The sequence below is a fragment of the Hibiscus syriacus genome, unplaced genomic scaffold (assembly GCF_006381635.1).
Source record: "Hibiscus syriacus cultivar Baekdansim isolate YM2019G1 unplaced genomic scaffold, ASM638163v2 tig00111332_pilon, whole genome shotgun sequence".
Lineage (NCBI taxonomy): Eukaryota > Viridiplantae > Streptophyta > Magnoliopsida > Malvales > Malvaceae > Hibiscus > Hibiscus syriacus.
Genome location: NW_024063061.1, coordinates 90,530 through 234,708, shown reverse-complemented (window position 1 = coordinate 234,708; position 144,179 = coordinate 90,530). Strand labels below are relative to the sequence as shown.

At 35.5% G+C, this 144,179-nt stretch overlaps 9 protein-coding genes, 2 long non-coding RNA genes and 1 pseudogene across 13 annotated transcripts in view; 4 read left to right on the top strand and 8 right to left on the bottom strand.

Moving 5' to 3' along the window:
• The first annotated feature begins 74,604 nt into the window (after positions 1–74,604).
• On the top strand, positions 74,605–75,930 carry LOC120158914 (cryptochrome DASH, chloroplastic/mitochondrial-like). Its single transcript, XM_039169645.1, has 7 exons — positions 74,605–74,636; positions 74,739–74,991; positions 75,084–75,209; positions 75,308–75,382; positions 75,489–75,610; positions 75,718–75,764; positions 75,853–75,930. Exons 1-6 carry the CDS (start codon positions 74,605–74,607, stop codon positions 75,719–75,721), a joined length of 612 nt encoding a protein of 203 aa, XP_039025576.1. The 3' UTR covers positions 75,722–75,764; positions 75,853–75,930.
• An 888-nt stretch (positions 75,931–76,818) lies between these two features.
• On the bottom strand, positions 76,819–77,797 carry LOC120158908. The gene is made up of 3 exons (XR_005519292.1): positions 77,756–77,797; positions 77,146–77,212; positions 76,819–77,009 (listed from the first exon to the last, which is right to left on the bottom strand). It is a non-coding gene; the product is annotated as an uncharacterized LOC120158908 (long non-coding RNA).
• On the bottom strand, positions 77,789–78,186 carry LOC120158909. Its single transcript, XR_005519293.1, has 3 exons — positions 78,068–78,186; positions 77,899–77,969; positions 77,789–77,806 (listed from the first exon to the last, which is right to left on the bottom strand). It is a non-coding gene; the product is annotated as an uncharacterized LOC120158909 (long non-coding RNA).
• An 11-nt stretch (positions 78,187–78,197) lies between these two features.
• Positions 78,198–83,790, bottom strand: LOC120158913 (annotated as a pseudogene).
• Positions 83,791–86,264: 2,474 nt separating this feature from the next.
• On the top strand, positions 86,265–90,249 carry LOC120158907 (shaggy-related protein kinase alpha-like). 3 transcript variants are annotated; one of them, XM_039169639.1, is made up of 13 exons: positions 86,265–86,348; positions 87,136–87,301; positions 87,454–87,546; positions 87,664–87,723; positions 87,816–88,088; positions 88,178–88,252; positions 88,363–88,419; positions 88,515–88,655; positions 88,746–88,796; positions 89,187–89,282; positions 89,364–89,447; positions 89,832–89,934; positions 90,005–90,249. In XM_039169639.1, exons 2-13 carry the CDS (start codon positions 87,194–87,196, stop codon positions 90,085–90,087), a joined length of 1,224 nt encoding a protein of 407 aa, XP_039025570.1. In that variant the 5' UTR covers positions 86,265–86,348; positions 87,136–87,193; the 3' UTR covers positions 90,088–90,249. The 3 variants fall into 3 exon arrangements, with proteins under 3 accessions (XP_039025570.1, XP_039025571.1, XP_039025572.1); XM_039169640.1 differs by lacking the exon at positions 86,265–86,348 and adding an exon at positions 86,422–86,528; XM_039169641.1 differs by lacking the exon at positions 86,265–86,348 and adding an exon at positions 86,422–86,586.
• Positions 90,250–90,499: 250 nt separating this feature from the next.
• On the top strand, positions 90,500–91,603 carry LOC120158901 (zinc finger CCCH domain-containing protein 3-like). The gene is made up of 4 exons (XM_039169632.1): positions 90,500–90,792; positions 90,892–90,953; positions 91,027–91,108; positions 91,185–91,603. The coding sequence occupies exons 1-4, from the start codon at positions 90,657–90,659 to the stop codon at positions 91,292–91,294; spliced, it is 390 nt and encodes a 129-aa protein (XP_039025563.1). The 5' UTR covers positions 90,500–90,656; the 3' UTR covers positions 91,295–91,603.
• A 210-nt stretch (positions 91,604–91,813) lies between these two features.
• Positions 91,814–94,060, bottom strand: LOC120158893 (pyrrolidone-carboxylate peptidase-like). The gene is made up of 5 exons (XM_039169622.1): positions 93,942–94,060; positions 92,965–93,298; positions 92,480–92,584; positions 92,326–92,373; positions 91,814–92,252 (listed from the first exon to the last, which is right to left on the bottom strand). The coding sequence occupies exons 2-5, from the start codon at positions 93,229–93,231 to the stop codon at positions 91,989–91,991; spliced, it is 684 nt and encodes a 227-aa protein (XP_039025553.1). The 5' UTR covers positions 93,232–93,298; positions 93,942–94,060; the 3' UTR covers positions 91,814–91,988.
• Positions 94,061–97,954: 3,894 nt separating this feature from the next.
• LOC120158890 (ADP-ribosylation factor 2-B) lies at positions 97,955–100,901 on the top strand. Its single transcript, XM_039169619.1, has 7 exons — positions 97,955–98,038; positions 98,621–98,782; positions 98,866–98,936; positions 99,779–99,898; positions 100,260–100,378; positions 100,492–100,573; positions 100,655–100,901. Exons 2-7 carry the CDS (start codon positions 98,635–98,637, stop codon positions 100,658–100,660), a joined length of 546 nt encoding a protein of 181 aa, XP_039025550.1. The 5' UTR covers positions 97,955–98,038; positions 98,621–98,634; the 3' UTR covers positions 100,661–100,901.
• A 1,175-nt stretch (positions 100,902–102,076) lies between these two features.
• LOC120158903 (galactinol synthase 2-like) lies at positions 102,077–137,089 on the bottom strand. Its single transcript, XM_039169634.1, is given in 4 exon segments — positions 102,077–102,292; positions 135,965–136,663; positions 136,749–136,813; positions 136,816–137,089. Coding segments are annotated over 3 exon segments (1,023 nt in total). The 5' UTR covers positions 137,075–137,089; the 3' UTR covers positions 102,077–102,292.
• On the bottom strand, positions 102,293–103,030 carry LOC120158904 (galactinol synthase 2-like). Its single transcript, XM_039169635.1, has one exon. It carries the CDS (start codon positions 102,956–102,958, stop codon positions 102,293–102,295), a length of 666 nt encoding a protein of 221 aa, XP_039025566.1. The 5' UTR covers positions 102,959–103,030.
• Positions 137,090–139,597: 2,508 nt separating the features above from the next.
• LOC120158912 (F-box/LRR-repeat protein At3g58900-like) lies at positions 139,598–141,229 on the bottom strand. Its single transcript, XM_039169643.1, has 2 exons — positions 140,315–141,229; positions 139,598–139,948 (listed from the first exon to the last, which is right to left on the bottom strand). The coding sequence occupies exons 1-2, from the start codon at positions 141,227–141,229 to the stop codon at positions 139,598–139,600; spliced, it is 1,266 nt and encodes a 421-aa protein (XP_039025574.1).
• A 1,754-nt stretch (positions 141,230–142,983) lies between these two features.
• The window catches only part of LOC120158902 (importin subunit alpha-4-like), a 4,388-nt gene continuing 3,192 nt past the window's right edge, over positions 142,984–144,179 (bottom strand). Inside the window, exons 9-10 of the mRNA XM_039169633.1 lie at positions 143,980–144,107; positions 142,984–143,565 (exon numbers count right to left, since the gene is read on the bottom strand). Of these exons, the coding sequence (XP_039025564.1) occupies positions 143,187–143,565; positions 143,980–144,107 (507 nt within the window). The 3' untranslated portion in view covers positions 142,984–143,186. The remainder of the gene's footprint in view (positions 143,566–143,979; positions 144,108–144,179) is intronic.

Genomic DNA, 144,179 nt, shown 5'->3' with positions numbered 1-144,179 from the left:
AAAGACAGCTATAGGACGGCATGATATCCATCACAAGGAACTCGACATCATAGGTGGCTGGTCCGATGGTCAATGGTACCTCAATCTTTCCGATTACCTCTCTTTTGGTCCCATCAAATGCTAGGACCACATTCTGACAAGCTCTCATATGAGAGGTATCTATTGGTAGCCTCTTCAATGTAATCAAAGGCATCACGTTCAAGGCTGAACCATTATCGATTAAGACACTTGGTAAAGCGTGCCCCTTACAGTAGGTAGTAATGTGTAAGGCCTTCGTTCGACCTCTTCCTCCTGATGGAATCTCATCATCTGAAAACGAGATGAGATTATCAGCTTGAATATTGTTCACCAGTCGATCCATCTTGCTGACTGGTATGTCTTGTGGCACGAACGTTTGATTAAGGATATTCAACAACGCTTCTCGGTGTGCTTCCGAGCTTAAAAATAGTGCTAGCATTGAAGTACGTGTAGGTAAGTTGTGGAGCTGTTCTACAATGTTGTACTCGCTGTGTTTCAAGATCTTGAGGAACTCTTTAGCTTCTTCCTCCTTTATAGGTTCATTGACGACTAGCACATCTTCTTTGAATGGCTCCAGCGGTCTTTGCCCCACTTTACTATTACCTCCTCCGGAAGTGCTCACCTGACACTCGTACTTCCATGGCACTTGCCGATTGTCCTTATATTGAAAAGGCCGCGGTGCGGAGATTACCACCTTGGCTGGTGTTGTCACTGTCATGCTTGCCTTAGGGGTAATTATCAAAGGACTACCCCTACCAAACTTTCTATCTGATGATTCTCCAGTGGCACAAACATCTGCTTCCAAAGAATCTTGAATTTCTTCGTAAAAACTCCAGCTCCTTTCGATCCATCATGAGCTGGACTAACAATCTGAACTCTGGGCAATCTTGCACTTTATGCCCTTCTTTGTTGTGGTAACAACAATGGATACCATCTTCATTTTCTGTCGTATCTGGATATGGTGCAAGAAATCCTGCCTTTACCATTTGGCTCCATACCCAAGCCAAAGGAGATTTAATTTCCGAAACGCTTGATTTAATTCTCCTTCCCCCTTCAGTAGTAATGGCATTGATTCCTGTCTCCTGATGATTGGGCAAGGGATTCTAGGCGACGTTTGGTGCTCCGGAGTTGAAAGTGATCCAATTCTTGTTTCTCATTCGTTGCACAAGTCTCTTTAATACGAGACAACTTTCAATCGAATGCCCCTGCACACCACCATGGTACTCGCAGTGAGCGCTCTCGTCATACCATTTCGGGTAGGGGGGGGATTTATTGGATTCATAGGATAAGGCGACACTGCATGAGTGTCGAAGAGCTGTTGGTATAATTCTTTATACGTCATGGGAATGGGGTCAAACTGTTCCCTTTCCCTTTCTCTTTTTGGTTCTCTCTGGTTCTGTCTAGAAGTACCGGATGGTACAGCTGCTGTGGAATTTGAGCTTGAGATCGTAACCCCCTTGTTGACGTTGTAGGTATTCACATTGTTGATCTCTCGCTCCTTGTTTTTCATGGGGAGGCTTTTTACTGGAGTCTCCTCCCTCAATCTTTCCTTGTTTAATGGCCAACTCGATCATTTCGCCAGCCATGACTAAATCTGAAAAACTCCCCGACGTGATTGCTACCAAATGCCCGAAGTAAGGTGCCCTCAGGGTCTGTACAAACAGCTTTCTAGTTTCCTTTTCATCCAAAGGTGGATGAACTTGCACAGATAAATCCCTCCATCTCTTTGCATACTGTCGGAAACTCTCATTGTGTTTCTTCTCTAGGCTTTGTAACATGACCCGGTCTGGTCTCATATCGTTGATATGCTTATACTGCTCCAAGAAAGACTTGGCTAAGTCTTTCCACGTCTTGATATGAGTTCGGCTAAGCTGGTTGTACCACCGAATAGCTGAACCGGATAGGCTCTCCTGAAAACAATGGATCAGGAGTTGGTCATTCCCGCCATATCCTGTCATCTTTCGACAGAACATGGTAATATGGGCTGAAGGGCAACTGTTCCCGTCGAACTTCTCAAACTCAGGAACTTTAAACTTTGGTGGAAGCACCAAGTCTGGAACTAGGCTCAGCTCCATTGCGTCCACTCCATAATAATCATGGTCTCCCTGGACCATCTTTATTTGATCTTCTAATATCTTTATCTTTTCTTCCATCTTTTTAGCTTTATCTTCCTCGTCAAAGTCTGGGACATGATAATCATCCGGATGATCATCAGGGATGATTGTAGAAGTTTGTATTTTCACAGCAGGTGCAACTTTCGCTTTGGTAACGAATGAGTCCCCGGGTAGTGCTGCTTTCCCTTTAGTAGCAGATGCGTCCCCGGGTAATATTCCGGGTGAGAGAACCACTTGCGGGGTTGGTGGTATGGCCACCCCCTCGGAAGAGATGCCCCCTGATGCACTAGCTTGCTGTAGACCCGACAACTTGGCTACGATTTGGTCGACTAAGGACTCCTGATTTTTCTTGATGGACTCAAGAGTACTTTCACTGTTCTGAGCCATCTTATCTTCTAGTTCCTTTTGAAGTCTTGCCATGTGCTCTTCGATCTTCTCCATTCTAGATTCCATTTGTCTCTTTTTTGCTCGAGTATTGTGCGGGTGATGTGTATCTGATGCTTGTGGTGGTAAGCTCGGTGTCTAAGACATGTTCTGTTAGTTAATACGAATGTAAAAACATGGAAAAAACATAAAATAAACAGACATGAAATATAAAATGCAAGAAATGCAATGCATGATGTATGCAATTGGAGGCATTGATCCAGAAAAGTGTTCATTATTATAAATAACCCTTGTTCAGACAAAAATGTCTTATCTTTTAAGAGACATAAAAACATATTAAAGGTACATTCGGACTAAATCCTCTAGACCCCAAACAGCTTCCAGTAGATTGACAAGTCTTCTGCCTTCATCTGTCACTGGTTGAATGCCTTGTCAAACCACACCAGCTTCCCTTGCTAGGCCGTGAAGATGACGGGCTGCTTTTTGCACTTGATCCAGGAAATCTCGGATGGTTGCGTCTCGGGCCCTCACCCTTCGCTGTGCTTGTTCCCAACGGAAACGCCATTGTAGTCCTCCGTCGAAGGGCACCATCTGAAGCTCGTTTGCTTGCCTGTTGAACCCATCTATAATAGCTTCTAACTCAGCTATCGTCTTGCCATCTTTCTCATGCTGTTTCTCTAAGTCAGCTACCCGAACTCTCAAGCGTTGGTTCTGATATTGACTATCTGCCAAGCGTCTTTGGGCAGTCTTTGCTTGTTCTTTCCAAGCTCTCTCATCAGGCCCCTCGAACTTTCTTTTCAGGCTATGAGCTTCGTCTTTCCAGTATTCAGAGGTTACCTTCAACTTGGAGTTATCCTTGACCTTATCTTGATACCCCTTTCTCAAGTCTTCGAGCTCAAAACGGACTCTTTTTTGTTCTTTTTCCAGTTTTTCTACCCGATCTTTCTGAGAGTCAGCATCAAGCTTCCACTGATAACGTTCAGCTTCAAGTTCCTTTATCCTTTGCTTCAGCTCATTATTCACGGCTTCAAACTCGGTCTTGGCTATCTCGAGTTCAGAAGGGACATGCCTGAGATGTTCCTCCATGGTCCGGGTGTCATCACAGTCTGGCACAGGGATATTGTCATTCTTTCTCAATCTTCGCCATTCCACATAATCCGGAGTGAGCATGCTTCTGGCAGCTACAACATCCATCCGGAATACTTTCCTCCACGACTCGGCTACTTCTTTGATCATCTTCTTATAGCTTTCGCCGCGATACTCAAACTCTGACCTAGCTAACCCGCATGTTGCTGGGACAAACTGACGTGCTCCATACTATCTAAGTGCTAATAGCGGAGCATACCCGACTGCTCCCCAAAGTCCAAGTAAGGTCACGGTGTCGGAGTCACCACATCGAAAAAGAACATCACTGAGGAATAACCAAGGGGCTCTCCAAACAATATCTCGGTCTTGAAGATGCGTAAAGACCTTCATCCATTTTTCTTTCGAGGCGCCTTCATGCCATTTTAAGGTAATAAATTCACCTAGAGGTGAATAGGTGGTGCTGAAACGGCGGTAGGCAACCCCGTCAGTCTTCCAGAAGTGACTGTGAATCCAGACTTGAAGGAGCTGAATGCACCCGGTGAATCTTCCTCCGCCAGTTCTTCGGCAATGATTGAGAGATCGAAAGGTCTCAGCCAAGATGGCTGGTGCTGGATTGACTCTTCTCGAGAGTTGTTCGAATAGCTCCACTACGGTGGCATCGATGTATCCCAAGGTCTTTGGGAATAAAATTAGACCATACAGACCTAATGCAAACAGGTCTATTGTCTTCCACTCATCAGGATGGTGCTTCATTAGTTGTTTGATATGAAGCCAAGCGATTCCTTCTCCACTACCCTTACATCGAGCTCGGTCAGTTACCCATTTTTCATCAACTCCGGCAACCTTAGCTAGTGCATTTTTGAAAGGTTGACTTTTAATGTGCTTAAGGTAGGCCCGCTCGAGTTTGATGTTTTCACAATGCAGCAGTGTAGTGTACTCTTCTATGGTGGGCACCATGTCTTCCCGGTTAAAGGTGAAGCAACTGTATCCCGGGTTCCAGAATTGAACCAAAGCTCTAATTAAGGGCTCATCAATCTTAACATGAAGCAAAAGTGCAACATCACCGTACCGTTGGCTGAACTTCTGTTTCACCTCATTCTTCCAACTATCCCAGATGTCCCGGAGCTCTTGTACGTCATTCTGCTTTAGGCTGATCGAGGCGTAGCTAACCAGCTCTGACACATAGCTGCCTTGAAGACTGTCTCCCTTTTCCTTCTGAGTCTTCTCGGACCATAGTCGTACCTCAGGTTTTTAATCTCTTGTATTACAACACCTTTATCCATTAATTCAGATTATTTTGTGCGTAATGAACGTCTTTTTAGGGATCAATGGCCTCTTGTTATGATGCAAATGCTAAAAAAACAAACACAAAGGTAAAAAGTTAGTAAAAGTAGAAATAAATAAATAAATGAAAAAAGAAAAAAAATGTCAAAGGGGAAAAAGCATAGGGACAAAAACATGGTTAGGTAAACAATGCCCTAGGTTTTGGAATGTGGTTTTGGGGTAGGCTCTATTTCTTCAAAAGTCTCCCGGTTTAGGTTCTAAAAGGTACTCGAGTTCTCCTTGCCGGTGCCCCCTTGGGCTTACCAGACCCTTAGTCCTAAACCCATCACAGGCTTGTGTGGACTAAGTTAAACTCGAGGGGACACATTCCCTTATGTCTATGCGGAGAATAAATTCACACGAAGACATAAGGTATATGAATCCCGAAGGCTACTTGCTAGGCATATGCGGTGAATAAATTCACACGAATGCGTCGCTTTCACCCCCACTTAAAGGGTTCGGAGCTCAGGTATAGAGCCTTTGGATGAAAACGTTTGGAAAGCTGAAATCATTAGAAAACGGTCAGTCCAACTATTTACTCAAAAAAATATATAACCAAAAGTAAGTAATAAGGATCGAAATGTTACCTTAAAGTTCAAACTTACCCTTTTCGTTAAAAAGACAACTGGAAATTACCTTAGCCTGACTCACTTACCTGTGTCCCCAGCGGAGTCGCCAAGCTGTCGCAACCGCCTTTTGGTTGTGCCCAAACTTGGGCTTCGACTTGAAAAATGTGGATTGGAGTCGCCACCGATCATTTATTTTATGAAAAATGGGTTGATCTGATACCTTATTTCTTACCTGATCTGCGTCGTACCAAAGATGTGTCGGATCCGGGAGTCGGTTACGGTCAAGGAAGGATTAGCACCCTTGAACCACCCTTTCGGTACTATGTAATTTCCAGTTGTCTTTAATTAAGAAAAATATAAGTTTAAATTACAAGGTAAGACTCTAGTCCTAATTACTTACCGTAGATTGATTTGAAAGTTGTACCCTTTAAAAGTGAACGTGTTAGATTGAAGAAAACAAAGAAAATAAAATAAAGGGGAAAAAGAATAAAACGAGATAATAAAAAAGAAAGCAAAGACAACATACATAAATAAATGGATAAATAAATAAACAAATATGAGTAAATAAATCAAAGATAAAGAAAAATAAAGAAAAATAAATAAATAGATAACTAAATAAATAAGATGAGGAAAAAATAATATGTACATATAGTACAACTTGAAAAGAAAAATATATATATAGTAATAAGAAATATATATATACATCAAAACCAACCAAATAAAACATACATACATAATAAATAATAAATAATAAAACCTACCCCCCACAATTACTCCACCGAAAGTCGGGGGAAAATTTGATTGAAGATAAAAGCGGCCCCTTCTAGGACATATAGTCCAAATTAGGTATATATAAAATAATATTTAATTAAAATACAATAAAAGTATATATATATATAGGTAATATCATATAGGAAAAATAATTAAATAAAAGAGAATAATAACAAATATATACGACAATAATAATAAAATAAAAATATGTGTACAAAACAAATAAAATACGATATATATATATATATATTAAAAAATAACATATTTAAAAAATAATATATATTTATTAATAATGGGTATATAGGTAAAATATATAAAAGATACGTATATGTACAACAAATTAAGTAATATGAAATAAATAAAAATAATAGTATAAGTATCAAGTTGAATTGAAATATATACATATACGATTATAGGATATTATACTAGAAATAAGAAATGATTATAAGCATAATTAGTAATTCATGTATATTAATAATGTTGTACCAATAAAATGTAAAAGAATACACGCGTATCAGTATAAATAATACAAAATAATATACAATAATAATATAAGGATTTAACGTAATAATTATATATATATATATATATATATATATGGTGTCTAAATTGAAAATAGAATGAAACTTAAGGCCAAATTTGATAGGAATTCGAATTACACTTGGAACCAAAGGGGCAAATTATAACTTTATAAAAACAGAGGCATCAAATGCACGGTTTAACCGTTTTAAAGAACATATCTGGATTGTTAAAATAAAAATTAAAACAGATGAAAACTCATTCTCCTCTTCTCGCCAAAACGAGCCCTCCCCCTTTTGCCTAAAAGCTCTCGCCTGTTCTTCAGAAATGAAGAACAGGGCCGTGGTTCTTCATGAACCCAGAAAATGCCACCCTACGCCGCCTCGCCATCGCCGTTGAATGGCGCCGGCCGTCGTTCATTGGCGGCAAAACTCATCTCTTTTATTTCTATTTTTTTTTTGAAATCTCGAAAACTTTTTGATATCCCTTTCTGAAAACAAAGATTGTTTTTCGAAAATCGATTAGGAAAAAAACGTAGATCTAAAAAAGTTTTGAAAGAAAAGAAAAAAATAAATCGAATGGCCTCCCTTTCGTTCCTCGACCGTTCGGTTTTGGTTTAGTTCGAGCCAGATATCGCGCAAAATCAACATGCAAGGGAAGCAACCGAATGAACAAGGTAAAAATGAAACACTACCTTTTTATTTCTCTCGGAATGTTTACAGCAAAGTGCTCTGAAAATATGTAACCCTTAGTATTTTGCAGTATTCCTTCTGCGTATTTTGTGTATCACCCGTATCTCTTCCCCCTCTTTTTTTTTAGTGTTCTATTTACATCTCTATTTATAGTGAAAAAATCAGCCTATTTAGTGTTCTAATTCGAGTAAAATACTAATGTGGGTTGTTGATGATGGTTGTGATTCTTGCGCCGGAGGACTCGGACTGTTGGGGACGTGAGGGAGGCGTGCGAGAGAAGGACTGCTGCGCTGGTGGAGAGAGGCGGCTGAAACCCTAATTTGCCATAGGGTTTCTTCACGTGGGACTTGGGTTTAGTCCACTGTTGGGCCCTGAAAAGAAACATGTAAATAAATATATAATATAATTTATAATATAAATATATATTATATAACATAAGGACGAAATTTAGTGTATTCACAAGCTGAGAAACTTTTCCAGTTTTTTATTATCCTTTTTTAACATTATAGTAATAAATAGGACGGATCAAGGGGTGTTGAAGGTCCATCGTATCCCTTGAAAATTTTAAATTCTCATATGATTTTAAGGTGGCGTTTGGTTCATTGAAATGTTTACGATGGAATTGGAATCTGTGAGGGAATTGGAATCTGTGAGAGAATTAGAATCTGTGAAGGAATTGGAATCTGTCAATAATTGGAATCTAATTCTATATTCTATTTGGTTGGCAGGAAATGGAATTGGAATCCAATTTCATATTCTGTTTTGTTCGCAGACATGCAAATGAATTTGATTTCAGTAATGTAAAGTGACAGAATTGTCCTTCTTGTTTTTTTGCTTTATTTTAGTTTGTTTTACAACTTACATGTAGTAATATATTATAAAAAATTAAAAAAATATTAAATTTTCATTTTATTGATTGATTATTCATTTTAATAATATATAAAAATCATGTTAATAAACATCATAAATTAAAATCATCGCAATCAAAATATATTAATAAGTTACCAAAAGATAGAGCAATATTTCGATACATTCCAATCGAAGTATGTTAATTAGTTACCAAAAAATATACCAAAAACTATTTTTATTCAATATATGAATTAGAAACCCGACCCGACACGACACAAAATAATAAAAAAAATTATTTTTATTCAATAAAAACATTGACTTAATTGAAAAAAATTATATATAGATGGGTATTATTGTAATTATTCCTAAATATATAAGGTAAAATTATATATATAGGTAGGTCCGGTTTTTTCACCCTAAACCCGACCTGACCTGACCCGAATATCACACTTAAAAAAACCCGACCCGACTCGACCCGAATATCACACTTAAAAAACACGACCCGAACAAAATAAAGTTTCACCCAACCCGACCCGAATATATGAATTAGAAATTCAATACGACGCGAAATAATAAAAAATTATTTTTATTCAATAAAAACAGTGACTTAATTGAAAAAATATATATAGAGAGGGGTATTATTGTAATTATTCCTAAATATATAAGGTAAAATTATATATATTTTCGGGTCGGGTATTTTTCACCATAAATCCGAACTCGACCCGACCCGAATATCACACTTAAAAAAATCGACTCGACCCTACCAAAATAAAGTTTCACCCGACCCGACCCGAATATATGAATTAGAAACCCGACCCGACCCGAAATAATAAAATATATTTTTATTCAATATATGAATAAGTTACCAAAAGATTGATGAGGGTAGTATGATCAAATTTCAATTCCCTGCAACAAGGGAATTGAATTCCATCCATTCTTGGATAGAATTCACTTTCTCTCATTTGATGAAAAGTTAAAGCCACGAGGGATTTCAATCCCCTTGGAAAACTTGAACCAAATATGAGAAAGTAGTGGAATTGAATTTCAATTCCCTTCAATTTCAAGGGATTCCATCCAATCAAACGTCAAGTATTTTCTTTATATTTTATGTCGATGATTTATTTCATACACCTGAAATTATAAAATTTTACACTCCTATATTTCTAATACAAATTCTTAAAAATTTAAACCCATGACATAAAATATTACATCATCCTTGTTAATCAATATATGTTACTCGTGTAAGTCAATAATCAATCCGAAAAATTTCTCTCAAATATTAAAGTAAAATTAAGCAATTTTTTCAGTAACGAGAATGAGATAAGGAGAGTTTGTAAATGTACTTAAAATATGGATGTTGCTTTCTATGTAATGACCAAAAATAGCAATAAATAGATATATACTACATAGAGTAAATTATGCATTTAGTACCTAAATTATCAGTTTTGATATGATTTATTCCTTAACTTTTAATTTTTTCAAAATCATACCTAATATTTAATTTTTATTTTATTTTAGTACACCAGTTAAAAACTTAGCGTTAAGTTTTAATTTTTTTTGAAAGTTTAGGTACTAAAAAGGCTAAAATTAATAATTTAAGTACTAAACACGTTAAGTATTTAACGGAGGGTACCAAAATAAAAAATAAAACATTAGGTATAGTTTTGAAAAAATTGAATAAACATTAGGTATTAAACACGTATGTATCTTTGTGAATTAATACAATATATCCGTTATATATATATATATATATATATATATATATATATATATATATATATATATATATATATAGACGGACATAAGATTTTCTTCGAGTAAATTGACTTGCTAAACCATGACCAGGAAGATGAATAAGTTTGCCTACATTCATTGACGGAGCCAGGTTATAACAAGACGTGTTATATGATATCTCAGAAAATTTTGGAAAAAACTTATATATATAAATTTAGGATAAAGTATAATAATGGTCACTGAACTTTTCTAAAGATATCATTTAGGTTCCTCAACTTTTAAAACTTGCAATACAGTCCCCCAATATTCATTCCGTTTGCAATATGGTCCCCGACGTAACCGATCGTTTGATTCTGTTACACTATCGTTATTACGCTTATAATATGGTCACTGAACTTTTCAGGTGCTTGCATTTAGGTCCCCTAACTTTTAAAACTTACAACAAAGTCCTCAATTTCATTCTAAACCCCAAATTCCTTTTTGATCTCAAATTTCCTTTTTCTCTTCTCTCTTCTCATTTCCAGCGTAACTTTTCAGTCGAGAAATTCTAATCTAACTTTGAATTATGTGGAGGTGTTAACTCGAATAAGGGTCCATTGAGAGAAGACCCCACCAAGGGACTATCGAGACCATCACGATTCAAGGTGTAATGTTAGATACAGGTCATGTCAGGTGAAACATAGATGTTCGATGAAATGCTTGTGAGAAACAAATGGGGTTAGAAATGCAAAGTTGACAAATACTAATAAGATGAACTAAGTATCATTGTTGAAAGTCACCAACAAAGCTGTAATTATTTTGTATAAATGACATATAATAATTTCTTCGTTTAATCCTCGTGGTTAAAGATTTTCCAACAGATGATCAAATATAATGAAATCCCAAACAGAGCATTCACCTCTCAGTCTCTTTTGCTCACATGCACTCTCGTTTGGTTTTTGTTCTTCAATTTTCCACCATGTAAAATTGTAAACCTAAGCAGTGCTCTATCTTTCAACTTTTTATTTATAAAGAAAAAATGGAGGAAGAATTGCTAGAACGCAACACCGATTGTATTTATTTCTTAGCCTCTCACCTCACTTGCAATATGGTATTTATTTTCTCTTTTGGGCTATCCGGAAGTAAGCTTTTCCTCTTTCTCACTTTCCCATTTTCAGCTCGCATTGTGTGTTTTTTGTAGAAATTTTTATGTTGTTGGAACTGCATGTCAATGAGTTAGATATTCAGTGTTAGTTTTGAACCAAAACCATATAATTTTCTTTCTTTCTTTCTTCTTAATCAAAACTTTTAGTACTCCTTATGAAAGATATTCAGTCAATCAGAATAGAAGTGAAATAGGGCCATAGACTAAATTGTTTTGATATTCTTGTTTAGTTTTTCTTTAAATCAGGGAATTGGTTGTGAGTATCGACATAGTGAAATCCTCAGGCTCAATCTGAGAGACTACTGGTACTAGTTTACTGGGAATTATATTGATCTGACCTATGGTTTTTGGCGTCCTATGAGCTTGTAATCTTTTTAATAAGTTCATGTTGATTATAGGACTGATATATCGTGAACGAATTGGTTTTTTTTACATGTTTTGGAAATTTTACAGTTTAATTATAATGAATTATAGCTTTAGAAGACAATTTTGCATGCACGCAACTCGAAATGCATCATGACAGTGTAGTATATTTGGAGCAGCTACTTGATCTTGTCATGATGCCTTTTGAGTTGCGAAAGAGACTGAGAGGTGAATGCGCTGTTTGGGATTTCATTATATTTGATCATCTGTTGGAAAATCTTTAACCACAAGGATTAAACGAAGAAAATTATTATATGCCATTTATACAAAGTAATTCTAGCTTTGTTGGTGACTTTCAACAATGATACTTAGTTCATCTTAGTAGTATTTGTCAACTCTGCATTTTTAACCCCATTTTTTTCTCACAAGCATTTCATCGAACATCTATGCTTCACCTGAGATGGCATGTATCTAACATTACACCTTGAATCGTTGATGGTTCCGATAGTCCCTTGGTCGGGTCTTCTCTCAATGGACCCTTATTCAAGTCAACACCTCCACATAATTCAAAGTTAGATTAGAATTTCCCATGCATCCCCGACTGAAAAGTTACGCTGGAAATAAGAAAAGAGAATCGAAAAAGGAAATTTGAGATCGAAAAGGAATTTAGTGTTTAGAATGAAATTAAGGACTATGTTATAAGTTTTAAAAGTTGGGGGACCTAAATGCAAGCGCCTGAAAAGTTCAGTGACCATATTGAAAACGTACTAACGACAGTGTAACGACGTCAAACGACCGGTTACGTCGGGGACCATATTGCAAACGGACTAAATGTTGGGGGATTGTATTGCAAATGGACTAAATGTTGGGGGGACTGTATTGCAAGTTTTAAAAGTTGGGGGACCTAAATGAAAACTTTAGAAAAGTTCAGTGACCATTACTATATTTACCCAAAGAATATTGACACCCTTAAACATAAATTGACACTTATTATCAGGCCCTTTTTTAAGATTTTGGTAGCCCTCTGTCGAACAAAAAAATTAGGCCTTTAATCAGGAATTTAAATTACAATTTACGTTTGTGTCTTTAGTCGCATTGCATTTATCACTATTGCGGTCACTGCAAGTATTATGATTATGAAATTTTAATAACATATGCTATTGTGGACATAACGATTGTGGATATTGTGGTTTCAATCGATGTCGTTACAACTACATAACGATCATTGTTGTGGTTACAAACTGTTATTTAAGTAATTGAGCCTAATAATAAGTGTTGAAAAAAATATATTTTAAGGGCAACTCCATAATAACAAGTATTGAAAAAAAAGTCCATAATAACAAACATATAAAAAAACTAAAATTTAGGTGTATGCTCATAATAACAAATATTGAAAAATAGACCTTTGATAAAGAGTAATGAAAATTGGACTCATAATAACAAATAAATATTAAAAAAAGGCAATTGAATTTTAAAAGTATGTCCCTAATAACAAATATTGAAAAAAAATTAGACCCCTTAACTAAGGATTAAAAAAATTGGGGCTTTAATAACAAATCTTAGAAAAAAATATTGACAAAAAAAAATTAAGCACTTGTACAAATATTAGAAGAAAAAATTATAAGAGCAAACCCCTAATAATAAATATTGAAAAAAATTAAACCCCTAATAACAATTATAAAAAATAATTGTAGCATATATTTAATAAAAATCATTTTTTACAAATATAATACAATATAAAAACTCTGGACAACGGCAGGTGCTCCTCTTGCCCAGGTCCAAATACGATCCTGCCTATTATTCATTTTTATCTATTTAAAAAACCATATTTATATAATTTTTAAATTTAACATCTCAAAATAATTTCTTTTATATTTGACGCTCCAAAATAAATTTTCTAATTCCCTCCCCTACTCCATTACCCACGATTCTGCGAGGAAAGCTACCTAAAAAAAGTGATGAAAAAAGTGAGCGAAGTCAGTACGCTTTGTGGGAAATATTAAACCTACGATTTAAAGAAAATAGGAAATGTGAACTGATATTTTAATTCCTTCATTGAATGAAATGTATATTTTAAACATGAATACATGGCTTCTAGGACAAGTTTTTAGGCATGGGAATAGGCAAGAATAAAATAATTTAGTTATACGTATACGTCGCGATGAGTTGAAGCGTGAGATGATTTGCAGAAAAGACATGGAAATTGAAATCTATTGGTGCGTAGCTAAGCCTATAATTAACGAAATAATGAGTAGTCTAAATCCGATCCCAGCATACTGCATAAATATACGATATGAATCTCTTTTTACAGTCCAATTGCTCTCACTTTGTGGTCCACTTCGAATCATAGAATTCAACCTTGTTTCATGTAATGGCGATACTGTCACGAGTGTTGTTGGTGTGATTGTGTCTCTTAAAAATTCTCGTATAATTTAAATAGTTTTTTTATATTTTTATTGATATAGTTTCGTATTCCTAAAATTTTACCTACTTCAAAATTTTAGTATAACTTTCCAAGTTTATAGGCATGATATAAATTTTTATGTCCGTTCCGTTTCTGAGAAGAGGAGGTTAATTCCATCCTTAGTATGCAAGCTTCCGGGATACTAATTCACTCTCCACTTTAGATGGATTAGGATACACAGACAGACGGAAAGAGAAACACTAGCAAATTTAGTGAAGGAAAATTAAGAAAGAATCTCCACTGTTTGCGATACGGTGCGTGCTGGCTGCAGGAATCTTGAGCCGTATCCGAAACTTGAACAGGGAGGGATCTTAATTCTTCCGGAAAGTTGATTATTCTCTCGCAAATTTCTTGTCTCTGGTCTCGTCATGCTGGTTCAAAGCACTAACTCTATCTTCCATTCAACCATTTGAATTCTTTTAATATTACGACATTATTACAAAGTACTAATCTATTCAATAATTTTCTTAATCTATTAACGATACACATATTTTATAAATTCAAATACTCGAATCCAAATATTTTAGATAAAACAGTGTTTTTGAAACGTAAATGTTATTTAACACGAGAATTTTCAGTAAAAAAAATATGTGGTATATTCTTGGTTAATTAAACACATTGAACCAATAGATAATTCTAGAGGGTTATTTTGTTACGCGAGCAAATGTTAAAAACTAACAAAATAAGATGACATAAGGAGATTGTGGAAAGTAGGATTGGATTTGGAGCAGATTTTGGAAGACAAGTGCGGTAGTAGTAGGTCGTGGTAGAAGTGGCGGATGGTTTGGGTAAGACGAAAGATACCTAAACTCGAAAGATGTTGAAAAGTAATAGTATTATTGAAAAACAAATAGTTATCGGTAGGCTCAAATATAAAAAAATGGCCAACGTATGCTTTGGGTTCAGTTTGTTGCCTAACATTTTATTTCAAAACTCAATTTGGGTCAGACCGTGATAGGTCGTTGAGTGACTCGTGTCATAACATGATAATTTTAAAATTTTTATTTGAAATTAAAAAAAAAATTTAAAATCATATATATTTTTTAAAAAAGAAAACACAAATTTTGAAATAAATCAAAACTTTAAAAACTTTCATTTCAACCCCTAAACCTACGCCAGCTACCGGTTTTTGCTCGTCGACGAAACTCCACTCGACCTCCCCTCCCCTGACTACCAAAACCCTTATGAAACCGTGACCGATCGACCGTCAGAATCGTGGGGTTCATGATTTTCATCTTAGGGTTTGCGGGGTATAAAACGTGGATTCGTCATCGATCGGTCAAGATTTCATAGGGTTTTGGTCGCCAAGGGGAGGGTAGGTCGGGTGGAGCTTTTTTGACAGCAAAAGGCGGTGACCGACTTGGGTTTAGGAGTTGAAATGAAGGTTTTCAAAGTTTTGGGTTTCTTTCAAAATTTGTGTTTTCTTTTTTTAATATATATATATATATATATATAATATTAACTTAACGACCAAACTTAACGGTCCATCAAGACCTGAACCAAACTGAGTTACGAAATGAAACGTTAGGCACCAAACTATAACCAAATATATACGTTAGACACCTTTTTATATTTAAGTCGTTATTAGTATAATATGGAAAAAATAAAATAATATAAATAAAATAAAATTTGATTGTATTATGAATGAATCAATGTTTTCGAAATAAAATTAATTTTATTAATGTAATTTTTAAAATCGATGTCGCTTGAGGTTAATACAATCCTTTATAATTTTATAATCATCTGAAGTAAACGTCGATAATATTGTTATTTTCGAAATAAAACATAAAACCTAGAAAGAAAAAGAATTTAAAGAGAAATTCAATAACAATCTTTTACATTATTGAAACATCATACCAAAATAACTTATAGATATTAGAGAAATTCTCTCTCTCTCTCTTCTTTGAGTTTAAAAACTCTGGTAAAATACTCAAATTTTCTCTAAAAAAATTATACTCGCGTGATATATATTAAAGATATGTAATTATCATGAACCATAAATTGCATGAGCGGTAGCACACATGCAGGGACCAAGAATGAACCGAAGAGCAGTTGTCCTTTTAAAAATTTTAAATTATTATATATTTTATACATTTCCTATTGATAATCTATTTTTACCTCTAAAATTTTAAAAATTCACCTCCAAACATAAAATTTTATTTCATCCTCGAAGTAACATGTCTTACACGGCTCAATAAGGAAGAAAAACAAAGACTCTATAAACACCTATATTTTTTTGGCTTAAGGTCACAGATGCCCCTGTAGTAGACCAAATTTATCAATTTTGCCTCTATCGTATTTTTACATCAATTTTACCCTTGAAGTTGTTTAATTTATCAATGTCTACCTTTGACTATATTGACTAACATAATCGTTATTTTCTGCTGACGTGAATGCCAGTTGTTTCCACCTTAGATAACATTGTTGACGTGTCTATCCGATGACGTGAGATTTATGAATTTTTTTTTTAATATTAATTAGCCTATTATGAGTCTAGACGTTTCAACCTTAAAACTAATCTCTTCATCCTCCATCGTCAGCCCCCGTTCCTTCATCCTCATCTCCAGATAGTAATACCCATCATCATTTTAGATGATAAAGTTTCCTAGCGAACAATATTCAAGCGGAAACTCAAATCTCCAAGTCTCCTAACGTTCTTTCATTACATATAAAGTCACCATAACAGCATTACAACACTCCAATTAGGTGTTGAAAATTTAGCCATTAAAATAACAGAGGTGGTGAAACTGTGAAAGACATCAAACCTTATCGATACAAAAGCTAAGCATTGTTTTCCTATGCTCTAATTACTACAATTTTCGATATAATAAATTATATTAAAAAATAGCAAGAAAAACAGGTGTATTTTGTGAATCATAGAAGATTAAGCAGTAAATTTCAAGATTAATTATTCCAAAGGAAAGGATCAACGAAACGTTTATCCAAATTAGAAGTAAATATGGGAGAAAAAACACTTTATCGAAGAGCTCGCAAGCTTGTTGAACACGGTGAGGGGGCCAGCGGAGAGTGAGAGGAAGATCCAAAAGTTTCTTCCAGAAATCCGAAGCCAAAGGAAACGATTTCTCGCCGAAGAATGTGTCGATTGGGTATTCCGCCGTCTCGGTGGTCGTGCTTGTATGGCGTGACGTCGAAGGCATCGCTCCCAATCTTCTGTCCCTGTCGTATAAAACAAAAGTGTTTTCTCTGAGGTTGAAACGTCTAGACCCATAATAAATCTATGCTATTTGAAATTGGTAGAGTAAAATGGTACCGTAAAAAACCAAGTTTTTAAAGACAATCTAATGGAAGAAAAAGGAGGAAGAGAGAATAGAGGAGAATAGGTGAAAGAATGAAGATGACCATGAAGGGAGAAGAGAATTTTAATAGATTTAAAAAAAATTCATAAATGCCATGTCATCGACTAGACACGCCAGCAATGTTATATGAGGTGGAAACAACAGACGTCTATGTCAGCAAAAAATAACGGTTCTATTAATCAAGACGGTCAAAGGTAGACATAGATAAAATTAAATAATTTCAATAGTAAAATTGATACAAAAATACAATAGGGATGAAATTGATAAATTTAGTCTACTATAGAGGTATATGTGACTCTTAAGCTTTATATATATATATATATATATAAACTCAACTTTCCCATTTCCAACAAAAAAAAATATATATGAAAGCTGTGATGGTAGTAATAATTTGAGTTTTACATGTATTTCATGTAATAATACATCATATAAGCAACAAACATGAAAATCTTTCACATTAATATTATAACTCATTCTTTTAGGGGGAAAATATATTAATATATTCCATAACAAAAAATCTTTCATATTAAAATAAGGAGTAATTCTCATTCTTAATATGTATATATATATATTTGTAATTCACATCTTAATGTCAATAAATATATATTTAGTGGATGATTTTATATCTTACGTGCACTCTCTTGATAAAACGAATCGAATAGGTTTTGGAGCGAAAAACAAAAGGAAAACAGCTCTGTACGGATACTTGATTGAATAAAAATCATTTCTTGCTATATGACATATATAAACAACCGGTAACAACCGAGGACAATTTGGTGCCAGCTAGAGTGGTGTAGAGGAAAACCGAGTTCACATCCGTGCGGACTCAGTTCTCCGCCTGCATGGTGATGATCTCCGATAAACGAGTTGCATGGAAATTGGCAATGAAAGCAGAAGCTTTCCTGTCAATACCAGGCTCTGCAACCACACTGAAAGTACTGTCTTCCTCGCTGGGATACACCTTTCTTGTGCGCCAAGCATCTTCCTCCTGATCGTAACCATTACGACCCTTCTTAGCTTTGAAGAACCCCAAGAAGAAGGATTTCTTGTGTTTGTTTCCTGCCATGGCTAGAGATATATGTATTTTGGGTTTGAGATTGCAGCGCTGCAGTCTGATAGTATCGGTGGATCTGAGGCCCGTTTTATAGGGCACGAGCAGCCAAGCATGTAGGGGAGAAGGAATCGGTAATGATAATTGAGGACAAGTGTGTGCGTTGGGGAGGATGAAATTTTCATCCCCATGTGCTGTGGTCCGTTGCTTGGTTGGTTTGATTGACAGGAGAAAAGCAATGGTGGAGAGAGAGAGTTTACTACCTCATTTCTTGGGTCTTTGCCTATATTATTTATTCCTTTGCTGAAAACTATATCATTGTCTAGGTTGAATATGAAGTATACACCTTCCCTTGTCCATTGATACCGCTCTTTTATTTATGTTCGAGTTTCAAGAAAATCATCGGCAGCTTCCATTGATAATTGCTACCAATCCTTTGGAAGTTACTTTTTTAATAATACTATTTTTCTTCTTCTTCTTCTTTTTAAAAAAATAGTTTTGATTTACATTGCAACGGTGGGAAGGTTAAAACTCAAATTGTTCATTGATTTCATATTCGATCTAATCAAGTTAAAAATAATTCAAGTTTATCGAATTGACGAATCTATTTTAAGATTTAAACTTTATTTAATTTTTTAGTCGATTTTTTAACTCAAGTCGAGTACGAATTCAATCATAAATTTGAGTTTTAACCTTCCAACCATTGCATTAATGTAAATCAAAACTAGTTTTTTTTTCTTTTTTTAAAGAAATATTAGTATTAAAAAAAAGATATTTCCAAAGGGTTGGCAGCAATTAGCACAGGAAGGTTGAGATGATTTTCTTAAAACTTAACAAAAATTTTAAAAGAAGTATCAATCCAAATGGTTTATTATTAGAGTTTTAGTTTAGGTTTAAATCTTTTAAATTCCCTTACAATTTATAACTAGGTCAAATAATCTACTGCCTGATCGCATATCTTTTTTCTTGAGATAAAGTCATTAGTTTTATTAAAAATAAAAAATATCCAAAATTACAATAAAGATTTACAAGCATAACCCGTAAACCTAAAATATAATTATGATATTTTCTTATCACCATTGAGACAAAAACTAGCCACCTAGATTACCTAAGGATCCAAAAAGGAAAAAGTTAAAAAAACCTAACGAAAAAGCTCAAAAAAAAATTAAGATACGAACAAATCTAACTGCATCGGCAAATGAAACACGAAAGGGAATGGAGCTACTAAAAGAACACCAACAAATCGCAAATCAGAGCGGAGCGACGTGAGAAAACTATCCATGAACGCAAAACGCGTATCAAAATCAATTTGAGGGTCTAAAGCAGGGGAGATCATCATGCAAATAAGCGTCATCTTGATCAGTTGTGACGATATTAAATCCAACCCTGAGAAAAAGATAAACAAAAACAATGCCAAAAAACCATAAGCTACAAAAAGGCTGAGAAAAACGTGCCATAAAGGCAGAGAACATGTCACAAAGAAATAATTGTTCTTGTTAAAAAACTAAAAAAACAAAGAAAAAAGATAATCGGCGGGCGACAACCAGTATCAAAACCAATGTCATTGCCGGTAAAACAAAATTAAAGAATAAAAAGTTGTATTGATCAATAAAATTGACACACGTTGTAAAAAAAGGGAAGTGGTAAGAGGAGGAAGAAAACGGCTAGGCCTGATCGCATATATGCTTTTGCCAGAGAACGAAAATTGTTAATTATCAAAATAAAACAATATCATTTTTTAAATTTGCCATGATTTTAAAAATTAGGCCCTTAGAAGTGTTTCCTTAACCCCTATATTCAGCTAGTAACCATAGTTTTGCATTTTGTCTAATGAGAGAGATTGGAGAAAACTCTAAGGCTAAGGGGAAGGAGAAACTCACATTGGGTTGAGTCTTGAACGTTTCAATAGCAAAGTTTAACAAGGTAAGTCATTTCTAATTCACATATACCATGTATGGCTCATTTATATGAGATTTGGTAGATTGCATGAGCTTGAAGCATTTTCATGGTAGATTCATATTTTGGGTGTTTCAACATGTGTTAAGACCTTTTTTATGACCCTTAGTATCAAATAAAATGCTTAAACATCAGTTGGGGTCCTTTTTTATGACCCTTAGTATCAAAGATAGGATTTTTGTGCCAAAACATAGCATCCAATATCTATATTAGTCTTCAGTCTGACATAAATTGGACATTTTATAAGGGTAGTAACGATACTCATTCATTGATTATCGATACTAGGGCAGGAGTACTGATACTCCCCGTAGGGTTAAATGTAACCCCCTAGACCCGACCTATGCGTTTCGACTAAGTCTAGTGGATCACATTATGATTCTTTAAGACATTTTTCCGAAACCGTTATTCAATCAATGTAAAATCACATTATAAATGACATGAAATTATAATAAATCATACTATCAAAACCCAACTTGTAAATATAATACCAATAAGTAATAAATTAATTTAAAACATATCTTAAAAATCAAATCACGATAAACCGAATAGTAATAGTAAAAATGTCATCATATTAAAATCCCATACTTTAAAATAAGGTCCATGTTAACAAAATAAAGTCAACTTGCAAAGTAAAAACATTACAATCAGATATACTTCAAGAGATATGTTGATCCTCCAAGTGCTCAATCCAGGGTATCTAACCAACAGTATCTGAAAGGGGGAAAACATTTTCGAAAAGTGAGCTAGGCTCAGTGTGTCCCAACATTCCATAAAATTACAATAGGTATACTAAACAAATCATAGTCCATTAAGTCCCATAAAATTATACTGCAGTAAATCTCTTTAAAAAGCGTTACCCTAAGGGAACATCTTAGGGCCTGAGAGCCTACCCAAGATAGATTTCGGGGCCGTAGGGCCTACCTAAGAACACATCTTAGGGCCGCAGGGCCTACCCGAGAATGATCTCAGGGCCGTAGAGCCTACCTAAGAGTCACATTAGGTCTGTAAAATTTTCCAGCTTGATCAGAGCTGTACTTTATAAATTCGTATTCCAAAAATTCAATTGCACCGTGTTATAAATTCCATAAATCCATAAACATGGTAATCATATACCATTTCAAAACAAATATCAGATAACAGTCATAATCCATAAATCATCACATTAAATCGGTGCATCAACAATACGGTAACCAAAGAATTCAGTGTACCACATATTAAAACAAATAAATCAGTTCAGTAATAAATAGGGAACACACCTCGATAATAGTTTCAAATAGTAGATCTACTGATTGCTGGTTTCACCACGCTCTGCTATAGTTTTCGAACCTATTTTGTAGTAACACTATATTACTTATGGGTAACATAAATAAATCTCTAAAATCATAAAATTTACGGGTCTTACGGGTGAATACTGGCATACGTGGTTTAACTGATCTACAAGAGCTGGGTCGAGCTGTCGAACGATCCGGAGAGACTCGTGTACCTTCAAATAATAATAATTTATCAGCCCCAAATCTTACTTAATTGTTCAAAGCTAAAATTCTTAAGTATATAAGCATTTTCTGAGTTTGACTATCAATTTGGGGTATTTCGAGTCTGAATTTGGCCAAACGGATTACGGAATCGGAATCAGGACGTCGAAAAACATAAAGTATGACTTTCCGAAAATTCAGATTCTTGGTCAAAGTCAAAGTCAACCACTTTGACCATCGATTTGGAGGCCTTAGGGTTCGAATTTGACAAAACGAACAGTGGAAACGGATTCGGCACATCGAGAACTATCAGGATAGGTATACTCGGAAAAGATAAACGGTCATTTAATGCTCGGTCAAAGCCATTTTAAGTTTTGGTCAAAGAAAGTCAATGGTCAACGGTCAATGGTCAACGGTCAACGGTCGGGTCGGGTCAGTCAGGTCGGGTCAGACGGGTCGGGTCAGACCGGTCCAGACCGATCAAACCGGTTCGAACCGGTCAAACCGGTCAAACCGGTTCAAAACTGGTCAAACCGGTTTTCCAGCAGCTCACTCTTCCTGCGGCGGTGCGTGCGGCGCGTGAACAGTGCCACGGTGTCGGAAAATTCCCGGAAAAATTTTTAAAAATTATTTTGAGCGATTTCGAGATACTTACAACGATCGGTTCAAATTTTTGAACGACGGAGAGCTCGTATTCCAACTCGGCCGAATCTTAGACTGCTCCACCTCCTCACGCGCCGCCGTCAACGGCGAACAAGGTTGACACCGGTGGACTCGCAACAGCACAAGGAACACGATGGTGCAGGAGGTGTCGTAAACGGAGCAACGATCGGCGGTGAATTTGAGATTTTCTCGGCGATGGAGCTAAAAATAACGTCGAGACTTTGACTGTAAATTCCCGACGTTTGGCAGCGTTTCACTTCAATTAATTTGAAGGGTTTGTTCCTCGCTTGAAGATGAACACAACGGTGGTTTCAAAACAACGATCGGAATTCGGACGGCGTCTGGATCGGGGTCGGAAACCGGCTTAAGGGGGAGGAAATTGGGAGCATTTGATTTCTGTTTTCAGAATCCAAATACACGCATATAACATCCATTTCTACCTAATTTTATTGGGTAAATTCATGGCTTGGTCCCTGAATTTTCTTTAACTTTAATACAAGCTCCAAGTTTTATAATCTTTCAATTTAGTCCCCAATTTTTGCTAATTTTCACAATTAACACCCAATTTCAATTAAATATTATTTTGTAAATATTCGGGTTGTTACATTATCGATACTGGTGGTATTTTCAAAACATCAAATTCAATTTTGGTATCGATACTCAGTCCAATATTGATATCCGACACTAGAGTATTGATACTCAGCCTAGAGTATCGATACTACTCTAATCAAACAGCCTTATCCAGTCATGGGGTATCGATACCAGCTGGTGGGTATCGATACCAAGGGTCTAGTATCGATACTGAAAGGCCAGTATCCGTACCTACGAGCAATTTTGGATAAATAATCCAGGGTTTAAGGGATCAGACTCGATGTGCCCCAAATACACTCGAATAATAACAAATACGACTTCAAACGATAACAGTAATTAATATCATAATAGTAGAATTAATAACAACTAGGTTTACATAAAACTAGCCTTGTTTGATACTCGGGAACCAATCACGACACCCGAGTTACTCTTGGCAGAAATACGACAGTCAGTGGATCCAAGTCAGTGCCACGGAACTTTAGCAGTTAACTGGGCGCCAAATGCCCCAAGACTTGACGGAGTGGTTGGCGGGTGTAAGTTTTCGATGACAGAATTTCAGATTCCCACCTAATAGGCTAGAGAGGTGTGAGCTCCTAGATTACAGAATCCCTCCGCACTATGATGCTTGCCATATTTTAGCATATTAGGTTACAGTGTCTTATGTCTTCTCATGTTTCAAGCATGTGTCGCTAGTCAGCTCTTTAAATGAATGCATATAGTATAGTACAATTATTAGTGAGGTACTGAGCTCGTAAGCTTAGCGCTCTGAATGTGTTTTCATGCAGATATTCCAGTGCAGCAGACCAAACCAGAAGTGACTATTAGAATACGTCTTGAGTCTTCTTTAGAGGACATGAACTATTTATGGACCCTTTTTGTACATCCAGTTGTAACTTTGATTTGTATTGGTACTGTATTTGTTTTGGATATACTCTGGGAGCTCCCTATTATTCTATAGATTCAGATTATTACTATGGTTTGTTTTAATATTATGAATGGGCTATTTCAGTGAATTTAAAAGCGGATTTTAAAGAAAAAAGTTTGGGTCACTATTTTGGTAGTCCCGTGTGACATTGTAACCCATGGATCTTTGGGTCAAACTAGATTAGGGTGTTACATTTGTCTTTTACTTCTGTCGAGTATTTTGCATCTTAGATCAGTTATGGTTTTTATCTTCTATATCATGCTTCAATGGAGAGTTAGTCGAATTGAGTTGGAGGTTTATGGGATGCAATGCAAAGCACTCAAGCATCTTTGACAAAACATGCGGGTGAGGATGAATGAGATCATATTATATATGTTCAACATGGTACTGATTTCGTAAGCCAAGTCGAGTCAATGACGACAATGATGGAATCAAATACCCTAAGTACTTCATCGTCAGATTTCGAAGATGGATCTCAAAGTGGAGTGATGTTCAATATACCTCATGTTCAACAAACAAGCGAATACGAAGATGATCAAGGCAGACGATCATGACATACTCGATGAGCCCCACGCCATTATCATTCGACCACTCATTGGCATCGTCAAAAACTACGAAAATATAAATAAATTCTATATTGCATTGTCTTGGTTTGTAAGAACTTATTATTATTATTTTATATGTATTAAACAATTTTTAAAATTATTTTTGATAAAACTCATTATCTCGATTTAACGAGTTTCAACGGTCAAATTTTTTAAAATTCAAAATCTACCCTTTGCCCGACGACTATTTTATCTTTAAATTCCAGGGTAACTTGTAACACTCCCAACCCGTATCCGACCCGAATACGAATCCAAGATGTCACATTAACTATTCGAAACATGTATTTTTATAAAACCATAGAAAATTTAAAACTTTTATTCTATAAAGTTAATATTTTACATGAAAATGTTCAAAACATTATCAAACTTCATCAGAGCGTACATTCTTAATAACTTTGTTTACATGCCAACATACTATTTTACATAACAAAACATACTTTACAAGATATTTCTGATCCGATCTTCGAGTGTTGATATATTGTTTTGCTGGTACAATCTTGATCCTCTTGCTTACCAAAACCTACGTGTAAGACACTTACACGCTAAGTCATACACTTAGTGAGACATGTAAATACACAATATAACTACCCAATACATGTATGTATGTATATATATATCTCATGTAATACATCTGTTGAACTATGTTTTGATATAACAATTTAAGGCAAAATGTTTTTGGACTTGAATTGAATTTACAAAATGTTTTTGGACTTAATTGAATTTATTCAAAGTTTTAAAAGGTTTCAAAAATAATTTAAAGTCCATTAAAATTTAAATTTGAGCAAAAATGCTATAAGGTACTGTTCGCTCGGTATGAGTACTATAAATGAGTGTGGATATATGTGCAAGTATACACAATCGAACAAGCAATACAGTGATAAGTGAGTATCGTCTCCACAGGGATTGGAGGAAATTAAATAAGTTTGTCAAGGCACTTTACTTTGTCACCTAGGTAAAGTTAGTAATGGTATATACAAATGATAATGCAGGGCAAAATGGAATGACTGGTGTGGAAGTGGAACGATGGTAATATGGTAGCAAATGGATATGTCGTGGCAAAATAGATTGTGTTTAATGCAAACAAATAAAAATGTCAAGGCAAAATAAAATGTAAATATATGATTTGATTAATAGGACTTTGGCTTTCTCACACGACAAGCAACTATGGAAGTGAGTGATAGGAGTCACTAAGGAAAATCTAAGTCTACTTCTCCGAATGGTCTTTCTTCTATACCTAGTGTACCCGACAGAGTCTACTAAGGTGCTCTATGCTATCTCTAGTAAGGGACTCGACAGATTAAAGATGCCATGGCAAAACCGATTGGCGTAAACCCCTACAGTGATCCTATTGGTCTAGATAACAGGATATGTCTCGACAATACCATTTTGCGACATCATTAACATCTAACCTATCGTTCATGCACAACTCCTTTTAGTCGAATGAAATCCTAGCCTTATCTCTAAGGTGGATTAGGCCTAGTTACTACATATAACCCCTTGTTTATATAGTTCCTCCCTAGTTTCTCTCAAACACTAAGGATATATTACCTAGGTATTCTCTTGAACCCTAAAAATCTCCTAAAGAATGGCTACTCTCGTAGCTCCTACAACCTTAAGCCATTAAACTCCATAAACAAAACATATTATAGCATAGAAAAATCAACCATTCATTGAAATAAAACTTAAACATCCAAAATGAACTCCCACCAAATAGGATTAGTTCATGGTGGGGTTCAAAATAAGCAAGCACAAAGCAAGTTTATCTGTTCCTTACAACCCAAATAATAAAATATGAAAGCAAAGAACTAAGTGAAGGAGAAAAAGCCTTCGACGTGCACTGTTGGAGCTTCTCTCGGTCACCACGAACTGCCCCTAACGAACTAGCTCCTCTCGGATGTCTAGAACGCCACTCCCTCAAGCTTGTCACAGTGAAAGATGAGACCTTCTCTCTCTAACTTTTTAAGCTCAAATCTAGGTAGAACCAAAGTCTTCTTCATTATGGCTTCATCCTCTATTTATAAAGGGAGAAAAACCTAGGACTTGGTGTTAAAATTCCTAGGATATCCCATACTATGCTTGATTCACGTGAGGATCGGGCAGTGGTCCAGCCTGTGTGGCTGGTTGTGTACCAGACAGGATCCTACTGCAGCAACCCAAGGACAGACAGGATCTGCAGAGCAGGCGACACGGTCAGCAGGGTCAGCGGTTGCAGCGTCGATCCCTCCAGGCATATCTTCGAGGTGGATTTCTCGGGCAGAGCTCTCAGACAGTTGGATACAGCTGGCTTCAAAAATATTTTATCGCACTTTAAACACTTTCGAAATGCCAGTTGAACTTGGCAAATTCATTTTGCTCAGCAATCTCCTTATGTCACGACATTTTCTTTCCTCTTTTCCTTGCTCTCAATACCTGCACATCATCAGACAAGTACTTTTCCCATAAAGCAGCACCGCTGTAAAAATAAAATGCCTCGGCAAACCGAAATCCACCACATGCAACTAAATGCTTCTAAATGCCTCTACATGGTTCTAAATGAGCCTTTAGACATTCAATAACTTAAGTTAAAAGGTCCCAAAATATAGCCTTTTACGGAGTTATCACACCCCCAAACTTAAGCTATTGCTTATCCTCAAGCAATGGATTGTAATAAGCAAAACAAAAATACCATGACAAGTTCAGAAACAACATAGTTTCATGGAATAAAATTTCAGCCCTCAACATATATAGCTTCAACATGCTAGACTAGGTCGAGAAATCTAGTATTTTCCCCTAGGGTAAGATTTTTTGTGTGAGTGTGTGCGTTTTTGTATCCAGCTCATGCTTAACAAACTTAAAAAATTTCTATGCAAGCTTTTTTTAATTTACCACGACATTTACAAATTTTACTCCCACATTATTTTCTTTTCTTTTATTAATTCTGCTATGAGGGGAGTCAGTCTATCACTCTACCATCCCACACTCTAGGTGAAAGGGAGCATACATTCCACCCCCCAAGCTAGTCAGGTAGAGTCATCCCGTGGCTACTTTCATTCACTCATATGCCATGGCATAGCGGAGTATCCCTCTACAGATATGCCGAAGCATTTATTTATAACTTCTATTTCTTCTATTTTTTTCTTTTTTTTCTTTTTATGTGGGGTTTTCATCATTCAAAGTTTTATGCCACGACATTTAAGAATTCTCTTATAAAAAATTTCAAAGTTTTTTTAAGCATGAAAAGCATACAATCATGTTCAAGGGTTTCAAAGAAGCAAGTCCTAGAGTTGGTTATATCATCCTCAACCAGTCATGTACATTTTATCCTAGCCATCAAGAATTCTTTATCATCAGGCATCCTCAATTAATTCCAGAAAACTAATTCTACATTTACTAATGTAATGGCATATTCATTATACTTATATTATCATGCAATGATTTGAGAACCCTACCTCCCCCAAACTTGAGAGAAGCATTGTCCTCAATGCTTACTAAAAACTAAGGAAAATAAAACTACATGCTATGAATGCAATGCAAATGCAAGGTACCTTGACTTCATGCGTGTGGTGATGCGACAGTCGTGCGGCGGTCGTGCCACGGGTGCACTTACGCAGTTGGGTAGGGCTGGAGTGTTTGGAGTCAGAAGCGGGTATAACTTACCGTGGCATCTCGGATTGTGTCTCATCCGTTGACTAAGTGGACTGCGGAATGAGCTCCATGAAGGTTATTGCCACATCCTCATCCTGTCGCTTGATATAGGCAAAGAAGGTCATCAGGTTGCTGGTCAGATTCGCCACTTGATCTTGGGTTCGCTTGGCCAAAAATGTTGCAATTTGTAGTGGCATTTGTGCATATGGGTGGACATTATCAGCAATGTCATCATTTGTGCCAACACCAATTAAGTCTTCTTTCTAAGTGGGTGTGGCTTCTGTAGGGGCTTTACCCTAGTCCACATGTTTGAGAGTATGTGCTTTCCGAAGCATCTTGAATTGTTATGGAATTTTTGTCTCGTTCGATTGGAGCACCAGTGTAGACCAAAATGCCCCACACATATAATAATTCTGCCTTCAAAATATTTTTCCATGGCATTTTGTGTCTTTCACATCTAATTTGTAGGACCTTTGCAGTAGTCATTTCTTCTTCAATGTATTCTCTACGTGAAGATGAATGGTAGAGGAATGAGATCTCTTTTTGCTCCTTTTTGTTGTGGTAACTTGAAATCATTTTGGCAGCAAATTTGTTGAAGAGGTCGGGATCATCCCCATGACAGTAGCCACCAACGTGTATGACGTTGTTCTTTCCTAGGCTATTCAAGTAAGAAAGAAAAACAAAACTAATGAGAAAATTGACAATGTTAGCATGCCACAAAATTACCGCGACAAATAATAATTTCTCATTAGGGAATTTTTCCTTAATCTCTATTTCATTCCTTAATTCTTTTATAATTTTTAGCCTAGACAGATGATCAATCACTTGGGGTTTAGGATAAGTGAGTTTAATATGATTCAAAGGTTTAAACTTCATACCCGGTCTAGCTATGGGTGAGCTAGACTTACTCATCTCCTTTGGAATATCATCGAGCTCGTTCAAGTGATTATCAGTGTATAAAAATTTGTTGTGGCAAAATTCTGTAGCGTTTCTTTGGTCATCATCTTCTACTGATGGGAGTTTTTCTTTTATCGTGGAAAAATTTTTCTTCTCTTCATTGGTTGCACTCTTCGAACCCTCATCATTGTTTTCCAGCAAATGTAAATCTTCTTGCACTTTCAAATCTTCGTGCACAATCTAATGACCAGGCTCTCCGAGTGTCTCTCCTCTAAACTTAAACATCTTTGTAGATTTTCATGCCACTCCTTAAGGTGAATGTACCACAATGCTCCCTGTCTTGAGCCTTAGTGACTTCAGTATCACTAGGTAGACAGCTATGTGGGCAAAAATGTAATGTCGTGGTAATTCGGCCAACCTGACCCTCCAAGGCCCTCAAAGACGAGCTGTGACTTTGAAGCAAAGCTTCTTGGCTTTTTATAGAGGTCACATGGTCATGCAGTATGGTCTTCGTTGTTACGATAAAATTTTGCATCGTGACCTCCAAAGAGCTTGTGTTAGATGAAGATGGTATTCCCTCGTTAGAATTATGCCATGGCATATTCTTTTGAAAACCCTGGGAGTCATTGAAGTTCTACTGCCTGGCAGGCTGACTAGAGTTATTGGTTCCTTGATTTCCCCAATAGAAGTTTGGACACTGACACTATCCAATATTATTAGAATAGGGGTTGTTGTTCCTCGATTGTAGTTCTCTACATAGTTGATGGACTCCTGATTGGTCGGATACTCGCTCTCATTGTGATTGCCATGGCATAATAAACATGTTGAATTGGTTGCCTTCACTTCTCTCACCTCACTTGGCCTTTGCAAATTCTTCAACATATTGGTGATAGCAGCAAGTTGGGCGGACACCGTATCCATAGAATCTAGCTCGAAAGCTCCATGTGATTTTCGCCCAAGTTCAAGCCTTGTAGATGGAAATTGATAATCTTTGTTGGCAATCCTATCCAGAATGTCAAATGCCTCTGCTGGTGATTTGTCAAGTAATGTCCCATTTTCCAAGGCATCTAGCATTATCCTCGTGGGTGCATTAACTCTATTATAGAACATCACAACTTGAGTCCAGTCGTGGAATCCATGATTGGGGCACTTGCAAAGCAAACTTTTGTATCGATCCTAACACTTATACATAGACTCTTCATCGCCTTGGTGGAAAGATGTTATGGCATTTCTAAGATGGTTGTTCATATTAGGTTGATTATGCCGTAGCAAATTTTTTTTACACAAGTCATCCCAAGACCTTATCGAGCCGGAAGGTAATCCATTGAGCCATGCCCTAGCGTGATCTTTCAAAGAATATAGAAATAACTTCAATTTTAGCACATCTTCATGCATACCTTGTTGTCGAAAGGAGTCACAAACCTCCAAAAATACCCGAACATGTTGCCTTGCATCCTCATGAAGAGCACCACCAAACTGTCCAATAAAGTCCAACATGTCGAACATAACCGGTTTGAGCTCGACGTGGGCTGCCTGAATAATGGGTGCCACAATTCCATGATGTAGGTCGTCCATGATAGGGTTTAAATGATCTCAAATAGTACGAGGCCTAGATGCATTCCCAGTATTTGGAATTGCATCGGCATTCTGATCTTCCACTTGACCCATTTCTTGATTTCCAATTTGGTACATCTTTACTTGAGCACGTTGAGTATGTAAAATAAAAGCCTGAAAAAGAAAAGGAAAATAACAAGTAAAACTATACAAAAAAATTGAACAAGTAAAATAAAAATGCTATGACAAAACTAATTAACTTCCATTTGCCAATCCTCGGCAACGGCGCCAAAAACTTGTCCGCTCGGTATGAGTATTATAAATGAGTGCAGATATATATATGCAAATATACACAATCGAACAAGTAATACAGTGATAAGTGAGTATCGTGGAAAAATAGATTGTGTTTAATGTAAACAAATAAAAATGTTAAGGCAAAATAAAATGTAAATATATGATTTGATTAATAGGACTTTGGCTTTCTCACACGACAAGCAACTATGGAAGTGAGTGATAGGAGTCACTAAGGAAAATCTAAGTCTACTTCTCTGAATGGTCTTTCTTCTATACCTAGTCTGCCCGACAGAGTCTACTAAGGTGCCCTATGCTATCTCTAGAAAGGGACTCGATAGATTAAAGATGCCCTAGCAAAACCGATTGGAGTAAACCCCTGCAGTGATCCTATTGGTCCAGATAACAGGATATGTCTCGACAATACCTTTTTGCGGCAGCATTAACATCTAACATATCGTTCATGCACAACTCTTTTTAGTCGAATGAAATCCTAGCCTTATCTCTAAGGTGGATTAGGCCTAGTTACTACCTATAACCCCTTGTTTATGTAGTTCCTCCCTAGTTTCTCTCGAACACTAAGGATATGTTACCTAGGTATTCTCTCGAACCCTAAGAATCTCCTAAGAAATGGCTACTCTCGTAGCTCCTGCAACCTTAAGGCATTAAACTCCATAAACAAAACAGATTATAGCATAGAAAAATCAACCATTCATTGAAATAAAACTTAAACATCCAAAATGAACTCCCACCAAATAGGATTAGTTCATAGTGGGGTTCGAAATAAGCAAGCACAAAGCAAGATTATACGTTCCTTACAACCCAAATAACAAAATATGAAAGCAAAGAACTAAGAGAAGGAGAAAAAGCCTTGGACGTGTACTGTCGGAGCTTCCCTCGGCCACCACGAACTGCCCCCAGCGAGCTAGCTCCTCTCGGATGTCTAGAACGCCACTCCCTCAAGCTTGTCACGGAGAAATGCCACCGCAAGTAGGATTGCCGGAGAAAGATGAGACATTCTCTCTCTAACTTTTTAAGCTCAAATCTGGGTTGAACCAAAGTCTTTTTCATTGTGGCTTCATCCTCTATTTATAAGGGGAGAAAAACCCTAGGACTTGGTGTTAAAATTCCTAGGATACCTCATACTATGCTTGATTCTCGTGAGGATCGGGCAGTGGTCCAGCCTGTGTGGCTGGCTGAGTACCAGACAGGATCCTGTTGCAGCAGCCCAAGGACAGATAGGATCTGCAGAGCAGGCGGAGTGGTCAGTAGGGTCGGCGGTTGCAGCGCCGATTCATATAGGCGTGTCTTCGAGGTGGATTTCTTGGGCAGAGCTCTCGGACAGTTGGATACAGCTGGCTTCAAAAATATCTTCTCACACTTTAAGCACTTTCGAAATGCCGGTTGAACTTGGCAAATTCATTTTGCTCAGCAATCTCCTTATGTCACGGCATTTTCTTTCCTCTTTTCCTTGCTCTCAATACCTGCACATCATCAGACAAGTACCTTTCCCATAAAACAGCACCGCTGTAAAAATAAAATACCTCGGCAAACCAAAATCCACCACATGCAACTAAATACTTCTAAATGCCTCTACATTGTTCTAAATGAGCCTTTAGACATTCAATAACTTAAGTTAAAAGGTCTCAAAATGTGGCCTTTTACGGAGTTATCAGGTACTGATACCCCCCTGCAGGGGTATCCATACCCCCCTGAAGGCTCAAATTCTAGATTGCTCGGATGATATCTATACCCCCAATGGTATCGATACCATGGTATCGATACCCCCAGGGGTATCTATACCCCCTGGCTGCAACGGCTAGTTTAATTTGAATTTTATGAAGGAGTACTGATACCCAATGAAGGGGTACCGATACCCCCCTATCGTGGGTAGCCTTTTTGAGCAGAACAATCATCCCCAAACGTCTCCAAAACATCCCCAACGGCTATATACGACTTTAAACTCATTTCAAGCTATAAATACAAGCTGATGACACTTGAAGAATAGAGAGAACAACTATCCAAGCAATCAAACACAAGAGAAGAGTTTTTCATTCTTATTTCATCTTTCTCTTGTAAATATTTTGTTCTTGTGAGCTCAATCTTGTAAACACCTACCTTAGAGAGGTTTTCTTGTTTACATCTTTTATCCTTTTGTAAAGGGGAAAGGTTCTAGCTTAGCCCGTGAAAAAGTTAGGGAAAGGTTCTAGTTTAGCCCGGAAAAACTAGGGAGTTGTAAGGTTATCTCTTTGTCCTTAAAAGAAAGAACAAATTAGTGAATTTGTTGGAAAATCCTTGGTGAGGAGCTAAGGTAGTGGATGGAGACTTGGTTGATAAGTCAAATCACTATAAATCGCTGTGGAAATCTCTATCTTTCAATCTCCTTACTCCCTAAACACAAAAACCGTTCCGACCCCTAGTGGCGAAAAATTCTGGTTGTCGATTCGAGCTTCCGAAAATCCCAAGAATTGGCATCAGAGCCTAACTCGTTAAAAGGTTTAACCACCTTGAGACGATCCTAGAAGAAGCTCTACCAATTTCGACACAACTGAGAAGATGGCTTCTATCTCCGGCTTGTTCCACATGGAAGACTCCCTACCAATCGACAAACCTCCATACTTCAATGGAGTTAACTATCATCATTGGAAGAAATTAATGAAGGTATTCATACAATCCAATGATCTTGATGCATGAGATATAATCGAGAACAGCTACTCTTCTCCAAAGAAGAAGGAGAAGAATAGGAGTGACAAAGAACGGAAGAAAGCTCAACTTAATGCCAAGGTCATGTACATGTTGTTTTGTGCATTTGGTCTTGAAATCTATGAAGGGGTTTCTTCATGTTAAAGTGCCAAGGAGCTTTAGAATAAGCTCAAGGAAATCCATGGAAACAAGAAAGAAGAACCAACAAAGGTGGTGTCTTTAATGGCTCATGAAGAGCTCGATGTATCTTCTAACTCAAATGAATTTAATTCATATACGTTTGATGAGTTACAAGATGCTTTTAATAGATTATATTCGGAGTTTGAGACCATGAACTCCAAATATAAAAAAATGATTTCAAAACTTAAAATCGAAAACAATTTCTTTTAAAAACAAAATAGATTTTAAAAGCCAAAATGAATTTGAAAAAGGATTTAGAGCTTTCAAAAATAAAATTGAAGGTTTTGAAAAGAAAGTTTTGATTTGAAAGTTAAGCTTGAATGCTTAACAAAAGAAAAAGAAATCATTTTAAATAATTCATTTAGTTCAATAATGACAATATGCTCACATTGTCATTTTCATGATCATTTGGAATATACTTGTCCTTTAAAGAAAGGAAAACGTTTTAAAATTAGACAAGTATGGGTTCCGAAAGGAACAAGGGGCATTGAAACTAACGTTCAAGGATCCAAAGCAATTTGGATACCAAAATCTACATAAATGTCTCTTGTAGGTTTGTAGGAGTAATGGTGATGAATATGATGATATTCAAGATGCTCTAGCCACACATAAAAAAGGAATGGGTAACCTCTAAGCTTAATGTTTTTAATTTTGGTTATTTGGTTACTCATTTAATTTTAAGCATGCATGAGTTTTGATTTTAAATGATTATGCATTGTTTTTAATCTCATGTATGTTAAAAAAATGGTTATGATGAACATTTTAAATTTTTAATGATTTTTCATAATTTTTAGTTCATCATAATAAAATTTTGGTCAAAATTGGTTTTAATGCAAATGATATCTCTCTAACAATTGATATCAACTTTAAAATACTTTGATTTTATAAATTCGAAGTCCATTAAAATTCGAATTTGAGCAAAAATGCTATAGGGTACCGATACCCCCTGCAGGGGTATCCATACTCCCCTGAAGGCTCAAATTCCATATTGCTCGGATGGTATCTATACCCCCTGGCTGCAACGGCTAGTTTAATTTGAATTTTATGAAGGAGTACTGATACCCTATGAAGGGGTATCGATACCCCCTATCGTGGGCAGCCTTTTTGAGTAGAAAAATCATCCCCAAACGGCTCCAAAACATCTCCAACGGCTATATACGACTTCAAACTCATTTCAAGCTATAAATACAAGCCGAGGACACTTGAAGAATAGAGAGAACAACTATCCAAGCAATCAAACACAAGAGAAGAGTTTTTCATTCTTATTTCATCTATCTCTTGTAAATAATTTGTTCTTGTGAGCTCAATCTTGTAAACTCCTACCTTAGAGAGGTTTTCTTGTTTACATCTTTTATCCTTTTGTAAAGGGGAAATGTTCTAGCTTAGCCTGTGTAAAAGCTAGGGAAAGGTTCTAGTTTAGCCCGGAAAAACTAGGGAGTTGTAAGGTTATCTTTTTGTCCTCAAAAGAAAGAACAAATTAGTGAATTTGTTTGAAAATCCTTGGTGAGGAGCTAAGGTAGTGGATGTAGACTTGGTTGATAAGGCAAACCACTATAAATCGCTGTGCAAATCTCTATATTTCAATCTCCTTACTCCCTAAACACAAAAACAGTTCCGACCCCTAGTGGTGAACAATTCCGGTTGTCGATTCGAGCTTCCGAAAATCCCAACAACATCATACTCGTATTCATACTTAAACTATCGTTAAAATATAATACCATACTATCACTCAAAACAGTATAACATTACATATATTCAAAGATACACCTATACAGATCCTGTTATTACTATCAATAACTTCATATCATAAAGACACACATACTCTCATTATTATTATCCTCATTCCCATTATCATATGATTTCGAACTTATCATTTATACATGTCACGTAACACAATTATATTATCACAAAAGAACACACATATTATCATAACAGTTATTGATTCTCTTTAAAATTCATGCACTCTTTTGAGAACTTAAGGTATGCGAGTACATAGAGGTTGTGCACAATTCTATCACCACAGCTCATATAAATCCCACAGCTCATGTCCCGAAGGACCACTGTGTCCCGAATGACCACTATGTCCCGAAGGACCACTGATAATCCCTCGACTCTTGGCATGCCAACTATACCTATAGCTCTCATAACACATGACATGGGCATTACCTTTTATATCTTTTTCACATATTCACATAGGCACATAGTTTACTTTCACGTAGCATATTTTCATGTAATTCACATTTATTTATCACATAGCTTTCACTTTTACTTGTATTCTTTTTCACATAGCTCATAGTTATGATTCTTATCTTATAACACATGTTCATATATACATGTTCTCATACAATCCCTTCATTCAGTTATAACATTTAACCTAACTTGTTACACTAACATTTATTCACATCACTCATTTAGCATACATAGCATATCATGTAACATTCTAGTAGAAACACATAAGTCATATCACTTTCACATATATTTCATCTCATGGGATCACATAACCTATTATCACACATACATACATTTACATGGTTCACATATAAAGATACATTCAACAATTAAACATATGCATTAACTCATATACATACATTAACACCATATCACTACATGTTTATGCTTCAGTACCCCTATCACATAATATCGGAATTAGACTCGTCGCAAGTCTTAATTCCTTATATATATAATGTACACTTAATATCATGTACTCACCTGGTCTCAATGAACACTCTTAAGCTCTTGTTTTCCTTGCGTATCTTACTCTGCCGACCTGTCCGAACTTTGCTTTCGATCAATGTCTACACAATCATGTATTGATACTTATCAGTATCCAATTGATATACTCTAATCTATCACTTCTTAGACTGAAAAAAAGATTTATTCCATTGCCCATTGAAGTGCATCGGTACACTCTATAGTGTATCGATGCATCCCTTATCGTGTGTATCGATGCACTACCTATACATCGGTATACAAATTACATTCGATGTTTTCATCTTAAGGGGTGCATCGATGCACTCCCTATGCATCGATGCACTTATTTCATTCGATGTTTATATTTTGTTGAGAGTGCATCAGTACCCATTAAATGTGTACCGATGCACACTGCCCAGAAATTACATTTTGAGCCCGAAAATTCTTACTTTGTCCTCAAATTTTACTTATTAACCCCTCCTTATGCATTAAAACTTATCTATACATATGCAAACCTTCTTATAACACTATAACACTTCGTCATCTCTCAAAACTCACAATAATTCTTGAATCAAAGAATTTCATCAAATTTTCCATGTGTTCTAAATTCAATTCTATCACCTCTAACTTCTTAATTAACCCTTTAACTAGTCAAATTCATACTTAGAACTTCAAAAACTTTTCTATAAAAAAAGTTCATTTCTAAACTCTTAATAGAAATTCTTTTCTAATTCTCTCTTCTTGGTGTTTTAAGCTTATATAAGCTTTCCTTAAGCTCATATAACCCCAAAAGACTCAAATCCAACTTAAGAATTCAAGAAATCAACAACTAAATCAAACTTACCTTTAAAGATGGAAGCCAACGTGAAGAAGGAAGAAGAAGAAATAAGCTTTCAAGATAACTCTCCCCATCCCCACGTGTTATCTTCTTAAATAAGGGAGATAAAAATATCCTCCTAGCTAAATTACCATAATAGCCTTATAATCCTTTCATATTTACCCTTTTATCCAATATTGAAATATTCCTATTAAAATCTTTGAACTTTTCAAATTTCTCCTAAATTGATCCCTAAATTTCAAAAATTCTCATTTTAGTCACTGACCCAGATTTCGGGATGTTACATAACTCATAAGTAAATATAATATATTATTGCCCGCGTAGGGCCCACAGACCTGGGACCATTAAAAATATTTTTTAATAAACTCGTCACTTCGATGCACCGAGTTTATGTTGTACTATAGTATTTGTCATATATTACAAAATAATTTCGGAAATGACCTATTGGGCCAATTAATTTAGTGGCCTGGCCTAATGGAATAACCTTGTCAATGATATAATTTTCAACAAAGGAATAAATAATGCAGGCAAAGACCCAAGAAATGAGGTAGTAAACTCCCTCTCAACCATTGCTTTTCTCCTATCAATCAAACCAAGCAAACAACGGACCACAGCACATGGGAACGAAAATTTCACCCTCCCAAACACGTACACGGTACACTTGTTCTCAATTATCATTATTGAATCCTTCTCTCCACATGGTTGGCTGCTCGTCCCCTATAAAACGGGCCTCAGATCCACCGATACTATCAGACTGCAGCGCTGCAATCTCAAACACAAAATACATATATCTCTAGCCATGGCAGGAAATAAACACAAAAAATCCTTCTTCTTGGGTTTCTTCAAAGCTAAGAAGGGTCGTAATGGTTACAATAAGGAGGAAGATGCTTGGGGCACAAGAAAGGTGTATCCCAGTGAGGAAGACAGTACTTCCAGGGTGGTTGCGGAGCCTGGTATTGACAGGAAAGCTTCCGCTTTCATTGCCAATTTCCATGCAACTCGTTTATCGGAGATCATCACCATGCAGGCGGAGAATTGAGTCCGCACAGATGTGAACTCGGTTTTCCTCTACACCACTCTAGCTGGCACCGATTTGTCAATTGTTTATAGCTTGTGAATGAAAATTCAACATATATGTCAATTGTACTATCTCATATAACAAGAAATGCTTTTTATTCAGAGTTGTTTCCTTCTTTGGTCTTTCACTCGAAAACCTCTTCGAACCGTTTTATCAAGAGACTGCACGTAGCAAACCATTCCAAAAATCAGGCACACTTCAACTCTGATATACAAAGTAAGGCCTTAATTAGTTGCTAGTGTACGAGCACATCATAGAATTATTAACATAAATTTTAGTGGTTCAAAGGCTATGCTGAGAGGTTAGTGGTACTACTGTCATAGGTACCATCATCTTTGGAATTCTAGTGCAGTGAAACGTAACATATGCAGAATTTATGTTAGATTATGAATTATAAAATTTAACGAGCGAATTTAAAATTTAAGGGAGAATACATATTATCAATAAAAAATATAATTTTTCTCAAGTTATATGAAAATTGTAAACCACCTCATGCACACAGATTAAGCAATAGATAAACAATGGAACCTCATGCACACAGATTAAGCAATAGATAAACAATGGAGGGATTTTAGGAAATTTTGTTTACATATGAAAGAAACAAAATCCATTACTTTATTACTGACCTTATCTCACTAACTTCTCCTCTCTCACTACGTAAATGTGAACACACGAACAATTTTCTTTCATTTTATTGACCCAGGAATTTCATCAAAAGGTTGCTTCAATGGAATCTCGTGCACAAATGGTAAACGGTTTCATCTTCTTTTTTAAAAATTTCCATCACTTCGTCTTGAAACTAATTTATTTTCTTGGGTTTTCTTCTTTCTTTATTGCAGTCTTGCGATTTGAAAGTGAACGTCAATTGTGAGACATGCAAAAGGAAGGTGATGGATGTGTTGCAGAATCTCCATGGTAATTCATTTCCTATTCTTCAATGAATATTGCAGTAAAAAAAACCTTTCTTCCCAGGAAAATGGTTTCCAGGGAAGTAATAGCTTCCTTTTCTTGTTGGATTTAGAGGTATATTCCGTTGCCATTGATGCAGAGAAAGGGACACTGAAAGTTTCAGGAAATGTAAATCCGCAGATAATTATGAAGATTTTTGAAAAAAAATGGTAAACATGGAGAAATAGTTTGGATTAAATTTGAGGGGGATGTTAGAGAGCCAATTTATCATCCCCACCATAACTATTATGGGTTCATTCCTTATGGATAGGTTCATCCATATCCACCTATGGGAGGGCCGGACCACAATTTTTCATGGCACGACGTAGAGCGGTACGCTTTTCCACCGCTGCCACCGCCCGCGGCGGTAAGTAACTATTATTTTTCCACCTAAAGCGCCACCGGTAGTTCCACCCCCTGACGAGATGAATCCTGACGAGTGCAACATATTATGAATGGTGTTATACTGGGGAGGGAAACACTCTTTACCTTTATTTTTTATTTTAAATTTGCTAAGAGATTTTATGGTTTACTGAATGCAAATTTCTACTATTTTACTATTTAGTTTGGTTTTTAATTAGATTTATATCTGCTTTTACTGCTTCATTGAGTTTTTTTTTTATATAACCATCGGTATTCGATCTCTATTAATCGATTAATCAAGATCGGATACTGCAGAGACAAAGATGATCTGTCCAACTCAATTACTCCATTCACAATCCTATGTAAATTATGGATTTAATGATAAAAGAAAATATTAGTATTTTTTTCAGATTTGATTTAAATAGTTATATTTACATAATAGATGTTGTTGATAATTAAAAATATTATTAAATATATTAAATGTAATGTTATAAAATAAAAAAATGTTAAGTGACATCCAATCCTAGACATGATTAGTCATGAGCATAAGGACAAGCATGTGCTATGGCCATGCCCATGAGACCCTTAGTGACTTGTACCGTTCATCGAAGGAAATATCTATATGTTCCAGCAGCTACATGTAGCCACACATTCAACATCACTTCATCCTATGTTAATTTCCACTTCATCCTTCGATCCTTTCAGCATTTATCAATTCATATATCATCGCCATGAAAGCCACTTCTGCCTCCGTCGCTGTCCCTCCTGCCCCTCCTCAACCCTTATTCATCACACCGGCAGAAATCGTCTCTGAATTCTCCCACCACCACCCCTCCGTCGCTCGCATCAACAATGGCGGCTTAGACAGCTGCCCTTCTTCTCTTATCTCTTCACAGGATCAAATCCAGCTGCAGTGGCTACGACAGCCTGACGAATTCTTTTTCAACAACCTCCAGCCCGGGATGCTCTGTTCAAGAAACGTCATCAAGGACCTTATCAATGCTGACCATGTAGATGAAGTTTCCATCGTCGACAAAGCCACCACCGCTCTCTCCATCGTGCTTCATCACATCGCATGGTGTTGGGAAATAACCTAGTAATTTCCCTATAACCAGATTAGTGAGAATGCGAAATAAAAGAGGAAAAATAATACCCGAAATTGATAACGGAGTTCAGCCAATTTTGCCTACGTCTCCGGACTGCTGCAGATCTTTTACTAAAGAGAGAAAATTTACAGGTGTTTACAAAACACTCACTACTCACAAGAGAACTCTTTAAACTCTTTAGTATTGGGAGAAAGAAATGATTTTAGGGATGATTTTGAAGCTAAATGGGTTAGGGTATTTATAGTTGAAGCTTAAGGACTAATATTATAAATACCCTAAAGTGTGCATGGACTAAAATGTAATTAACCCATTACCATTTTCAACAAATAATGCATCATTCAGTGCCTAATTTTTTTCCAGCAATAACATCTAGCCGCCCATGTTGCTGCCCAATTTGTTGAAAACCTCTCCCTCTTTTTTTGACTTTCACGTTCAACAATCTCCCACTTGAAGACTGATTTTAATCTTTCTTCACACCTCGATCAATGCAGCAGCATTTCTGATCTTGTTATTCTAGCATGCCAACTGAAGCTGAACACAACTTCAGTTTGTCTGTAGTCACCGTCTTTGTCAACATGTCTGCCGGATTTTGAGCTCCACTAAAATTTTCAAGTTTCAAAATCCCATCTTCTAGAAGATACCGAATAAAATGATATCTCAATTGTATGTGCTTTGTACTGGAATGAAAAGACGGATTCTTTGCTAGATGGATAACACTTTGACTATCTCAATACAAGACATTGTTTTCTTGTTTCTTGCCTAACTCTTCCAAGAAACTTTGGAGCCAAACCATCTCCTTGCTGGCTTCTGTAACAGCGACATATTCTGCTTTAGTTGTGGAGAGAGCAACTATCTTCTGTAGTTGAGAAACCCAACTTACTGCATTTCCTCCTAGAGTATAGACATACCCTGTAGTGCTTCTTCTGATGTCGACATTTCCGTCTAAGTCAGTATCTACATAGCCTGTCAGTATCGTATCTCCACCTTTGAAACAAAGTGCTTTGTTTGTGGTACCCCGTAGATATCTGAGGATCTATTTGACTGCTTCCCAGTGTACCTTGTCTGGATTATTCATGTACCTGCTAACAGCTCCCACTGCTTGAGCAATATATGGTCTGATACAAACCATGGTATACATCAGACTTCCAATTACTGAGGCATACGACACCTTCACCATGTGTGCACGTTCTTCCTCCGTCTTTGGTGACTGTTCTTTGGAGAGTCTAAAATGAACACCTAAATGTGTACTTATTGGTTTAGCATCTTGCATGTTGATGTACTCAGTCTGTGACAACATCAAAGTCCCTGACTTTATGTCTCTCTTAATCCTCATCCCAAGAATCTGCTTTGCAACACCCAGATCTTTCATTGCAAACTACTTCGACAATTTTTGCTTCAAGTTTATAATCTCTTGCATATCTGAACCTGCAACGAGCATGTCATCAATGTACAACAGTAAAATAATGAAGTTGTTGTCGAAGTTCTTGATGTAGCAACAATGATCTGCTTGGCATCTGGTAAAACCACTGCTACTCATGAAACTATCAAACTTTTTGTACCACTGTCTAAGAGCTTGTTTTAAACCATACAAGCTCTTCTTCAACCTGCATACCAAGTTTTTCTTGTCTGCCTTTATGAAGCCTTCTGGTTGCCTCATATAGATTTCTTCCTCCAAATCACAATGAAGGAAAGCTATCTTCACATGTAACTGCTCAAGATATAGATTCTCTGCAGCTACGATTTTCAACACCAGTCTAATTGTAGACTTTTTCACGACTGGAGAGAAAATTTCATTGTAGTCAATACCTTCTTTTTGCTGAAAACCTTTGACAATCAATCTTGTTTTGTAGCGTTTGCTCCCATCGTGCTCTTCTTTGATCCTGTAAATTCACTTGTTATGGAGCGTTTTCTTGCCTAGTGGTAATTTAGCTAATTCCCACGCCTGATTTGACATAAGCGAGTCCATCTCATCTTTCATGGAAGACTCCCACTTGACTGAATCCTTCATCTGCATTGCTTCATCATAGCACTCTAGTTCACCATTGTCAGTCAGCAACAAGTAGTAAAAAGAAGGCGAATAACGCTGGGTTGGTTTAGGAATTCTGGAGGAGCGTCTTAGTTCTGGAGTGTCTGGTTCTTCTTGAACTGCTTAAGGACTGATCTGAACATCATTTCCAGAAATCTCCTCGAACTCAGTAAATTCCTTTGTTTCAGATTTGGTATTGAAGCTACTTGATGATATGGTTGACCTGTATTTGTACATCACATTCTCATTGAAAATAACATCTCTGCTTCTGATGATCTTCTGATTTTCATAGTCCCAAAACCGGTAACCAAACTCATCACCACTATAACCAACAAAGACACATTTGTTGGACTTATCATCAAGTTTACTTCTTTCAACAGAATTTATGTGTACATAAGAAACACAACCAAACACTCTTAAGTGTGAAATGATTATTTCTTTTCTGCTCCAAACTTCCTCTGGTATTTCACCATCCAAGGGAACTGAGGGCCCATGGTTAATCAGGTAAGCTGCAGTGTTGATAGCTTCAGCCTATAGATATTTGGGCAAGCCGGCATATATCCTCATATTTCTAGCACGTTTATTCAGAGTTCTGTTCATGCGCTCTGCTACGCCATTTTGCTGTTGTGTCATGGGAACTGTTGTCTCCATCTTGATCCCATTGTTTGCGCAGAAATCTCTGAATCTATTGTTTCTGTACTCTCCTCCATTATTAGACTTCAACCGCTTGACTTTCAAACCAGTCTCATTTTCCACCATGGCCTTCCATTTTCTGAAGGTATTAAAAACTTCTGATTTCTTTCTCAGAAAATAAACCCACACTTCCTTGTAGAATCATCGATGAATGCGACATAATATAGTGAGCCTGCAAGGGATGGAACTGGAGATGGTCCACATACATCAGTATGAACTAACTCTAACTTTTCAGCCTTGGGTGTCTTGTCAATCTTTGCAAAACTGACTTTCTTTTGTTTGCCAAAGATGCAATCCTCGCATAGTCCGACATCTACACTCTTTAGATCTGATAGCTTCCCTTTTGACAAAAGTGTATTCATCCCTTTCTCGCTTATATAGCCAAGCCTTTGGTGTCATAGGTTTGATTTTCCATCAGTATCTGCTACTGAAATGATATTCTCTAAATTTGAGGTTACATAGAGAGTGTCAGTCTTCTTACCACGAGCAATGACGAGTGCTCCTTTGGTAATCTTCCATTTACAGCCTGAAAAGGTTGTGCTATATCATTCTCCATCAAGCTGTCTTACAGAAATCAAATTTCTTTTGAGGCCAGGAATATGTCTCACTCCTGTCAGCTTCCAGGTGGTCTGGTTTGGCAACTTTAATCGGATGTCTCCTTTTCCGACGATCTTCAAGGTTTCATCATCAGCTAGATGAACCTTCCCAAAATCACCACTGACATAGTTCTCCATAATTTCTTGGCATGGGGTGAAGTGGAAAGATGCCCCTGAATCCAAGATCCATGATTCAATTGGACTGTTGATGCTGAGAATCATGGCATCACCTGTCTCTTCTGTCATATTGGCAGATTCCTCTGTGTCGGTATCTTTCTTCAGTGCTCAACAATCTCTTTTAAAGTGACCCTTCTTGCCACGATTTTAATTTATTTATTAAGTTCTCCCTCTAGACTCCGTGTGTAAGGCTGAGGAGCTTAATGCTTCACCCGATTCTCTCCGTCGAATTTCTTCGCTCAATACCATATCCCGAACATCGTCGAATTTTAATTTATTGTTTCCCGATGAGCTGCTAACTGCTGTAACAGTATCATTCCAACTGTCTGGTAGAGATGATAAGAGAATTAAAGCTCGAACTTCATTATCAAATTCAATTTCCATGGAACTCAACTGGGTTGTGATTGTGTTGAGTTCATTTAGGTGTTGAGCCACTGATGCCCCTTCCGCCATCCGCAAATTGAATAATCGCCTCATCAAGTGAACTTTGTTTGAGGCTGATGGTTTCTTATACATACTGGAAAGAGTCGCCATAAGACCTGCCGTGGTTTTTCCTTTGCTATGTTGAAAGCAACATTGCGGGATAATATCAGTCGGATATCTCCGAGGGCTTGTCTGTTGAGAAGAGTCCAGTCTTCATTCTTCATGCCCTCTGGTTGCTTTCCTGAGAGAGGTTATATAGATTTTTCTGGAACAGAAAATCTTCAATCTGCATCTTCCAAAAGCCAAAGTCCGTACCATTGAACTTTTCAATTTTCACCTTCCCTTCGTCTGCAGCAATTGCTCCCACTCGAATCTGGCTTCTTTTGGATTGTTTCAGACAATTTCTTACAAACCACCGTGTATTAGAACACATCTGTCGATAAATTCGTATCGCCGACAAAATTTTTACTATTCACGAAATTTACTATTCACGTGAATAGTAACCTCGCAAAAAATTGACAAAATTCACAACCAAAAGCTATGATTACCAGTTGTTGAGAAATAACCTAGTAATTTCCCTATAACTAGATTAGTGAGAATGCGAAATAAAAGCGGAAAAATAATACCCGGAATTGATAACGGAGTTTAACCAATTTTGCCTACGTCTTCGGACTGTTGCAGATCTTTTACTAAAGAGAGAAAATTTACAGGTGTTTACATACCCGAAATTGATAACAGAGTTCAACCAATTTTGCCTACGTCTTCGGACTGTTGCAGATCTTTTACTAAAGAGAGAAAATTTACAGGTGTTTACAAAACACTCACTACTCACAAGAGAACTCTCTAAACTCTTTAGTATTGGGAGAAAGAAATGATTTTTGGGATGATTTTGAAGCTAAATGGGTTAGTGTATTTATAGTTGAAGCTTAAGGACTAATCTTATAAATACCCTAAAGTATGCATAGACTAAAATATAATTAACCCATTACTATTTTCAACAAATACTGCATCATTCGGTGCCTAATTGTTTTTTCAGCAATATCATCTAGCCACCCATGTTGTTTCCCAATTTGTTGAAAACCTCTCTCCTTTTTTTGACTTTCACGTTCAACACATGGGGCTTCACAGAGGGGAGATTCTACCCCGGCGATGTCGCCATTATGTTTCACTGTGCTTATGGAGCGGTCAAGAAATCCGTTGAAGCTTATTTCGTACGTGCCGGAGGTTACGTGATTGAGGTCCCTTTGCCTTTCCCTCTTAACTCCGATGATGAAATAGTGCAAGAGTTTAGGCCTGCATTAGAGAAAGCCAAGCAAAACAACAGGAGGGTGAGATTAGCCATCATCGACCATGTTACATTCATGCCCACTGTTGTCATTCCAGTTAAACAAATAGTTAACATTTGTCGATCGGCAGGCGTTGATCATTCTTCATCGACGCCGCTCATGGAATTGGATGCGTCGACGTCGATATGAAACAAATTGGGGCTGACTTCTACACTAGTAATCTACATAAATGGTTGTTCTGCCCACCTTCCGCCGCATTCTTATACTGCCGAGGGTCTAACGAGAGCTCCACTTTGCATCATCATGTTGTTTCCCATGAATACGGCAATGGATTGGCTACAAAAAGTAGTTGGATCGGGACTGGGGATTGTCGCAACCGTCTTTCCGGTTGGGCCCCGGGATTGGGCTTCGACTTGAAAATGTGGATTGGGAGTCGCCACCGATCATTTATTTAAAAATAAATGGGTTGATCGGATACCCTATTTCTTACCTGATCTGCGTCTTACCAAAGATGTGTTGGGTTCGGGAGTCGGTTACGTTCAAGGAAGGGTTAGCACCCTTGAACCGCCCTTTCGGTACTATGTAATTTCCAGTTATCTTTAATTAAGAAAATTGAAAGTTTAATTTAAAAGGGTAAAATAACGATCCAAAATTACTTACCTCCGATTGATCGAAAATGTATTCTTTTAAAGTCAAAGTATGTGTCAGAAGAAATCAATAAGTAATAAAGAAAGTAAAACGAATGAACATAGGAAAATAATTATACTAATATATACATAGTAAACAACTAAATATGAATAAGATGATAACGTAAATACATAAATAAATGAAACAAACAAAAGGAGAATAGAAAGATAAAAATGGAGAATAAAATAAAAGAATTAGATAAATAAATAAATATGTATATAATAATAATAAAATAAAATAATAATATAAAATAAAAACGAAAGTAAGAAACAAAATATACATATAGGAAATAAAATGGGAAATATAAACAAATATATAAATATGTACGTATAATAATGATAATGATAAAAAATATATATATAATAATAGTAATAAAACGTAATATAAAACAAAATAGGAAAAATAAATAATTAGAACTTTAAAAATTAGGACAAATTGAATTCTACGGGGCCAATTGAGAGAATAAGACAAACTGCAAGGCCAAATTAAAAGAGAATCGAAGTTTAAGGGTCGATTTTGGGGGTAAACTACAAGCCTTTGAACACCGAGGGACCAAAATGGAAGGTTTTAAAACAAGAAAGACCAAAAACACGGTTTATCCCAATTATAACGAAAACACGCGGATCCTATTAGGCGGGTCGGGTCGACACGCGAACCCTGAATGGGTATATGGGTCGCGTATAAAGGCCATTTTGCTGTTTTAATTTCTCATTTTCTCTTCAAAAAAACCGGAGCCCTCCCCCTCTGGCTTAAACTCTCTCAAGTGTTCCTGAGAGTTCAAGAACACGGCCGTGGGTTGGGGCAAACTCAGAAACCGGCCACCGTGAGCCACCTCGCCGCCGCCGTTGAACGGCCACGGCCGCCATTCATCGGCGGCAAAACTTGTTTTTTTTTTTGTTTTTCAAATATCTTTTCCTCTGGTTTTCCAAAAATCCGAATAGTTCTTTTAGATCGGGCCTCGGGGTTACTAGATCTAACAAGATAGATCAAAAAAAAACCTCCCGTTCATCGACCAAAAATGATTCTATTTGATGTCTTTCGGATCAAAACAACGAAACCAAGCAACGCGAACCACATGCAAGCCAAGAACACAACGAATCGAAGGTAAAAGAAAAGAAAACAATACCTTATTTCTTTTGAAATTCGTACAAGAGTGTTTTGAAATAGCTATCTATTTGTTTTGTATCTTTCTGGTATTTGTGCCTAACACTTGTGTGTAATCCCCTGATAAAAAAAATTCCCCCCCATTGATGGGTTCTGATTACATCTATTTATAGTTTATTTACATCCTATTTTTAGTCATAGAGTCCTAAACAAACTGAAACTCATTGTTTGAATGCTTGTTAGTTGCTTGGAACCCACGACCGTTGCTTGTGACTGAGAGAACCGGGTGTGTTGAGCGGCTGGCGAGGCGTGGAGCATGGGGAGTCCCTGGGTATGCGGCGCTCAGTTGGGAACCATGAACTAGGGTTATTGCGTAAACTGGGCCGAACATTGGGCCTTCAAATGTAGATAAACTTAACAATGTTATGATAGGTAATATTATTTAAAACATAAACGAAATTAAGTGTCTTCAGTTGCCCCTCTTTGCTCATTATCGTGTAATGATAATAGATCAAAGATTAAAAGACACAAATTTCGGTCATATCGAATATCCTTTGTCGTAGAGTTGAGATTCGATATTGAAATTGTTTTGTCAATACGAAATGACCCCCTCATCGTGAGGTTGAGTCGAAACTAGAAGTACTGGAAGTAGCTCATGGATTGTCTTCTAGCCAAAGATACTTCGTTGTGAAGCTAAAACTCGACTTGAAGACTTTGGTGTTACTGTGTTACGGATGACCCCTTCGTCGTGAAGTTGAGTCGATCTGTTTGTGAAGTTGAAATTGTATATCTTTTGTCATGAAGTTGAAAATCCAATGTAAGTTGTGCTGTTTCGAGACCAATATCCTTCGCTATGAAGTTGAAATTGGTTCCGAAATTGGGAAATTGTTTGTTGACAACCAGCGGTCCCTTCGTCGTGAAGTTGAACTTGCGTTGTCATGAGTCCAATATCCTTCGTTGTGAAGTTGAAATTGGCTCTGAAATTGAGAAATGTTTGTTGACAACCAGCGGTCCCTTCGTCGTGAAGTTGAACTTGCATTGTCTGGAGTCCAATATCCTTCGTTGTGAAGTTGAAATTGACTCTGAATCTGAGAAATGTTTGTTGACAACCAGCGGTCCCTTCGTCGTGAAGTTGAACTGCGTTGTCTGGAGTCCAATATCCTTCGTTGTGAAGTTGAAATTGGCTCTGAATTTGAGAAATGTTTGTTGACAACCAGCGGTCCCTTCGTCGTGAAGTTGAACTTGCATTGTCTGGAGTCCAATATCCTTCGTTGTGAAGTTGAAATTGACTCTGAATCTGAGAAATGTTTGTTGACAACCAGCGGTCCCTTCGTCGTGAAGTTGAACTTGCATTATCTGGAGTCCAATATCCTTCGTTGTGAAGTTGAAATTGACTCTGAATCTGAGAAATGTTTGTTGACAACCAGCGGTCCCTTCGTCGTGAAGTTGAACTTGCGTTGTCTGGAGTCCAATATCCTTCGTTGTGAAGTTGAAATTGGCTCTGAATTTGAGAAATGTTTGTTGACAACCAGCGGTCCCTTCGTCGTGAAGTTGAACTTGCGTTGTCTGGAGTCCAATATCCTTCGATGTGAAGTTGAAATTGGCTCTAAATTTGAGAAATGTTTGTTGACAACCAACGGTCCCTTCGTCATGAAGTTGAACTTGCGTTGTCTCGAGTCCAATATCCTTCGCTGTGAAGTTGAAATTGGCTCTGGGTAAAACCTGCAAAGATATGCATATATGCGATGATATGGATGTCATGCTCTTAGGTATGCCTAAAATGTATGGGCAACATATGTTATTCTGGGCTCTGGAGAGAAATCTTGATTTCCGGTGGCCTGTCGTTGTTGACTCTTGATTTTGAAAGCTTGAAGTTCCGATCCCTGATCTTGAATTCTTCAAATGTTTGAATCTGATGTGCACATATATATATTTTTTTTTGGAGATGCTCCTCAACCATCTCAAGCATGTGCACGAGCCTTGATCGGCTTCTGGGTACCTGTACTTTTCAATGAATCTTTGTACAGTAATATGCGATTATCTTTCATAAAAAAATAAATAAACCATTAGGTTTAAATCTAATTCAAGATGCTCAAAAGGAATTGGAAGAAAGATGGTCTTTATTCATAAGGGAGGAGAAGAACAAATAATACATGGCAAACATTCTAGAAAACGAATACACGATGATGTGTAAATGAACGTCTTAGATCTCGATAATGTGGGCACTTCTGCGTTGAAAAGTCGTTTGGTGACCTTGAATGCAGCCTTTGCCAAAGGATTTTTGAAAATGCGACAACGTTTGGGAGAGTGCGACATTTCTCCGATTTGTAGAAGATTCCTGTGCCGGGATGTTTCCACTGTTAATATCCAAATCGCCCTTTCCGGGTTTTCAACTTGGACTCATCCTTGGTTGCAAGACGCCCTTTGCGGGTTTTCATCTTGAACCCACCTTATTTTCTCTTCTTTTATTCTCTTTTTGTTTTTTGTTTTTTGTTTTTGTTTTTGTTTTTGTTTTTTTCGTTTTTTTTTGTTTTTTTTTTGTTTTTTTTTCAACTTAGGACGCCCTCTCGGGTTTTCATCCTAAGCGAAATATTTCTTGACTGCGTCTGAGTTAATGGGATGTGGCAGCTCAGGTCCGTCCATTTCAGCCAGGATAAGGGCTCCTCCGGAGAAAGCCTTCTTCACGACATAAGGTCCTTCCCAATTTGGCGTCCATTTTCCTCGGAAATCTTTCTGGACTGGCCAAATTCTTTTTAGCACTAGATCCCCTTCACGGAATATTCTCGGGCGCACCTTTTTGTCATGTGCTCGGATCATTCGTTTATGATAGATTTGACCATGATGAATGGCTTTCAGTCTTTTTTCATCTATCAGATTAAGCTGATCATATCTGGATTGTGCCCACTCTGCATCATCCAGTTTGACTTCTGACAAGACCCTGAGAGACGGAATCTCGACTTCAATGGGTAGCACTGCTTCCATTCCATAGGCTAGTGAAAATGGAGTTGCCCCAGTTGAAGTTCGTACCGAGGTTCGATAAGCGAACAAAGCAAAAGGCAACTTCTCCTGCCAGTCTTTGTAAGTTTCTGTTGTTTTTTCCACTATCTTCTTAATATTTTTGTTTGCTGTTTCTACTGCTCCGTTCATCTTTGGTCTGTAAGCAGTGGAATTGTGATGTTTTATGTTGAACTGTTCGCAAGCAGCACTCATCATCTTGTTGTTCAAGTTTGTTGCGTTATCGGTGATAATCCTTTCAGGTAGACCATACCGACATATAATTTCTTTCTTCAGAAACTTGCAAATAGTGGATTGAGTGACACTGGCGTATGACGCAGCCTCTACCCATTTCGTGAAATAATCAATTGCTACGAGAATGAAACGGTGACCATTCGAAGCCTTCGGATGGATTTGCCCGATAACGTCCATGCCCCACGCAGAAAAAGGCCATGGTGACGTCATTACATGAAGTGGATGGGGTGGAACATTTATTTTATCTCCATAAATCTGACATTTATGACATCTCCTAGCATAGTTGATGCAATCGCTTTCCAGCGAGGACCAAAAATATCCGCATCTCATTATTTGTCTTGACATCATATGCCCATTTGCATGTGCTCCACAAACCCCATCATGTACTTCTTCCACTATTATTTTTGCCTCTTCAGCATCGACGCATCTCAATAGAACTTGGTTATGGCTTTTCTTGTATAAAACCTCTCCATCAAGGACGTATCCAGCTGCCAACCTTCTAAGGGTTCTCTTATCAGTTTCGGTGGCTTTCTCTGGATAACTCCGATGCTTGATATACTGCAGAATGTCGAAGTACCAAGGCTTAGTATCTTTCACTTCTTCAATTTGGTAACAATGAGCTGGGTACTCATACGATTGCATGTTGATTGGCATCATTTCAGACTCCCCACCAACCCTGAATGCGGCTGCCAATGTAGCTAAAGCGTCAGCCATCTGATTTTCTTCTCTAGGCACGTAGTGGAAGGTGACTTCGTCGAACTCTTCGAGCAGATCCAACACTAGTTTTCGGTACTCTAACAGCTTTATATCCTTAGTTTCACACTCTCCTCGGAGCTGATAGATTACTAAGGCTGAGTCTCCATACACCCGTAAAGTCTTTATATTTTGCCCCAGTGCAGCCCGAATTCTCAAGACACAGGCTTCGTATTCTGCCATGTTATTGGTACAATCAAAGTTCAGTCTGCTCGTAAATGGGTAGTGACTCCCTTCTGGGGAGACTAGAATTGCCCCGATGCCATGTCCTAGTGCATTTGATGCCCCATCGAAGTGCATTCTCCAGGAACCGTCTGTTGAAATGCTTGCTTCCTCTAAAGATATGGCCATTAAGTCCTCGTCTGGGAAATCAAAGTCCAGCGGCTCGTAGCTCTCATCAGTTCTGCTTGCCAAAAAATCGGATATGGCGCTGCCTTTTACCGCTTTTTGGCTCACGTATTCGATGTCAAATTCAGACAAAAGAATCTGCCATCGGGCTAACCTTCCGGATAGAGCAGGTACACCCATCATGTATTTTAGTGGGTCTAACTTGGAAATCAGCCAAGTGGTGTGATACAACATGTATTGTCGAAGTCTTTTTGTAGCCCATATCAGGGCACAACAAACCTTCTCAATAGGAGGATATCGGACCTCGCAATCGGTGAACTTTTTGCTTAAGTAGTAGATGGCTCTTTCCTTCTTCCCAGACTCGTCGTGTTGACCCAGAACACACCCCATGGAGTTCTCGAATATGGAGAGATACAAAAACAGAGGTTTTCCTGGGATAGGGGACATCAGGACAGGAGTGTGAGACAAGTACTCTTTTACCTTCTCAAATGCAATCTGACAGTTTTTATCCCATGCTCCAGGGCTATTCTTTCGGAGGAGACGAAAGATGGGGTCACATTTGTCGGTTAACTGAGAGATAAATCGAGCTATGTAGTTTAGTCTGCCCAGAAAACCTCAGACTTCTTTTTGGGTTCGTGGTGGAGGTAGATTCTGGATAGCCTTAACCTTATCAGGATCGACCTGTATGCCTCTCCTGCTGACTATAAAGCCTAATAGTTTTCCAGATGTTACCCCGAAGGTACATTTGCTAGGGTTTAGTCTCAGTTGGAACTTTCTCAATATCTGGAAGAGCTTCTTCAGATTCTTGACATGTTCATTCTCGGTTTGTGCCTTAACAATCATGTCGTCAACATAAACTTCGATCTCTTTGTGCATCATGTCGTGGAATAGGGTCACCATAGCTCTCTGATATGTTGCCCCAGCATTCTTTAATCCGAAAGGCATCACTTTGTAACAGAAAGTTCCCCACATTGTGACGAAAGTGGTCTTCTCCATGTCTTCGGGATTCATCTTGATCTGATTGTACCCCGAGAATCCATCCATGAATGAAAAGTAGGCGTTCCCGGCCGTATTGTCCACCAGAGTATCTATGTGTGGCAGAGGAAAGTTGTCCTTGGGACTGGCCTTATTAAGGTCCCGGTAATCGACACACATGCGCACTTTCCCGTCCTTCTTCGGCACAGGCACTATGTTGGCCACCCATTCAGGGTATTTGGCTACTTGGAGAAAACCGGCATCAAATTGCTTCTTGACTTCCTCCTTGATCTTAAGGAGCATTTCTGGTCGCATTCTTCTCAGTTTTTGCTGCACAGGTTTGAATTCTGGTTTGATTGGCAGTTTGTGAACTACCATATCTGTGTCTAGTCCCGGCATGTCTTGATACGACCAAGCAAACACATCTTCGTACTCCTGAAGTAAGGCTATCAGGTTTTTTCTTGCTTCAGTCGAAAGAGTTGTGCCGATTTTAACCTCCTTTCGATCTTCCTCAGTGCCCAAATTTAAGATTTCGATCGCCTCCTCATGCGACAGTATTTGCTTTTCTTCTTTTTCTATCATTCTCAACAATTCGGTAGGTAAGTTGTACTCTTCTTCATTATCGCATTCTTCAAATTCCCCAAGACATATGGTTGATTCAAAATCCACCTCCGGATCAGGGTCATTAGTGCCCACATTATCGTTATCTGGGAACCTGAAAGGAGGAAGATGTGTATGTGTGAGAGGATAATATCCCACACGGAATGGTCAAGAACTAACTTTGAGAGTAACTGGAAATGAAATACTGAAGGAGATAGATAATGAATAAAAGAAAACTTTGTTTGCCATGAAAAAGAAAAATGCATCCTTTGTTAAACTTAAACAAAACATTTATTCACCCTTACAAAAGATCACCTATTGCCCCGGGTATAGGCAAATAGGGATAGTTCGAATATTACTCTGAAAGATTCTTGTAAACCACAGGTAGTTCTTCCACCGACCAACTGCTAGGTACGAATCCATGCGGCAGAGGGCATATCCTGGATCTATCTTCGTTGTCAACATCTTCTGTGGTCACGGAATTAACGTTCAGATCTTCCAGAGCCGTTTGTAACTCGGACATGGTGGTCTCAAACACATAACCACCTGACTTGAATGTTCTGAAGAGCGGCGGGAATGTCATAGGCTTCCATTGGAGTTCGTTTCCAGTCAATCTGGCTAACCTTCTCTCCCGGTTCTTTTGAATTTCCTTTCTCTTTTCATGATAACCGGGCTGAAAACCGAGCCCAAATTGGTCTAATTTTGGGATAGGACGGACAGGGTTGATCATTCCTTGCAAATATTTCCCAAAACCTCTCCCGGTTCTTGCGCCTCGGCCTAGGGTTTGCTTGATCTCCATCCTTGTGCATTTGGAGAGTCGAGGTCTTGGGATTCTTTTTCCTTCTGCCACGAATGTGGCATTCACAAACTCCAAGGAGCGGAACGAACATTCTACCGCTTCCTCGTCTACTTCGATGTATGGAGCCTCCGTGGTCACGCTTGCCACAATATCTTCCTCAGCGTTGATAATTACCAAGGCCCCGTCAATGACAAATTTAACTTTCTGGTGCAACGTGGAGGGTACTGCACCTGTTTGATGAATCCACGCCCTTCCCAAAAGACAGCTATAGGACGGCATGATATCCATCACAAGGAACTCAACATCATAGGTGGCTGGTCCGATGGTCAATGGTACCTCAATCTTTCCGATTACCTCTCTTTTGGTCCCATCAAATGCTCGGACCACATTCTGACAAGCTCTCATATGAGAGGTATCTATTGGTAGCCTCTTCAATGTAATCAAAGGCATCACGTTCAAGGCTGAACCATTATCGATTAAGACACTTGGTAAAGCGTGCCCCTTACAGTAGGTAGTAATGTGTAACGCCTTCGTTCGGCCTCTTCCTCCTGATGGAATCTCATCATCTGAAAACGAGATGAGATTATCAGCTTGAATATTGTTCACCAGTCGATCCATCTTGCTGACTGGTATGTCTTGTGGTACGAACGTTTGATTAAGGACATTCAACAACGCTTCTCGGTGTGCTTCCGAGCTTAAAAATAGTGCTAGCATTGAAGTACGTGTAGGTAAGTTGTGGAGCTGTTCTACAATGTTGTACTCGCTGTGCTTCAAGATCTTGAGGAACTCTTTAGCTTCTTCCTCCTTTATAGGTTCATTGACGACTAGCACATCTTCTTTGAATGGCTCCAGTGGTCTTTGCCCCACTTTACTATTACCTCCTCCGGAAGTGCTCACCTGACACTCGTACTTCCATGGCACTTGCCGATTGTCCTTATATTGAAAGGGCCGCGGTGCGGAGATTACCACCTTGGCTGGTGTTGTCACTGTCATGCTTGCCTTAGGGGTAATTATCAAAGGACTACCCCTACCAAATTTTCTATCTGATGATTCTCTGGTGGCACAAACATCTGCTTCCCAAGAATCTTGAATTTCTTCGTAAAATTCCAACTCCTTTCGATCCATCATGAGTTGGACTAACAATCTGAACTCTGGGCAATCTTGCACTTTATGCCCTTCTTTGTTGTGGTAACAACAATGGTTACCATCTTCATTTTCTATCGTATCTGAATATGGTGCAAGAAATCCTGCCTTTACCATTTGGCTCCATACCCAAGCCAAAGGAGATTTAATTTCTGAAACCCTTGATTTAATTCTCCTTCCCCCTTCAGTAGTAATGGCATTAATTCATGTCTCCTGATGATTGGGCAAGGGATTCTGGGCGACATTTGGTGCTCCGGAGTTGAAAGTGATCCAATTCTTGTTTCTCATCCGTTGCACAAGTCTCTTGAATGCGAGACAACTTTCAATCGAATGCCCCTGCACACCGCCATGATATTCGCAGTGAGCGCTCTCGTCATACCATTTCGGGTAAGGGGGATTTATTGGATTCATAGGATAAGGCGACACTGCATGAGTGTCGAAGAGCTGTTGGTATAGTTCTTTATACGTCATGGGGATGGGATCAAACTGCTCCCTTTCCCTTTCTCTTCTTGGTTCCCTCTGGTTCTGTCTAGAAGTACCGGATGGTACAGCTGCTGTGGAATTTGAGCTTGAGATCGTAACCCCCTTATTGACATTGTAGGTGTTCACATTGTTGATCTCTCGCTCCTTGTTTTTCATGGGAGGCTTTTTACTGGAGTCTCCTCCCTCAATCTTTCCTTGTTTAATGGCCAACTCGATCATTTCGCCAGCCATGACTAAATCTGAAAAACTCCCCGACGTGATTGCTACCAAATGCCCGAAGTAAGGTGCTCTCAGGGTCTGTACAAACAGCTTTCTAGTTTCCTTTTCATCCAAAGGTGGATGAACTTGCACAGATAAATCCCTCCATCTCTGTGCGTACTGTCGGAAACTCTCATTGTGTTTCTTCTCTAGGCTTTGTAACATGACCCGGTCTGGTCTCATATCGTTGATATGCTTATACTGCTCCAAGAAAGACTTGGCTAAGTCTTTCCACGTCTTGATATGAGTTTGGCTAAGCTGGTTGTACCACCGAATAGCTGAACCGGACAGGCTCTCCTGAAAACAATGGATCAGGAGTTGGTCATTCCCGCCATATCCTGTCATCTTTCGACAGAACATAGTGATATGGGCTGAAGGGCAACTGTTCCCGTCGAACTTCTCAAACTCAGGAATTTTAAACTTTGGTGGAAGCACCAAGTCTGGAACTAGGCTCAGCTCCATTGCGTCCACTCCATAATAATCATGGTCTCCCTGGACCATCTTTATTTGATCTTCTAATATTTTTATCTTTTCTTCCATCTTTTTGGCTTTATCTTCCTCGTCAAAGTCTGGGACCTTATAATCATCCGGACGATCATCAGGGATGATTGTAGAAGTTTGTATCTCCACAGCAGGTACAACTTTCGCTTTGGTAGCGAATGAGTCCCCGGGTAGTGCTGTTTTCCCTTTAGTAGCAGATGCGTCCCCGGGTAATATTCCGGGTGAGAGAACCACTCGCGGGGTTGGTGGTATGGCCACCCCCTCGGAAGAGATGCCCCCTGATGCACTAGCTTGCTGTAGACCTGACAACTTGGCTACAATTTGGTCGACCAAGGACTCCTGATTTTTCTTGATGGACTCAAGAGTACTTTCACTGTTCTGAGCCATCTTATCTTCTAGTTCCTTTTGAAGTCTTGCCATGTGCTCTTCGATTTTCTCCATTCTGGCTTCCATTTGTCTCTTTTTTGCTCGAGTATTGTGCGAGTGATGTGTATCTGATGCTTGCGGTGGTACGCTCGGTGTCTGAGACATGTTCTGTTAGTTAATACGAATGTAAAAACATGGAAAATATAAAATAAACAAACATGAAATATAAAATGCAAGAAATGCAATGTATGATGTATGCAATTGGAGGCATTGATCCAGAAAAGTGTTCATTATTATAAATAATTCTTATTCAGACAAAAATGTTTTATCTTTTTAGAGACATAAAAACAGATTAAAGGTACATTTGGACTAAATCCTCTAGACCCCGAACAGCTTCCAGTAGGTTGACAAGTCTTCTGCCTTCATCTGTCACTGGTTGAATGCCTTGTCGAACCACACCAGCTTCTCTTGCTAGGCCGTGAAGATAGCACTTGATCCAGGAAATCTCGGATGGTTGCGTCTCGGGCCCTCACCCTTCGTTGTGCTTGTTCCCAACGGAAACGCCATTGCAGTCCTCCGTCGAAGGGCACCATCTGAAGCTCGTTTGCTTGCCTGTTGAACCCATCTACAATAGCTTCTAACTCAGCTATCGTCTTGCCATCTTTCTCATGCTGTTTCTCTAAGTCAGCTACCCGAACTCTCAAGCGTTGGTTCTGATATTGACTATCTGCCAAGCGTCTTTGGGCAGTCTTTGTTTGTTCTTTCCAAGCTCTCTCATCAGGCCCCTCGAACTTCCTTTTTAGTCTATGAGCTTCGTCTTTCCAGTATTCAGAGGTTACCTTCAACTTGGAGTTATCCTTGACCTTATCTTGATACCCCTTTCTCAAGTCTTCGAGCTCAAAACGGACTCTTTTTGTTCTTTTTCCAGTTTTTCTACCCGATCTTTCTGAGAGTCAGCATCAAGCTTCCACTGATAACGTTCAGCTTCAATCCTTTGCTTCAGCTCATTATTCACGGCTTCAAACTCGGTCTTGGCTATCTCGAGTTCAGAAGGGACATGCCTGAGATGTTCCTCCATGGTCCGGGTGTCATCACAGTCTGGCACAGGGATATTGTCATTCTTTCTCAATCTTCGCTACTCCACATAATCCGGAGTGAGCATACTTCTGGCAGCTACAACATCCATCCGGAATACTTTCCTCCACGAATCGGCTACTTCTTTGATCATCTTCTTATAGCTGTCGCCGTGATACTCAAATTCTGACCTAGCTAACCCGCATGTTGCTGGGACAAACTGACGTGCTCCATATTGTCTAAGTGCTAATAGCGGAGCATACCCGACTGCTCCCCAAAGTCCAAGTAAGGTCACAGTGTCGGAGTCACCACATCGAAAAAGAACATCACTGAGGAATAACCAAGGGGCTCTCCAAACAATATCTCGGTCTTGAAGATGCGTAAAGACCTTCATCCATTTTTCTTTCGAGGCACCTTCATGCCATTTTAAGGTAATAAATTCACCTAGAGGTGAATAAGTGGTGCTGAAATGGCGGTAGGCAACCCCGTCAGTCTTCCAGAAGTGGCTGTGAATCCAGACTTGAAGGAGCTGAATGCACCCGGTGAATCTTCCTCCGCTAGTTCTTCGGCAATGATTGAGAGATCGAAAGGTCTCAGCCAAGATGGCTGGTGCTGGATTGACTCTTCTCGAGAGTTGTTCGAATAGCTCCACTACGGTGGCATCGATGTATCCCAAGGTCTTTGGGAATAAAATTAGACCATACAGACCTAATGCAAACAGGTCTATTGTCTTCCACTCATCAGGATGGTGCTTCATTAGTTGTTTGATATGAAGCCAAGCGATTCCTTCTCCACTACCCTTACATCGAGCTCGGTCAGTTACCCATTTTTCATCAACTCCGGCAACCTTAGCTAGTGTATTTTTGAAAGGTTGACTTTTAATGTGCTTAAGGTAGGCCCGCTCGAGTTTGATGTTTTCACAATGCAGCAGTGTAGTGTACTCTTCTATGGTGGGCACCATGTCTTCCCGGTTAAAGGTGAAGCAACTGTATCCCGGGTTCCAGAATTGAACCAAGGCTCTAATTAAGGGCTCATCAATCTTAACATGAAGCAAAAGTGCAACATCACCGTACCGTTGGCTGAACTTCTGTTTCACCTCATTCTTCCAACTGTCCCAGATGTCCCGGAGCTCTTGTACGTCATTCTGCTTTAGGCTGATCGAGGCGTAGCTAACCAGCTCTGACACATAGCTGTCTTGAAGACTGTCTCCCTTTTCCTTCTGAGTCTTCTCGGACCATAGTCGTACCTCAGGGTTTTTAATCTCTTGTATTACAACACCTTTATCCATTAATTCAGATTATTTTGTGCGTAATGAACGTCTTTTTAGGGATCAATGGCCTCTTGTTATGATGCAAATGCTAAAAACAAACACAAAGGCAAATGGTTAGTAAAAATAAAAATAAATGGAAATAAATAAAAACAACAAGAAATAAATGGCAATAAAAACATAAGGAAAAACAAATGGTTAGGAAAGAATTGTCCTAGGTTTTGGAATGTGGTTTTGGGGTAGGCTCTATTTCTTCGAAGTCTCCTGGTTTAGGTTCTAAAAACGGTACCCGAGTTCTCCTTGCTGGTGCCCCCTTGGGCTTACCAGACCCTTAGTCCTAAACCCATCACAGGCTTGTGTGGACTAAGTTAAACTCGAGGGGACACATTCCCTTATGTCTATGCGGGAGAATAAATTCACACGAAGACATAAGGTATATGAATCCCGAAGGCTACTTGCTAGGCATATGCGGTGAATAAATTCACACGAATGCGTCGCTTTCACCCCCACTTAAAGGGTTCGGAGCTCGGGTATAGAGCCTTTGGATGAAAAAGTTTGGAAGGCTGAAATCATTAGAAAACGGTCAGTCCAACTATTTACTCGAAAAAAAAATATAACCAAAAGTAAGTAATAAGGATCGAAATGTTACCTTAAAGTTCAAACTTACCCTTTTCATTAAAAAGATAACTGGAAATTACCTTAGCCTGACTCACTTACCTGCCTCCCCAGCGGAGTCGCCAAGCTGTCGCAACCGTCTTTCCGGTTGGGCCCCGGGATTGGGCTTCGACTTGAAAATGTGGATTGGGAGTCGCCACCGATCATTTATTTAAAAATAAATGGGTTGATCGGATACCCTATTTCTTACCTGATCTGCGTCTTACCAAAGATGTGTCGGGTTCGGGAGTCGGTTACGTTCAAGGAAGGGTTAGCACCCTTGAACCGCCCTTTCGGTACTACGTAATTTCCAGTTATCTTTAATTAAGAAAATTGAAAGTTTAATTTAAAAGGGTAAAATAACGATCCAAAATTACTTACCTCCGATTGATCGAAAATGTATTCTTTTAAAGTCAAAGTATATGTCAGAAGAAATCAATAAGTAATAAAGAAAGTAAAACGAATGAACGTAGGAAAATAATTATACTAATATATACATAGTAAACAACTAAATATGAATAAGATGATAACGTAAATACATAAATAAATGAAACAAACAAAAGGAGAATAGAAAGATAAAAATGGAGAATAAAAATAAAAGAAATTAGATAAATAAATAAATATGTATATATAATAATAATAAAATAAAATAAATAATATAAAATAAAAAACGAAAGTAAGAAACAAAATATACATATAGGAAATAAAATGGGAAATATAAACAAATATATAAATATGTACGTATAATAATGATAATGATAAAAAATATATATATAATAATAGTAATAAAACGTAATATAAAACAAAATAGGAAAAATAAATAATTAGAACTTTAAAAATTAGGACAAATTGAATTCTACCGGGGCCAAATTGAGAGAATAAGACAAACTGCAAGGCCAAATTAAAAGAGAATCGAAGTTTAAGGGTCGATTTTGGGGGTAAACTACAAGCCTTTGAACACCGAGGGACCAAAATGGAAGGTTTTAAAACAAGAAAGACCAAAAACACGGTTTATCCCAATTATAACGAAAACACGCGGATCCTATTAGGCGGGTCGGGTCGACACGCGAACCCTGAATGGGTATATGGGTCGCGTATAAAGGCCATTTTGCTGTTTTAATTTCTCATTTTCTCTTCAAAAAAACCGGAGCCCTCCCCCTCTGGCTTAAACTCTCTCTCAAGTGTTCCTGAGAGTTCAAGAACACGGCCGTGGGTTGGGGCAAACTCAGAAACCGGCCACCGTGAGCCACCTCGCCGCCGTCGTTGAACGGCGACGGCCGCCATTCATCGGCGGCAAAACTTGTTTTTTTTTGTTTTTCAAATATCTTTTCCTCTGGTTTTCCAAAAATCCGAATAGTTCTTTTAGATCGGGCCTCGGGGTTACTAGATCTAACAAGATAGATCAAAAAAAAAACCTCCCGTTCATCGGCCAAAAATGATTCTATTTGATGTCTTTCGGATCAAAACAACGAAACCAAGCAACGCGAACCACATGCAAGCCAAGAACACAACGAATCGAAGGTAAAAGAAAAGAAAACAAATACCTTTATTTCTTTTGAAATTCGTACAAGAGTGTTTTGAAATAGCTATCTATTTGTTTTGTATCTTTCTGGTATTTGTGCCTAACACTTGTGTGTAATCCCCCTGATAAAAAAAAAATCCCCCCATTGATGGGTTCTGATTACATCTATTTATAGTTTATTTACATCCTATTTTTAGTCATAGAGTCCTAAACAAACTGAAACTCATTGTTTGAATGCTTGTTAGTTGCTTGGAACCCACGACCGTTGCTTGTGACCGAGAGAACCGGGTGTGTTGAGCGGCTGGCGAGGCGTGGAGCATGGGGAGTCCCTGGGTATGCGGCGCTCAGTTGGGAACCATGAACTAGGGTTATTGCGTAAACTGGGCCGAACATTGGGCCTGCAAATGTAGATAAACTTAACAATGTTATGATAGGTAATATTATTTAAAACATAAACGAAATTAAGTGTCTTCAGGGATTATAGTGCACAGTTGGTTGTTCCCAAGGTTATGGAATTCGTCGATAGGTTCGAAGGCGGCATCGACGGAATCAAGAAACAGAACCATGATGCGGTCGTGAAGATGGGGGAGATATTGGCGAAAGCATGGGGAACTCATCTAGGTTGCCCTGCGCACATGTGTTCAAGCATGGTCATGGTGGGTCTTCCTGCTTGTTTGGGAGTGTCAAGTGATCAAGACGCATTGAAGTTAAGAACATACTTGAGGGACAAGTTTGGGTAGAAGTTTCGATATATTATCGAGCACCCAAGGAAGGGGAGGTCGGTCCATTAACGGGGTACGCTCGAATATCTCATCAAGTTTACAACAGGGTTGACGATTATTACAAGTTTAGGGACGCTATTAATCGACTCGTACAGGATGCGTTCACCTGCGCATCTCTTCCCAACTGATGAGGTTGACGTGTGCAGGTGCAGGTGCAGTTGCAGTTGCGCAATGAATGTGTGATACTGGTGCAGGACTCAATTCACGAACATGCTACTATATTTGTTCCTCATATATGAACTGCTTTTGTTTCATTTATCGAATTTGCCTGTATTTATATCTGTCTGTCTCCTCTCTTAATTATGTAAAAATGATGCCAAACAATTCATGATGTAAGAATCAGGGATTAGGCTAGAAATAATTTTTTTACTTTAATAATTGTACTCCCCCCCCCCCCAAAACCTTTAGGTGTATAATGTTTTTTTTAATTAAGATAGGTATTAAATGTTTTTGATATTAACATTTTATGTAGGATAAATTACAGAGTTTGTCATTTTTATTTTTATTTTATAAATATATGATCACTTAATTCAAAAAGCATAATATATAGTCATTTTTGTTTCATCACGTTCGTTTCATTTTATTAAGATGTGATCACTGAGACGTTAGTTGTATTGAGTTTGATGATGTTGTACATTAGTAAAAAGGTTTAATTTTATTTAAACCTTTAAACTCTAGATAAATTATTAATCATAGTCTTTTTGTAAACCCAAATTAGTTCAAGGATAAAAATCCTCTTCCTCAAACTATCTTGTCGTTTACCCTGCTTCATCTCTAAACCATGGCTTCATCTCCGTACGTCGGTGACCTTTAACTCTCCGATCACCATTAACGGTGATCGGTTAAACCAGAGCTTAGATCTAAACCAACCGAGCTTTCCTTTATCATCTCTAAACCTTTGCAATCGTCGGTGGTTCTTCCAAAGCTCGAAGTACAGATGATATAGGCTTACAAAGTAATATCATTTCTTGTAAATGGGTGCGATTCCCAGAAGACTGAAGCATTTTCTCATAACCAAGGCAGTTGCTTCACATAATAGTAGTCGACTAGTTTCATTATCTGATCCAATGACCTGCACAATTCATCCAACATACCACATGTTATCCAAGATCCACGTTAACCCAGAATTCAATTTGTCATCAATATTTTCATAATTTCAAAAGTAGGTTGTGGCGTTGTGCGACTATAGAAAACTGCTATCTTCCGAGCTAGTTAGTTCAGCCCTCTTAAGGGCAGGTGATAAGCAATAACTAATATTATTTTACCAAGAAACTATATAATTAAGATCATGGATCATAGCTTGCACTAGGGTTGCTATAAAATTTCGAGAAGATTTCAGATAAATTATGGAGGCAATGGCACAAAACATTTGGTAACAAATTTGTACACGCCTCTTCAACAACCTGAAAGCGAGAAAAAAATGTCAGAGAAAATCTGGATCAAGAAGCAACGAAAACTTGGTTTTATAAGTTCTTGCCTCTGCAAACTGTAGCAAATGAAGCCCCAATCACGCTCGTCCTTATGTTCCAACACCAATGTCCCCTTCTGTTAAAAACAAATAAAGGAGTAAAGGAAAGCTCGGTTGGTTTAAATTTAGGCAATGGTGGTCGGAGAGTTAAAGGTCACCGACGTACGGAGATGAAGCAGGAGAAGCGGCAAGATAGTTTCGGGAAGAAAACATATAAAAAAGGGGTAAATTGATTTTTATCTCTAAATTATTTTGGGTTTACAAAAAGACCATAATTAATAATTTATATAGAGTTTAAACATTTTTAATACCATATTTTTATTAAAACAAAATAAATTGATTATATATTATACTTTTTAATCGAGTGACCGCATATTTATAAAATTAAAACAAAAGTGATTAACTATGTAGTTTATCCTTTTATGTATTTAGTATCATGAGTGTTAAAAAACAGACAACCATTTAAATCATGATATGTGACATATTTATAAAATTTTAAAAATATTTAAAAAATTAAAATTATTAATTTTTAAAAGAAAATTAAATTTCTTAAAAAAATTAAAAAAATAAAAACTCATAAAATCTAGGGATAGGCATAGGTCTTGTTTGAGTTGGATTTTGGTCAACCCGATTCAACCCAAAAATTTTACACCCTCCACCTGACCCGACTCGAAAAATATACATCATCCACCCGATCTGAACCTGATACGATTTTTTGAGATAAATTCGAACTCGACCCAATATTTTATTCAATAAAAAATAGTGATTTAATTGAGAAAAAATAATATAGAGATGAGTATTATTATAATTATCCCTAAATATAAGATAAAATTTTTTTTTCTGGGTTGGGTTAGGTATTTTCACCATAAATTCGAATCCGACCCAATCCAAACATTAGTTTTAAAAAAACTAACACAACCCTGAAATTAAAAAAATGACTCGATCAAGTCAAATCAGATCGAAACCCATTGACTTCAAGTCTCATACCCATCCCTATTAAATCCTTAATTCCAAACTTATCAGTCCTCTGAAGTCAAAGGAAGGGGGAAAGACTGCGGTGATTTTCCCGAAAAATCACCCTAGTCCTTTTTTTTATTTGTTAAGCACCGTTCAGACTATATTTTTCTATCTAACACTCTTTGTAGAAAGGCGTGCCCCCTGCACCGCGCTTTACGCTAATCTGGCGCCAAGTGGGGTAAGACCCCCTACAACGCGTCTTGCTAAACATGTAAAAAACTCGGGTGCTAATTTTGTAAATAATTTTAAAATGATGTCTAATATGTAATTAATTTCTGTTAGTGATATTTGTGTAAAAAAGTCAACTTTATCTATTTATTTTTTTGTGATATTATTTTTAACAACAGTTAATAATGTTTATTGACTTTTAAAATTAATTGTTTACAAATATTAAAATATTATAAATAAACAATTATTATTATTAAATAAATATGTAATAAAAAAGAATTAAAAATAAATAAAATTCAATAAAAATATAATGTAATGCTAAAAAAATCACTTATTTAAATATTCTTTCTAAATAAAAAAAATATAAAAAAATATTAAATTTTAATTTTAATTTATTAAAAACGAATAAACATTATTAATTGTTGTTAAAAATAATAATAATGAATAATAATTCATTTGATCCCTCAATTGTAATTAAAGTTTATTTAGTTAAGTTTATGATTGTTAAACAATTGTAGGTGTGGAAAGGTACAAGAATCGAATGAAATTCGATCGTACAAAGTCAATAACTCAAAATTGTCTAACTGTTGTCTAAATATCAACTCAATTGTACCACGAATAAACATTTGATCAAAGAGTTGATCTTTTCTGCTCAATCTTCACAAAAACTGTTTTGTTCATCATTTTCTCCCGCGTATGAGCTCCTTTCTTTTTATAACATTCATGCAAAAGAATATATGTATTGTGCAATTTCATGTAAAAATCAAAATTTGTCGAGTTATAAAATAATTTGCAAAATCATATTTTAAAATATTTTAAAATATGAATAATTTTATAAAAGTTTTATAACTATTATTTATTTTACAAAATGATGATGATGATGATAAATATTTTATAATTTAAAAAATTATAAATTTTATATATTTTTAAAAAATCTATTGACTTTTAAAATTAATTGTTTAAAAATATAAAAATATAAAAATAAACTTTTAATTACAATTGACTTTTGCAATAAAAGTCACTCTACTTTTGAATTTTTTTGTGCACATGGACAACTATATTCAACAGAAAATAATTGAAAAAGAAAGGAGGTCATACGCGGGAGAAAATGATGAGACAAAACAGTTTTTGTGAAGATTGAGCAGAAAAGATCAACTCTTTGATCGAATGTTTATTCGTGGTACAATTGAGTTGATATTTAGACGGCAGTTAGACAATTTTGAGTAATTGACTTTGTAAGATCGAATTTGCATTCGATTCTTGTAGATTTCCACACCTACGACTGTTTAACAATCATAAACTTGACTAAAATAAATTTTTAATTACAATGAGGGATCAAATGAATTATTATTCATTAATATTATTTTTAACAACAGTTAATAATGTTTATTCATTTTTAATAAAATTAAAATTTAATATTTATTTTATACTTTTTAAAATTAATATTAGAAAGAATATTTTAAATAAAGAGGTGATATTTTTTAGCTTTACAATATATTTTTATTGAATTTTATTCATTTTTAATTCATTTTTATTGTATTTTTATTTATTTTTAAAAAAAAATGAATAATAATTTATTTGATCTCAGTTGTAATTAAAAGTTTATTTTTAATATTTTAATATTTTTAAACAATTAATTTTAAAAGTCAATAAATATTATTAACTGTTGTTAAAAATAATATAAAAAAATCAATAGATAAAGTTAGTGTTTTTATACAAATATCACCCTAACATAAATTAATTACATATTAAGCACCAGTTTAAAAATATTTACAAAATTAACACCCGAATTTTTACACATTTAACAAGGCTCGTTGCAAAGGGCGTCACGTGACGTAAAGTATGGTGTAAGGGTATCTTTCTGCAAAGGGTGTTGGATCATGAAATATAATTTGAACGGTGTCTGAAAGGGAAAAAAGAGGGCTAAGGTGATTTTTGGGGAAAATCGCTAAAGACTGCCACCTCCATCGTTAATTTTCCAGCAAAATACAATGATGTCAAACATCAATTGTTGTATCGATGAGTTCGGCAATATTCCTTTTTATGATGGCAGTTACATGGTGTTAATCACTTGAAGGAGAAAGATTAAGAACGTTGCTCAAACATTTTGGAGGAGTCAAATATACAGTAAAACATTATCAATCACTTGTTTAACATGTCACATTAGCATTATATTATCTTAATAATGATTGTTAACAATAAATTATTTTATTATAAATCAATAATTATTGTATTACTCTTTAAACTTTAATAGGAAAAATAAAACTTCAATCATAGTTGATCCTTTCACCATTTATCCGTTCCATGCCCACTTCTCTCACCATCAATTCAAATATCATCGCCAATTCGCCATGAACGCAACTTCTGCCTCCGCCGCTGTCGCTGCCCATCTTTCGGCCGAAATCGTCACTGAATTATCCCATCACCACCACTTCCCGTAACTCAGTTTCGGCAACTGTCCTTCTTCTCTTATTTCTTCCAAGCATAATACTTATCTCCTGGACAGAAACAGGCCAACGACTGTACGAATTCGCAAACCCACTTCATTAAGACTATACAGATTGATGGACAGAAACAGGCCAACGCAGATTCAAATTCGTTAAGACTTATCTCCTGCTTTAGAGATGGCCATGTCATTCATATCCACGTGTTAACTGCGCGACTGCTTAAAGATTTTCTTTGCCAGCCAGAATTAGAAAGTAGAAAACTCGAAACTCCAACTACTTCCCATATGGGTATTATTTCTCCTTCCTCCTTACTTCCACTTTCGCAAACCAAAAAACTCATTTCTTCATCTTCAACATTTGCATTTTCAACGCAAATTAGCTTTCGCCTTGATTTTAGTGGCATCATTAGTTCCGGTTCAAAATCCCAAGCCCTCTGTGTTTCTTCCTCAACGCTGTACCATGTTCCGGGTCTAGACCCCATTGAAATGGACATCATTACGGAGAAGACCTTCAAAAGGTACTCATCAAACACGGTGAAGGGAAATGGAAAAGGGGTTTCCCTTGTTTGGTTTAGGAACGATCTGAGGGTGCTACACAACGAGCCTTTGTTCAATGCTTGGGTTTCTTCCGATGTTATTTTGCCTGTTTACTGCATCGATCCTCATCTCTTTCACACCTCATATCACTTCGGTTTCCCTAAGACTGGGAGTACCTTTTTTTTTTCTTTACCTTTTCTAATTTTTAGCGAGCATTAAAGTTTTGGGATTTTGTCGTTTTGAAATATTATGACTCATATACTCTGACATGAATTTGGCTTTCAGATGAAATCATTTGTTTTCCGTTTCATGCGTGCTAGCTTTGAGAGCACAATTTATCATAGAATGCTTGGCTGATTTGAAGAGAAATTTAATGAATAAGGTGTTGCGGAAGATGGCTATCTGATAGAGTAAAATTACAACTGATAATTTGAGAAAATAAAATGAAGATAAAAGAGACACATAATTTACGTGGAAAACCTCTAAATAATATAGGGTAAAAACCACGGGCAACGGTAGAAGAATTTCACTATGAGAAAATAGGAATTACAACATCTCTCAATCTACCAAGGAGAAAACAATGATAATTCTCTCTTGATAAAAAAGAGAAAACAACTCTCAAGAAACTCTCTAAATTCTCTAGTATTGAGAGAAAGCTAGAATGATTTGGGATGGTTTTGAAGCTAAATGGGATAGGATATTTATAGTTGAAGCTTAAGGACTAATCTTGTAAATACCCTAAAATAAAGGATTAAATTATAATTATATCTTTTAATTTTTTCCACAAAAGTTGGCTGCCTAAATTTTTAATTTAACAGTTGGCTACCAAATTTTCCAGCCGCCCATGTGCTTTTGTTTACTTTCAACAATCTCCCACTTGAAGATTTGATTGGAACAATTTTATCTTCACACCATTCTTTCTACCTTGTACCTTCATGTTGCTTATATTTTTGACAGGCCACAAGAGGATCGACACCAAGTAAATTTATCGGTATTGATCGCCTTCGTCAAGAAATTTGCTATGTTGTCTTTGGTATAAATCTTCTGCATATCTACCGTCCCTTCTTCCACCTTTTCACGAATGAAATGGTACTGAACTCGTATGTGCTTTGTCCTTGAATGAAATACTGGATTCTTTGCTAGATGCAAGGCACTTTGACTGTCACAAAATAGAGAGACATACTCTTGATTGTGCCCAAACTCCTCCAATAGCATCTTCAACCAGATTGCTTCTTACTGGCTTGTGTAGCTACTACATATTCTGTTTCTATTGTGGATTTAGCCACAACTGACTGCAATTTTGAAACCTAGCTTACAGCTCCACCAGCAACTTTGAACACATATCCTGTAGTAGATTTGCTTTTATCCAAATCCTCTGCATAGTCAGAATCGACATACCCATTGATAAATAAGTTTGATCCTCCGTAATATAATGCAACATTTGAGGTCCCTTTGATGTATCTCAGGATCCTCTTTAATGTATTCCAATGCTCTTTGCCTGGATTCGCCATGTACCGACTAACCACTCCCACTGCTTGTGCAATGTCTGGTCTTGTGCATATCATAGCGAACATTAAACTTCCTACTGCCGATGCATACGGTACTCGAGACATCTCCATCCTCTCTTCTTCACTGCTAGGACTCATACTAGAGGATAATTTGAAGTTAATATGAAGAGGGGTAGAAATTGGCTTACAATCTTGCATGTTGAATCGTGACAAGATCTTCTTCAAGTAATTCTTTTATGAAAGCCAAATCTTCCTATTACTTCTGTCTCGGTGAATTTGCATCCCCAGAATCTTGATCCAAGTCCTTCATTTCAAATTCCCTAGCCAGTTGTGCCTTTAATTCTTTAATATGATATTTGTTGGGTCCTGCAACCAACATGTCATCCACATACAACAACAATATAACAAAATTATTATCACTAGACCTCTTTAAATAAGCACAAGGGTCTGCATTAAGTATGTTGTATCCAAGGCACATAATGAAGGAATCAATATCTTATACCAACACCTCGGCGCCTGCTTTAGACCATACAGAGATTTGTTTAACCTGCAAACCAATTTTTCTTTCTTTTTCTTCAAAACCTTAAGGCTGGAGCATGTAAATCTCTTCTTCAAGATTTTCATGAAGAAAAGTTGTTTTAACATCTAGCTGCTCTAGATATAAGTTCAATGTAGCACACATTGCCATTACTACTCAAACTGTTGTTAGTCAAACCATCGGAGAAAAGATTTCATTGAAATCAATACCTTCTTTTTTAGCATATCCTTTGACTATTAGTCTTGCACGATACCTCTCCACTTGATCATCACCATTTCGCTTGATTTTGAAGACTCATTTGTTACCAATTGGCTTCCTTCCTTGTGGTAGTGGCACAAGGTCCCATGTATTATTTTTATGAAGGGCTTCAATTTCTTCTTACATCGCCATCATCCACGTGAAGCATCTGAGCTATTTATTGCCTCCTGGTATGTTGATGGCCCACCGTCCTCTGTTAAAAGGTAGTATAACAACATTTCCTTCTATAGCATAATTTGAGTGTCAATTGGACGTCTTCTCACACGATCTGATTGACGAGTTGTTGGAGCTTCAGAACTCTCTGGTTCTTGTTCATCATGTGTTGGTTCTACTTCAGAAGAATCTCCTTGTTCAACCTCATTTTCCATATGTATCTGTGTAGTCTCTGACTTTTCAGCACTATCATCGTCTTCTTTTCTTTGTAGTTTACCTTCTACAAAGATAACATCCTTGCTGATGATCACTTTGCGGGCAGTGGGATCCCACAAGCGATACCCCCTAACTCCATCAGCATACCCCAAGAATTTGCATTTCTTGGATTTTGGATCCAGCTTGAGATTTCTTGAGAGTTGTACATCACATACACAATACTTCCAAATACATAGAGGTTTGAATAATCAGCTGGTTTACTAGTCCACATCTCCATTGGTGCTTTTAGCTCTATTGCAGTTGATGGAGCTCGATTCACCAAATAACAGGCGGTATTGACTACTTCTGCCCATAATGATTTTTCTAGGCCTGCATCCCTTAACATTGCTCTTGTTCTTTCTAACAAGGTTCTGTTCATTCGCTCTGCCACTCCATTTTGTTGAGGAGCGTTCGCCACTATGAACTGTCTTTTGATGCCTTCTTTCCTGCGAAAGTCATCAAATTCTTCACTTATGTATTCTCCTCTATTATCTGCTCTGAAACACTTTATCTTATTTCTAGAATCAAGTTCCACCCGCGCTTTGAAGTTTTTGAAAGTTAAAAACACATCTGACTTCTTTTTAATAGGGTACACCCAACATCTCCTGGAGTAGTCATCAATAAATGAGACAAAGTATTTTGCTCCGCCTAGGGATGTAACTGGTGTTTGCCATACATCATAGTGAATCAATTCTAGAACACTTTTGCCTCTAGAATTTGATGTGTTGAATTTCAATCGGTGCTGCTTACTTGTTATGCAATGCTCACAAAGTAAGTGATATTTTTGTTAAGCCTGGAAGTAGCTTTTGCTCCACAAAGACTTTCATTCCTTGTTCTGATATGTGTCCAAGTTTCTGATGCCATAGCATTGCAGAACCTGAACTACATGAGGCAACAGAGGCTTCTGCTTCTAGCAAAGTCTCTCCCTTCAGCATGTACAAGTTTACAGCTATCTTTTCGCCTTTCAGCACCACAAGCGCTCCACGGAACACCTTCATGATTCATTTCCGTATTTCAATCTTGCTTGCATTATTATCCAACAATCCATAGGATAATAAATTTTTCTTCAGGCCTTTCACGTGCTGCTAGGGCTGGCAATGGATCGGAGATAGGTCGGGTGGAGCTTCATCTGCCCCATCACCCGTGGTCCAAATCTCCATCCATACCATTCATCACCTACAAAAATTTCATCCATATCCGCTTCATCCATCATCCGCGGGTGGAGCGGGTGGAGCGGATGAGAAATGGATGATACTATGAACAAAACCTATTTTTACATCATAAGCTCAAATTCTTCTAACATTCATAGAAACCAAACATTGATACTCAAACATTCATAGAAACCAAAACATGAACAATAAATTTTCATCAAATTCAAACAAAAACAAAATGGAACACATTTTATATAGTCTTGTGCACTATGTTTGTGATACATTTTTCAAGTCAATAGATGCATCATGTATAGTCTTATACACCAAATATAATATTCAAATCTTCATCAACAAACTATAAATTCTCAAAAGTCTTCTCCATCCTAGTATCAATAGGGATAAACCAATATTAAAAAATTAGACATATTTTTAATGGGATAAAAGTCAGAATTAAGAGAATAAGAATATTCACAATCATCCGTTTATTTTTTTAATATATATATATATATAATCTAATATATATATATATATATATATATATATGGATGGATGGATATATTAATGGGTGGATGGATGTTGCGGGTGATGGGACAAAAAAAAATTCATCCATATCCGACCCAACTCACCACCCGATCCATCCATCACCCGCCAATCATCCGTTTCATAGCGGATTTTCATCCATTTATTTGGGGCGGGTGGGTGGATAATCCACTCACCCATGGATAATTTCCAGCCCTACGTGTCGCACATCTCGAACAATTTTAATTGTTCCATCATACATCTTCAATTTAATAGTTCTCACGCCAATGATCTCTAAGGCATGATCATTGCAACTATACACAAATCCTCCTGAGACAGGTTCATAATGATGGAACCATTCTCTTCTTGAGGTAATGTGATATGTTGCTCCTGAATCAATGAGCCATATATCTGCAAATCTTTTTCTCCCTTCCACAGTGGTTGACGCTTCACATCATAGAGCATCTCCATCATCTGAAGTGTTTGCAGTATTGCCTTATGGATTGGAGTTTTTATTTAGACTCCAACAATCCTTCTTCAAATGACCATTCTTTCTACAGTTGTAACACTTTAAATTCTTCTTGCTCTTCGACTTCGATCTACCATGTTTGTGGTTGCTGTTTTGGCCACGTTTTGTTGATCTCCCTCTCATCGTTGTCAATGCTTCTGCTTGTTGCATATTTACTTGTCTGTCTTCCTTGTTCTTTCGCCGATTTTCTTCTTGTATAACAGCTACTGCAACGTCATCGAAGACTAGACTGGTGGCATTAGTGTTTGTCAAGTTGATGATGAGTTGTTCATACGAATCAGGTAGACTTTAAAGTAGAAGTTCAGCACGTTCTTGTTTTCCTATTGTACATCGTAATGATGTAAGCTGAGAAAATAAGGTGTTCAGCGTGTTTAAGTGCTCCGTCACTGAAGTAGATTCTGGCATACGGAGAGTGTACAATTTCCTCTTAAGGAAAATTTTATTGTGCAACGATGTGGCCTCGTACAATTTGGTGAGATGATCACATATCTCCTTAGTTGTTTTCTTCTCCTCGGTGCTTGACAATACTTCATCTGCTAATGCTAGATGAAAATTTGTCATAGCATTCTCGTCCATTTCGATCCATTTGTTGTCATCTGTGAAATCTACCGGTATTTCACTGATAGCTGCTAGACAACCATCTTTCTTTAGGATGACCTTCATCTTCAATTTCCACAATGAGAAATTTCTCCCATTGAATTTTTCAATATCAAATTTCGTTGTCATGGCTTCTATTACGAATAGCTCCCACTATTTCACTATCGTGAATAGTTCTCTAGAACCTTCAAAGAATGGGTAATACCTTCTTATTTTCTTATGTTGGAGGATCCACCTTTTGGTGGCAACTACAAAGACAATAAGCACATATTACATACTCAAATCTGGCCCTGATACCAATTGTTGCGGAAGATGGCTATCGGATAGAGCAAAATCACAACTGATAATTTGAGAAAATAAAAATAAAGATAAAATAAACACAAAATTTACGTGAAAAATCCCTAAATAATATAGGGTAAAAACCAAGGGCAACGGTAGAAGAATTTCACTATGAGAAAATAAGAATTACAACATCTCTCAATCTACCAAGGAGAAAACAATGATAATTCTCTCTTGATAAAAAGAGAAAACATCTCTTAAGAAACTCTCTAAATTCTCTAGTATTGGGAGAAAGCTAGAATGATTTGGGATGATTTTGAAGCTAAATGGGATAGGGTATTTTAGTTGAAGCTTAAGGATTAATCTTGTAAATACCCTAAAATACATGACTAAATTGTAATTATCTCTTTTAATTTTTTCCACAAAAGTTGGCTGCCTAAATTTTTAAATTAGCAGCCGGCTGCCAAATTTTCCAGCCGCCCATGTGCTTTTGTTTATTTTCAACATAAGGGTCTCAATTTTCTGATTCAACATGGGAAACCGGAGGACATTCTTCCTAAGCTGGCAAAGGCTTTTGGAGCTCACAATTAAGTGCACTACACTATAATGTCTAGTCCTAGAGGTGAATTTGTACTTTAGAGTCATTATATTATTGGATTTGCATAGTGCTCAATTCGAAAACTACTCTTATCAGGTGTATGCTCATAAAGAAACCTGCTCCGAGGAGCTTCGAGTTGAAAGATCGGTTGCTGGAAGTCTGAGACAGGTGGTGTTACCACCTACTCAAGGCAATTCTAGCAGGTCAAGTTCAACCCACAGCCCTAAGCTAGAACTTTCGTGGGGAAGCACTTTGTATCACATAAATGACCTTCCGTTCAATATCAACAGTTTGCCAGACGTATATACTCAGTTTCGTAAGGCATGATTCGAAATTGTAATCATTTTGGGTTCTGAATTATTGTAAGGAGATTTTGCACATTGGATGTTTGTTAACATAATGATTACTTTCAGTCCGTTGAAGCGAAATGCACCGTCCAGGGTTGCATCAGACTTCTGAAATCACTTGGACCACCTCCTAGTATTGATGATTGGGGAATTATACCTTCAATTAAGCATCTTGGACTTCACTTGGAAAAGGCAAGTTAACATGTCATATATACTTTGCATACAGATTAGTATTCAATGAGCGCTGAGAAGTTTACCTTTTTACTGATTTTTATCCCCATGAATGACAGACTACAAAAGGAATGCGATTTATGGGAGGTGAGGCTGCTGCATTGGGCAGGGTTACAGAATACTTCTGGAAGAAGGCAAGAATTAGTGGCTTATTACTTTATGTAAATAGTAGAATAATCTATTTACTTGCATCATCTATATTATATGGAAAATGTAGTGACAAAGTGCATTCTTAAATAGGACTTGTTAAAATGTATAAGGAGACGAGGAATCAGGAATGAGATGTTAGACCTGATTACTCGACCAAGTTTTCTCCATGGCTTGCTTCAGGAAGTCTCTCTCCTCGATTCGTATATGAAGAGGTAACCGAACTTTCTAATTTTTTTTCATTTGCTGTTATTGAATAACCGTGTTATAGATTGAAGACAATGATTTTAGCTCGGGTCAGTATTTTGGTTGATACTATTAGGTAAAGAGATATGAAAAGGAAAGGCAAGCAAATGACTCCACATACTGGTACTTTCTGTCATTCCAACTTGCAGTGGAAAACTTATTTGTTTAGTCTCATACGAGGCTTGATATTCAACTATGACAATCGTTGCAGGGTGTTGTTTGAATTGATATGAAGGATTACTTCCGGTTCGTTTCGATAAAACATGGGAATTCGGTTTTCCATTTAGGTAAAGATCGAAATTATTCGAATTTCTTTAGGAGTGTATTACTAATGTTTATGGTAATTAGGTGTCGGCACTGAAACAGAATTTCTGTGAAACCGCTGGTTTCAAGATTATAGTCTCCATGTCGATGTTGATCTTGGTAGGTTTTCGAAGCGGTGATTTCATTTAGCCTGTGTAGGTAATGTGTATAACGAAAATACCCCGAAGAGGATTTTAGTCAAGGCTATAGAACCGTTGCCTTTGTGGAAAGAAAAAGGCTTGTAGATGTAGTACGGGAGTCTGTTTCCCAGAATCAGTCGAAATGCCCGTCTGTCCTCACTGTGAACGAGGTTTGAGGTGGCCTTAGTGTCATAGCGACATGCATGACAATTTTTCTTCCTTTACCATTGGATTATTAGCTGTACCGAGCACCATGATGACCACGTTTACCAATTTTGTTTTGTTGACTTTACATACATGGATAGACCGAGGGGATGGTGAGGATTAGCGCCCCAAATTTCAAATTCTTATATATTTTAAATATTTTTATCTTATTTATATCCTTATTTGAGAAATCAGAACATTTATTTTGAAAACTCTAATCTATCTCTTTTATTTATTAATATATATATACGACTTTGTAGAAAATACCACAAAGTATGGAATTTTAGACGAGCAGCTGAAATGCGCAGGTGAAAAGAGTTGAGGTTGGTTTAGTTGGACAATCAAATCACCTACTGTTTAATTTTGATGGATCCAGCTACACGCGTGGATGGTAGTAGCGGCAATACTTATATAGCAGGGCAAACATTAATACATTACATATGGACAATACATTTCCAAAGTAGCATGCCTATCATGGCAGGGCAGTCTGAATGAAAGATTCAAAGCTTCATTAAGTAATACCCCCAGCCCCAGGACCCGGCTATCCTTTTCCCATTACAAACACAATATTTGGAATCATTCATTCGAACCCTCAAAAGCATTAATCATTCACAAGAAGGTCCTCGAAGAAGGGATCGAAAATAGCTTCTTTAGCTGAATCATATTTGTCCAGACGCTTTTTCAAAGACCGCATGTCTCTCTCATTCTTTGAAGAACGTACCTGCCTCACCATTTTTGTCAAATAAACACAACCAATTATACAAAAGCCTTGATGGACAACTATTTCTGATAATCAACCAAGTAAAAGGCAATGATCGCGACATTTTTCATTGAGTTATAGGACGAAAATCGCTTACATATGTTTTCTTCAGTAGCAGTATGTCCACCAAGTATATCAACCATAACACATTTGTTCTGGGAAAACTGTGCAACAACAAAAATCAACTATGAGAAACATGTGGTTCAATGAAAGAGACCAAAATATTCTAGACAAATCAAATGGCCTCCTGGAATATACCCAAGGCAGACAGAAAAAACTGACCAAACAAGAAAACTATAAATGCCAAATATTTCTTTTTTCCTTAGTGTATGGTATAGGGTATATGCATGAGCAGCTTTGTGGATCTCATTCTTCCCTATTAATTTTGCTAGAACAATACAACTGAAACTTGATTGTACAAGTTGATTTGCACCAGTTAGCAACAAAATCACTACTATTACTAGTCTACTACATATTAACAACTACTAATAGCAACTGCAAAACCAAGAAATAGAACAAAGGTTTTACAAAAATAAAATCATGACCTAAGCAAAAATTTCAGTGCCACTGTTTGATCCAGTTGATTAATAACAAGGTTCACTACGTGCAGTTATAATAAGGTGGGGGTTGGTAGTAAGATAGTTAAAGGCTTGAGTTGATGAACCGAATAAGTGGTTTGTTCTCATATGTGAATATTGGAAAAGTACCTTCCTTCCAGTGATCTTCTGCAACCTCCTTCATTTTCTATATGTTTCTGACTGCATTTCATAATTAGTTTAGCTAGATTAGATGTGAATGCGTTTTGTCTGTAATTATGAGCCGAAATTCACAGTTTGTTTCTATTTCTTACTTGTTTATCTCCTTTTGGACCTTTGAAAAGATAAGGGTCCTGTGACAGATCCAAAAAGAGTATGTTTACTCCTGTATACCAAAGCCATTAGAAAATCATTATCACATAAAATTTCTAATGCAGCAAAATTTTGAACAGGAAAAAAAGAAAGAAGCAGAGGAAACTTCACCAGTGTTCAATCTCGACAGTGTAAAATCAATTATTGACACTGATAAACCATATGTCCTGAAGGATATTTGTTTGCCCTCTAGCATAAACTTCATAGTGACAGAATCCTTTCGGCTCAAAGTATGTTTCCCCTATAACGAAAGGAGAAAAAAATGATCAGAATCAGAATCAAGACACAAATTTACCATACAAAAGTGACAGCAAGCGGACCAATGCAAATCACGGTGTTCAAACTCATATGCAGCTTCAGCCACAGCCAGGGCAGCCGTAACCTACAAAACCATTAATAAGTTCACTCCGAGCTAGTAATGACAGATAAAATAATCCACGAAACAAGACTTGATCTTTTTAACTAGAAAATCACTTTTCAAGTTTGTTTAAATAATTTTGTATCATTTGATTTACCTGAACCAATAAACTTTTTGCTTCATCAAAATTTTCAAGTACAAAGCTTTCAAGATCTTTACCACCATGTTGTAGAACAAATACGAGATAGCGCTGAAGGCAAGTTCATCAGGGTCAGCAAAAGAGTATTGGTAAACAAAAAGTATTTGTACTTTGGGAGTTTCCTATACGTGCAGTATTCTATTCATAAAGTATTTATTTAAACTTTCTTGCGTACAAATATTCATCAGTAAGAATCGAAGAAGAGGTACCTGTTTCTCTGGGAACTCCTTGGGGTGATCATTTTCTGACCCATTCTTTTCATCCCATTTTTCCCAAGCTCTAATCAATGCCGCATCATACAAACCTTCGCAAACCTTTAAACTATCAAAGAGAGAGATTGATGAGAGATAATTTAAATAATAAGTAATCAATCAGGAAGCACAAATTTCTGGCCAGGATTCAGAAAACGTAATTAGAAAATTGAAAGTGCACAACCATTCATACATATTAGGCACATATTTCATGAACTGTGACTTTCACTTGGGCATGAACCTAAAAAGCTAAGTAAGAATGAAAACTGCTTCTAATTTAAATGTTTACTTACGGTTATCAGAAGTCAAGTTACAACGAATGATACAGAAAATAGTGATGTGAAAAACATACTCAATTGTTTCTATAAAGGTCGTGCAAGCATTAAATCATCCTTCTCAAATTCTCGTAAACTGTTAAGAGCTTTAGAAAGCACAGCTTCCTCAAGCAATTCTTCCGATTTCTGAAGCACAAAAAGGAATATTGGTTAGTGATGACGAGCAAGTCATGTTCATTCAAAAAAATGTCTTCATGCAAAAGAATAATTTAACCAGCAAACTACTTAAAAGTTAATTTCATTATAGCCAATACCTTTTGCACTTCTCCATTTACTGGGAAATCCCATCAAACGGAACTATTTTGCAAACAGTATTGCCTGCTCTGAAGGCTTCTCCATAAGTACTTCACCAACTTTAGCAATACTTTCTGGAGCACTGATCAAGAAGGTTTCACCATAATCAACCCAAGCCGTGTGCATTATCAAATTTAGTGCAGAGAGGAATAGAAGAATAACGCAATGAGCAAACATCATTGGAACTAACAGGACCACAAAGATCAGTGAAACCCTAGAACGTATAAAGATTAGTGAAACCCTTGAACATAGAAATATGCATTTATAATTTCTGAAAATAGGAAAGCATTTTATGATAAACGAGAGTCAATACTCAATAGCAGACAGCACCGTGGTAAAGTCAGATGAACTCATGAACACAGCCTATCATTGCAATGAGGCTCACCCTCCACTTGCACGGAAACCACATAAATAATTATGTGCATTTTCTTCAAGGGCAAAAGGAAAACAATTAATTCAAGAGAGACTAACCAATACTTAGAGAAAAGATCAAGAAATTGTAACGGTGTTGACTGTTCACAGATTCCAGCAAAGGTAAATGGATCAAAACGTTCAAGATGTGATGATGTTGTTGTAGATGCCAAGGAAGCTTCCTAACGGAAGCATTTATATCTTCACACCTTGGTCACCATCACCTGCACTTGTATCTTCACAACTTTATCAGTGATATTGGACCACACTTTTCAGGAGTTCTCACAATTGGAGCAGTAGGAGTTTCAAATATTTTGGACAAAGTGGAAGAAGGCCCACAACTGAAGTTTAAGTTCTTTGACAAGAGCCACTTCTCTAATCTGGATGAAATAAGTGGTATAGGATCAGGGACAGTTTGATTACCCGTTGCCCATGTCCCAAACTGTTTGGTGATGGGCTCTCTCCAATAGCTCAAAGGCATCAACCTCTCGGAAATATTCTCTCTCCTTCTCGAAATTTGGAGGTTCTGCAACCTTTCCCTGTAAACAAGACAAAAAAATGAAATTGCAATGACAAAGTAATCCCAGTGCACCTTTCTGGAGCACTATATTGGTTTTGGACATTAGTAGTTGTGCAGCAATAGATGAAACGAAGGAAACAAAGTTCAGACTTCAGATTGTACGTGATGATATAGGAAATACAAGGTCTGTGAGTCATACTTTAGGAACAGTGGTTTTCCCTTCCTGGGCTGCTTTTGTTGTGGTTCATTGGCCACGCAAGGAGCAACAGCAATGCTTGTCCTCCCTCTGAATTAAGCAGAAATATGAGTAACATTAAGACCCACCATGGCAAAGCAAATGAAAACGCATTTGAAGATAGAATAGGATACAATTACACAACATAAAACTTTTCAGTTTTAAATAGATTTATCAGTGTAAATAGACCATTGATATTAATGGTAAGAAAATAGACTGATAATTATATAAACTAAAAAGTTTGACATTATGAGATTTGATCCACTCCTTCGAAGATTATTGAGCACACACCGAAACTTTAAAAATGGAAACCCGGAACATTAAACCAGCATAAACAGGCAAACACTAAATTGTAGTACGGGCAGCCGCGCAATCAGGCGTAATCTCTTATCATAATCCTTGTTTATATAAAAATGAGGAAATGGAACAGAAAGAAGGAACCTGGTGGAAAGCGAGCGATTCCAACTGACGCGCTTGGTGTTAGCAGCGGCGGCGAAACTGACGCGACTGCGGTTAGAGTGTTGCGACTGCAGGTTAGCAGCGGCGGCGAAACTGACGCGACTGCGGTTAGAGTGTTGCGACTGCAGCTGGTGGTCTGAGTAAGTGGGGGTAGGGAGAGACGGTTGTCGCCTTCTCTGATAGATGGGTTGTACTGTAGATTGCTGTCGTTGCTCTGGTGCTCCTATGATTTCTGCCCAAACTTGCTCTTGCTCTTGCTTCTGCTTTGCGATCCATCGTTAAATCTTCTTACTAACTGAGATCTATGTGAGAAGGAAAGGACACCGATTGATTTGAATATGCAGGGAGGCGGGAATGGATCGTGGATTTTGTACTATGGGCTTTGCTCCACTTACTAGTTCTATTTATTACATATATTATCAGTTTTGATATGTATTTATATTTAAATTTTTAATTTTTTTTAAATTATACATAAAGTTTAGTTTTTATTTTATTTTAATATTTTCGTTCAAAATTTAATGTTAACTCTTAAAAAAATTGAAAGTTTAGGTACTAAAATAGACCAAAATTGATAGTTTAGATATTAAATGCGTTAAGTTTTTAACGACGAGTTACTAAAATAAAACAGAAACTAAATGTTAGATATGATTTTAAAAATAAAAAAAAATTAAGTACTAAAATAAATCAAAACTGATAATTCAGATAATAATTACATAATTTATCCTAACTATTAATTGGATAAAGGATATCAAAAATCACTAAACTATATCAAATTGTGTCAGGAAAGTCGTCGTCGTCTCTACAATATCTGATTTGTATTAATTGATCAATAACTAGTGATTAGTTCAAAAAGATCACTAAACTATTTCAAAACAATTTTGTTATTACTAAATATTTAAATATTATAAAATTATTATTAAATTTATTGAATTGTTACAAAATAGTAAAAAAATCAAATTTAACAAATTTAGTAATTAATTTATAATATTTTGATAATTTTAATAATTATTTTATAATTCTTTGATTAATTTAATAACACTTTCATAATTATTTATTATTTTGTAACTTTCAAAAATTAATGAAATAAAAGATTATTTTGACATAATTATCTCTATCCTAAATTTTATTAAATTAACACAAAATTATTATCAAAATTATTATTTTTTAAAATTATAATAATATTATAATGATTATTGTATAATATTTTGATAAAGTTAATAATTATTTATATTTTTTTAAAATATAATAATTAAACAATCATTTAAATGAAATTCAATAATCGCAATACTTTACTCGATATTTTTTTTCAGAAAATGAGAAGGATAAAGGAGGGGAAAGATTGTCATTGAAAAGATTCCTTTATAGTTATTGGATATGATCGTATATAGGTTTTTAATTACCATTATTATAAGATTACGAGGTTGTTTCTATGCTTATTTAGTTTAACATTATTTCTAAAAATTATAGCAAAAATAATTTAAAAAATAATATAAAGTTTAAGCGTCTAATATTATTGTTAAGATGTTTCTTTTAGAAATAAATAAGTATTTTAGATATTTTATTATAAATTATATATGATCATATGATTAATTTTTATGTCGAACTAAAATATAGTATTTATTAAAAAATAAATTAATCATTTAATAATAAATATTTGTACATTGTCATACTCGAATTTAAAACTTCAAACAATCTTTTAAAAATTAAAATCTTTTTATTCGAATAAAAATATTTACTGCATTAAATTTTAGATATTTCATACTCTCTATTTTGATATTGATTTGTTTGTTTGATTAGATTAGATAAAATATCAACCGCAGCAGACAACACACAAAAGGCTCCTCAGTAACTGTCAAAATCAACTAAAAGTTATTAAAAATAAAAATAATTTCACCTATAAAATTAAAATAATTAAAAAGGAGAAAAAACCCAATTCACCTATAAAATTAAAATAATTAAAAGGAAATACTCAATGACTATCATCGTCAGGGTGATTCTGCTGTGTGCAGCGTTAGAAAAATGTTAAAAAATGATGTGATATATTAAACAAGTGATTAATTAAAATTTAGATCAATTATGTTATATCATTTAATCGGAAATATTATTAAGTATAATAATATATTAGGTAACGTTTATATTGACTTATTTTCTAACTAAACAAGTATATTTAAACCGGTAATATTACAAATTTACCTATTACATTATAATTATCAGTTTTGATATTTTTGGGATTGATACAATTTTAAATGTATCGACACTTTATGTGTGCACTTCGTTGTGCTTTTATTTTGGGAAAAAAGCATCGACACATATTTAAAGAGTGTCGATACATAATGTAAACCTATTTGTTAATTAATCAGTATATTTTTACCGGTTACATTGTAAATTTACTTGTTACATAATAATTATCGATTTCGATGTTTTTTGAATCGATATTTTTTATAAATGCATCAACACTTATGCGTGCACCAGTTTGAGTTCTTCAATCATAAGTTTATTCTTTAAGAAACTAAAACTGACCTAACTTTATCCTATGGAAATAATAAGAGTATATCATAAGTTTGTGTTGAGAGATGTTTGTTTCTAGGTTTTTGTTCTTTGAGAAACTGATAACATGTTAGGTTTTCTAATGTTATTCTTTTGTTACTGTAAAGTTTTTGTTATTTTCTTACTGGATTTTTTTTAAAATATCTAACTTTTTGTATTAAAAAATAAAAATTCTGAAATAAAAATGATCACTCAAGCATACTTTTTTACTACCGGTTTTGTCATTTCGAGATCGATTTTGTCATATTTTTACTTGTTATATTGTTATGGATCGATACATTTTTATAAAGTATCGACACTTTATTAGCGCTATAACTTCTTCTCTTTTAAATTCCAAAAGTGTCGATACTTATAATAAAGTATCGACACTATCAACATATCTGGTAGCATTTTACCTGTTTTGTCATTTATAGACCGGTTTTGTCATTTTTTTACCTGTTTTATTGTTATAGATCGATACATTTTTATAAAATATCGACACTATCAACATATCCGGTAGCGCTTTACATGTTTTGTCATTTATAGACCGGTTTTGTCATTTTTTTACCTGTTATATTATTAAAGATCGATACATTTTTATAAAGTATCGACACTTTCAATATATCCGGTAGCGCTTTACCTGTTTTGTCATTAATAGACCGGTTTTGTCATTATTTTACCTGTTATATTGTTATGGATCGATACATTTTTTATAAGTATCGACACTTTCAATATATCCAGTAGCGTTTTACTTGTTTTGTCATTTATAGACGATTTTGTCATTTTTTTACATTATATTGTTATGGATAGATACATTTTTATAAAGTATCAACACTTTCAATATATCCGGTAGCGCTTTACCTGTTTTGTCATTTATAGACTGGTTTTGTCATTTGTTTACTTGTTATATTATTATGGATCAATATATTTTTATAAAGTATCGACACAAACCGACAAGCTAAGTTTGTCGGTTACCAAATTTTTTTAATATTTCTTCATGATTTCCACCTATTACATTATTATTACTCGATATTTCCGTAGCGTTAAGCCGAATTTATCAAATATCTTTTAATATATCTGATAATACCGTATATTAATCCGCCTTTCGGGAGACAATCCCATCATCATCATCGTCTCGTTACCCCATCATGTAAAATAAACGGCTAATTTACTTAACTGACCCTTTTGTTTGTAATATTCTCTTTTTAACACCCGTTGACCAATATTTCTCAAAGTAGCACCCATTCGACTGACGTGGCTCAAAGACGCATCCCCGGGGAGGCGCTTTCGCGGGATTCTGATGACTCGGATGCCACGTTGGAAGGCGCATCCCCGGGGACGCCCTTCCATTAAATTATATAAATGCCCCCATCCGTTTCCCTCAACTACCCCTACTCCTCTCCTATAACTTTATTAAAAACAAAAAAAATAGAATATAAAATTACTCACGAGTTTAGCGTTCAGAAACATCACCTACTTTTCCCATTCTTTTTCACTAAACAATTTAATGAGGTAGGGTTCTATATTATATTTAAAGGGTCAAATATACCAATTACCAAATGTCATTGAATTATATTTAAATGATTATTTTTATCATCTATTTCTAAAAATAATAAGATGATTATTGAACTTATCAATCTATTTTAAAATAGTCAATGTGATGTATAATAAGTGTAAAAGTTCAATGATTATTTTATAATATTTTGATAAAAATGTAATGGTCATTTTTAAATAGTTCGATAAAAAATTAATAATTATTCTAAATTGGTTTTTAAATTTTTGAATATTTTAAATTCATCCTCAAGGTATGACCCTCGTTCTATAATGGTCCCCAAAATTTTATATGTTCTAATTTCATCCTCAAACTTTTTAATGTTTTAGGGGGAATTATTGGAATGTTCGAAGTTTAGAGATCAATTTAGAATGAGGGTATAATCTAGGGGTAGATTTGGAATATTCAAAGTTTGAGGATCAATTAATATGAGTCATAATTTAGGGATGAAATTAAAGTGTTCAAGTGTTTAAGGTTAAGATTAATTTAGAATAAATGTTATAATTTGAACAATTAACTCATAAAAATACTAGAAGGGTCATAAGCATCCAAAAGAATAAAAAATTAAAGAGAAGATTTCGAATAGATTTTTAAGGGATCTAAGGGTGGGTCAAATTGAAAATAGTCACGTGGCGATAATGTGAGAGTAGTGATACTGATCATAGGAGAGGGGGAATGGGGGGAGGCACATGGGCGGCGTTTGATTTAGAAAACCATTTGAACAAATGAGTTTTTTCGTGGGTCCCATATCTTTATCTGGATACTTGACCCTTTAAATAATGTAGAACTCTAACCTCATTAAATTGTTTAGTGAAAAAGAATGGGGAAAGTGGGTGATGTTTTCGAACGCCAAACCCGTGGGTAATGTTTATATTTCTTTTTTTTTTTTTTTTTAATAAAGTTATAGGAGAGTAGGGGTAATTGGAAAAAACGGATAGGAACATTTATGACATTTAATGGAAGACGCGTCCCCAGGGATGCGCCTTCTACACGTGGCATCCGAGTCATCAGAATCTCACAAAAGCGCGTCCCCGGAGATGCGTCTTTGAGCCACGTCAGCCGAATGGATGCTACTTTGAAAAATATTAGTCAACGATGTTAAAAAGGAAATATTACAAACAAAAGGTGTCAGTTAAGTAAATTCGCCAAAATAAACACTAATAATTTCCTGTACTTTTTCTCTCTCCTCATTAAACGCATTCGCCCTCGCGTCGCCTCCCGCCACCCACTTTTTCTTCTCAATTATCTGTTTGTAAGTATCGGTACATCATCCTCTTGTTTTCCCTTTCTGTTTCAATGTTTTCCCCTCTTTTTCTAATGCACTTGCTGCTTTTCTTTCTGCATTGCCCTCCCTTAAACTCGTTTGTGTCGGATACCATCTTTTTGGTGATCATCATCTGACTTCGATATGTAGTTCCCCTTTTTTAATTATGTATGTGAAGCATTAGATTCTTCTCTGTCTGAATTTACCTTCGAGGTCCTTTTTTTTGGTAACTTTTTTAGAACAAACTTACTTTTGATTATTGTTGAGTCGATGATTGAAAGATGGGTCTTAAATATCCATCTTTTTTCCTGCATTTTTAGGCCTTAAGTAAGTAGTTAAGTTGAAATAATTTTTTTTGTTGCTGTTGTAAATTTGATTGCTAAGTCCTTGGGACCTTGATGATGAAATGTATTCATACCTAGAAATCATTTTATGCATTTTTTTCTGGGTCTTTTATTTTTAAGATGGGTTAGCTTCTTTTTACTTAATGAAATGTTTGTGCTTTGATTGACTGAAATCTGTTGTTAGCTTCTTTTGCTTTTCAAAATAAAGTGTCTGTTGATATTTTTTATATTTTGGTTTTGACTATTTAAGGATTTCTCTCCCAAGCTTGAACTGCTATATTTGTTTAAAGGGTTTAGTTTCCCTTGATTGTTTATAATGTAATGTTGTTTGCAGTTAATATAGGTTGTAGAAATTAGAGAACTATGGAAATTGTTACCAATAATGTCTCAGCGATTTTATTAATAATTTTCTTTACCTTCTTGTGTTGTAGATAATTGGTTGGCTTTTGAGGAGGAGGAAATAGGATTAGGACAATCTTTTTGCTGCAGATGGCGTCCGTGAGCATGGCGCCTGCATCTGGTTTAAGACAATCTAGTGCTGCTGGTGTCGACAAGTTACCCGAGGAGATGCATGACATGAAAATTAGAGAAGAAAAAGTGAGCATTACTTGGTTTGACTGTTTTTTACCATTACGGTTCCCTGCATTTTGTATTTTTTCCCCACTTTGATTATTTTTACACCACCACATTTGCAACTAATTTCATTAAACAAAAGAAGCTGTAACTCATTGATCATCTTAAATTTGTAGGAAATGGAAGCAACACTTGTGGATGGTAATGGAACAGAGACGGGGCATATAATTGTGACAACTATAGGTGGTAGAAATGATCAGCCAAAACAGGTATAATTTTTTCTCCTTGTGTGACAACTAATTTCATTGTTATGAGTGAGCCGGCACAAGTTTTTAGTCTTTTACCCAATTTTCTCCTAGTATAACACCTTCTGTTCAAAATTCCAGACTATAAGTTACATGGCTGAGCGTGTGGTTGGACATGGATCCTTCGGAGTTGTTTTCCAGGTAAAAGCGCTCTTGTTCATTCGTTTCTGCATGGTGGAAAAGAATTCTAATTTTCATTTGTATATTATTAACATATGTTCTTTTAAATTTAGGCAAAGTGCTTAGAGACTGGTGAAAGTGTTGCTATAAAGAAGGTTCTTCAAGACAAGAGATACAAGAATCGTGAGTTGCAAACAATGCGTCTTCTTGACCACCCAAATGTTGTAGCTTTGAAGCATTGTTTTTTTTCAACGACTGAAAAGGATGAACTTTATCTTAATTTGGTACTCGAGTATGTACCTGAAACTGTTCATCGTGTGATCAAGCACTATAACAAGTTGAACCAAAGGATGCCATTGATATACGTGAAACTTTACACATACCAGGTAAAGTGTTTGGTTTTTCAAAATTTGGTTCCTCGTGTTTTTCTAAATTGAAGCTTGGTTGAGATGCTAATAAAGGTTGATGCTTGCAGATATTTAGGGGACTGTCTTACATTCATCGCTGCATTGGCGTGTGTCATCGGGACATTAAACCTCAAAACATTTTGGTACGTTCAAATATCTGTTTCTTCTGGGCATGTCAAGTCTCTTTGTTATGTCTCATACCTGCTAATTCAGTGATCCTATGGATGTGCTTTTGTATCCTTTCTTCCTGCAGGTAAATCCACACACTCATCTGGTTAAACTATGTGATTTTGGAAGTGCAAAAGTCTTGGTAGGTTGGAATTTCTATTAACTTTTACTTATTTGTTGAAGTATAAATCTTTTATTTATGTTTAGGTCTTACACTTCTATACTTTTTCTTGGCAGGTGAAAGGGGAACCGAACATATCCTACATTTGCTCAAGGTATTATAGAGCACCTGAGCTAATTTTTGGGGCAACTGAGTATACTACAGCTATTGACATCTGGTCTGCTGGCTGTGTCCTTGCCGAGCTTTTACTTGGGCAGGTAGGAAGCTTGATCAAATGAGATTCATTATTGTTGTTGTTGCATTCAATTTTCCTTGGTGTGTTGTACTAAGGCTTTTTCACTTGTCAGCCTCTCTTTCCTGGTGAGAGTGGAGTAGACCAGCTTGTGGAGATTATTAAGGTATTTTGATTCTGAGTAATTTATTAGATAGTACATGCACATATATGTATACATAGACATGTATGCACATAAGCATATATCTGTACCACTTCAATTGTCTTTTCTTTGTTGATTACATTGACTGGATGGAATTTATTTTTTTGCTTGAAAATTGGCATATTTATCATTGTTCCTACTTGTGCTTTTCTTAACAATAACATTATTAAGTCCATGTGTTCATTGTGTTCTTTGTGAATGTGTCGCTTGTAGGTGTACTTGTGCTCTAAGATACTTTGGTTGTAGTTCTCTGTCATATATCATTATGGTATTATAATAGCATGTTCTTGTCATATCAAATGCCTAATAGACTATTTCTCTTTAACCGTTATGGCTAATCACTGTTTTCTATAGGTATTGGGAACTCCAACACGAGAGGAGATTAAGTGCATGAACCCTAACTATACAGAGTTCAAATTCCCTCAGATTAAGGCTCACCCATGGCACAAGGTATTAACAATCAGAAGAAAAAAAGGTTGTGCCAAAAATTTTTGTTTACAAGACCTTATGTATTTTTTTTGTTGGTTCTAGATATTCCATAGGCGTATGCCTCCTGAAGCTGTTGATTTGGTGTCAAGGTTTTTGCAATACTCTCCTAATCTCCGTTGCAATGCTGTGAGTTTATAAAATCTTCATATTAAAATATTATCACGCTTTATCTATTCTATTTTGTTCTTTCCCTTCAGGCTGCCCTGTGCATGACTTTGTAGTAAGGTCAAAGCTTGAGGTTCCTTCCCGATTAAAAGTGGGAATTGAAAAATCTCAGTAGAAAAAGAAGCTTATGGACTAGGTTAACGTTATTTTAAAATTCACTAACTATCTGGGTTGGTATTAATTATGGAAATGAAAAGGAGAAAGGTTAATGCGTTTCTCTGTCATGTTATTTTGGCATGGGGAGATGTTAGAATAGAAGGGCTAAAACATTGTGGCCTCCGACATATCTAGAAATCTTTGGTTTGTTTCACGCATCTCATGTGGTAAAACGGTATTGTGTTGCAGTTAGATGCCTTGATCCATCCTTTCTTTGACGAGCTGCGTGATCCAAACGTCCGCTTGCCTAATGGTCGTTTCCTTCCGCCATTATTTAACTTTAAACCTCATGGTAAGAACATTGTTGTTTATGGCAAGGGTTATTGAATGTAGGAATGCTGATTGCTTGTGTTGTTCTCCAGAACTGAAGGGTGTTCCAGAAGAGACTCTGGTGAAATTGATTCCGGAGCATGCAAGAAAGCAATGTCCAAGTCTTGGTTTGTAATTGAATGCAAAATGTAACAGAGCAGCTGCGAAAGTGTATTATCATCTTATGTACGCAATTTATTTTTCATGTATGTGTGTTATATGCAATAGCAGACATTTAGACAGTACTAATAATGTTAAAGCACATGGTTTGGGAATTAAGGTTTAGGGATTTAAAATTTATGAATTTTTTTTCGTACTTTTATGTAACTTAGATTTCAATTTGTTTGCATTGTAGCCCAAATGGTATTACTTGTTTTTTGATGCAACGAACGATGGAATGATTAAAGCAGAAATTATTTAAAAGTTCAATGATTAAATTGAAACAATGCAAAGTAAGAAGTTGAAATTTGCAATTTATACTTGTGAAACAATGTATATATATATATATGAACTTGCTAGATTGAAACAATGCTAAGTAAGAACAAGGAGAAGGCAAAGGCTTCTTTCTTCTTCTACAATTTGGCTTCTTTGTAGCATCGTCGGCAACCATTGGAGGACTGAGGAACATCCTAGTGTTATAATAGATTAAATAATAGCAGTAAATTGAACAAGTGATAGGAGAGAGAGAAAAGAAAAGGGGAAAAAATGCCGATAGGGAAGTACTACTGCGACTACTGCGATAAGCAGTTCCAAGACACCCCGGCCGCTCGAAAACGCCACCTGCAGGGCGTCCAACACCTCCGTGCCAAAGCCCAATGGTTCCAATCCCTCAACTCCCCCGGTACCTACTATCTCTCTCTCTCTCTCTCTCTCTCTCTCTCTCTCTCTCTCTCTCTCTCTCTCTTCCCTGCTTTCTATACCATTCAATTTGTGATTTCAGATCTCTATCAAAGTTCATCGCAACCCTTTTCAAGAGGCGTCTGCAATCGCTTCCTCAATACGGTAATTAACCATCCCTCTCTTCACGGATTTCGATTTTTTTTGTTACTTAATATCTAACTGCACTTGTTTCTAGGGATTTTGCCAGTACGGAGATAACTGCAAATATTTCCATCCCAACACCGATTCCCGAAGACCTATTCCTCAACCTGCACCAGGTCTTTGCATTCTCAATCCATATTTATTTATGCTATGAAATTAAGGATGTGTTGTAATGTGGTTGCGATTTTATAGGTGGTGGTGAGGGACCCGGTATGACAATGTCGTGGGGCAATCTGCCGCCATCCTTGCAGCCTCCTCCGGAGTCTGGTTATCCATCGCTTCCCTTTGTGGATTGGGGTTAAAACAACCGGTTGTCGGGTAAGTTAGGAATGCGAACTTGTAAAATTTTAATTTTAAGAGATTGAAAATATATTATCAATAGAAAAAAAATTAAATTAGTCAAGAATTTAAAAATTTTAGGAACAGCCACTCTGCTAACCTCCCTGGATCCATCCTTATAATTGTTCCTATGTTCAACTTCCCTCGGTCCATCCCTTTGAATGTTCCTGTGCTTTTTAGACGCCAATTTTTTCATATGCTGCTATGTCTTCTTCATTATTTAAGCTATAATGTCTTTATTATACGCTAATGGTAATGCATGTTAAATAAAACTATCACCCAGTTTCTGTTTCCTTTTCTCTCTTCTTTTGCATCTCATTGCCCTTCTTTCTTGTGATATCATTAGGTTCATCTTGTCACATCTCATTTAGTCATCAGTTAGAAAGACAATAAAGAGCTTAATTTAAACACAGTTAGATGCTATTAAACGAATGAAAGAATCGGACCTCGACATTAATTTTCAAGTATAAGAGGAATTCGTATTTGGAAAAACAAATGAAATGCATAAGATGTATCTGCTGAAATAAGATTTCTTTCCATTCGCATAAACTCATTGTCTGTTTAATAAATAAGCATGCATCCATCCCTAACAACATGATCCACAACAGTACAACAGTGTCGGTTCCAGAAATGAAGATGGGATGATACAGTATGTAACTAACAGAGAGAACTAAGTACCTCCAGCAAGGAGGCAGCGAATTTCATTTGGGTCTCCTCATCTATGGTCAAGAAGAGAGGGACATGGACAAAGAGGGATTTGACCCCATTCTGCTCCGCAAAGTGAAGGGAGTGATAGTACACATAATTACACACAAACCGTCCGGCATCATCCGACGTCATTATCTCGTATCCCTTCTTTGCTAATGCCTTTGTGATCTCCTCAACAGGGAGAGAGTCTGCAGAAAAGTAACAGAGGGAACTCTTTATAGATGGTGGAAAATACGAAAGACTATAGTATGAAAAAAAATGTATACTTTAGGGGCAACCGTACTACCTTTCGAACACGTGAAATTCCACCATCTGCGGCCACAATGGGTACTCTCTGCAAACAATATAAAAGTTGAACAAAAGGATGAAAGTTTGAGGGAAAGAGGTAGAGGAATGGCAAATTGCATATGCACCATGAAAGGGGCACTGGGATATCTAACCTGAGGTTTCCATCCCATCTCGTCAGGGCAACGGAAAGTAGCTTCATTTACAGCTTGATGCTCAATAGCAAATCTACATGCACCACTATTGACTCCAAAATGCACCTGAAGAAATATTGTCAGAATGGACAAGAAACATTAGGCCTGAATTTGTAAGGCAATAAGTTGATTGCATTGACGTCAAGTTATTAAGACAATGTCTGTTGGCAAACTCCCCTCGTAAACAATGCATCAAAATTGGGAATGTTAACAGTTATTGCAATAAAGCAGTTAGTTGAAAATGCCTCCTGCCTGGTTATCTAAAAGCCAAGAAGAATTATTTGATGATTCATTTCTGCATTGTGCTCAGAATAAGAGAATTCCAACACCATGACCGGGAAACATTTTTTTCTTTCCGGTTTTTCCTAATGCAACCAGGAAGTCGATATGCATGAGTGTAACTAAGCAATTATAACATAGTAGAAAGCGAAATCCGAGTAACTAACCCAAATAATTTTCTCAGAACATGAAGATTGAGAATCCTTTCCTGTTAAGGCAGATTGCAATGTCTGATACAGTGGAGTGAGAGCTCCTTGTCCAGCAGTCTCAAGGACACTACAACTGCCAAGAATAACGCCTTTCGGTAAACCTTTCTTTCTTGTATACTCCTTTAGATTACTAACAATGGTTTCGGTTGGGTTCTCTGAAACTCCATGAAATTTCTTAAAACCAGTCACATGGATGGTTACCGCTGCTGGCCCTTCGGAACCCATCAATCAACAATTCATATGATATCGACCAAGTCTTATCCCAAGAAAACCGATATAGTTATCTAAGTACCTGCACGAAGCACAAGTAAACCAACAAACTCTACGAGGAACTTACAAAACCAGATGAAGGCAGACTATTTGACCTCGTCCCGGTTTCAAAATCGAGATTATTCATGGTTAAGAATTTTACACTCCATATTTTTGTGCATACCCTATATAATTCTCAATAAGGAGTAGGCTCTAATTAGAAATTATCAGAAGAGGGTATTGGTAACAGGGAAATGAGAACCAGAGTTTTAGATTCAAGATGTTGAACCTATCAACTAGCCTTATAAACAGTGAATACATTGAGACAATGAGCTTCTGATGATTAATACATTTCTTTGATACTTCATAAAAGCTTCAAAATATATTTACGAAGACTTGCAGCAATTAGATAAAAGAAGAGAGAGACTATTCATAAATCTGCAGAAAGGAAGCAGCTGAGAGACAAAGTTGTAAGATAAAAATTAGGAGAGCTAAAGAACATAATGATCCGGTTTCCAAAACTATAAAATGAACAATCTAGAATCAGCTAATCGGATCTAAGACCAATCAAATTAAGAATCCAAGAAATAAACACAATCCGTGCCCAAAAAAAATCGAAGCCAAGATGGAAAATTGACCAAATACCCTAATTGACAAAGACATGAAAAGAAAACCCAGAAATATACCTGGAAAGCAAAGGCAAGAGGAAGAACAAGAATAAGATTAGATGCTTTGGGCACCTACAGTGTTTGACGGAAAGAAGGCAAGAGATGAAAGAGAAATGACTCAATGAGAAGTCAGTTCACAGCCAACCAGTCTTGTCTAACCAAAAGTTGATTAAATAAATACGAAAGATAATCTGATAAAGATACCCACAAAGAAGAAGAGAACAAATTGTAGTGGAATATGTATTTCATATTCGAACCGTCAGTTTCGTTGAAGAAACTGGCCTGGGACGTAAGTGGGGGGGTTGGGACACCGATGGACTTTGATATCAAATTTTGAGAGAAACTATGAAATTATAATGAATTATGGAGTAGATTTTAATTTGATTGTTAATATCTAAATTTTATTAATTAGATTATTTAATTATTTAAATGATATTTATTAAATTATATATTATTTTTTTATAAATGAGTTTATATAGTAATTAATAAAACTAATATATTTATATATTTAATTTTAATTATTTACAAAATTCATCAATCTACTCTTAGGGTTAGTTTGACATAATTTTTGAAAGTGACTTAAAAATGCGTAGAAACGAACTTTTAAAAATGTTATACAAAAGTATAGTATAAAATTTAATCGTTTGATATTATTACTAAAAATTGAGTTTAAAAAGATAAAATGTTCATTATAGACTATATGTTGTAAATTAAAATATAAAATTTAAATTATATTTACACTTGTATATGGATCATATCAATTTAAACTATAATAAAAATATAAAAAATGAAAATAAAAAATATAATTATAATTAAAATATTATTTATATAATTCATTATTAATATTTTAATATATAAATCATGAATTTTATTTATTTTTAAATAATTAAAATAAATTATTAAAATTATAAAAAATTTAAGGATGTTAGTATTAAATTATTAAAATAAAATGTAAATATATAATTGAGTGAAGCTTTTACATTAGTAATAATAAAATTATAATTTGCTTCCAAACACAAAGTTGAATAGCTTTTGCGGTTGGTTTAAAATTATCGTTTTCGACGCAATTTTTTTTCCATTTTTTACCCATTTGACATTGATTTTACGATCTAAACGAACTTTTTAGCTAGATATGTTTTTAGAAAGTATTACCAAACGGACCCTTAGTATTAATTTTATTTTAATTTTTTGGGAATGTTTTAATATTGATTGAATTAAACTAAAATCAAGATCAAATTAATAGAATGAATAAATAATGAGAACCAAATGTATAACTATATGAATTTTATTAATTATTATGTTATCTTCTTCATTAAATATTAATTGTATGTGATTTGATTAATATACTTAAATAGTTAAATGATATAATTGACAAAATTTAAAAATGAAGAATCGAATCAGAATCTTTCCATATATATATATATATATATGTACCTTAATTTTTTTAAAGAATCCATATATATATATATTGAATTTTTTTTATTAATTTAAAGTGCTTACAAGTGGTACTTTCTATTCTAAAGTCTCTCAACGGATAGGCTCGATCGATCACTCAAAAATCGTCAAGAGAAGGATGAATTGACTTTGATAGAGTTTGGTGAAAACTTAACGAAAAATAAAAACTTTTGGCACAAACCAATTTATAGTGGTTTGAGTTTCTCAACAAAGTCTACATCTACTACCTTAGCTTTTCACAACTAAGGATTTCAACAAATTCACTAATTTGTTATTACCTTAAGGATAAGGTGTATCCTTACAACTCTATCTTTTCAATGGCTAATATAGAACCATTCTAATTTTTCTAAGACTAAACTAAAACCACCCTTTTTACAAGGTTTATTTTGTATAAACAAGAAGACATCTCTAGGTATGTGTTTATAAAGATTAAGCTCACAAAGAATGAATTAAAATGCTATACAATAAGCTTAATATACTTATGTAGAAGAGAAAATAAATAAAATACAAATGAAAACTCGTTTATCTTGATTTCTAAGCTTGGATAAGTGTAGTAAACTTCTTCAAGTGTCTTTGGAGTATTTTTATTATGTGGAATTAGTTTATAACCGTTTATGACCATTGGGGATGAATTATAGCCATTGGGAGCTTTTAATTCCCCCAATTTTAGCTTTTCTGCACAATGATTTCGAAACTTAGAGAGTTTCGAAATCCTTTTGAAAAAATATGACTGTTGAAACAGGGGTTTTAAAAAGCAAACAAAAAAGCTTTAGAAATCAGACATGGTGGTTTAGAAACCAATTAAGGGTTTAGCATTCTACCTCCGAGATCTAGAAACCTTCATGGGGTTTCAAAAGATGCTCCAAATTTTGTAAAAATTTGTCATGTTTTGTGTTTCAAACATATTTTAAAGCATAAACTTGTTCAAAATTTGGAGCATGGTTTTTGAATCCAGGCAAGGGGATTTCCAAATCGGGCAGGAAATTTTAAAACTTTGAGCGTTCTGCCACATAGGTTTAGAAACCTTTATGGGGTTTCAAAACCATGCTCCAAATTTTGTAAATTTTGTGTGTCAAAAATATTTTAAAACATAATAGTGATCGAGTAAGTATTTAAAAACGTTTGACAAAGTTAGAAAAATTTAAAATATATTTTTCAAATTAATTTGGACTTTGAATTATTTTTTACTCATTTGAACAAGTTCAATTAAGTCCAAAAACATTTTGCATTTATTTGTTATATCAAAAATAAAGGTTCAACATCAATCATTTGACAATGAATGCTCAAAAATACCTTGTATAGTCTCTGGTGCTCGAACCTAGAATTTCTAAAAGTAGCAATCATTCTTTTAACCAGTGAAGTAATTTAGTTCGTGCATATATTAAAATAATTAAGGGGGCTCATATGTGGTATACGAAAAATTATTTTATTAACTAAGGTAGAATGAACAGTGCATGGGGAAAGACACTTGGATCTAGGGGTGTAAACGAGTCGAGTCGAGTTTGAGTATTACTGAGCTCGACTCGAAAACTCTGAAATGGAACTCGACTCGACTCGAAAACTCGCGAGCTTAAAATTTTTTAGATCGACTCGAACTCGAAATCCTAAACTAAAACTCGTGAGCAGCTCGAAAAGGCTCAAATGAAAAAAAAATCTTAAACTTAACAAGATTGAATCTTCAAACTCGAACTTGAACTTTAAATACATGAAAGCCTTATTGTATTTTTTTTTTAAAAAATCAACACATAAATGTTACTACTATTAATAATTTATTTTTTAAATAAAATCTTAATATATTATATTTTCGAGCTGCTCGCGAACTTTTCGAGTCGAGTATCAAATAGCTCGTTTCGGCTCGTTAAGAATTCGAGTCGAGCTCGAGTTCGAGTCGAGTCTATTCGATCCAAGTATTTATCGAGCTTTGACCGAGTCGATCTCGAGTAGCTCACGATCTGTCTCGTCTCGAGTAGCTCACGATCTACCTCATCTCGAGTAACTCACGATCTATCTCGTCTCACTTACGGCCTTACTTGGATCACTTGACATCTTCTTTAAGCTGCATGTGCCATTTAGTGTAAACGTCAACCTTAAGAGTGGACCAACTCATAAAGACGTCATATTTTCTGACATCTTCCGAAAGGCACCAGGTAATATATACATCTTTCCTAATTGAGAAAATGCCATTTTTTTGTTTTATAATTTATATCTATTTTGATATTATGAGTAAGATAGATTTATTGAGTAATCTTAATAAAAATAGAATATTATTCTATCTACAAATTTTAAGTTCAAATAATTGTATTAGTCATATATATATATATATTATTCATAATTAAAAAATATATTCAAATACTATAAAGAATTATTATATCAACTCGCATAACATGATGCATGTCCATCCTTATTCACGACTATCTTGCTTATGTCCCATATTATCCAATGATTAGTCCTTGTTTGGTTTTAGGCAAATGAAATGATGGGTCTAGTATTTTTAAGCCCAAGCCTCCTCTGGCCCTCATCTGAAATCTTCCTAATAAATCAAATCCCGTTGTTCGATGTAATCATCTCCGTTCATTTGATTGCAGGTCTCTACATTTTGTCGTTTTCCAATTCTCTTTTTGGGCACCTTCTCGGCCTCGGCTCTCTCAATATCCTGCCATGTACTGTGCAAATCTCTCTCCTTTTGCTTCTGCATCTTATTTACAATTTATCTCCACTCTCTCGTTTATCTGTTATCGTCTTATTTGCTTTTTTGTTTAGATTTGTGTGTATCTATTAATAATAGTCCTTTTCGCGTTGATTTCTGCTGATGGGTCTTTTGCTATTTTATCCCAGATCCAGATCTGGATCGGGGTTTTTTATTAGATCTGCTTATATGTCCTCTCGGATCTTAATTTATGTGAAATACAGTATGCTACTAGCATTAGATTTAATATTGAATCTACTTGTTTTGTTTAATCAGCGTTATTTTCCCCCCATTTCGTTTAGCATGTTCTGGTGTTCTAGCTTATTCGTATCCTGTGTTTAATATGTTCTTACCTCTTTAAATAAATTGTTCCTAATGTTATCTGTTGATTCGATATAGGGCAATGGCATACACCTGTCTTATATAAATGCGGGATGGCTTATATTATATTTTACCAATTATATATCTAATGGTTTTCTTTTTGTTCCTTTTTCCATTTTATTAATTGATGTATAAGCTGGGGAGGACCTTCTATGTTATTTTTTTTATCCTTCAGCTAGAATTAGAAGAATGGGGCTTTCTTTTGCTAAGTTGTTCAGTCGCCTGTTTGCCAAGAAAGAGATGAGAATTCTTATGGTGGGTCTTGATGCTGCTGGTAAGACCACCATATTGTACAAGCTGAAGCTCGGAGAGATCGTCACCACCATTCCCACAATTGGTATGCTCTCATTGTTAAATTTTCTGAAAGTATTTTGTTTTCATTAGTTTTTAGATATTGATGCTTATTGCTATTTCACCCAGGGTTTAATGTGGAGACTGTTGAATATAAGAACATTAGCTTCACTGTTTGGGATGTTGGTGGTCAGGACAAGGTAATACAACAAAAACTCAAAAAATATTGCAGATTTTGCAGATTCAACTACAATTAATTGGCATTTTACTATTTATTGTTTCCTGGGTCTTACTGCTTGATGGAACATGATATTTTGCCATGTTATTCAATTGTACAACCATGTTGATGTCTCAACTGCTGGCTACATCTACTAGTCACATTTTTCTTTCTAGTTTTTTATTTGGTGGTACGAGGAGAGGCTTTCCATGTTGTGGTTGACACATTATTTTGCTTCTTTCCTTTATTTGTGATATCTTGATTTATTGAGCATGTTCATACAAAGCTTTGATTATTTTTTCATAAACACGTTGTTTACTTTAGTTGGTGCTTTATAATTGCAGATGATGAATTTGAGTGCTTATTAACGGTCTTGTGCTAGCTAGATGTTTCCCATTAGCACAAAACATTATCATAAGCTATATGTACCTGTGCCATCTTGTCTTTCAAGATTTTCCACTGGCTATAAGAGGAAGACTATCTGCATCATGGCATATATAAAACAATGTTTATATATATTATTATCTTTATTCATTCAAACTTGTTTAGCACTAAAAAAATGTTAATGAAAATGCTTTCTTTTTTTTATTACCTGGTATTGACCCTGTTGCTGATTTTCTGAACTGTGCAAATTGTGACGAATGCCAAGTTAATTTGTCTTTTGCTTCAATTTTATATTCAATATGAGTTTGAGTGTTCTTCTTTTCTGAGAATTGTTGGTTGCTTTTCTGTGGTAGATATGTTTACCCATTCTTCAAATTAAGAGTGAAATGTCTGGAGTTTGATGTCATGCTAATTTCTGGTTGCTTTTATGGCTACTTTCAGATCCGACCTTTGTGGAGGCACTACTTCCAAAATACCCAGGGGCTAATCTTTGTCGTTGATAGCAATGATCGTGATCGTGTGGTCGAAGCCAGGGATGAGCTTCACCGTATGCTAAATGAGGTGCCATTTTACTTCTTTGCTCTTTATTGGTTTTATTCTCTCTATTGAGTTGAAATTTTCATTAAGGGTGTGTTTGGAAAGTCAACCCAATAATTAGATTTTGTTGTAATTATATAGTTGACAACTATCGTAATTTGAGGGTTTCAAATTTTATAATTAATATTATTTTAAAATTTAAACTTACATACCTGTGTAGTTACAATTTTTACTGCCAAACATGACTACGGTAGTAATGGCAGTCGTTTCCAAACATGTGTAACTAGATAAGTGATGAGAAAAATTTTGAGGCTTTGGTCTACACTAACTTTTTATGCATGTTTAATGACTACTTAGATCATATTGTTGCTTCTAATATGTGTAGGATGAACTGAGGGATGCTGTGCTGCTTGTATTTGCAAACAAGCAAGATCTACCAAATGCTATGAATGCTGCTGAGATCACTGATAAACTTGGTCTTCATTCCCTCCGTCAGCGCCACTGGTATTTGATATTCAACTTATTCCCTGCTCTTTTATTTCCTTTTCAGTCTGTTTTGTTATAAAGAACTTGTTTTTCTATATAGAATGTGATCGTTTCTTTATTGGGAGTCGCAGGTATATCCAGAGTACATGTGCTACCTCTGGCGAAGGGTTGTATGAGGGGCTTGACTGGCTATCCAACAACATAGCTAGCAAGGTAGGTTCAGACTGATGTGTGAGCCCGTTGTAGATATTATTATGTTCTAATTATTGATTTCGTTCATTGTGTTTTTACTAGGCTTGAGAGGGCCGGTCAATGATCAGTGACATTTACATCTGGGGCAGCAATCTTTGCTGAAGTTGAATTTTGATATGTATATTTTATTTTTATAATGATATGTTCTGGTATTGGGGTTTCCTTTGGCTTGTTACCTTTACATGAAATGTACGAGGTTGTGTTAGATATGGGCAGTTTGACTGCCCGTCTGCTTTGTAGATGGAATTCTTTGTTCTCAGTGTTTAACGAATTCGTTGTTGACATTTCATGGTAATATGTTTTGAATTTTCCGAGTCCGATCGCAAATATGCTTATTGCTGTTTATTATTTTACTCAGAAATCTCCAATTGAGCTGGCTGCTCTGGCTTGAGAGGATGGGAAGAGTGCAGTTTTGAAACATATAATGCGTATCAGTGCAAGTTAAATATAAATTCATCTGCTTCATCTCTAAGTTTAAAGAATCGCTTCTTTAAGTAGTAGGATCGTCTTCTCTTTAGGGATGGCAAAAAAAATTAAACTCGGGGAAATCAAAAATTGAATTAAACGGGTCAGGATGATAAACGGGATGGGGAAAAATTGAATTTTTTAAATGAAAATAGGGATGGGTTTGGTAATTTACGCCCCGAATACCCGGCCCAATAAATATTTTGGATTGTTTTGTCTATTTGAATTGTTTTGTTTTTATATTTTGGATGTATTTGGTGGTGTTTGGCGTTTTAAGTAAGTTTAGATCCGATAAAGATATTATTTTTTAAATAACTCATGTTATCGTGTGAAATTTAAATGGCAAAGGAGATTCCCGCGGTGAAAAATAACCATCTAAGGTAAACGGGGATATCTGTTTCCCTACGATTTTCTTCGATTATCCGATGGAGATCCCGTTTAAATCTCCGTGATTTTTTAAGCGGGGACATGTACGGATTTTTTAAACTGAGACGGAGAACCAATCCCCGGCCCGAAACCGCCTCGTTCCTTCCCTACTTCTCATCTGTTCTATGCTATGGCTTTTAGCCCTTGATGGGTTTGTTCTTTATCCATATACTATACCCATGCAAAAAAGATGGAAAGAAAGAATACAACTAAAGTAAATGCCCTAAAAACTGTAGTTACTTGTCCTAATTAACCTTTCTTCTCATTTTGAACAGAAGTGTTTGTTTGATGCCGAACAAAGCCAGATAGATATGGTAATTTATCGAAAGTTAAATGATTTCCAACCTCTGCAAAGTAGAAGTTTGGATCCAATCCTACTTTCTCTTCATATTAGGGTTTCATATACTTGCAACATATTCAACGTTCATCAACCTTGTTTATTACGATCTGGAACTGCAACTTCTGATATTAGTTACCAAATCCTTTTGAGTTCACAATAATTAAAAAAAAACACAGAAAATATTCATTTTTGTATAAATATATAATTCAAAAGTTCACAAAGAAATCTACAAATAGTCAGACGAAACAAAGAATCCGTACGGACAGCTTATGCATAATAGTTCCTTATGTTTTCCTGAGAAAATATCTCTGTCCCTTCTAATAAATATAAGGACAGATCAAATACAACTAGAAAGAAGAAAATAACACATTTACATTCCCTACACAGCTAAGATGTCTTGTATATAGTATTAATAATCTATATCATTCACCAAATTAAAGCCTCAAATACTAAGCAGCGGATGGGGCTTTTAAATGCTGAACAATTCCGGCCTCCGGAAATACTACGAAAAATTGTTGCAGTTGATCCTCATCAGCTTCTGCTTCGCCAGTGGCCACAGCATTTTTGAAGTCAAGCCACTCATCATGGTAAATATCCCACCATTTCCCCACCAGCATCTTAATGTCTTCCCTGTCCATGTTCTCTTCTTTGTCCGTATACCTCCAGGGTTTGGAGCCAGCAGCACAGTAGTGAACAACCTTGGCCTTTTCGAGCTCTATGTTCTCAGGGTGGCGCCATAGCATGGCCATCACCAGGTTGTATATTGGAGGAATGGGCCTGTAGATGTCCCTGAAGAACACGTTCAGATAATCCTGCTCCGCAAATGGGGTAGGAGCAGTAACTTCGAGGGTGTTCAACAGGTCTTCATATACGGAAAGGCTGGGCTCATACACAAACATGCCTGCGTTGAAGTAAAGAGGAGGCTTAGGTCCCAGCTGAGAAGGCCATTGGACCTTATCAGGGCACTGTTGGCAGTAGCCAATCTTGTACTGTGGGGTGTGGCTCCATGTTTTCTCACAGAAGCAATCCATCACAGCATAAAAGTAACCATCTTCCATGTCGAACAAGTGGTCTATGTTTTCGAACACTTGGATATCCCCGTCCAAGTATATCATCTTGGAATACTCCACAAACTGTACAGAAAAGTAAGAAAATTATTCATTTTGGAAACTGAAATTCCTGAACAGAATATTCAAAGACCACCTGTTGATGCAGCGTAGTTACTTCAAAAACTAAATTATAATATTTATTTAAAATATCTAATAATTCATCTGTTATATTTAATCTAATTTATTGTTGCTGAACAAAATCAAACCATACTCTCCATCATGTATCAAAATGAGGGTGCATTCAAATTCCCTATTTACTCGGCTTAACTAACTCCAACTAACCGACACCACCAAACATAGCTGGTTCGTTGTGATATCGCCACGTAATCCATTGGGTGTCAGGTAGTTTCTTTTGTTAGACTCTCAGTTATTCATACATAGTTTAATTCGAGTGGCAAAACGTCATCGTAGGGTCCACTAAATCTACTGGTGTCTGCTGGTATTTAGGGGTCGGTGACTTTGCTTGACAGTTGTTTGGATCAACGGTCCAACAAAACCGTTTCATTTTGTTTCTCCTTTTTTTTTTTTTTTTTTTTTTTAAGTTTCTAGTTAAGTTGGTTATGACCCACAAAATACATTAAGATAACAAAACTTTTAGATCTATGGGGTATTCTTCATTATTTAATGGACTAACCGACCAAATTTTTAGGATAATCTTTTTAAAGATATTTTTTTTACTGTCAACTTTTAACTCATCCACGTTTTACATTCAAATTTTGACTTTTGAAACGGGGTTCTTTGTATTTTTATTGTCTTTAATATTGGTTAATGTTTTATATTTAATTTTATAAACAATGTTAATTTATTGGATGATTCTTGTGCGTTCGACGAGAGGCGACGAGCGCCAATAACAATGAGCATCAATAAATTAAATTGTAAAACGCTAAAAATATAAGGTATTTAACGTATAATTATATTTTAGTTAAAAATGTAATCGTAATTTTAAATAAATCATAATTTTAATTTATTTTTTAATATATTTTATAACTAGTTCAAATAATAACCCCAATTTAGAAAATCCTATTTTTTAAAATAAGCTTTGATTCTCTCATCACCATCGCCATCGCCGTCGGTTTCGTTTTTCTCCTTCGATTAAATCGTTACTGTCATCGTTGTTTGCGCAAACAACCTGTTAAGGTAAGCCAAATTACTTTTATTTTGATTCAAATTATGTTTTCGTCCAAATCGTCACCGGAGAGTGGTGGTTGACCGACTGTTCGTGTCTTCACCGACAATGGTCGTGGTTGTCGGCTTGAGACTTCCACTCTAATTATTTTTCCCTAATCCCATATTTTCTAAACCCTAACCCTAACCTTAATTTTAAAATTCCTCCAATTGTATAACTCGAATTCCTTAATTGATTTCCAAAGTTCCCTTTGTAGAACCTCAATTTGAACAATTGATTCTTAATTTTCTCGTTGAAACCGATTTATTTCAATCCAATTTCTAATTCCCAATTTGCAATTCGTGTAGGGCATACCGGTACACCGATAATGTATACCGGTACTCGGGCGACAAAGTATCGATACCTTGTGTGTATTGGTACCTTAATTGCGAGCTGTTTTTTTTAAATGAAACGTCGTGTACTGACTCAGGTTGTGTATCGGTATGGTATGCACGATTCACGCGATTCAACTCTTTAGAATGCAAGTTTGATGTCATTAAACATTGTAATAATGTTGGTTTTGATCTTTCTTGCGCAAATTTAGATTTTTTCAAGATGGTTGATAAAAATTTAAAAAAATCAAATTACAGAGTTGGACGGAGTTTATCAGGATGAAGATGGCCATAATCAGGAACAATAGTGAATCAAATTTTGAAACTCATACTGAATAAGAAGAAACTGATAATCCATTTGATGATGACAATCATGTAGATGATGAGAAAACAATTGAAAAATTCATTGATGAACGAATATGGGATAAGATTGGAAAGGAATTAAAACATTACCATAAGAACGATATGAATTTGTTGAAGTGGAAGACTTTAGATGATTGCGTTGAATTTTATCATACCTATACAAATGTGAAAGACTTTGGAGTTCGAGTTGACCAAACAGTGAAAAGTCAAAATGGTGGTCACATAATTACAAATAAAATGGTGTGCCATAAGGAGGGATATAGAGATGATAGGTGAAATAACCTTCGAAACAGAAAATGTGTCCAAAAACGGAACATCTGAGCTGGGTGTGAAGCATTTATTAGATTCAAATTGGATGAACATTTTCAATATTGGAAAGTTGCAAAATTCCACGCTGAACATAACCATGAAATAGTTCAGCCAACACATATTGCTTACATCCAGAATGTAATTCATCCAAAAGTTAATTTGTTACATACTAACTTATATCTTATATATTTAATGTTATTCAATGCCTTATTTTGTAGTTCATTCTGAAAAATTAGTGGGTTAGACCGAATTAAGATTAAGAGCATGCTTAACTCTGGGATTTGAGCATGTAAAATGATGCGGAATTTTGTGAATAAAGATGGTTCAGTTGAGAATGTTGGATTTCTATAGAAGGATTTATACAACTATCTACATAGAATTAAACGAGAGAAAGTGCAAGATAGTGACACAGAAACGATGATGGCTTATTTATATGGAAATCAAGAATTTGGTCTTTTTTTGTTAGGCACACGAAGGATGAATTTGAAAACTTAGAGAAGTTATTCTGGGCCGATGGTGTATCACGCGCAGACTATAAAGAATTTGGGCATGTTCTTGCGTTTGATACGACTTACAAGTGCAACACATACAACAAGCCATTTGTTGTTTTAGTTGGTGTTAATCATCATCGAAACACAGTGCCATTTGGATGTGTATTGCTTGTGGATGAGAAAGATGACTCATATGTATGGGTTTTACAACGGTTGATTGAAGCAGGAGATGGCCACAAACCTCTTACTATTCTGTTATTACTGATAGAGATAAGGCCATGACAAATGTCATTTCTGGAGTACTACCCGGGGCAAAACATAGATTGTTTTTATGGCATATAATGAGGAATATGCAGTCTTATGCTGATCATAGTTTTCTCGACAGTTTTTTTAGATGCACCGATAAGTGTAGGACTAAATCTGATTTTGAAGCAACATGGAAATAATTAGTCAAAAAACATAACTTTGAATGAAGGAAATGGATTTAAGATTTGTATGATGAAAAAGAGAAATGGGCAGAATCTGTAACACCCCCAACTCATATCCAACCCAGATCCAAGTCTGAGGTGTCACATCAACTTTTAAACCTTTACTTGTTCAAAATAATGAAAAATCCCCGTTATTGAAAACTTACTATTATTTCAAAATAAAAGTTTTCACACTTATCAGAGCATATATGTTGAAAATATTTTGATGTTTCGATATAACAAACTAAGTATATATGAAATTTAAGATTTTACAAAGATTTTTAGAAGTATATTCGATTCAATTAATTGAATATCAAATTATTACTCAAGTTTGAGCACTTCAAGCCTATTTTTCATTCAATATTCATTTTGCTTTCAAGAACATTACTTGTACTCAATTGTATTTATTCTTGAGTGTTCTTTTCCTTGTTCTAGAATTGTGCAAACACATTTACCTTGTGAGGTTTTTCATTAAGTTTGCAAATTTGTAATCTTCTCTTTGAGAAAGAGTGTTCTCAAGAATTGGGGTATATTCTTGAGGGAGTTGTAAGATTATCTCTTTGGCCTCAAAAGAAAGAACAAATTAGTGAATTTATTGGAAAATCCTTAGTGTGGATAGCTAAGGTAGTGGACGTAGACTTTGGTTGAGAAAGTCGAACGACTCTAAATCGTTGTGAAATTACTTTCAATTTTCTGCAAAAGCTTCAACCAAAATTTTAATTGCCAATTCACCCCCCTCTTGGTCGATTCCATCATTCGATTAACTCAATAATATACAATTCAAATCGTTTATATGACATGCCAACTACATCTAAAAGAATAAAATACATATTAAACATTTCTTTTCTGATCTGAACTTTGTAAGAAATATGATGACCTATCTTACTCCTCTCAGCTTCTATATTCACTTTTTGTAACCTGCGTGAGAAACACTCACACGCTAAGTCGATGACTTAGTGAGGCATAAAAAAACACATCTAATGAAATTCATAACCACTAATCATGCATGATTGTTTTATGCTATCAAATCATACAACTCATATACTTTTTACATATAACAATTACATACTTGTGCACATACATGTCATCATTTATATTTTTATTATACTATTATACTTCATATCTCTTATTTCTTGTTCATATGATCTCTTACGTTCATATTCTATATCTTATAGCAAATTCTTATATCATCATATAAGTCATTTATACTCATTCACATATACATCAACATATATTCATGTATATCATGTAACAGATGCAATCACCCATATCACACATATATCATGTCATACAATTCATATCACACATCATATACATATATTACATACATTGTTTTCACAATTATCTCTTTATTAGCCAATGTACATATATGAGAACTATAGATTTCTGAGTCTATAGAGGTTGTGCACTAATGTTGTCACCACAACTCGTATAAATGCACTGAAGTGCCACGAAGAATTGCACCGTACTGCAGCGTAGAAATGCATTGAAGTGCTATATAAGGTTGTCCCTAAGGACCATGTAGAAAATTCCTTAAGAATCACATACATATGCCAAGGATCAAGTATGTGTCTCAAAAGACCTCACACATGTTCCAAAGAATACATATATGTCCCGAAGGACCGCGTAGACCCTCGACTCTTGGCATACCAACTATACCCCTAGCTCTCATGTCACATAACATGGGCATTAATATTTATGTTAGCATACATTCACATATACACATAGTCATATAGTTCTTTCACATAGCTCATTGTCATATAAATTACATATCGCATATATATATAAACACATGGTTCACTTACGCGTAGAACATTTTCATATGATTCACATATCATAAAGCTTATCACATATAATTGTATTCTTTTTCATATAATCACATAGTCATATAATATTTCATATGACATATACTTTATCTTTCATATATCTCATGTCACGTATCATATCTTGTGATCATGTAATCATGTTACTTATAATCACATAACTTCTACTCATAGGGTTCAACATCATTAAACTTAGTTCACTTTCCATATTATCATACATTTATATAATCTTATATGTCCTATCATTAACCTATAAACTTACTCATATACTCATATATACTCTTTAATATAATTTGTATAGTAATGCTCTATAATTGTATCATATACTGAGTTTACCTAAGTCTTCCTTTATAAAATTTATACTACCAGTTCAAATAGTCTCATTCTATCCTATACCTAGTTTCTACTTATCTTATCTCACTTTTCCTTTCACTCACATACATCATCTATATACTAGTTTTATCTATTTATTTAGTTCAATTTCCATAACTTCTATAATACTCTTTCATAAAGTTTTGTAATTCTTCACTTTATAACTCATAACCCATAATTTCCTTTAAGTATATAAATCTTCCCTATATAACTTATGTATCATTACTTATGTTTATGCCCTCAAATTTATACTATCCTCATAGAGTCTCTTACCCTTTCTCGTGTAATCACTTATACCATATAATATAACTTATACTTGGTTATCTTATGTTCACACACACACACACATATATATATATATCAATGATTCATTAACTTGTAGCTTATGTCACATGTTCATTTCATTTTTTATGTCTTTATCATATAACTTATTTCATGTTCTTCCATTATTACATAATAGTGTTTTACACAAATCACATAGCATGTACAAAGCATATCAATATCTTTAGTCATGCATATATACAATTAATGTAATACATATAATCACATATAGCACATATAATTATGACAAACACATAATCATGTTCATGACTTCATGTATATTACTCTAGGAAATAGACTCATCGCAAGTCTTATTTCCATTAAACACTATATATCACTAGTATGCACTCACCTGGCCTCACTAGTCAATACCAATCTCTTATCTTTTCCTTGGATCGATCTTACTTGTCATTGATTCTGGAACTCGTTTAAGCTCTGAATCTACATAGTAATATATTGATACATATCAGTATACTAATTAATATATTCTAAACTATAAATTCTTAGGCTAAAAGAAAACTATTTTCATCTTTTAATAAAGGTATGCATCGATGCACTCTACAGTGTATCGATGCATTCCTTAACGTGTGCATCGATGCACTACCTGTGCATCGGTACACAAATCACCTTCGATGTTTTATTCTTAAGGGGGTGCATCGATGCACTCCTTATGCATCGATGCACTAATTGCATTCGATGTTCATTTATTTGAGAGTGCATCGATACACATTGAAGATGCATTGATGCACATAACCCAAAAATTCTATTTTAAGCACGAAATTCACTCTCTTTTTAGCTCAACTCTTCATCTTTCACCTCCTTCAATATTCCTAACTTTCATATACGTACTTAAACTCATTTCTACTCCATAATCACTTCTTTAAACTCAAAATTCTATCTTTCATATGGAATTCAAGAATCATACTAAATTTTCTACTTGTTCTAAATTCAATTCCATTACTTCATATCTCTTAATTAAGTTGAGGACAAGTCAAATTCATCCTTAGAATTTTAAAAACCATTATATATCAAGAGTTCATTTCTAAACTCTTAATAGAAATTCCTTTCTAATTCTCTATTCTTGATGTTTTAAGCTTATATAAGCTTTCCTTAAGCTTATATAACCCCCAAAAATACAAAACTAACTTATAAATTCAAGAAATTAACAGTTACAAATCAAACTTACCTTTAAGCTTGAGCTAAATGAAGAAGAAGAAGAGAGCAAGAAGAAGGCTTCCAGAAATCTCCCAAAACCCACGTGTATAACTCTTATTTAAAGGGAAAAAATATCCTTTAAGCTGAAAAGACTAAATTGCCCTTTAATTATCCATCTATGTTATTTAATCCATCATCAAAATTCTTTACTTAAATCCCAAAACTTTAACTTATTTCAAAATTGAGCACAAAACTTTCAAAATTCTCATTTTAGTCACTAGCCGGATTTTGGGATATTACAAATCTCCCATCCTTTAAAGAAAATTTGTCCTCGAATTTTCACTGCATACCTTTATAATATAACGCCTTCTAATATTTTCATGTTGCTTCCATTTCTTAATGTTTCCTGTTACCGCTAGCAAACTTACCATTTTCTCATACTCAATTCTTCATGTACGTCCACATCTTTATAAGTCCATATAATATCATTCATTATATAGACAGTAACTCCAATCCTTATTCCTCAATATTATGAATCAACTGATTTTTTTCATCATTCTCTATGTGCTTTGCACATAAATCAAGCTTTTTCTCATTTCTTAATCATTGTCTGTATTACTATACACACAATCTTTTCATATAACCCTCGCGTATTTGTTCAAAGAATAATCATTCATTCTCGTTCTTATAATAATTGAAAATTGTATCATTTCAATATCAAACTTATAACTTATATCTCAATATACCTCTTGCCATACTTGATCTTTTAAACTCTATCTTTGACTTTTCCTATCCCTTTATTCTTTCATTCCTTCAAAATCAAAATCTTCTTATACATATATCATATATTTTCTTTAATGTTCACATATTCTTTTCTTATCATTTATACTCATATCTGATTACCAATCCTCATCGCATCTTCATAACTTTGATAATCCACTTTAGTTATACATAACCTCATTCTTTACCATCTCTTGTACTTGTATTTTCTTGCCTACATCATATATATATGGTCAAAACCATATCCAAATCCACATCATACTTGATTAACTTAACTTTATATTTTCTTCAAATCTTATAACTTTATTATCCATACTATTACAATTAATCAGTAACAATTTTTTATTTTAGGGCATAAGCCCTAATCAGACTAATCATATTCATCTTCTCAGTTGAAATCCAACCAGTTCAATTTACTCACTTATCCAACGCACACTCTTATTCATATACATTACTATTCTCTTGTCTCTTCCATTACCTTACATTTCCATGATCAAAATACATAATCATGTCTCAATTCACACCATACTTAGTTAATTTACCCTGACATCTTCTTCTAATCCTTTAACTTTAATACACTTACCATCACATAATTATGTTAGTCAGCACCAATTATTCCAATCTAAATCATAAACCTTCATCGAACCACTCATATAAATTCCTTCCAGTCGGAATTATCTAAACAATAGTTTACTTAACTTATCAAATCCACATTTATTCTCATACACCATGTAATTTCCGTTGTTTCAACTCAATATTCTAACTTCCTTTATCTTATAAATTGATCACTGATGTACCCATTCTTAAACTCTTCTTATCAATCCTTAGTTTTACTCAAAACATATGAATCCTCACCTTCTTCACTATGTCACATTATTATGATCAAAATATACAACTGTATCCCGATCCACCTCATCTTTGGTTGTCTTATCCTAACAACATCTCAAAATATTAAATTTCTATACATTTTCCATCACATAATCTAGTTAGTCCATGCTAACTCTTTCCATCTAAAATGCAAACCCACATTCTTGCTTATACACGGTGCTATTTCTTTATTTCAAACTAATAAACTCTGGCTTTATATATCTTATACGCTTGTCACTGAGGCACTTATTCTCGAACTCTATATAAATTCTAACCACATCATTAGATCTTTTAACTTTCTTATGGTGAAACTTGTTCACCATATTCTATCTTATCCATGAAATAATAAGAAAACTTCATATCACTTTTTCGATTCAAACATGTGAAAACATTCTATCACTATTCTAATATGATTTCAACTTTTTGAAATCAGTCTTTGATCTTATGAGGCACTTCCTGAGGTGTCCGCTCTTCCTCCTGCCTGGCCAAGGCAGGTGAATTGCCATCACAATCAGGAATATCGCCTCTCACTTCACTTCGAAACTATTATAATCAAACTTCTACTATATCATACTAATTTTATTCTATTAGCAAAACAGCACACTCCTTACACTTATCAGATCAGAAATTATTGACTTGGTGTTGGTATGTACACATTTTACAACTCATTTAACTTCGGTTTAAGCCTATAATCGACTAAAACTTAGCTCTGATACCATTAAATGTAACAACCCCAACCCTTATCCGACCCGAATCCGAGTCCAAGGTGTCACATCAACTTTTAAACCTTTACTTGTTCAAAATAATGAAAAAATCCCCGTTAAAGAAAATTACTATTATTTCAAAATAAAAGTTTTCACACTTATCAGAGCATATACAATTCAAATTGTTTATATGACATGCCAACTACATCTAAAAGAATAAAATATATATTAAACATTTCTTTTCTGATCTGAACTTTATAAGAAAGATGTTGACCTGACTTGCTCCTCTCAGCTTCTATATTCACTTTGTAACCTCTGTGTGAAACACTCACACGCTAAGTCGATGACTTAGTGAGATATAAAAAACACATCTAATGAAATTCATATCCACTAATCATGCATGATTGTTTTATGCTATCAAATCATACAACTCATATACTTTTTTCATATAACAATTACATACTTATGCACATACATGTCATCATTTATATTTTTATTATACTCTTATACTCTTATACTTCATATATCTTGTTTCTTGTTTATATGATCTCTTAAGTTCCTATTCTATATCTTATAAAAAATTCTTATATCATCATATAAGTCATTTATACTCATTCACATATACATCAACATATATTCATGTATATCATGTAACAGATGCAATCACCCATATCACACTTATATCATGTCATACAATTCATATCACACATCATATACATATATTACATACATTATTTTCATAATTATCTCTTTATTAGCCCATGTACACATGTGAGGACTATAGATATGTGAGTCTATAGAGGTTGTGCACTAATGATGTCACCACAGCTCGTATAAATGCACTGAAGTGGCACGTAGAATTACACTGTACTGCCACGTAGAAATGCACCAAAGTGCTATATAAGGTTGTCCCTAAGGACCACGTAGAAAATTCCTTAAGAATCATATGCATATGCCAAGGATCAAGTATGTGTCTCAAAAGACCTCACACATGTTCCAAAGAATACATATATATCCCGAAGAACCGCGTAGAACCTCGACTCTTGGCATACCAACTATACCCCTAACTCTCATGTCACATAACATGGGCATTAATATTTATGTTAGCCTACATTCACATATACACATAGTCACATAGTTCTTTCACATAGCTTATTGTCATATAAATCACGTATCACATATACATATAAACACATGGTTCACTTACACGTAGAACATTTTCATATGATTCACATATCACAGAGCTTATCACATATAATTGTATTCTTTTTCATATAATCACTTAGTCATATAATATTTCATATGACATATACTTTATCTTTCATATATCTCATGTCACGTATCATATCTTGTGATCCTGTAATCATGTTACTTATAATCACATAACTTCTACTCATAGGGTTCAACATCATTAAACTTAGTTCACTTTCCATATTATCATACATTTATATAATCTTATATGTTCTATCATTAACCTATAAACTTACTCATATACTCATATATACTCTTTAATATAATTTGTATAGCAATTCTCTATAATTGTATCATATACTGAGTTTACCTAAGTCTTTCTTTATAAAATTTATACTACCAGTTCAAATAGTCTTATTCTATCCTATACCTAGTTTCTACTTATCTTATCTCACTTCCCCTTTCACTCACATACATCATCTATATACTAGTTTTATCTATTTATTTAGTTCAATTTCCATGACTTCTATAATACTCTTTCATAAAGTTTTGTAATTCTTTACTTTATAACTCATAACCCGTAGTTTCCTTTAAGTATATAAATCTTCCCTATATAACTTATGTATCATTACTTATGTTTATGCCCTCAAATTTATACTATCCTCATAGAGTCTCTTACCCTTTCTCGTGTAATCACTTATACCATATAATATAACTTATACTTGGTTATCTTATGTTCACACACACACACATATATATATATCAATGATTCATTAACTTGTAGCTTATGTCACATGTTCATTTCATTCTTTATGTCTTTATCATAGAACTCATTTCATGTTCTTCCATTATTACATAATAGTGTTTTACACAAATCATATAACATGTACAAAGCATATCAATATCTTTAGTCATGCATACATACAATTAGTGTAATACATATAACACATATAATTATGACAAACGCATAATCATGTTCATGACTTCATGCATATTACTCTAGGAAATAGATTCATCGCAAGTCTTATTTCCATTAAACACTATATATCACTAGTATGCACTCACCTGGCCTCACTAGTCAATACCAATCTCTTATCTTTCCCTTGGATCGATCTTTCTTGTCAATGATTTCGGAACTCGTTTAAGCTCTGAATCTACATAGTAATATATTGATACATATCAGTATACTAATTAATATATTCTAAACTATCAATTCTTAGGCTAAAAGAAAACTATTTCATCTTTTAATAAAGGTATGCATCGATGCACTCTACAGTGTATCGATGCATTCTTTAACGTGTACATCGATGCACTACCTGTGCATCGGTACACAAATCACCTTTGATGTTTTATTCTTAAGGGGGTGCATCGATGCACTCCTTATGCATCGATGCACTAATTGCATTCGATGTTCATTTATTTGAGAGTGCATCGATACACATTGAAGATGCATCAATACACATAACCCAAAAATTCTATTTTAAGCACGAAATTCACTCTTTTCAGCTCAACTCTTCATCTTTCACCTCCTTCAATATTCCTAACTTTCATATACATACTTAAACTCATTTATACTCCATAATCACTTCTTTAAACTCAAAATTCTATCTTTCATATGGAATTCAAGAATCATACTAAATTTTCTACTTGTTCTAAATTCATTTCCATTACTTCATATCTCTTAATTAAGTTGAGGACAAGTCAAATTCATCCTTAGAATTTCAAAAACCATTATATATCAAGAGTTCATTCCTAAACTCTTAATAGAAATTCCTTTCTAATTCTCTCTTCTTGATGTTTTAGTTTATATAAGCTTTCCTTAAGCTTATATAACCCTTAAAGATTCAAAATTAACTTATAAATTCAAGAAATTAACTATTACAAATCAAACTTACCTTTAAGCTTGAGCTACGGGAAGAAGAAGAAGAAAGCAAGAAAAAGGCTTCCAACTCTCATTTAAAGGGAAAAAATATCCTTTAAGCTGAAAAGACTAAATTACCCCTTTAATTATCCATCTATGCTATTTAATCCATCATCAAAATTCTTAACTTAAATCCCAGAACTTTAACTTATTTCAAAATTGAGCACAAAACTTTCAAAATTCTCATTTTAGTCACTAGCCGGATTTTGGGATATTACAAAATCATATTTGCAAGGATTTTTTTATGCAGTTAAAAACATATACACTTGATTTTTAGTTATTGTTATATTTATTTTCTGCATTTAACTAATCTATGTTTTGGTATGCAGCAATGAGAACAACTCAACGGTGCGAGTCAATGAATAGAACATTAAAAACTTGGTTGGACAAAAACGTGATGTGTTATCGATTTGTTAAGAATTATCATAAACAACTGCAATCTCTAAGATGAGAAGAAATTCATCAAGACTACAAAACAAGTGATGAACAACCGTGTTATGATGGTGTGATGTCAACTTTAAAACATATTGCATCCCAAGTATATAAGTGAAACATTTTTTCTACATTGTGCAAGGAAATGGCATATAAGGGTTATTATTTGGTTAAAAAATTGAAGGTACGAAATTCCGGCATATGTTATTAGTTAGAGCATGTTGAGAAGAAGAATTTGTATATTGTATTGAAAGATACCACATATGATACCATATACTATTACTGTATGAAGTTGGAGTTCGTTGGTTTTCCATGTCGTCATATGTTTGTTGTGTTGAAATATGAAAAGGCAAAAAGTTAGCACAAGGATGTATAATGAAACGATGGACTATTTATGGAAAGAAATATGTTGGATTGGAAAATAAGAATGCAGATTTTGAGGATAATAATCCAACAACAATTCAAGCTAGATATTCAACTCTAGCATCTTATTTTATGACTATAAGTCAATGTGCGTCACAAACATTCAAAACTTTCAATGAGGTAAAAGATCAATTAGCAAAATTGAGTCCTAAATTGCAAACGGTAAAAGCGGGATGTAAAAAAAGAACCGGTACAAGCGGAGAGACTATTAAAATTGACGACACTGTAGTTCTTTAAACAAGAAGAGGAAACCCAAGAGAACAAAGCTCCAAACTTCATTGTCTAACCAAACACATGTTTCGTATAATAAAGATATCAAGTTCGACTTCCATAAGACCACTGAACCATCTCCAAACAAGCCTTCTGATTAGGATACGAGGAATACTGATGCACCTGAAATATAAATATTAGTCGGATACATGCTCGACATATATAATAAAGACGACATATCCGAGGTAATTAAATGTAAAATATAACAATGAATACTCTTTGTTGTTACATGTGTTGATAATTTTTATTTCGTAAGCTGCATATACTAATGAATTGAGAATTATGGAAAAAGATCCAACTATTTTGGATTGGTAGTGTGCGATCTATATATGAGGTAATTACATATGAAATAATAATATAATAGTCTTTCTTATTATTTATATTTGAAGTTAAGAATTGTTTTTATTAGAGAAGTGAATCATTTTCTTAAATAAATGTGTTATTTTTTTGTTGTTGCGATTACTAATTTTATAATTTTTTACTCTCATGATAAGCAGAGCTTGGTCTTATCTCATGACGGATGATGGTTGCGGTTGTCCTTTTCTGTGTCCGTCGAGAGATGAAGTTTAGTTATGTTATTCCATATATGCATGTAGTGACATTGCATGAATTTCTTTTAAGTTTTAATATTTTGGATCTTATGAAGTTGGTTTTAATATTTGAAATTACAATTTATGATGTTTTGTAATAAACATAAGCATATTCAAGACTATTTACAATTATATTTATGGTGTTTTATGTTTTTACTGCGATAATCAAGCTAGATATTATATTTGAATTTTGTACAAGTAAATTTGAAATCAATGTTTAATTATTGTATTGATACCATTTAGATATTGATACCATGTAATTTAATCCATATTCCATTATGGAATTATGGTATCGATACAAATATAGTATCAATACGCGTGGCAAGCCTAAAAAATTCAAGAAGCATCGTACTTATCAACATCATTATGGTATCGATACTATATAATTTAACTCATTTTCCAATATAGAATTCAGGTATCGATACCGTGTTAGTATCGATATTGTGGATCTATAACCAATTCTAGTGGGTTATGTCGGTACTGATACAGAAGGTGTACCAATACATTTTAAATTAGTGTATTAGTACTTGATCTTTACAATACCGGTACGCGCAAGCATTTCACCTATAAATACCTCCTTATCCGATTTTCCCCCAAAACATATCAAACCATAACCCTAACAACGCTTGTTCTTATAAAAAAAATCCACCTATTTTCAGTCAAAAATTAAAATTCTTCACCATTTTTGCAAGGCTTTGAAGGAATTTCATCTCCAAACAGCGAATCGTGCATACCTATCATATCTTTGTTGTTTTTTCAAGGTATTATTTCCTTTTTTTTATTTAATTTTCTCCACTATGTTATTTTTTTTAAAATAATTTTTGGTTCTTGAGTGAATATTTTATAGGTTTATATGGTTTAGGTTAAATATTTAGTTTTAATTTTATTGAATATAATATTTGGATTTAGGTTTTTTATTTCTAGACTTAAAATCTAAATTAGACTAAAAAATTGATGATTATTTGTACAATGTATATTGTTTTTGCAGGAATTTGATTTCAAAATGACACTAAAATCGAAACTTACAACTAAACATCGTCGTTCAGACAACCCGTCTTTGAGTCGGCTTGTAAACAAACCTCAACCTCAGCCTCAACCCATACCAGTTTTATCAAGTTCTTTTGACACATGTTTTAACGAACCTGGATATATAAACCATAGAGCAAATTTTAACTTTTTCAAGACTTTTATTATTAGAGATGAGCGTGTCATTGATTATGAATTTTTTGTATAATCCCAATTTTAAATTCCCCTACCTAGGACTTATGAGATGTTGGAAATTTATAAACTTACTTCGCAATATTACCCCACGTTAACCCAAATATTTTTTCCAACGCTTGTATTGTTGATGAGCCTAGTAACATTGTTATTGTCTTAGAGTCTTATCTTATGGGAAAAACCTTTATGCTAGACACCAAAATAATTGCCAGCCATCTAGGTCTAGAAAACATTCGTATTTGTGATGAGAATCAAAGTATTCATGGATCTCCACCCACCGGCTCTGTTACATGCCTAAACGCCCATGGACGCTTTCTCTATTTGCTTATCACTTAGTGGTTTCAACCATCCGATGTGTCGCAACCGTCTTTCGGTTGGGCCCCGGAATTAGGCTTCGACTTGAAAAATATGGATTGGAGTCGCCACCGATCATTTATTTAAAACAAATGGGTTGATCGGATACCCTATTTATTACCTGATCTGCGTCTTTCCAAAGATGTGTCGGGTTCGGGAGTCGGTTACGGTCAAGGAAGGATTAGCACCCTTGAACCGCCCTTTCGGTACTACGTAATTTCCAGTTGTCTTTGATTAAGAAAATTGCAAGTTAACTTAAAAGGTAAAATTTGATCTGAATTACTTACCCTTAATGAGTTTACGGAAATACCCTTAAAAAATAAGATGTTAAAAGAAAATAATAATAATAAAAGAAAGTAACAAAACTAAAGAGTAAACAAAGGAAATAAATGAAACCAATAATAATAAACATAAAATAATTGGATGAAAAAAATGAAATTGAATAAAATAAAATAAATGAAGATAAAATATATATACAAAAAGAATAAAAAAGGTAAAGTGTTTTTAAAAAAAGAAAAATAATAATAAGAGCAAAGAAACTAAAAATATAATGAACATAAATAGTATAAATAAAATAATAAATATATATATATATATATAAATATAAAAATTTATGTATAATATAATAAAATACTAAATAGTAATAATAATAAATAAATGAAAAATAAATACATATAATATTAACTAAAAAAATAGTAATCATAGAAATATAAATAAATAAAGTAAGAATATATATATATATAACGTTAGGAAAATATAGTAAAAAATATAGTAAATAAGTAAACATAGATAAAAAAATAATAATATAATATATATATATAATAATAAGAAAATAATATAATATAACGCAAAGAAAAATAAATAAATAATAAATAAATAAATAAAATATAATTAAATATATACATATATACATATAAATAATAAGGGTTAAATTAAAATAAAAAATGAATTAGGGGTCAAAATTAAAAGCCAATCGAAGAAAAAAACGATAAAACACGCGGATCCACACGACCCGTTTATAAAAATCCGAATAGGTTTTCAAAAATACAAGCCTCGGGGACTAGATCTTCAAAAGTAGATCTCGAAAACGCCCCCGTTCATCGGCCAAAAACACTTCTCTCAGTTTTCTTTCGAAATCAAAACACAGCAAGGGTAAGGAAAAATAACATGCGAAGGTATGAACTTTACCTTTCAAAATATAAATGCTTCGAAAAATGGCTACGAGTTGCTTGTAATTTTTTGCTTGGTATTTCGTATATCCTCCTTCGAATGTGTTACAATAGTGAGTTACAATGACTATTTATAATGCTTGTGGATCATATCTTTAGGAGTTTAAATAATAGTAGAACTCTATCCTATTTTTAGGAGTTTGAATCCTAGTAGGACGAAAATGTGTGTTGACAGCTGCCCCTCTTTGCCCATAGTCGTGTAACGAGGATAGGGCAAAGATTAAAAGACACACTTTTCATTCAGTGGAGTTGAAAATAGACTCTGGTGTTTCAATAACTCCCTGTCGAATTGAGTTACGGATGACTCCTCCATCGTGAAGTCGAGTTCATCTTGAAATGATATGAAATTGAAGTCGTAGTTCGAAATTTGAATCAGCACGTGGCTTCCCGTTGCCCTTCGGTCTTCTTCTCGGTTTAAAGACCTTGGATCGGAATCGAACTCAAAAATCTTCATTGACAGATAGCTTTTTCTTCACTTAAGCTATGCTGCTTAAAAATGGTTGCTTGTCACTCAGGCACGGCTAACCCAGGTCCTCTTCTCGACTTGAAAACCTCGACTGCAACCGGAAAGTTGTGCGATTGATGTGTCATCGAGCTGAATAGAATCGAACTCGACAATTTTGATGGCAGATAACCCTTCTAGCCTTGAGTTATGCTGTAAATGATGTGCCTTGGAGCTTAGCGTAGCCGAACTTGAAGGTCTTTGTTGACAGATAATCCTTCTTTGAGTTGGACATCCCTCGTCGTGAAGTTGAAATCCAATCTAAAGATGGATGATGCTTGTGTGCACGATTCCCTTTGTCGTGAAGTTGAAACCGCTGGTGACCCCTTCGTCGTGAAGTTGATCCTGGAATTGGATATCCTTCGTCGTGAAGTTGAAATCCAAGTAAGTAGCATTGTTCCGAGTCCAATATCCTCCGTCGTAAAGTTAAAATTGGATCTGGAATCAGGAAATTATTTGTTGATAACTAGCCATCCCTTTGTTGTGAAGTTGAACTTGTGTTGTCTCGAGTCCAATATCCTTTGTTGTGAAGTTAAAATTGGCTCCGAAATTGGGAAATTGTTTGTTGACAACCAGCGGTCCCTTCGTCGTGAAGTTGAACTTGCGTTGTCTCGAGTCCAATATCCTTCGCTGTGAAGTTGAAATTGGCTCTGAAATTGGGAAGTTGTTTGTTGACAACCAGCGGTCCCTTTGACGTGAAGTTGAACTTGCGTTGTCTGGAGTCCAATATCCTTCGTTGTGAAGTTGAAATTGGCTCTAAAATTGAGAAGTTGTTTGTTGACAACCAGCGGTCTCTTCGTCGTGAAGTTGAACTTGCGTTGTCTGGAGTCCAATATCCTTCGCTGTGAAGTTGAAATTGGCTCCGAAATTGGGAAATTGTTTGTTGACAACCAGTGGTCCCTTCGTCGTGAAGTTGAACTTGCGTTGTCTGGAGTCCAATATATTTCGCTGTGAAGTTAAAATTGGCTCTGAAATTGGGAAATTGTTTGTTGACAACCAGCGGTCCCTTCGTCGTGAAGTTGAACTTGCGTTGTCTGGAGTCCAATATCTTTCGCTGTGAAGTTGAAATTGGCTCTGAAATTGGGAAGTTGTTTGTTGACAACCAGCAGTCCCTTCGTCGTGAAGTTGAACTTGCGTTGTCTGGAGTCCAATATCCTTCGTTGTGAAGTTGAAATTGGCTCTGAAATTGAGAAGTTGTTTGTTGACAACCAACGATCCCTTCGTCGTGAAGTTGAACTTGCGTTGTCTGGAGTCCAATATCCTTCGCTGTGAAGTTGAAATTGGCTCTGAAATTGGGAAGTTGTTTATTGACAACCAGCGGTCCCTTCGTCGTGAAGTTGAACTTGCGTTGTCTTGAGTCCAATATCCTTCGATGTGAAGTTGAAATTGGCTCTGAAATTGGGAAATTGTTTATTGACAACCAACGGTCCCTTCATCGTGAAGTTGAACTTGCATTGTCTGGAGTCCAATATCCTTCGCTGTGAAGTTGAAATTGGCTCTGAAATTGGGAAGTTGTTTATTGACAACCAGCGGTCCCTTCGTCATGAAGTTGAACTTGCGTTGTCTTGAGTCTAATATCATTCGTTGTGAAGTTGAAATTAGCTCTGAAATTGGGAAATTGTTTATTGACAACCAGCGGTCCCTTCGTCGTGAAGTTGAACTTGCGTTGTCTGGAGTCCAATATCCTTCGTTGTGAAGTTGAAATTGGCTCTGAAATTGAGAAGTTGTTTGTTGACTACCAGTGGTCCCTTCATCGTGAAGTTGAACTTGCGTTGTCTGGAGTCCAATATCCTTTGCTGTGAAGTTGAAATTGGCTCTGAAATTGGGAAGTTGTTTGTTGACAACCAGTCGTCCCTTCGTTGTGAAGTTGAACTTGTGTTGTCTCGAGTGGCACGATATCCTCCGTCGTGGAGTTGAAATCACGGATGGCCACTTCGTTGTAAAGTTGAACCTTGACTTAAATATCCTTCGTTGTGAAGTTGAAATCCAAGTATTGTATGTTGCGGGTGGACACAATTCCCTTCGCCGTGAAGTTGAAACCGTGGAGACCCCTTTATTGTGAAGTTTGGCTTCGAGCTAGATATCCTTCGTCGTGAAGTTGAAATCCACTCTCGAGCAAATTGTGTTGTTTCGAGAGAAACTTTCAATCTGTCGAGTTGGTCGAAGTGTAGCTTCTTGCTGCTGAGTTAAGCAACTAGCATGAATCTTTAAAGGTGCTTTTGAATCGAGTATTCTTCGTCTTGAAGTTGAAACTTGACTCTAAAAGCTGCAAAAAATTATGTATGTGGAAAATGATAAATATGATGCTCTAAAATGTATGCATAAGATGCATGTAACATGAATTGGTTATATTTTTATCTCCTGAAAAAGGTCTGATAATTTGCATTAGGATGTTAAATCCCCAAATGATGCCCCAATATCCAAAAATACCCCAATATTTGATGTTGAATCTCCAAAGATGCCCCAAATGTTCCTCATTTCTTGCTTCCGCATTGATTCTGAGCATGAGTTTTGTGTCTAAGAGTCATATGTCATTTACCAAGATCCACTCTAGAGAGATTGTCTTGTTTGAAAAAAAATATTTTTCTTTTTCTTTTATTTTCAAAGTTCTGAAAATATCAATAAAGAGTTTCGAAAAATGTTTAATCAAAAGTTTTGAAAATATTGTCTCTTTCACGGTTTTACAATTGAGACGAATCATAAAACTAGAGTTCATTGGATATCAAATGTTTAATTACAATGTTAATCCTTCAATTAATTATAGCTATTTGACACGTGCCAAGATCAAAGCTATCTTTGGGAAATGGTTAAGTAAGGAAAGGATAAAAAGGTCTCGGGTTATTGTGTTTGGTCAAAGGTTTGACATTTGATGCTCAAAGGTTTGATGGGGTAGCTTGCATGCTCCTCTACTGGAAGTGTTCTCCGACTCCCAGCTTTCATAGTCACATTTGGATTGTGTGATGCCTTATCAAGGAATTTGTGTGATCGCCTCAGTTGCACAATTTTTATATTTGAGCTACCTTTTCAGGTTTTCAACTCGAATCCTCCTTTGGTTTCAAGACGTTATTCAGGATTTACGTCTTGAACCCCCCTTTGTTATTTTTCTCTACCATGCATTAATTACATTATTTTTTGCAAACAAAGATTAATCCTGATGGGCGGGATGAAATCTGAAGATATTCTCTTTTGTTTAGAAATCCATGTATGATTAGAAGGGACTTTTAAGGCACGTAATGTAGGCCAGGGTTCATGGTTATGAAAGAAAATGATAAATAGGCCCAAATAAGTGTTTCAGGGTGTTGAACCAAGGATCAATTCATTCTGATGCCTTCAATCTTGCTCAAAATGTTTCTCTCTCTTGATGCTCTATGATCTTCGAGTGAAGTGATTCGGGAATGATTGTGCTTGATCAATCTCATAGTTTGAAGCTTGATGTACCATTTGTCTTTAGGGAATCTTTGCATGTGCTTTTTTTGTCCCTTTTTCTTTTTGATTTTTGTTCTTTTTTTTTTCTTCTTTTTTGTTTATTTTCTTTTTTGTTTTTGCCCTTTTTGTTCTGATTGAATCTTTGCACTTGGCATTTGGTTCACCTTTTGGTATCTCATCTGAATCAATGTCTTTGCTCATGTGAGCATATTTCTTCCACCTTGCCCCCCAGTGTGGAGGGTGATCCTTGGTTAGGGTTGAATCAGAAGAAAAATACTATAGGCTCAAAAGGGGACACAAGGGATATTTTTTTTCTCCTGTTGTGAAGGGATAAAGAAAGAAAGTCGTTCATCATTTTATACATGTAAATCTTCACAGAAGAGGTATCCCCAGGGGGATAGATTTTCAAGATTAATTCTATTCACATGAAAAAAGTGTAATTAATGTATGATAGAATTATTTCGAATGAATTCTTCTTCTTTTTTCCCAGATGTCTCAATGTTCAGGCTCCCCGCGAGATGCCCCAAGTTGGTTCTTTAGAAGAATGCTCATGTTAAAATGAACAACTCAATGCCTTGGGTTTTAATGGTAAGAAAGGTTATTTTTGAGTCTAAAAAGGGCAGTGGTGTGATTTTATTGACTCAAAGAAAGGTATGAGTGTATCAAAAAGATAAAGGCAATGTTCAAGAATTTCAAAAGGAGGTAATGTCAAAATTTCGTCTTTTGGTAATGACCACGAGTTGTTTTGGGCAAAGAATCAATGAATTTTATTCTGAGGTTTGAGACAGGGTAAGAAAGGTCTAATCTTTCCATATGTCAAAAATCTATAATTCTTGAAGAATTAAAAGAATCATTAATTCATTTAATATTCGAAGAACTAAAGATTAAAATTTGTTCAATTGCTCCACCTTAGAAAGCAGCATAAATTCAATCATTTAAAAGATTAAGCAAACATGAAAGATCAAAGACGTGTTCAAACAAAACAATCCTCTAAGTGCAAATGGTATATGCCATGCCCCCATCTTCGGCAAGCGCCTTACAGTTTTCAGAGGAATGTTTGGGGTTTCTTATGTGGTAACAGCTAACAACTTCAACATCGTACCCTTAGGATATGGGGATTCTTTTCTTAGATCATCCTGGCAGGCTTTGTCCTACAATCAGCTAATCAGGCTCCCACTGTATTGTTTTCAGTTTTTTTTTCTTTTGATGTTACAATCTTGCTTCCATGTGATGTAATGTGGTTAAAACCACTTCATCGAATCCTCCATGAAGAAATTTCATGTTTATGAAAATGCTTAAAAATGAAATGTAGATGCACAACGCAAAATGAAAAAAATGCATGAAATGTTCGAGGCATTGATCCAGAAAAGTGCCCATTATTATAAATAATCCTTATTTCGACAAAAATGTTTTATCTTGTAAGAGACATAAAAACAATCAAAGGTACATTCGGACTAAATCCTCTAGACCCCGAATAACTTCCAGCAGGTTGACAAGTCTTCTGTTTTCATCTATCACTGGTTGTATGCCTTGTTGGACCACTCCAGCTTCCCTTGTCAGGCCGTGTAGATGGCGAGCTGCCTTCTGTACTTGATCCAGGAAATCTTGGATGACTGCGTCTCTAGCTTTCACCCTTTGTTGTGCTTGTTCCCAATGGAAACGCCACTGCAAACCCCCCGTCGAAGGGCACTATCTCAAGCTCACTCGCTTACTTTTTGAAGCTATTGTTTTACCATCTTTCTCATGTTGTTTCTCCAGATCAGCCATTTGGATTCTCAGGCGTTGGATTCTCAGGAGTTATCCTTGAATTTATCTTGGTACCCCTTTCTCAAGTCTTCAAGCTCAAAATAGACTCTTTTCTGCTCCCTTTCCAGTTTGTTTGCTCTATCTTTCTGAGAATCGGCATCTAGTTTACATTGATAACGTTCAGCTTCAAGTTCCTTAACTCTCTGTTTCAGCTCATTATTCATAGCTTCAAACTCTGCCTTGACTATCTCAAGTTCAGAAGGGACATGCCTGAGATGTTCCTCCATGGTCCGGGTGTCTTCACAGTCTAACATCGGGATGCTATCATTCTTTCTCAATCTTTGCCACTCCATATAATCCGGAGTAAGCATATCTCTGGCAGCCACGACATCCATCCGGGATACTTTCTTACATGACTCGGCTGCCTCTTTGATCCTCTTCTTATAACTGTCACCGTGATACACAAACTCTGATGTAGATAATTCGTATATTGCTGGGATAAAATGACGTGCCCCATACTGTCTAAGTGCCAACAACGAAGCATACCAACTACACCCCAAAGTCCAAGTAAGATCATAGTTTCAGAATCCCAAAATCGAAAAAAACAGCACTGAGGAACAACCAGGGGGCTCTCCAAGTAATATCCCGGTCCTAAAGATGAGTGAAGACCTTTATCCATTCTTCCTTCGAAGCGTCTTCATGTTATTTCATAGTCATGAACTCTCCCAATGGTGAATAGGTAGTGCTGAATCGGTGGTAGGTAACCCCGTTAGTCTTCTAGAATTGGTTGTGAATCCAAACTTGAAGGAGCTGAACACATCCAATGAACATTCCTCCACCAGTTCTTCTGCAATGATTAAGAGACTGAAAGGTCTCGGCTAAGATGGTCGGCGCTGGGTTGACTCGCCTTGGAAGTTGTTCAAATAGTTCTACTACGGCTGCGTCGATGCACCCCAAGGTCTTCGGAAAGATAATCAAACCGTACAGACCCAGTGCAAAAAGATCTATAGTCTTCCATTTATCAGGGTGGTTCTTCATTAGTTGCTTTATATGGATCCACTCGATTCATTCCCCGCTACCTTTGTGTCGGAGTCGATCAGTCACCCACTTTTCATCAACCCCTGCAATCTTGGCTAGTCCGTTCTTAAAAGGCTGACCCTTGATATGTTTGATATATGTCTTCTCTAGTCTGATGCTTTCGCAGTGCAGTAGTGTGGTATACTCTTCGATAGTGGGCACCATGTTCTCCCGGTTAAAGGTGAAGCAACTATATCCCGGGTTCCAGAATTGAATCAGTGCTCGGAGCAGGGGCTCATCAGTCTTGACATGAAGTAAGAGGGCAATATCACCATATCGTTGGCTGAACTTCTGCTTTCTGTCATTCTTCCAACTGTCCCAAATGTTTCGCAACTCTTGGACATCATTCTGTTTCAGGCTGACAAAGGCATAGTGTTGAACTATGTTTCGATATAACAATTTAAGGCAAAATGGTTTTTGGACTTGAATTGAATTTACAAAATGGTTTTTGGACTTGAATTGAATTTACAAAATGTTTTTGGACTTAATTGAATTTATTCAAAATTTACAAAAATAATTCAAAGTTCTTTTAATTTAAAATTGAGCACAAAAATGTTAGTAAAAGGGGAACCGATTCCAGTTTGTAAAAGGGGAACCGATTCCCCCCAAGGGGGTACCGATTCCCTCACTGTTCATCAGCCCAACGGTCATAATATTTGAATATTATGAAGGGGTATCGATTCCCTATGAAGGGGTACCGATTCCCCCCATTCTGGGCAGCCTTTTTGAGTAGAAAAATCATTCCCAAACGGCTCCAAAACATCCCCAACGACTAGATACGACTTCAAACTCATTCCAAGCTATAAATACAAGCTAAGGACACTTGAAGAAGTAAGAGAACAACTATCCAAGCAATCAAACACAAGAGAAGAGTTTTTCATTCTTATTTCATCTTTCTCTTATAAATATTTTGTTCTTTTGAGCTTAATTCTTGTAAACACCTACCTTATAGAGGTTTTATTGTTTACATCTTTTATCCTTTTGTAAAGGGGAAAGGTTCTAGCTTAGCCCGTGTAAAAGCTAGGGAAAGGTTCTAGTTTAGCCCGGAAAAACTAGGGAGTTGTAAGGTTATCTCTTTGTCCTCAAAAGAAAGAACAAATTAGTGAATTTGTTGGAAAATCCTTGGTGAGGAGCTAAGGTAGTGGACGTAGACTTTGATTGAGAAAGTCGAACCACTATAAATCGCTGTGCAATTCTCTATCTTTCAATCTTCTTAGTCCCTAAACACAAAACCATTCCGACCCCTCTTTACAAATCGTTTCGGTTGTCGTTTCGAGCTTCTGAAAATCCTAACACATAGCTAACCAGCTCTGACACGTAGTTCCCCTGAAGACTGTCTCCCCTTATCTTTCTGAGTCATCTCAGACCATAGTCATTCCTCGGCGTTCTTAATCTCTTGTATTACAACATCTTTGTCCATTAATTCAAATTATTTTGTGTATAACAAACGCTTTTTAAGGATCAATAGCCTCTTGTTATGATGCAAATGCTAAAAAAACAAACACAAAGGCAGAAATGTTAGTAAAATAAATAAATAAATAAATGACGAAAGGAAAAAAAAGACATGGTTAAGGTAAAAATATCCTAGGTTTCGGAAATGTGGTTTCGGGGTAGGCTCTAATTCTCCATGGTCTCCCAGTTTAGGTTCTAAAAACGGTACCCGAGTTCTCCTTGCCGGTGCCCCTTTGGGCTTGCCAGACCCTTAGTCCTAAACCCATCACAGCCTTGTGTGGACTAAGTTAAACTCGAGGGAACACATTCCCTTATGCCTGCACGGTGAATAAATTCACACGAAGACATAAGGTATATGAATCCCGAAGGCTACTTGCTAGGCCCGCACGGTGAATAAATTCACACGAAGGCGTCGCTTTCACCCCCACTTAAAGAAGGGTTTGGAGCTCGGGTTTAGAGCCTTAGATGAAAAATCTTTAAGGGCTGAAATCATTAAAAAAAGGTCAGTACAACTATTTACTCGAAAATATAATCAAAAGTAAGTAATAAAGATCGAAATGTTACCTTAAAATTTAAACTTACTCTTTTCATTAAAAAGACAACTGGAAATTACCTTATCTTGACTCACTTACCTGTCTCCCCAGTGGAGTCGCCAAGCTGTCGCAACCCGTCTTTCGGTTGGGGCCCGGAATTGGGCTTCGACTTGAAAAATATAGATTGGAGTCGCCACCGATCATTTATTTAAAACAAATGGGTTGATCAGATACCCTATTTCTTATCTGATCTGCATCTTTCCAAAGATGTGTCGGGTTCGGGAGTCGGTTACGGTCAAGGAAGGATTAGCACCCTTGAACCGCCCTTTCGGTACTACGTAATTTCCAGTTGTCTTTGATTAAGAAAATTGCAAGTTAAATTAAAAGGTAAAATTTGATCCGAATTACTTACCCTTAATGAGTTTACGGAAATACCCTTAAAAATAAGATGTTAAAAGAAAATAATAATAATAAAAGAAAGTAACAAAACTAAAGAGTAAACCAAGGAAATAAATGAAACCAATAATAATAAACATAAAATAATTGGATGAAAAAAATGAAATTGAATAAAATAAAATAAATGAAGATAAAATATATACAAAAAGAATAAAAAAGGTAAAGTGTTTTTTTAAAAAAAGAAAAAAAATAAGAGCAAAGAACTAAAAAATAATGAAAATAAATAGTATAAATAAAATAATAAAAAATAAATAAAATATAAAAATGTATGTATAATAATAAAATACTAAATAGTAATAATAATAAATAAATGAAAAATAATATACATATATATTAACTAAAAAATAGTAATCATAGAAATATAAAATAAAATAAAGTAAGATATATATATATATAACGTTAGGAAAATATAGTAAAAACATAGTAAATAAGTAAACATAGATAAAATAATAATATAATAACGCAATAGAAAAATGAAAAAAAATATAATAAATAAATAAAAATATAATTAAATATATATATATACATATAAATAACAGGGTTAAATTAAAAAAAAATGAATTAGGGGTCAAAATTAAAAGCCAATCGAAGAAACAACGACAAAACCCGGATCCACAGACCCGTTTATAAAAATCCGAATAGTTTTTCAAAAACACAAGCCTTGGGGACTAGATCTACAAAAGTAGATCTCGAAAACGCCCCCGTTCATCGGCCAAAACACTTCTCTCATTTTCTTTCGAAATCAAAACACAGCAAGGGTAAGGAAAAATAACATGCGAATGTATGAACTTTACCTTTCAAAATATAAATGCTTCGAAAAATGGCTACGAGTTGCTTGTAATTTTTTGCTTGGTATTTCGTATATCCTCCTCCGAATGTGTTACAATAGTGAGTTACAATGACTATTTATAATGCTTGTGGATCCTATCTTTAGGAGTTTAAATATATAACTCTATCCTATTTTTAGGAGTTTGAATCATATCAAAATTATATCCTATTTTTAGGAGTTTGAATCCTAGTAGGACGAAAAGGGTGTTGACAAGGTGATAAGTATTATACCATTAGGACAATCGATGCATGGTGGATTCAGTGCTTCCGCACTAAGCCTCATCAATCTGCTTAGATAATTTTTTACGACCTAGTTTATATTGTCACCAGCTGTCTCACCTCTATGATCATCTTCTTTTACTATAGTTGCATCTTAAGTCATATCTTCATTAAGGAGAACATAGATTGCTCAATAGATATTCCTTTCCCTCTAGGAAATAAGATTGATGAATGATCTTTTCGAAGGGCTCATTTCCAGATCGTCAACAATGAGTGGGTTCCTCTCAGAAATACACAGACAACTCCAACACCTGCAGCACCTCGAGCGACTCGTCCGCCAAATACTCCAACACCTCAGGAGAAGTCTCTTTGGCATCATTTTCAGAGATGATCACTCAGATGGAGGGTCGCATTATACATCATTTCGATATAGTTGAAGAGCGTCATGACATCTTGGAGTATTCGATTCAGCTCATTCAATATGATGACGAGGAAGATGTTGATGATGAAGATGATGCACCATAGGCTTAAATTTATTTTATGGCTTGTTTTGGACTGCTTTGGATTATTTTAATTTTGTTATGACTATGCCACTTTGGAACTTTGGATTATTTTTAGTTTTATTTTGGTTTGGCTATGCCACTTTGGATTATTTTGGATTCGATCTATTGGAATATTTATTGTTTATATTTTTGGTCCTTGAAATACTATTTTGAAAACTTTTCAACTTTATATACATTCGGCTTGAATTTGATTGAAATTAGATTTCTTATTAATAAAATTTATTTTAATTAGATACAAATTTTCTTGTGTTATTCGACTAAAAATGACCAAAAAAGAAAGAAGAACAACACAAGATCGATGTTTATATACTAGTCATCATTCATCATTTTTATTTTTTTATTATTTCATAAATGATGACAAATTAACCAAAGTTCAATTAGGATAGCATAAACATCAAGTCGCGTATACATTTAGGGTATCGATACGCAGATGATATCGATATGGATGTACCAACTTGAAAATCCAAGAATCATTGATGTAATTCAATAGTTTAACCAATATAGAAGTATAGTAACAATTAATTCATTAAAGGTATCGATATATTGGATGTAACTCATAATATAGTGTTATATGTCAGTATCGATACTTCTAGTGTACCGGTACAGTTTAGCTTCTAGGTATCGATACATCGAATGTAACCCGTAATACAGTGTTATATGCCAGTATCGATACTTTTTGTGTACCGATACATCTTAGCTTCTAGGTATCGATACATTAAAGGTATCGATACATTGGAAGTAACCAGTAATCCAGTGTTATATGCCAATATCGATACTGGTTGTGTACCAGTACAACTTAGCTTCTATCGGTTATTATGAGTTTTTTTAGTTTAGTTGTTAATTTTTAATCAAGTTAACAGAATCAACACATATTCTTATGAAGAATTTAATGCTCCACTTTTGGAATCAACAAAAAAAATCATAAGACGTATACTCATACTAAAATGTGTAGTGCTTTGAAAAATCTAATACACCACTATTATTCTTCATTATTCAGTATTGAATAAACTATATTGACAATTGAAAATTCATAACTTGTTAATCATGTACATACAATTTACGCAAATAAAAAAGATCAACTTCATTGTGTTTGTTTGCGACAAGTTTTGCCAAAATTCTCAGTCGTTCAACTCCTATCTGTTGCATTTACACAATAATTTATATTGTTATTCAATATCACACAATATTTAAACAAAACTACATGATATACTTTACCATGAAAATAATCTTTGACCAATCGTCTTTGCAATTGACTTTTATATACTTCAATATGTACATGCCACAATCATCTTTGAATCCAAAATGAAATAAAAATAATTTATTACAAAGAAATGCATAGTCCAAAAAATAGTAACTTTAATTTTAAATTTAAATGACGTACGAATTTGGCTGCTTCGGTAATCCAAGAAAATGGATTGGACATTTTGAAACATTTTCAAATAATCTACCCAAATGAGCATGACTCTCATATATACACGGAGCTTCACGCAACTGTTACAATAAGTTAAAATTTATAAATTTATACTTGAAAACTACAAGAATTCTAATAGTTTGCTTAAAATCTTACAATACTTTCTGCAATATTTTACGGACTTCATTGACGCCAAGAGAGTCCAAAACAAAAGTATGTCCCTCCACAACATCAACAACTTATAAAAACCAATGACGGTCGACTTCATCATATAAAGACACATATACATGCAAAACCATGTGAGGTAAAAAGCACAATCAACCACATACAAACAAATAACAATTTTAAATATAAATATACATGTTCAACATGACTACTATCAATAGGCATAAAGTCCTCTATTCAGTGGGTATGAAATTTAAAAAGGGTAATTTCTTCTTGTCTTCTGAGTATGTGTGGCATATTCGATAATGATACTCTGAGACAACATTAAATATAAATGTCAAGAAAATAACTTTAAATTATTCGATCTCTATCCCATAAATTAATTTTTACCTGAAAGGACAGAGATATATATAACTTCTTTCACGTTGGCGTTTCTCTCAAGTGCAAATCGTACACATACATATCGATAAACTATTAAATATTTGAAAAAATACAAACAATTGAATTAAAAACAGACAAAATAATGAATATTGATCATGTATAATAACAATAAAAAGTTTAAATTGTAATTCCCAATCAGATAACCTTTTTTATGGAAAAACAGTACAAGCATTGCCGACGTCCAAATGATTACTCTTGGCCATGTAAATAGTTCTAGATGTATGCTTCCAAGTAGTAACATTCGTACAAATTTTGCGTTCTTCAGGCGTTAAAACTCTAAATATTGCATGTACGCATCACTTATTGTCGCCCTTTTTTTGGAACGTTCTGCTGACAAATCACTTGGCTTATATTTATACTGCATGCAAGACATAACTCTTACAAACATATTTACAACATTAAACTTAAACTTTAACAAGAAATGTATCCAAAAAATGATTTATACATACATTGGTATTCACTTTAGATGTTCTAGCTCTTTTTTTCGATGCCACATCTTTCAACTTCGGATCATCAGTAAAATCTAACCGTGCGGTCGAACACCTCCGAATTTTTCTCTATTGAGACTCATTCATCTTTGACAAAGCTATAGGAGCATTATACATTTTAGGACCAACTTTTTAACCATTGGAGTTTCCTTCAACGTAACTAATTGACTAGGAAATTGATTAAGACTAAATTGAAAGTTAAAAGCCTCCACTAGAATTTTTGGAAAATCTTCACTATCAGTCTTGATGTTGTCTTCAGAGTTAACATCAAGTTTCCTTTTGTCACTACGATCTAATGAGGGAGAAGGATAATCACAATCACAATTAATAAAAGGATACAAACTCAATTTTTTAAAACCACTCTTGGTTTGATCCTTCAATGGTATGACACTTAATCCTTCTTCCATGTCCGATTTATTTTTAAAACTCTCATCTTTCAATGGAATACTATGCAAATTTATCACTTCTGATATATTATTTAAAGAATCCTCCTTTAATGATTGACTACATATACATTTTCCTTTTACTGAATCACCATCCTGTATTGAACTTTTAACACTACTCTGTGTTAATATGCTCACTAATTTCCCAAATTGGCCATTTAATATTTCAACTTGTCCTTTTAAAATTTCAAACTAGCCATGCATTATAGCAAATTATTTTTCAATTTTTTGCACCGAATGAATGAGTGTCTCGAACTTGTGATCACTCAGACAAAAAGTTCTAATATTTTCCTCATAAACAACTTTAGTTTTTTTCCTATATATATAAAACACATAAAAATAAAACAATAATATTAAAAAAATACACCAACAAAACAAACACATCATTAATATTCAAATTCAGTTACTTATATTGAATGTACCTCGTTCTTGGTCTTCTTTGAATAGTGTGAATATGTGTATCGTGCTGATACACAGCCTGAGTATATCGGTACACAACATTTAATTTAAAAAACAGCTCGCAATTAAGGTACCATTACACACAAGGTATCGATACTTTGTCACACGAGTACTGGTACATATTGTCGGTGTACCAGTATGCCCTACACGAATTGCAAATTGGGAATCGGGAATTGGATTGAAATAAACCAGATTCAACAAGAAAATTAAGGATCAATTGTTTAAATTGGGTTCTAGAAAGAGAAATTTGGAAATCTATTAAGGAATTCGAGTTATACAATTAGAGGAATTTTAAAGTTAGGGTTAAGGTTAAGGTTAAGGTTTAGAAAATATGGGATAGGGGAAAAACAATTAGAGGGGAAGTCTCACGCCAGCAACCACGACCACTATCAGTAAAAGTGCCAACAGCCGGTCAGCCACCACCCTCCGGTGACGGCTTGGACGAAAAATAAAATTTGAATTAAAATAAAAGTAATCTAGCTTACCTTAACATGTTGTTTACGCAAACAACGGTGACGGCAACGATTCAATCGAAGGAGGAAGACGAAACTGATGACGACAACGTTGTTGTGGGCAGCGACGATGAGAGAATAAAAACTTATTTTTAAAAAATAGGATTTTCTAAATTGAGGTTATTATTTGAACTAGTTAAAAAATAAATATTTGAAAAATTTTAAATTTAAATTATGATTTATTAAAAATTACGATTATATTTTTAAGTAAATATAAGTATACATTGAGTACCTTATAAATTTTTCTAATTTATTATCACACACCATTAACTATTTATATAAATATTAAGTGATGGTGTTCTATTGAGGTCAATTCATAATGGAGGTCTTCCACGGAAGCTGCTCTCAACCTGGAGTTGGGGGCAGCCTACTACCCTAGCTCCCCTTTATCCCATTACATATGTGAATAGAGTCAGCTAATTATTAAGTGAAGGTGTACAAGGGTATGTAATACTATTTATAGAAATAAATTATTATCCAAATAACTTGGATGTGTAAACATTAATTCAATAAGTGATTAGATATCGACGGAGAGATGATGAATGAATTTTTTTGAAAGTCTCATATAATTTAAATATTGTTTTATAATTTTTATTGATGATTTAATTTCACACTTTTAAAATTTTAAAATTTTACATATCCTATTTTTATAGTATAACTTTCAAGAAATTCATGCTCCTTACAAAATTCTAAATCTATCCATTATTTAAAATTAATACAGTTTGATCGATTAATTTAATTTTAACCTAACAATAATACCTTAAAGAGAATTATGTCTTGATGTTACTTCTTTAAATTATTTCAAAGGTAGAGGTGAATAGTAAATGATGGACAAGAAAGAAGGGTCAAGCTTGTCCATATTTTTGGGATGTTAATGGATTATATGAAAACAAATAATAAAAGAAATGAATTTTAAATATAAAAGGTGGAAAACTAAGTTCGTATTTCTTCTTTGGTGGGGTAAGATTACATTACATTAGCTTAGACTTTGGGGTTGCTTGTAGCATATAAATTAATAAATGTCACAACCCATATCCACATATCAATATATAGTAATGGATGATGTAATATTTGATCTTTAAAACTTAGAATTTTAATTTATTTTAATACTTGAAGTTTTAATTTTTTTATACCATAATAATATTAGATTATGTGATTATATTTTAAATTTTTTTAAATAATTATATTAAATAGTTTTGAAATATCGTGTTATAAAAAATAAAATTTTAATTTAGAAATAAATTTGAGAAAAATTAACATATTCTAAGATTAATGAAAAAAACAAATAAACTGTCAAGTTGAGATTACTTCATTGGTATTAAAATGTCCACATTTACAAATCTGCAAACCATAGAAATAACTATCAAGACAACAAATCATAACATCTGCCCTTTCCTAAAAAATTGCAGGGACAAATCAAATACAACTAGGAAGAAAAACAACACATTTAATACCCTCTGGCACAACTTAGTTGTGTTGTCTTGTAACTTATAATATTAATATCATCCACCAAATTAAGCAGCGGATGGGGCTTTAATATGATGAACAATTCCGGCCTCCGGCAATGCTGCGAAAAACTGTTGCAGTTGCAGGCCAGCTTGGTCATCCTCATCAGCTTCTGCTTCGCCATTGGGCACAGCATATTTGTAGTCAAGCGACTCATCATTGTAAATATCCCACCATTTTGCCACCAGCATCTTAATGTCTTCCCTGTTCATGTTCTCTTCCTTGCCTGTATACCGCCAGGGTTTGGATCCAGCAGCACAGTAGTGAACAACCTTGGCCTTTTCAAGCTCTATGTTCTCAGGGTGGCGCCATAGCATGGCCATCACCAGGTTGTAGATTGGAGGAATGGGCCTGTAAACGTCCCTAAAGTACATGTTCAGATAATCCTGCTCCGCAAATGGGGTAGGAGGAGTAACTTTGAGGGTGTTCAACAGGTCCTCATACACGGAAAGGCTGGGTTCATACACAAACATGCCGGCGTTGAAGTAAAGAGGAGGCTTAGGACCCAGCTGAGAAGGCCATTGGACCTTGTTAGGACACTGTTGGCAGTAGCCAATCTTGTACTGTGGGGTGTGGCTCCATGTTTTCTCACAGAAGCAATCCATCACTGCATAAAAGTAACCATCTTCCATGTCGAACAAGTGGTCTATGTTTTCGAACACTTGGATGTCCCCGTCCAAGTATATCATCTTGGAATACTCCACAAACTGTACATAAAAGAAAGAAAATGATTCATTTTGGAGACTGAAATTCCTAAACAGAATATTCAAAGATATTAGTAATAAAATATACCTCCCAGATACGAAGCTTGGAATAGTTGATGACATAGTAGGCCATGGCAAACTGGGTCTGGTTCTGGGTGGGTACACAGGCTCGATCTCCTCGAGTATGCAACCTTGTTCCACAAGTATCTTCCTGTGATCCTCCGGCACGTCGGGCAAAAGAGCCACCACGAGCGGATACTTGCTCCTGACCTTCCTGAGTCCCTTGGCTAACCCCACCACGCCCTTGACATAGTCACCGTTCCCCGCCAAGAACGTCACGTAAGACCTTTTGGGAGGGATTGGAGCTTTGGCGGTGAGATTGGCAGCTTTGGTACCGGTGATGTTAGGGGCCATGTTCGAGTAAAAGGGTAAGGTACGAGAGTTTTTAGTTTAGTGTTTTGTTTAAGGAAAATTGATGTCTGCTTTGGTATTTCGTGTTATGCAATAGAAAGCTCGTAGTGTTGTGTTGGGTGCAGCGGTCGTGTTTATATAGGAATACAGAAAACGCGTTGGCCCAATCACTTTTATGACCAAAATACAATCAGAGCAGCACCAACCTGGCGCACTGTTGAAGACTGGGTCCACTGTGATACATCCCTTCACGCCACATGGCTTCCTCATAGACGTCGATAATTAATTCTTTTTTGAAATCATCGGCAAAAGTCATCGTGGGGTCCACTGTATCTTTTGCGTGTCGACGCTGTGGTACTACCGCCTGCCATATGTCACCACCATATTCAGAAGCCGGTGATCGACACTTGAGTTCTCTGATCGAATTAACGGTCCAATTAGAACATTCCATTTCTTTTTATTTTCAAACTTTCTAGTTAAGTTAGTTAGGACAACCCACAGCTGCATTAATTAAGATGATGAAATATCCCAATATACCATATATGTTTTGGGATAACGTTCTTTCATTTAATGGACTAACCGACCAAATTTTTACGATAACTTTTTAAAGACGGTAACTTTACTCACATCCTATGTTCTGCATTTAATATTCACCCAAAAATTAAGATTTTTAGTAACTATTTAATTTTTACATTAGAGAATCCATTATACAACGTCTGTTATTATAATAAAATATTTTTGTTATTATTAAAATGAGTATTTGTTACTTATTTTTATTCGGTTATTCTTTATATAATAGTTATGATTATTTTAAAATTAATCACAAGTAAATTGTCACTAATAGTATTTTATTGTGATCAAAGCAAATTATCACTATCAATTAATCACTAATAGAATGCTCGAATTGATGTCAACTTTTTTCTCGGAAAAAATGTAATAGTGACAATATATTAAGTAGTCGCTATTATTATTTATGGTTGTGACGAAAATATTTTGTCACTAGCCTCAGTTGGTAATTTGTGACGATAATTGTTTTTGTCCTAATCTTAATTAGTGATTTGTGACAATAATATATTTGTCACTATTGAAATAAATAAGTATGTCATACTTGTATTTGGTCACTAATAAAATGCTTGAATTAACATCAATTTTTTTTTAAACATGAATCAATGTAATTGTTATAACATATTAAGTAATCATTGTTATTATTTATAATTGTGAAAATAATATTTTTTTTCAATAGTAAGTTTACCATTTTATAATGGTACACTTGTGACAGTCTTAAGTTACGTTACAAGTATCACTACAAGAGTAAAGGTTTTTTTAGTAAATTGATAGTGACTAATAGTAATTTTGTCACAAATATTAATTTTTTGGTGATAAAATTTTGTATGACACTATTAATAAAAATGATTGTGATGTATTTTTATTTTTTGATTGTTATTGTAATAACTATGATAATTAAAGTTTTCTCACAATTAAATTCTCTATAACACCCCAAATCTCGGGTTATGAGCTTTGGACTAACCCGAGAGGGCCTTGGATAAACCCAATAGCTTGTAGAAACTTTGACCTAAATTTGAGTGGAATTGGCTTGGTTTGGACCCAATAGTTGGCAAAAAGGGGTGTTGTTGAATTATGACCAAAGTTAGGAGGTCCAAGGGGGTGATTATACCATTTTTTTCAAAGTAATAGCTGAAAACCCATAAAGGAAGGGTGATCTCGTCTGGCCATTGTTCATACTTTTTTCCCCATAACTTTGTCTTCTTATTCTCTCAAACTCCCCTCATTTTCCTTTGTAACTGGGTCAAAGGTGGGAACTTTATCTCCAGCAATACTAGTTTTACATTTTAAAAGTAAAAATATTAACCTCCATCTCTAAAGCTTCAATTCAAGCCTTCAATCTTCTTATTTTATCATGGTTGTCACAAATGAGTTTTGTAGAGGTTTAAGAGACCTAGGTGTTTTGATCCATTTTTCTGATAGTTTAAGCCTTAGGAAGTGTTCTTAAACTCTTCTTAACCTCTAAATTCAGTTAGTAACACTTGTGTTCATTTCTAGAATAATTATCATCGATATAATATTGACAGAATTATTAGCTATGAGTTTAAAATTTTGTCACTATATATTTTAGTGTTTAAATTTAACGCTTTTAGTGGTCTACGTGTTAAGTTTTAAGTTTAATAGTTGTATTTATAGGGTATATATACATCGTCAATTAGTTAAAAATGTTTTAAACAAATACAATTTTATAATCACCTCGGAGTAGTAAAAAATATTTGATGATTTTTGAATTTATCAAGTGATTTTAGTAATATAATGAAGTACTATTTTCTCTAGAGATTTCGAATTTAAATATCTACGTTTGTAAAATGTATACTCATTCATATCAATTAGTTAAAAAATTAAACAAATGTTACATGGTAATCACTAATAAAAAACATTTGAACTATAATAAAAAGGAATTGAGCATTCTGATAGTTAATTAATGTACTAATAGTTCATAAAAAAAAAGGAACAGATTGATCAGAGCACCAGACATTTAAGTCCTTGAGGTCGATGCTCCAGGATGAGATAATAGGCAAGCATTCTAGCATCTTCTTGTCTCATTCGTTGTACATCAAACAGGTTTGGACAGTCCCATTGAGGAGGGCAAGTGTTGATCACAATGTTGTCAAGGTTTAAAGCAGTATAAAACAAGTAAACAAGGAGTGCAATATCTGCTTTAGCCCCAACAAAGCCATCTATCTCCACCACCTTCAAGTTCAGCATCTTTGATCGTTTTCCGTCGTCGTTTATCATCGTCGTCACTTCATCGATCAACCGCCCGATGGCTTCGCTTCCTTTCTTCAGTCTAATTGCATAACCTTGTTCCAGCTGATAACATATGATGTTCACTTAGATCATGCAATGCATGCATATATAATCATACCAGCTAGAGTTAAGACATTTACTTCAACTCTGAATTTATGCAGCAAAGGCGAAGAATCAACCAGGGACATCAAATTTATAAGCCCTCCTTTTGATAGAAGCAATAAATCCCGAACTTTACAAGTCAAATATCGAAGGTTCGGTAATGTCGGACACCCCCGGATCTTCAAATCGAATTAACAAACGTCCAACGTTACTTAAACCATAAAATCAAATCGAAACAGGACACACACATATCAGTCAGCTAAATAGAGTAACTTACACTTATGTCGGCCTTGAACTGCAACGACAGATTCACCAGTTGAGAAACACAGACCGATAGGCAGCTGGAAAGGCTTGACAAAAGTTGAAGTCACCTTTAATGGAGTCCCATGGTGCCCCGTAAGGTATACCATAAGATACATCACGAAGCTTGGGAACATATTTCAGTCCTATACGCAATGCTATAGATTCATCTCCACTATATTCAAAAGAAACCAGATTTGGTGCATGAACTTCAATGCTCTTGATCGCATTGCAGAAAGATATAAGCAGGTGTTTCAGCCTCAGCGATGAACCGCAAACATTCAGATTCGTTAGCCGTTCCGATGGTGAGTGTGAGACGTGCAACGTTTCGAGTAAGGGACAACCGGAAAGGAAAGTCTCCAGAACCGTACCGCTCACTTCGACATGTTTGAAACAGAGACTAGTAAGGAATTTAATGTCGGGTGAACCGCAAAATCGATCTGCAAACACGTAATGTCCACCGTCGTTCCAGTGAATCAATCTGCATGGTGTGAAATCAAGTTCAAGCCTTTTAACCCTCTTCATTAATGCAATCCCGATCCATCGGTCGATGTTATGACTATGTCGTTGAGTTAAATCAAAAGAAACTCTCAACTCATCTATAGTTGGAGCTTCATGTGAGTTCAGAACGTGAGTAACCCATTCTACATAGCAACCCCTCTCTTTCCGCAGCTCTTTGAGATTCGGCCGAAACGTCTGTGAAGCTTCAAACTTTAGACTACAGGTGATGAACTTCCATAAACCTCGCCATACTCGTGAAACGACGCTGTTTCTCGCCGCTTCCTTTAGGGATAGAGAACATAAAATACGCACAAGCAGTTCTTCAGGCAATTCACTTATCCGATCCATCGAATTCTCATCACGTTCCTGGAAAAAGGAAACTGATTCTTCAAAATACAAGCCATGAAGACACTTTCGAGTAAGAGAAATAACATGAAACATGACTTCTATATAACTAAACAATGAATACAGTTAAGAGAATTCATGTTTATTGAACTTTCTGCAACGACATTAAGGAAGGAAAAATAAAGAAACAAACTTTATGATGTTTAACAGTTGACTGACAAATCAATCGAATCATGCGATAAAGCACGAAAAAAGTTTTATGTTTTTTAAACACCATGTCACCTTCTTCGGTATGTGTTCAATGTTTGACAGCTCCATGTTAATCTAGAGAGAAAAGCTTAAGCCTTGACAGAAGATGTTGACTTATTAGGGTTTATGATTTGATATTTCTAGAGATGTAGAGAAGCTAAATTCTGACAGAAGTTATTTACTTATTAGGGTTTAGAATTTAGGGAGTATTTATTAAGGAAAAGTTGATTGAGATTAAACTTGGTATTCGATATTAATTAGGATTAAAATAATGTTATCTTTTTTAATATTATTATAATCATAAAAGTTTAAAAGTCTTGAGAGAATTATTGATTTATATTCTGGATATGTTTTTTATTTATTATATTATATGATCAATATTTGATGTATTGTCTATAGGTTTACACACTATCATTGAATTAAATGTTGATATCTTAATATGAAATTAAAAAAAAATTAATGTAATAATTTGATTTAACGAATTATAGATAGAATTATATGAGTTTAATATAATCATTTAAAGTCGTCTTACGATATATGTAATAAATTTCGTCCCAGTTTATCTATTTGTACAAAGTAGCGGAATAAGCGAAGCAAGCAGAGAAAAATTCCAACAAAAGACAACTCGTGCCTTAAGGAACAGCGCCCCAGCAAACCGCAAGATCCAAACATTAGAAGTACAGAGAGGAATAAAGTTCCTAGGCTTTGCTCTTGGAAGAAACTCCAACAGCCTCGGGTATGCACTTAAACCCCTAGGAAAAAAGCAAAAGCAAAAACCAAAAGCGTCTTCCAAGACCTGACTCGAGCCTTCTCACCGCATGCGCACAGTTGGCAGCAAAAGTTCCATGCCACCAGGTACCAAACATGGAGATCATCAAAACAAAACCCCCTTAAAAATACAGCAAAGCATAACAAGATTGGAAAGATTACAGTCTACCAAATGACCTGAAGCTTATCCTAGTAAAGCAAGTTTTGAAGCAGACAAAACTCTGTTGCGACCAATCTTAAGTTTGAGAGGTAGAACAAGTTGCATATCCTAGTAAATGGAATGGAAACAGAGAGACCTAGAGAGGAAGTACAAGCAACACTTAGGGAGTCATAATTTTGTGAAGAGAAGGAAATGAGGGTGACAAGAGGAATCCCATGTGCGTACAACTGTGAAGTCCTTCCAGATAGCTGCAACGATAATTCTAGATTCTGTGAACCAAAGACCCCCTAACAAGCAAATCTATCATCCAAAAATATCACCTAAAAGCAATCAAACAATTTCATTGAAAGAGACGAGTTCAAGTCTTTGGATACTCAATTAACAAACATGAGGTAAATAGCTGCCATGGAGGAAAGACAAACAAGGAAACAAACTTAAAAATACGAAAACAAAAGCTGAATAGGCATGAATTCATTTCATCACATTGCACCATAAGATGGTAACAGTTTTTATATTACTACCACTTGCCTGGCCAGCACCTCTCTGTTTTACAACAGGACATGCCCCCCCACATCAATGCCTATGCTACAGTAGTGCAAGAAATACATTAATCCTAATTCCAGACTTCATAACTATCACATGCAATAATTCCGATGGAATGTAGGAAGAAATATAGAAATACAAATAAAATTTAAAAACCTTTCAAGCTTGAGTTATCTGCCCCACACCCGAAAAAGAAAAAGATCATGCGTCTATGCACCAGAACAAAAACCCAACTTTGGCAGCAATGAAAAAGCAAACACAAGTCTAGAAATTTCACCGTGAGGAAAGTAGTAAGACGTAAAAACTATAGCCAATTTTCCAAAACTAAACACTTCAACCAAATTTGAAGCCCCCAGGTGGAACGCTGGCCTGATTAGTTCCAAAATTAAAGCCTTGCTGGTTCTCATCCCCATCTTGGAGATGCTGTTCATCCTCTTCTTCTTCAGCCCAATATCTCTCCAAGATCTTCACAGCCTTCTCATAAATCTCATGGTTGTCATGAGTTTGAAGGTTCTCAATTTTATCCAACCCACCACATTCATCAATCATTTGTGCAAATAGATTGATTCCATCATTCATTCCCATTTCCTTATCAGCCTCACCAACCTTCAGGATGTTCTCCAGCCCTTCAAGGCACACAGTCACAACCCGTGGATCTGGACAAATTAAGAGATCACAGAGGGGATTAATGCAACCTTGGTTCACCAGGAATCTGCAAAATAACAGATCATATAACTCTCATTGTACCACATGAATATGATTAACTGAAATGGTTCAGAACAATTATTATGCAATGCATGCCCCAAAAATTAGCTATTGTATTTTCATCATATTTATGACAAAGCAATTGGAGGCAACATAAAATAAAAACATCGGCTGCACTTATAATTGTTAACCAGCTTAATTTAGTTGAGTACGCCAAATGCTCAGGACCAATCAGTATCCAAGAATACATGTATGCATCATGGTTCTGATCTTGCATCTGGAAAAAATATCAGCATATATTCTCCAGTGAATCTATGGTGAAGGTTTGCATGTGTTCATGTGTCTTTTGCAAACATGCATAGATATATGGTCCAATAAAGAAAAAAAACTGAAATGTAAACAAAAAAGTAACAGGATATACTTAATCTGCTCATGAGATCCTCCGGAGGTTGCATTTGAGATGGCCCATGCAGCCTCCTTCTTAATATCAAACTCCGCATGCTGAAGAAGGTGCACGAGAGGAAGAATAATATTTGCCTCTATAACTGCCTGTGCCACAGGAAATCAAACAAATAATCAACAACAGTGTGAGTGCCTTTAATTTGATATATACTGCATGAG

What these genes read in the sequence shown, in the direction of transcription:
- LOC120158914 (XM_039169645.1), top strand. Translation starts at nt 74,605, where the DNA reads ATGGGAAACCGGAGGACATTCTTCCTAAGCTG. An exon ending in TATATACTCAGTTTCGTAAG is followed by an intron (nt 74,992 to 75,083) that starts GCATGATTCGAA and finishes GATTACTTTCAG; the next exon opens with TCCGTTGAAGCGAAATGCAC. An exon ending in CAGAATACTTCTGGAAGAAG is followed by an intron (nt 75,383 to 75,488) that starts GCAAGAATTAGT and finishes ATTCTTAAATAG; the next exon opens with GACTTGTTAAAATGTATAAG.
- LOC120158907 (XM_039169639.1), top strand. Translation starts at nt 87,194, where the DNA reads ATGGCGTCCGTGAGCATGGCGCCTGCATCTGGTTTAAGACAATCTAGT. An exon ending in CCTTCGGAGTTGTTTTCCAG is followed by an intron (nt 87,724 to 87,815) that starts GTAAAAGCGCTC and finishes TTTTAAATTTAG; the next exon opens with GCAAAGTGCTTAGAGACTGG. An exon ending in CTAATCTCCGTTGCAATGCT is followed by an intron (nt 89,448 to 89,831) that starts GTGAGTTTATAA and finishes ATTGTGTTGCAG; the next exon opens with TTAGATGCCTTGATCCATCC.
- LOC120158901 (XM_039169632.1), top strand. Translation starts at nt 90,657, where the DNA reads ATGCCGATAGGGAAGTACTACTGCGACTACTGCGATAAGCAGTTCCAA. An exon ending in GCAATCGCTTCCTCAATACG is followed by an intron (nt 90,954 to 91,026) that starts GTAATTAACCAT and finishes ACTTGTTTCTAG; the next exon opens with GGATTTTGCCAGTACGGAGA. An exon ending in TATTCCTCAACCTGCACCAG is followed by an intron (nt 91,109 to 91,184) that starts GTCTTTGCATTC and finishes GCGATTTTATAG; the next exon opens with GTGGTGGTGAGGGACCCGGT.
- LOC120158893 (XM_039169622.1), bottom strand. Translation starts at nt 93,231, where the DNA reads ATGGGTTCCGAAGGGCCAGCAGCGGTAACCATCCATGTGACTGGTTTT. An exon ending in GTTCTGAGAAAATTATTTGG is followed by an intron (nt 92,585 to 92,964) that starts GTTAGTTACTCG and finishes ATATTTCTTCAG; the next exon opens with GTGCATTTTGGAGTCAATAG. An exon ending in AGATGGGATGGAAACCTCAG is followed by an intron (nt 92,374 to 92,479) that starts GTTAGATATCCC and finishes TATTGTTTGCAG; the next exon opens with AGAGTACCCATTGTGGCCGC.
- LOC120158890 (XM_039169619.1), top strand. Translation starts at nt 98,635, where the DNA reads ATGGGGCTTTCTTTTGCTAAGTTGTTCAGTCGCCTGTTTGCCAAGAAA. An exon ending in CACCACCATTCCCACAATTG is followed by an intron (nt 98,783 to 98,865) that starts GTATGCTCTCAT and finishes TATTTCACCCAG; the next exon opens with GGTTTAATGTGGAGACTGTT. An exon ending in ATGTTGGTGGTCAGGACAAG is followed by an intron (nt 98,937 to 99,778) that starts GTAATACAACAA and finishes GGCTACTTTCAG; the next exon opens with ATCCGACCTTTGTGGAGGCA.
- LOC120158904 (XM_039169635.1), bottom strand. Translation starts at nt 102,958, where the DNA reads ATGATATACTTGGACGGGGATATCCAAGTGTTCGAAAACATAGACCAC.
- LOC120158912 (XM_039169643.1), bottom strand. Translation starts at nt 141,229, where the DNA reads ATGTTTCATGTTATTTCTCTTACTCGAAAGTGTCTTCATGGCTTGTAT. An exon ending in TTCCAGCTGCCTATCGGTCT is followed by an intron (nt 139,949 to 140,314) that starts GTGTTTCTCAAC and finishes ATATGTTATCAG; the next exon opens with CTGGAACAAGGTTATGCAAT.